The sequence below is a fragment of the Anolis carolinensis genome, chromosome 5, assembly GCF_035594765.1.
Source record: "Anolis carolinensis isolate JA03-04 chromosome 5, rAnoCar3.1.pri, whole genome shotgun sequence".
Classification (NCBI taxonomy): Eukaryota; Metazoa; Chordata; class Lepidosauria; order Squamata; family Dactyloidae; genus Anolis; species Anolis carolinensis.
This window is the reverse complement of record NC_085845.1, coordinates 131,886,576-132,008,471: the sequence shown is the minus strand read 5'-3', so window position 1 is coordinate 132,008,471 and position 121,896 is coordinate 131,886,576. Positions and strand designations below refer to the sequence as shown.

Sequence of the window (121,896 nt, the reverse complement as noted above, 5' to 3'; positions counted from 1 at the left end):
GGATTTCTGTATGAGTTTTTATTGTGTATTCATAATTATTCTTTTTTAATATTTGTTGGTATGTTAACCAGTATTCTTTACTGAATTCTCTAGTGTGCTTGGCTTCAATAAGTGATATCCAAAGGAGTTTTTTTGTTATATCCTTATATTTTTCCCAGACTTTAATAAGGGAGGCTCTGCAGCATGTTCTTAAGTCACTTCTGACATGATGAAAAAAATAGCACACTTGATGCAAAAATAATTAGCACTCTAAAACGGGTGGCTATGGTTGTTGTAGCATTAGAAACAACCTTGCACAATCACATTTTTGCCACTCATATTGATCAATCTGTGGCATTAATTTGGGGCTAATCAGAGAGAAAATATTTACATAGTGAATAACTAGGATGACTAACCTGGTTCTATAGCAAAGCCAGAAGAAAGTGGCTTGTATAGCTTCCAGTAATGAACTTTCCTAATTCTGAGTCATTGAGAAAAGCAAAAGGCTTTTTTTTTTTTTTTTAAAGAAGAGGAGGAGTTGATTTCTGAGGTACTGGGGTGGGACTTATTACTGTATTTAAAAGTTTTGGTGCAAAAGAGTGAGTTGGCAGATGGGAACAACTGTTACTACAGGAAAAGTCTCAGACTCCTTTATTTTAAAATATTATTATTAATAATAAACCAGTAAAGGAAACAATTCTTTTCTGTAAAAGACATTTATATATATATTTTAAAAAATCAAGATGTTATTTAAGATACAACTTTTTGCAGTGTTTTGGGGAACATATGGTCACCAGCTCCTTCCTAGGATTGAAGAATGTGGAGTCACATGTTCACAGGTATGTTATAATTTAATCTGTATCTGTTGTATGTAATAATAATTGCCTACACATAAATAGATTTTGACAAGTGTATTTTATTCCTGAGTTGCATTTTGCATGCAAAATGAATGAATTAATAAATAAAAATAACTAGATCTTTCTTGGCAGATTTGTTTCCCCTTTAAATGAAAAAGAAAAATACATAGAATGCCAAATATTTGCAAGGCATGCTTTTATGACTGCCCACAATTTGTTTTCCAATCTAAATAAACTTGTATTATGTTTAAAGCTGTTAAATTGGTATTGAATACAGTATATTCAGCAGGAAGATCCGAACATAGTTTTCAGGCTTATTTCCAGATATGTAAAGAGAACGAGATCAGAAATAGGTATAATTAAGACTGTATTAAAGTGTTTGTTGATGTTTGAAAAAAATTAAACTAATTTAAAATAATAAAACATTAAAATGATTTAATAGGATTATGAGAGATTATTTGTATTCTAAGATCACTCTAGGAATTTTCATCACATCCTCTATTAACTGGATTAAAACCAAATGTTTTTGAATGTATTTGATCATCAAAGTTTATCAGCAGAATGAAGATAACTTAATAATTGTTTCAGATGCTTGTATAGTAAACAATTAGGTATCTTCTATTTCAGTAGGCTTATGCATCCATCACTTTTGGCCTGTGGTCTTTCTGTGCAATGAGGAAAGATTAAAACACAATCCAAAAAGACAATTATTATATTGCCATTTGCAGCAAGTAATGAGAATGTTGGTTCTTAAACTAACTCCACTTGAGGGCAGTCTTGCTGATCTTCCGAATTAAAAGAACATCATGCTAGTGAAGCAAAGCTGAAGGCTTTGTAAAAATATTTTTTTCCAGTTAGGAATCACAGGGTTATATGTTACATGATTACAACAGAAGGTGATATAATTCACATACTATTCTTAAATTCTTCACTCATCATCACCTGATGGGTCTGTCCACCAAATGTGTGAAGCACCAGGGCTGATATTCATTGTCTTGGGATGACTTTGAGCAATATTTTGAAATCTCTGGGGTGATTCACATCCACCATGTAGCAATGTTGAAAGGATTTCTTATAAGACAATTGTAATGAAATGTTTCGTTTTGGAGAATGGTCAGCTAGAACACACTACAAGTGCAGGATTATGATCCGTATGCATATTTTTGTCATTGGAATTAATAGAATACCATGACTCATTTTCAAAACTTTCCAAATAGAGTGCCCCTGAACATGTGGAAAATATTTTTCCCTCTTGAAAATTGTTTTCCCTCTTTGGCAGAGAAGACAAAATATCTTGCAAATTCCATAGCATTGAGCCATAGCAGTTAAAGTGTTGTCAAACTGCATTCATTCTACAGTGTAGATGTATCCTAGATCTGCATGTTATACCCACAAGACCTTTTTATGGTTATTGGCTCCTAAAGGCTCCTTGAACTATTCTTTTTCTGTGTCCTCTCCAAACCAGAGTGACTTTTGTGTCTCCTGTAAACTGTCGAAGCTTTTTCACACTACATATTCATAGCACTGTGATTCCAGTTTAGCTGCCATGGTTCCATCCTATGGAATTCTGGAATTTCCAATTTGGGGCAAAATGCCTTACCAGAGTGCTCTACTGCTCCACTAAACTGCAAATTCCAGGCTCCATGGCAGAAAAAGTAGAATTATGACTTTATAATTATACCTTGGGCCCATAGTTTTTGGTCGCCTTTGGCTCCACAACTTGTTGTGAATACCAAAATCTGTAGATCAGTGATTCCCAACCTGTGGTCCATGGACCACCAGTTGTCCCAAAAAACTAAAATATGGTCTGCGGTCTCACAGTTACTGCACCATTGTAACGGGAGTGACTGGTCTCGCGAAATCCTCTTATGGTGCCAAGGCAACTGGGATGTCTTGAGGGGAGAGGCTGACTACCCATGAAAGACGTGACAACAAGCCTCCTGACTGCTGCTTCTCCTCCTCTTTCCTCCCTCGAGCAGAGCTGTTTCATGTGGCACCTGGAAACAGGGACACCCTGATGTCTTCATTTTTAGGGCTGTGCCTGGGATTATTTGGGGTGTTGATTCAGAAAATTGCATTGGATAGACCACATCAGCTCTAGATTATTAAATATGGTTTTCTGTGGGCGAGCAGATGGTGACTACTAGATGTCATATGTTCTGTATCAGAAACTAGAGCTGATGTGGTCTATCTAATGCAATTTTCTGAATCAGCACCCCAAATAACCAAACAAGATCTAAAGTTGACCAAAAACTGATTTGTAACCCTTTTGGTACTAATGTTGGAGAGTGATGCCTGGTCAAGTTGGGAAACACTGCTGTAGATGCTCAAGTGCCACTATATAAAATGGCATAGTAAAATGATACCCCTTATATACAAAGGCAAAATCAAGATTTGCTTTTGGGGATTTTTTTTAAGGGGAGGGGAATATTTTCAAGCTGTGGATAGTTGAATCAATGGATGAAGAACCTGTAGATACAGAGCTCTGACTGTATAGTATGAGCTGCAATTTAGTGTAGTGCCCTTCCAGAAATGTTTAACATCAAAACATACCTGCTTTTCAAAACCAGAAGGAGACTGGAGGAGTGGAGTTGGGCAATGCTGCCTTTGGAAGGTCCTTAGGTAAAGGTAAAGGTTTCCCCTGACGTTAAGTCCAGTTGTGTCCGACTCTGGGGGTTGGTGCTCATCTGCATTTCTACGCCGAAGAGCCAGCGTTGTCTGTAGACACCTCCAAGGTCATGTGGCCGGCATGACTGCATGGAGCGCTGTTACCTTCTTGCTGGAGCGGAACCTATTGATCTACTCACATTTGCATATTTTTGAACTGCTGGGTTGGCAGAAGCTGGGGCTAACAGTGGGCGCTCATTCTGCTCCCTGGATTTGAACCTGGCACCTTTTGGTCCGCAAGTTCAGCAGCTCAGCGCTGTGCCACCAGGAACCTCTGGAAGGTCCTTGGGATAAGGCATTGTTCCTGGTATATAAAAAAGCTCATGACAAAATGAATGTTCAATTTTTAAAATGCCAAGGATTTGATCTGAGTGTGCAAGCAGATATCCACCATCAAATTCAATGTCTATGCCACCGTATGAATGCCTAGGGGTATGGTTAGTGGGGATACTAGGGATAGGCCCAACATGGTGAACATGACATGGTCTTTTATGCCGTAGTATGTTAAGGGAGCTATCTTAAGGGCACATTCATACTGACCACTTAGTGTGAAGGAGCTGGCAAACCAGCTCTGTGGTGTCTAAACAATGCAACTGGGTTAACTTGGGCCAAAGTTGCTTAACATGGTCTTGAACTACTTTAACCAAAGTTGTGGTCGGCTCTGAATTCTCCTACAGAAACCAAAGCAAACAGCAACTTTGAGCTCATGTATTATTATTATTATTATTATTATTATTATTATTATTATTATTATTATTACAGTATTTATATTCTGCCCTTCTCACCCCGAAGGGGACTCAGGGCGGATCACATTATACACACATAGGGCAGACATTCAATGCCCATAAACACATCAAACAGAGACCGAGACAGACAGACGCAGAGGCAATTTAACCTTCTTCTGAGGGGATGTTCGATTCTGGCCACAGGGGGGAGCAGCTGCTTCATCACCCACTCTGATGGCACTTCCTCATTCCAGGTCGTAAATTAGTTAAACTTGCCTCCCCACTTTTTTTTATAAGTGGTACCTTATTTCCTACTTGATAGATGTAGACAGTTATGCTAATTCCGAGACAGAAGCATTCGTACCTGTTTAGTCAGCTATCCCTTTTTTCCCTGAGCTCAGGTGGCCTAGAGATATTGAATGGCACCCACTCTGCTCTTCTTGTTGTGGTGACCAGTGGGCACTACATGGGTCATGTTGGCTATTCATTGCCTGGAGTCTCAGTTTGCCAGAATGACAAGGTGACCAAAGAAAGGGAGGGAGAAAGGGGTGATTCATCTCCTCTCCTCACTCCTGTATCTCTTTGTCACCCCAGCTGACATCACTCCAGGTGAAAAGTGACTGGCATGAACCATGTTGCACTCACTGGCTGCTGTGATAAAGACAGTGAGAATGAAAAGTAAGGGTGACAGTCTGGCAGCATTGAACTGGGTTTGGTGCTTCTGGGAAGTCAGGAGCCTTCACCTCTGCACTGGCAGCAGCAGTTGAACCATACTGGGGGTGAATTGGCTCTGGGATAAGTGATCAGTCTAAATCAGTGATGCTCAAACTGTGTTTTGGACTACAACTCCCAGAAATCCCAGCCAGTATACCACCTGTTCGGATTTCTGGGAGTTGAAGGCCAAAACATCTGGGGATGCACCTCAAGAGTACATATCTGGATATAGAGCTAGACTGTGACTTTTCAGATATTGCTGGATGGCAACTCCCGACAGAGTATATTAATGGGAAATGATTCAGACTTCAATTCAGTGTCTTCAGTTTCTCTACAAGACCTTTATTAATTCAAAATGAGCTAGGATGAGATAATTGTTTTGGTTTTTCCAACACCAGTGTCTTCAGTTTCTTTAGAGGACCTTTCTTGACTCAAAGTGAGCTAGGATGAGACAATTCATCAGACTGAATTTATTCAGTCCTAAATTTATCTATTAATGTCATTTCTTTCTATATATTTAATTACATTAATTTCAACATTTTTTCCAGCAAGCTCCAGGAAACACATGTACAGTAGAGTCTCACTTATCCAACACTCACTTATCCAACGTTCTGGATTATCCAACGCATTTTTGTAGTCAATGTTTTCAATGCATTGTGATATTTTGATGCTAAATTCGTAAATACAGTAATTACTACATAACATTAATATGTAATGAACTGCTTTTTCTGTCAAATTTGTTGTATAACATGATGTTTTGGTGCTTAATTTGTAAAATCATAACTTAATTTGGTGTTTAATAGGCTTCTCCTTAATCTCTCCTTGTTATCCAACATATTCGCTTATCCAACGTTCTGCCGGCCTGTTTATGTTGGATAAGTGAAACTCTACTGTAATTCTTTCTCCCCACTTGATCTTCACAACAACCTTTGGTATAGGTTAGGCTGAGGGACAATGCAAACTCCCTTTTAAGTTATTCATTTCCTCCTTTTGCTTGTGTAGATTCTTTGTTTCTGGAAGTCATTCACGTGACAGAATAAAATAAATCCAAAAACTAACAACTATTTTCTTTTGAAGACCTTGGTGACCTGAGCCACATTTGGCTGCCTTATGAATTTCAGCATGCATCACAGCTCTGTTTACTTACTTGTTAATAAGCTATGTTACTTAAAGCTTTTCATAAGGACAGCTCATGGGGAATTCCCTTGTTCTTACTTATATCCTCCTTTTGCTAAACATTTTGCAACTCCTAATTTACATCAAACCTATGGACAATGAAAAGTTTCAGCCAAATTGTAATCCATGGTAGTACCATTTCTGCTTCATTACTAGCGATATATGTTTAGAAATGTGGATTCTGACTTTTTCTTTTCCCTTTCAGTGAAATGGTGAAGCCAGTAAATAGAGGAGGAAACAGTAGTCATGTCTTAATCTGGGATTTCCCTACCAAAGAAAATAAATTAAAAAGCAGGCAATGACTCAGGAGGGAGTTCTCTCCTTATCTGACTCTACTTCAACACTATAACCTTTGATATTGTTCACCTTAGTAACCTCTCTATGTGCTAACCTGTGCTATAAACACCCAAGCAAAGCTGTAATAACACACAGCAGTTCAAGACCCTGGCTTGAAGGCTTGTAATTATGTAGAGTGTCCTAATATTGACTCAAAGAGTTTAGCTGGCTCATTTTGAAAGATCTCCATACATTAGCCTTGAGGCACATCATATCAGAGGAAAGTTAGCTGATGATTGTATCCTGGGATAGGAAGAAATTGTGATACTATGACATAAGTTATAATATTGTCTCCAAATCAGGGTTTGCACAAGTGCCTCTTTGTATCTGTGTGCAAAATTCATACATCTTCAAGGGATTTTGAGGGGACAAGAAGGAAAGCTTTGTAAAGAGACATTTTTGTTTACTGCACACAGGCACAAAGAGATACTAATGGTTATTTATTTATTTACAGTATTTATCTTCTGCCCTTCTCACCCCGAGGGGACTCAGGGCAGATCACAATGTACATATATATGGCAAACATTCAATGCCATTAGACAAACAATACACAGACAGACAGACACAGAGGCTATTTAACTTCCCAGCTTCTAGCTTTGTGAGGGTATGCTCGATTCCAGCCACAGGAGAAGCTGCTGCTTCATCATCCACTGTGACAACAAGTCCTTTTTGATGGAGTACTTCCTCATCTGGTGTTGTAAATCAGTTAAATTAGCCTCCCCACATAAGCGGTCCCTAAATTTTCCTACTTGACAGATGCAACTGACTTTTGGGTTGCTTAGGTCAACAATGAGCAGGGCTATTTTTTATTTTAATTGTCGGGTGCTCACTCCAACACAGGCTGGCCTCGAACTCATGAACTCTTGGTCATAGTGATTTATTGCAGCTGGCTACTAACCAGCCTGCGCCAAAGCCCGGTTACAGTCTCCTTTCAGTTCTTTCCCTCTCGCTTGCCCTCTGATGTTCTTCAGTTGCAACTCGTGGCTTTTATGTTAGTCGACAGTGAATCTGTTCTGAGTTTCTGTCTGAACTTGGAGCTGGTGCTGAACACTGTCCCCAAAACAAGTGTTGTACAGTATTGTTCCTTTAACCATGGGGGATACGTTATTGAACTTAGTGTCAAATCAGAAAACCACTGAGATTATTTTCATGTCAGGAGCGACTTTGAGAAACTGTAAGTCGCTTCTGGTGTGAGAGAATTGGCTGTCTGCAAGGATGTTGCCCAGGAGATGCCAAGATGTTTTGATGTTTTTACCATCTTTGTGGGAGGCTTCTCTCATGTCCCTGCATGGGGAGCTGGAGCTGATAGAGGGAGCTCATCCACGCTCTCCCCGGGTTGGATTCGAACCTGGCAACCTTCAGGTCAGGAACCCAACCTTCAAGTCATTAGTCCTGCCAGCACAAGGGTTTAATCCACTGCGCCACTGGGGGCTCCACCACTGATAATGGTGACCCCTATTGAAATGAATGCCTTTTGCTGGAAGTTATGATACAATTGTCTTGGAGAACCTGGAGATTTCCTAAAGAGGTATCTTCTCTAAGATTTTTTCAGTCAATTCAGGGTGACTGGTAACTTTCATTAAGTTGCTTCACTAGAATTGACTTGCAGTTTCTCAAGTTGCTCCTGATACACGCATACACACACACGCACAAAACTTCAATTAAAAGCATACCATAGAATTGCCTGTAGGATCTAAAAAAAATCCTAAAGAGAATGGGTAGGTCAGATATGGGTAGGTCAGGGGTGTCCAAACGTTTAAAGCCAAAGGCCAATTCACGGTCCCTCAGTCTGTTGGTGGGGAGGGGGGAGACTATTGTTTGTAGAAACCATGAACACATTCCTGTGCACACTGGGTATGTATTATTTGTAATGATAAAAAAAATGAAACAATAATACAATAGATAAAACGAAGAAGAATTTTAACCAATGTGAATGTACCAATCATTCAATGGGAAGTGCAAGGAGCCTCTGGTGGCCTAGGGGATAAAAGCCTCGTGACTTGAAGGTTGGGTTGCTGACCTGAAAGCTGCCAGGTTTGAATCCCACCCAGGGAGAGTGCGGATGAGCTCCCTCTTTCAGCTCCAGCTCCATGCGGGGACATGAGAGAAGCCTCCCACAAGGATGGTAAAACATCAGAACATCCGGGCGTCCCCTGGGCAACGTCCTTGCAGATGGCCAATTCTCACACTCCAGAAGCAACTCCGGTTGCTCCTGACACGAAAAAAAAAAAGGGAAGTGTGGTCCTGCTTTTGGATGATGAAAGAGTCAAATTAATTAGGATTGTTGTTGTTGTATGCCTTCAAGTCATTTCAGACAGTGACATATGTTGTCTCAGAGTCGGTAGATTCTCTGGAAGTTTTTTGGTAGAGGCAACATGGCTATCTGTTGGGAAGGCTTTGAATGTGGTAAGGGGTCTTATAGTTGCCGGCTGGCTCTCCCTTTCTTCCCAAGGGAGGAGACACAGTGAAGGGCAGCTTTTTTTTGAAAATGTGGGGTGGTGATATGGGACCAAGGTGGGTCAGAGAAGTAAGGGAGGAAGGGAAACCAGGCAGGATCTTGGCCTCCAGGACCCACCCTTCCCATCCATGCAGCAGCAGTGAGTGCCTGGGAAAAGCAGGGCAACTGGGGAGCCTTCCTTTCCAAATAAATAAAGAAAAAGTTGCTGGATAAGAGAGAGACAAAGGTCCTCTGGGACGGGATAACCAAGTCTGGAACCAACCAAGGAGAAGGCAACACTTACCCAGGGTGAAAGGATGCAAAAAGCTGCCATCTCTCTCTCTCTCCTCCTGAGGAGCCTGCCTTTTCTGGGGTATGGATCCCCAAGAAGGAAGGAAGAAATCAAGGGAGGGAGGGAGAAAGAAGTGAGGGATGAAGGGCGGGCCGGTGGAAATTTAACCGGGGCCGCAATTGACTCCTGGACTGGACTTTGGGCATGCCTGGGGGAAGTGAAACCATGGACATTGATTCCACAAGTATTGTGTGTGGGGTCATTCTGAATTTCACTGAGTGAGAAGTTACACAGGTAGCAGGCCAGAGGTTAAAAGATCAAAGAATCAGTCAAGATAGAGGGTGGAGCAAAACAATAGTAAAGATCTAGTTCCAGGGATCCGGAAAGCATAACAAAGTTTCCAAACTGCATTAGATATCTTTTCCACAGAGTGGGTGATAGGCATTACTTCCAGCAGCTGTTAAATATTTGTTGCAGGCTTTATCTAGGAAGGCTGATTATTCAGTGAGAACAGTGAGGCAGTGTCAGCTGAGCTGCAGATATGCTAAGCTCTTTCTGGAATACTCTTGTTTTCTGGGTATCTGAGACCCCTTCCACACCGCTAAATAAAATCCCACATTACCTGCTTTGAACTGGAATATATGGCAGTATGGACTCAGATAACCTCTTACTTCTCAGATACCTGTTTTTTGGACCTGCTTGCAAACAAGATTTCACAAGGTCTCAATTGTTTACAGTCTCAATGATTTCCAAAAACATTTCAAATTCAATCTACATTTTTGCAGCTCTGAGCTATTCAACAACTAGATTTTTCTTTCAAGTGTGAATCTAATATCTTCGTGATCGCGTCTTCCCCTATGAATCTGCTCGATACCTAAGATCTTCTGGGTAGGCCCACCTCTCGCTTCCACCTTCATCTCAAGTACGACTGGTGGGGATGAGAGAGTGGGCCTTTTTAGCTGTGGCCCTCCGACTCTGGAACTCACTCCCCAGGGAAATTAGACTAGCACCCTCCCTGTCCACCTTCTGAAAAGAACTGAAGACCTGGGTGTTTTGTTGTGTTTTTGAATAGACAGTCCTGATAGCCAGTCCTGAATGGGACCAATAATCCTTCCTTGCACTTTTTACCACTCTTATCTGCTGCCATAGGTTCATGCACTTTATTCATCAACCTATCCTTATTGCTGTAACCAATCCACCACCCCTGAAGACAACATGACTTGCGTTTAGTTGCTGGTTGGAACTACTATTTATTGTTCTAATATTCTTGTCTTGTTTTATTTTGCCTGTTTTGTGAATTGCATTTTATGTAATTCTCTTTTTAATTGTACTGTCAGGCTTTGCCCCATGTGAGTCACCCTGAGTCCCCTTGGGGAGATGGTGGCAGTATACAAAACTAAAATAATAATAATAATAACAACAATAATAATTGACACAACGACATAGTCTGACACAGCAAACAAGATAGATATCCTGGATTTTGTATCACAAAATCACAAGTCGAACACTTCCCAAGCATTTAGGACTGTGTGATGTATTTTGGGATGATGCGCGCAGATCCCAGTAGGGTGGCCTTTTGCAATTGGCAGATTGTAATTTTGTCAATGTCTATTGTTTCCAAATGCTAGCTGAGATCTTTTGGCAAGGCACCCAGTGTGCCGATCACCACCGGGATCACCTGTACTGGTTTTTGCCAGAGTCTTTGAAGTTCAACCTTGAGGTCCTGATAGCAGCTGAGTTTTTCCTGTTGTTTTTCATCAATTCGACTGTCACCTGGTATGGTGACATCAATGATCCAACCCTTTTTCTTTTCCACAACTGTGAGGTCTGGTGTGTTGTGTTCCAGAACTTTGTCAGTCTGGATTCAGAAGTCCCACAGTATCTTTGCGTGTTCATTTTCCACTACCTTTGCAGGTTTGTAATCCCACCAGTTCTTTACTGCTGGGAGATGGTATTTGTGGCATAAGTTCCAATGAATCATTTGGGCCACATAGTTATGTCTCTGTTTGTAGTCTGTCTGTGCAATTTTCTTAAAGCAGTTGAGGATAGGATCAATGGTTTTGTCAGCTTCCTTGCACAGTCTGTATTTTGGATCATCCACTGATTTTTCAATCTTGGCCTTAATTGCATTTGTTCTGATGGCTTGCTCCTGGGCTGCAAGGATCAGGCCTTCTGTGTCCTTCTTCAGTGTCCCATTTGTGAGCCATAGCCAGGTCTTCTACTTATCAGCTTTTCCTTCAATTTTGTCAAGGGACTTTCCATGCAATGCTTTATTGTGTCAGCTGTCAGCTCTAGTTTGTAGTGCGGTTTTCTTGTACAGATTTTTTTGTCTGCTGTGCTTTGAGGAGTTTCTGATTTTTTACTTCAATCAAAGCAGGTTCATAATAATAATAATAATAATAATAATAATAATAATTTGCTGTGGCTGAAATTTTATCTTTTTTTCTAGTCGCAATACAGCAGGCTTAGGGCAATCCATTTACAGTCTTCATCAGTAAACTGATAACTTTTTCAGTTTTTCATCTTGTTGATATCTTTATTGCATTCTAGACGAAAGTCAGTGAGGGGTGATCATTCATGACCTTTTGCTTAATAGATGTAATTATGAAGACCTCCAGGAAGTGAAAGAAGGATGTACATTCTCATTGATAATTTGAGATGGTACATACCTTAAAGAACCCCTCCAGGCTCCCCGACACATATTTACTACAGTCATACTTTGCTAATGACCTAAAACTGTCTTACTCAAAGGAAAAATATGCATGCTTTCTCTTTCTTGTGTGCTGCTTTAAGTCACAAATGTTCTTGGGGAAAAATGAGTTCTTGAAGTTGTCCTTACTTGTCTACATATTTTCAAGAAATTTGAATCAGCAGGGTACAAAGTGTCTGTATAGTCATTATCTTTTCTTAGAGGAAGTAACCTTTGCAATTCATCGAGGTTTAGTGAGAACCACTTTGACTCTCATTTCCCCCTTTTCATCTTGAAGGGCTGAAGCTTCTTTAAATTTTCCCCCAACTTCTTCCTCATTTTGGATGTAGTCTAATGATTTTTCTCTTTACTAGTTGAGCCACTAAAGCAGTGTACATATAAAGCAATAAATTAACCACGAATAATCAGGAGTAAATGATTTGGACAATCTTATTGAAGTATAAACTCCTCTTTCCAAAATAGCATGCAAGAACATACATTTTCCCCAATCAACCAAAAAATCTTAGTTTTTTTATGACTGACAGAAAGTGTACAGTATGTACACACAAAACACAGCTTACAGTTTCTCTGTCTAAGAAATGGTGAAACCATGCCAAGTTTTTGGTCTAAAGTTAAAATGAATTAACCAAGATGCTGAACTCAATGTTCATATTAAGATAGTTTTTATCTGACCCATGGCAGGCAGTGGCTTCCATTTCAGCAGGGCAATGGTACTGCTCCAGGTCCTGTTTTCAAAAGAGGTTCAGCATTTGGATAGCTCCTTGAAGTACAGACTAAAACCCAAAATAGAATCACACACCTATTGACAAATTGAGAAATCACCAGCCACTTGGTAGACAAAGTGCCTCTATTCATTTTTATGGTGGCAAATCTACATAAGATTCATCTGAAAATTTATGAACAGATTTCAACTACTTCACTATAATTTATATTATATTTTATATTTATATTATATTTTCTTTTATTGTATTGTTTAATGCGTTATGATTTGTTGTTTTATATTGTATTGTTCTGGGCATGGCCCCATGTAAGCTGCCCCGAGTACCCGTTGGGGAGATGGTGGCGGGGTATAAATAAAGTTTATTATTATTATTATTATTATTATTATTATTATTATTATTATTATTATTAATGGTGTGTTTCTTCCTGATGAATTTATATAGTTTTTAATATAATCACCTTACATGGAATTCCGGAGAACTATAACCTTTGAACTACTTGGAGGACTGTCCAAAATCCTTGTTGCTGCTGCTGCTCTCCTCCTTGAAAGTGGAGTTTTTCCAGGATGGCCCAACACATTTAGTTGCCTCAGGCAAAGGACAATGTAATACCTTTCAATATTAAAGCACTATATGGACTTATAGTAAAATCTTACTATATCTTAAAATCTTAATATCTTTCAACTAAGGGCAGCAAGCTAGTTTGGGAGGCTAATACAAGTTGAGTCTCTCCCTATATATTCTGTATCACTTCTTATCCCTGAGCAGACAGTTTCCTGAGCCAGCTTCTCCACTTTGCCTAATAATATGGCTGGCCCTGGAATTTCTAATGAACATCTTAACATACAGTGTAAAAAAAGGGTAAAGAAGTGTGTGCTGAGTAGTGTTACTCTGTATAAATTATGTCACTGTCTTCAGACCTTTCTCCCTTAAGCTGCTGTATGGACTAATGAAGTTTTCAATGTGGGAAACCAAGACATTTGCTAAATTGGTTTGTGGAGATAAGCCCTACTCAAGTGTTTAGTTATCTACTAAACGCTTGAGTAGTCCTCCCTGCTCAGCCATCAATCTTATGTGTAGAGTAACAGTGTGAAGAGCCTCTGAATGCAGGCTCTCCACATAATTCCATTTGCATGGTGAGCCTCCAAGGGCACTTCCAGACAGCAATTTAATGTGGAAAAAACTTACTGCTCCTCCAGCAGGTCTCCTGGCACACAGAAATGTGGCGCAGCTGACTTGTAACCAGCTGCAATAAATCACTACTGACCGAGAGGTCATGAGTTCGAACCCGGGTTGGGTTAAGCCCCCGACCATTAAATAGCCCGGCTTGCTGATGACTTATGCAGCCCCGAAAGACAGTTGCATCTGTCAAGTAGGGAAATTTAGGTACGCTTTATGCGGGAGGATAATTTAACTAATTTACAACATCATAAAGCTGCCAGCAAAACACGAGGAAAGGAATGAGGAAGTACAGCCACTAGTGGCCGGTGAAGCAACAGCTCCCCCTGTGGCCGGAATCGTGAAGCTGGAAAAAAAAGTTAAATGCCTCTGTGTCTGTCTATACTGTATGTTGTTTGTCTGTTGGCATTGAATGTTTGCCATATATGTGTTCATTGTAATCCGCCCTGAGTTCCCTTCGGGGTGAGAAGGGCGGAATATAAACACTGTAAATAAATAAAGTAAATAAATTTGAGGAGTGGGGGGAGGAGCAATTTTCTTCCTCAGTCTTCCCTGGCTCTTAGTCATTTCTATGCACCAGGAGGCCTGCTGGAGGTGTGGCATGGCAACCTAGTAAGTTTTTTCTTTTAAGGGCTTTTTTGCGGGGAAGGAGTGGGTGCCCTCAGTTCTCTGAGCTCATAGAGCCCAAAACACCGAGATGGGATGTGGGGACTGACCCTGGGGACTGCGGAAGCCGTCCAGGGGGTCAGTACCCACATATACCCATTAGACCCAGGCCTTTCAGGAAGGGCTGGGTCTAATCTATATATATAAAAGGGTAATGAAATTTTGGACTAGGACAAAACAACAAAACTACACATACCAGAAACACTAAACTTTGCAGCACAACCCCTCATCCATGCCTCTACGTTCATACAACAAAAAGAAAAGAAAAATAAAGTCCTAATTAGAGGGAGAGGAATGATGGTTTTTATCCAATTACTGCCAGTTAGAAGGCTAGGCTCCGCCCACTTGGTCTCCTTGCAACCCACTCAGCCCAGGGGACAGGCAGAGTTAGGCCTCACTTAGGCCTCTTCCACACTGCCTATAAAATACAGATTATCTTATTTTAACTGGATTATATGGCAGTGTAGACTCAAGGCCCTTCCACACAGCTATATAACCCATTTATAATGGACTTAATGTCAGGGGAAAACCTTTACCCTTTACCTTAACTACCACCAATTCCTCAATACTTTATTTCCCATACCACCATACCACAGCAACATGTGACCAGGCACAGCTAGTGGGTTATAAAATTAATCTTCTTTTATCAGAGGCGCCATTTGAATGCCTCCAGTAAAGGGCCCGTAGAAGTACTCTTTTTCAGACAGTTTCCATATATAGGGCAAGCAGCCATAGAAGAGGTAGGGTTTGAATGATCCCTTGTTTGTGTACTGATTTAAACTGGATAATCAAACATTTGGCATCAGTAATATAGTCTGTTATGCCTAATGTATTGGAATCCTGATCAAAGTCATTGAATCCTATCTAGGAATAGAAAAGATTAATTTGGGTACAACGGGAAGGGAAGCAGGTTAGTCCCACCCTCTTCACATAGGAAGTAATAGAGAGTTTATGCTATGTATGGAGTCTCTCCACATGATCCAGAATTTAGAAAGGAATTTTGATCACGTGAAGAGGCTACATATACCATAAAGACTTCTTTTCTGAATTTTTCTCTCCTTGTGAAGGGAGAGACAGTGACTAGGGGCACATCCAGACAGCCCCTTAAAAGTGGGAGCTCCCGCATTTTCATGTGGGGTGTCCAAATGACACGCCACGTAAAAGCGAATGCATTCGGCACGAAACAGGAAAGCCCTGCTTTCCGCTGAATTAATTTGATACTGGAAAACCCGGGTCAAATCCAGTATGGCCGCTGTCTGGACTGCACCCTGGGAAGTTGTGGGACTTCTGAGTGGGCCATTTGCACAACCGTCTTGTGTTTGCCAGTCTGATCAGGTTCTGGTAGGACATGTGGACACCTCTCCCGAAAAGTATGTGCTTTCTGGGGTGTGTGTGAACTTCAACCTGGACACAATCGCATTTTTAAAACACGATTGCTCCTGGGTTAAACGTCTGTGTGGAATCACCCAAGGATGGAGCTAATGTGTTTATTTTCCCCTTATGCTTCCCACATCCATGAATGTCAGAGTACAGCTTTAAACATTTTATATTTCCTTCTAAAAATGGGAAGGTGAACCCAGTAAACTTTACCAGGTTGTATATTTTAGAATCTCTTCTTTTAAATGGTCAAAAACTTTTTAAAGACTTCACAATACTTATTACTGTAAGTGTTCCAGCCACTACTTCCTTATGTGGTTTAAGAACTGATAATAAGGAAGGGTTATATTTTACTGTGCTTTCCTTTTAAGTTTCTTCCCGGTTTGTAGGCTCCTATTTTCATGATACTTCTGTAATTTAGTAGTGGCCCAGCTATATATAACTTAAGGCTATATATAATTTTCCTTAATATTAGGTTGAGCTAAGGTGCAGTACAAAGTACTGTTTGTATTAAATAGTCACCTCAACCCTGGAAAGACTGCAATGCAGGATTTAGTGTGACTTTAAATAAAGCTGCTTGGGATCAGATCATAACATCATGTGGTTTTTAAACTTTCATGAGAAGCACCCATATTTTTTCAAAATTGATTGGCCCTTAGAGGCTGATATATATGTGTGTGTGTGTGTGTGTGTGTGTGTGTGTGTGTGTGAGGAGCAACCGGAGTTGCTTCTGGAGTGAGAGAATTGGCTGTCTGCAAGGACATTGCCCATGGGATGCCTGGATGTTTTGATGTTTTACCATCCTTGTGGGAGGCTTCTCTCATGTCCCCGCATGGAGCTGGAGCTGATAGAGGGAGCTCATCCACGCTCTCCCCAGGTGGGATTCGAACCTGGCAGCCTTCAGGTCAGTAACCCAACCTTCAAGTCACAAGGCTTTTATCCTCTAGACCAGGGGTCCCCAAAATAAGGCCCGGGGGCCGGATGCAGCCCTCCAAGGTCATTTACCTGGCCCCCACCCTCAGTTTTATAATATAATATTTTTATATCAGTTTTAATAATATAATGTATTGTAGATACATATAATATTGATAATAATCTTATGTTATACAATATAATACTAATAGTAATACCATATAATAATGTTAATTATATGTTATATATTACATATTATATAATAGTATAGTGGTATAGTTCAATATAGTAATATATAATGCTAATATTGTGTTATGCTAATAATATAATATATTGTATGTACATACAGCTGCTCTGAGTCCCCTTCAGGGTGAGAAGGGTGGGATAGTAATGTAGTAAATAAATGCAGTAAATAAATAAATAATTTTAGACTTAGGCTCGACCAAAGTCTGACATGACTTGAAGGCACACAACAACAACAACAACAATCCTAATTAACTTGACTATCTCATTGGCCAGTAGCAGGCCCACACTTTCCATTGAAATCTTAATAGGTTTATGTTGGTTAAAATTGTTTTCATTTTTAAATATTGTATTCTTTCGTTGTTGTTGTTGTTGCACTACAAATAAGACATGTGCAGTATGCATAGGAATTTGTTTGTATTTTTTTTCAAATGATAATTCGGCCCCTCAACAGTCTGAAGGATTGTGGACCGGCCCTCTGCTTTAAAAGTTTGGGGACCCCTGCTCTAGACCACCAGAGGCTCCGGCTGATAATTAGCACATATGTTTAATAATATTGCATAGAATCATAGATTTGGAAGAGACAACAAGGGCCATCACGTCCAACCTCTTGCCATGGGGAACACACAATCAAAGCACTCCTGACAGATGACCACCCAGGCTCTATTAAAAAACGTCCAGGGAAGGAGACTCCACTACATTCTGAGGCAGCATAAATGGATGTAAAACATCTTTTAACATCAGGAAGTTCTTCCTAATTAGCTGAGATTTAGGTAGAATCTCTTTACCTGTAGTTTGAATCTATTGTTCTGTGTCCTAGTCTCCAGAGAAGAACAAAACAAGTTTGTGCTTCTTCAATGTGATATCCTTTCAAATATTTAAACATAGTTATCATGTCCCCTCTCAATTTAAGTATTTACCCTGTTTGGTTTATTTCTTATAATAATGGAAGGATAACAATCAAGACTTCTGGTGTTGTTGGATTGTAACCCCCAGCATTTCTCTTTGACTTGGGCTGATACGACTTGCAATCAAACATCATCTGAAGGGGTTTATGATCCCCACCTCTGATGTTGGATTATTACCCTTATTTGGTCAAGGGCTGCATCTACACCTATTGAAACAATCTAGTATAAAGAGCTCTAGAGCTGTTCTGATGCAGCCCTAGGAGTATCCCCAGAGTCCGATGGTTGTCCCCACAGTTGGCCATCCCAAGGGTACATTGGTGCAATGGCTGTTGCTGATGCTTCACTGTTAGCAAGCAGCTCCCTCTCAGAGGTTTGCTAGCAATTTTTCATTTCTGGTCACAAGGTCCAGTGCCAGAAATGACACCAGCAGGAACGAAACATCACTAGCAAGGCTCTGGAAGAGTGCTGCTCATTGGCAGCGATACAGCAATGAGTCCATTGGCAGTGTGGACTGTGCAGAAAGACTTATGCAAGATACTGTCGTTGCATTATCTAAATCTAATCTAAATCTAAATCCATAATAAAAGCAAAAACCCGTATGTGTGTATATGACACGGGTGTCTGCTCACACAGACAGCCTCCGGCCTCCACAAACAGGCTCCAGTTCCCAGTGCTGAGGAGCCACCAAGTCACTCTTTTCCACTGACATTGTGGTTACAGCGAGCGCTATGAAAATGCAGCCCAACCCCTGCCAATGTCCTCCCCAAACACTACAGCCCACCCCCCAAGGAATGCTTTCATTTGGGGACCATTTCATCCTAGATTTTGCCTTTTCCTCCACCACAGGCAGGCATCCCAGGGTTCTCCATTGGTGTGGAATTTGCATGACCCCGCCCACTGCCCTTCCCTTTCAAAGCTGTCTACAGAACAAACAGAGCAGAAGTGAGCAGGAACTACACTTCCTGGAGGAGTTTGGGGGATTGACTCCACATGGTGTAAGTTGTAGTTCACCCTGCATCCAGTCAGAGCCCTGTGACTCCTACTGGGGAATTTATAGGAGTTGTAGTTCACCTACACCCAGAACACTATGAACCCAAACAATGATGGGTCTGGACCAAACTTGTGCATACCTGATATGCCCAGATTTGAATACTGGGTGGGTGGGGGGGGGGGGGGTTGGAGGGGAATTGGCCTGGACATTTGGGAGTAGTAGGCACTGGGATTTATAGTTCATAGCAATTGAACCCTACCCATTATGGACCAGGACCAAACTTGGCACACAGAGTCCCCATAACCAATAGAACATATTGGACAAGTTTGGGGAAAAGGGAGTTATATTTCATTTTCATCCAAAGAAACAATGACCCCCACCGACAATGGACCGGGACCAAACTTTGCACAGAGAAGCTTCATGACCAACTGAACATACTGCAGGGGTTTGTGGGAATGGGCCTTGATTTTGGGAGTTGTAGTTCACCTGTATCCAAAGACCACTGAACCCAGCCAATGACAGATCTGGACCACACTTGGCACACAGACTCAACATAGCCTACTGTGGATACTGACACATGTTTTGGAACATTTGCCCCAGGAATCTGGGAGTTGTAGTCATTCACCCCCATCCAAACAGCACTGCAGCCAGGCGAAGACCAGCCAATGACAGATCTGGACCACACTTGGTACACAGACTCAAAATGGCCAACTTTGAATACTGGCAGGCTTTGGGGAGGATTGACCCATGGTTCTGGGAATTGTAGTTCACCCACTCCAAACAAAATACATAACATTCAAAGACAAATAATGCCTTTTTCAAATAACAAGGAAAGGATGTGGGATGATTGGCCATCCCAGAAGATGAAAGATGGGTGGGAATGGGTTAAGATGGTTCCTTCCACTTTCCTCCACTTTTCCCTTTCTGGTGGGATGATGTACATAAATGCTTCTAAAACCTGGAAGCATTTGGTGAATTAATAGGTTACAATGCAGAGAGAAGAGAAGAAAAATCAGTACAATCAGACACAGTTGTGTATCTCTCTCTCTCCCTCCATCTCCCTCCTCTCTCTCTCTCTCTCTCTCTCTCTCTCTCTCTCTCTCTCTCTCTCTCTCTCTCTCTTTCTCGCTCTTGCTCTCTCTCTCTATACACACACACACACACACACATGTACAGCACCCAAGTGCTTTTTTCCTATGGGACCTGGTCCAAATTTTTCACATCGGCTCCTTTCCTTACTGACATCATTATCCCTCATCCTATACATACACTCTCTTAAGCCATGAAAAAAGTTTGAATCCTGAAATTGTTCTTACACAATTTAACATTTCTGAGAAAGCACTTCTGCTGCTTTTATTTCATGACTCCTGGTTTAGGAGACCCAAAGTTTATGCAAGCTATTATGTAAATTTTAGTCATTCATCAAGGGATTATCTTGTCAGTTTCTTTATTATCTTTATTATTTTTATTCTAGTTGAGCAATGTGCCTGCAAACATCAGACTAATTAAACTATAAAACTGCATTCTTCTGAATCTTTTCATTGTTAAATGAATTTACCAAAATTCAGTTTCCTTGAAAAGCTGAACTCAATACACAAGTTAACAGCATAGTTACTTAGACCATCTTGTCCCACTGCAGAATTTTTGATTGTTGGAGCATCTTACTAGAATTACTGACAGTGTGAGAAATTCCCCAGGGCTAGTCAACTTCATTGGAAATTAGCTGCAATTGTTTCTTGTAAATCTGATTTAATAACACAAGTGAGGGTGATGTGTCTGTTTTTCCAAAAGCAAACTCAAAAAGTTTTTTTCTTATTCCTAAACTCAAAGGTTTTCTTATTCCTGGTGTAACACTTTCACAACCCAATTCTTAGATCTGTAGAATACTTGTAAAGTAGTGATTTAAAAGTTTCTTCCTCTCTCCCAGGCTCCGTTCTCACATATTTTAGGGCTGAATTGAATGTAATAGAAATGTTACAGATGCTTTGGATCCAGTGTGTCCAAAGTTGTACAGAAACTTTGACTATATGAGATTTAGAAATGTTTTTAAAAAGTTTGAAACCCTTTCAGAAGAATTAACAGAACTTGGTCTCACCATCTTATGGCTCCTTTGCATTGAAATTAATTGTCACTCTTTCCTTCTGGCCTAGGTGTAGATACAAGAACTTTTTGAAATGATAGACTTGGGGTGCATCTACAATGTTAACTTAATGCAATTTGATGGCAATTTAACTGCCATGGGTTAATGGTATGCAATGCTGGAATTTGTAGTTTGTGAGGCACCATTGATCTTTGACACAGACCTTTTTGAACTACAGCTCCCATGATTCCATGGCACTGAACCACGACAGTTCAAGTGCTGTCAAACTGCATTAATTCTGTAGTGTAAGTGTACCCACGTTACAGGGTATGCAAACTTCACAGGGTGAAAACATCAGAGGGAATAACATTTTAATGACTTCAATAATTTTTTTGTGGACTGCTTCAGCAGATTTTTTTCAATAAAAACTTCTCTGTAGTTTTATATAACCACAAAATACTTTCATAAACCCAGCTAACATTTACTATGTCAATATACTTGCAACACTAATTAACTTGTGTTGTCGAAGGCTTTCATGGCCGGGATCACAGACTAATTCAACCAGAGAAATCAGCCATAGCAGAGCATTTGATGAACCAGCCTGGACACAGAATATTATTTGAGAACACAAAAATGCTGGACCACTCCAACAACTATCATGTCAGACTACACAGAGAAGCCATTGAAATCCACAAGCATGTGGACAATTTCAACAGAAAGGAAGAAACCAAGAAAATGAACAAAATCTGGCTACCAGTATTACAAAACTACAAAATCAAAACAGTAGATGGGAACCAAAACTCTGAGGGCTTGACTGACAAAGGATGCCCCCAGGCAAGAGACAAAAACATCTCCAGTGCTGATTAGGGTGATTAACTGAAACATTAATGCTGGCTCCCAGTGACAAAGGACCCTTGCCACACCCCAGACTCTACACAGATATATATATTCTTTCCTTTCCTTACTTAGTTTATCCATACCTCACAACCTCTGAGGATGCCTGCCATAGATGTGGGTGAAACGTCAGGAGAGAATGCTTCTGGAACATGGCTACACAGCCTGAAAGACATACAACAACCCACTAATTAACTTTCTGAACTTTTTAACTGAGACGTGATCTGTCAGGGATGTCATTATTCCCTATCTACAATGTCTCTTCAGATCTCGTAATTTCATCTGGATGCACTACATATAGTCTTTGTTACTGCTGTTTTTTTATACAGTAGACTCTCACTTATCCAACATAAACGGGCCGGCAGAATGTTGGATAAGCGAATATGTTGGATAATAAGGAGAGATTAAGGAAAAGCCTATTACACATCAAATTAGGTTATGATTTTACAAATTAAGCACCAAAACATCATGTTTAACTACAAATTTGACAGAAAAAGTAGTTCAATACGCAGTAATGCTAAGTAGTAATTACTGTATTTATGAATTTAGCATCAAAATATCACGATGTATTGAAAACATAGACTACAAAAATGCATTGGATAATCCAGAACGTTGGATAAGCGAGTGTTGGATAAATGAGACTCTACTGTAGTTACAATTTTTTTGATATTTTAATGCAAAATTGTAGTATAGTCTGATATGGGACGAGGTCCATAGGAATCACTCCATCAGTTATGCAATGATAATGGGGACTGTAACCCAGGTTAGATTCCTCTGTATTTCAAGATTCTTTTGGATGTCTGGGTTCCAGTAAAATGTGCATCGCTTTCCAAAGAGCCCTGTGTAAATATTATAAATATGAAATAAAAATTAAATGGTGCTTGAAGTACACATGTCAACGATGTGTGGTTTGAAGATAATTTAGTTTTACTCATAAGCAAATATTTTGAGTACTGACACAGGGTCTAGGAAACAATAGAACCAAGCAACTTCCTTCTTCTGTTCCAGGAAATGGAATCTGATTTTGCAAACCACGTGGGAATTCAGTTTATGATTCTGTTGACATTTTGCTGCTCAGTATCAAACTGTCATGTACCTGCATGTGTCCTCATGTGCAGCCAATTCTTTTTTTTTTGTCAAAAAAACCCCTTTGTACTTCTATCTACAAACAAGAGAGAAAAAGAGGAAAGGGAAAAAAAAAAGGGGGGGGGGGGGGAAGCAAAGGGCAAGATAAGTTTATTGATGTACTGGGACTTTTTCCCAAGTCTTGACTCTTCAGTCCAAAGGACTCCTTTGTCATTGACATACAAACGGTCAAAGTATAAAAATAACTAGCAATATATATATACACACACACACACACACACACACACACACACACACACACAGTAAAACAGCAGCAAATGTACTAGCAATAAAATGAGCCCAGCAAAGAAGCACTGATAAAATAGAAAGAATAAATGGATATGAAAGTTCCTGCCGGTAGTAAAGTATTGTGGGTACAGAACAGTCCCAGACAAACATCTTTGGAGAGGACATTGATGTAGCTGAGTAGTACAAGTGAGCTGCCACTTCTCTTTTCTCTGAAATCAACCAGTCTGGGAGAAAAATCGTAAAAATATCAGCTTGCACCCAGGATTTGCCTTCTGTCATTGGAGAGTTGGGGAAAGTGAGATCTGTGGATGACATGAGGCCTTTGGGACTGAATCTTGCAGTGTCTAAACTCACCAGAATATCCTGATACCCTCAACTCTCTGCCCTTAAAAAAACTGAAACTAGCCAGGTGCAAATTGACTCAGAAAAGGAGGACAGTTCTCAGTCTGATAGCAAGCAGGCAGACGCTAATGAGCAAGTTGACCTTGGTGAAACAGAATCTCTAGATCGAGCTGACTGTTTGGAATGCAGGGTTCGAAGGAGTGTGAGAATAGCAAATAAGAAGGAGTTTAGAAGCCAAAGAAATGCTTTCATGCTTTGCAAAGGGCATTAAAACAGTGTGTTGGGAGACAAATCTTTGTCAAAGCAACTTTTTGCTCAAGCCAAGAAGCAAGCTCTCATTTTCCTGGATTACCTTGCAGCCTTTGTGTGTTCATGTTCATGGGACATTTTCATGCTCTAATGGGACTTTGTTTATTCCTTATGATTTCTTGGATTATTCTCTAAAGCCTTGTTTTGAAACGATCTTTTGGAACTTACTTTTGCTTTTAAAGAACTATTTATTTTCTATTTCCTAATAAACTACAAAAGACTTCAACCTGTGTGCAGCCTGGTGAATATAGCAAGGTGAAACTAACCTGAGGTGCAACAATTTTTGATTTTCCCACAGAACCTTAACTCTGTCCCTAAGTATTCTGAACCCACAAAGTTCTTCCCTCTTTTCTCTACTTCTATTGCCTGAGTGTTTTGTATAATGTAGTAGGTTTGAAAATACAGGCACTCCTCAAGTTACAAACAAGATAGGTTTTATAGATTTGCTTTTAAGTTTAATTTGTATATAAGTCAAAACAAGAACATTTTAAAGTGTAACTTCAGACACACACACACACACACACAGAGTGATTCCTTCACTTAAGAGTTTAATTTGTTCTTTGATTGAGCTCTTAACTCAAATGCTGTTATCTCAGAGTGAAGGAAAAACATTTCCCATCCACTTTACCCATTCTATGCATGATTTTATACATGCATACCATGTTGCCTCTAACTCATCTTTTCTCTAACCAGCACCAAATATTGGAACCTTTTTTCCACAGGTGACCTACTCTAGCTCTTCTCATCATTTTGATCATCTTGTTTTGTACTTTTTTCAGCTCTGCAATGTCTCCTTTGAAGTGTGCTTATTCCAAGTAGTTGCTCCTTTGATTTCTAGAAGGCTTAGTACAATATTAGGCAGTTTCAAAGGCATTTTGTTAATCACAAATTTGCCTGTTGGTTAAGTGATTACAGCGATTGCACATTTTATTGAGCTACAGACCACAATTTCAAAACATCTTTCTTAGTCATTTACTGTGAGCTGATTACCTCAATGTTTATCTGAAATTAGTTGCCCAACTTTGCCATTGGGCATTACTGGGCTACGCTACAAATAACAGGCAGGATTGAAATATCCTTAAAAGAATAAAATGACTAAAATAAAAAATTGACTAGTAGTGTAAATCTTACTACCTTATTCTAACCGAATGGTATTGTGACTTCAAATTTCATCTATGTTGGGTTTTGGTGAATGTGAACAGGATAAGCCTGTACCAAGAGTAAACGCAACATATTTCTCACACCCACACTCTTCTGTCTTCTATTGGCCCATTTTAGATATATACAACCCAACACAAAGTTAGGTGTACTTAAATCATTGGTTCCCAACCATTTTTTGACCAGGGACCACTTTGACCAGGAACCACTTGACCAGGGACCACTTTGACCAGGGATCACTCTCCAACATTAGTACCAAAAGGGTTACAAATCAGTTTTTGGTCAACTTTAGATTTGGTTTAGTTATTTGGGTTTCTGATTCAAAAATTGCATTGGATAGACCACATCAGCTCTAATTTCTGATATAGAACATATGCCATCCAGTAGTCATCATTTACTCACCCACAGAAAACCATATTTAATAATCTAGATCTGATGTGGTCTAGCCAATGCAATTTTTTGAATCAGCTCCCCAAATAATTTGTTCCTTGAACCAAGGTGTTCCTGCTTCAAGGCGCCACATAGAATGGCTCCACTCAGGGGAAGGGAAGAGGAGGAGGAGGAGGAGAAGCAGCAGTCAGGAGGTTTGTTGTCACACACTTCGTGGGTAGTCATCCTCTCCTCTCCTGACATTCCCATTGCCTCGGCACTATAAAAGGGTTTTGCAAAACCAGTTGCTCTCATTGCAACAGTGTAGCAAGGGTGAAGCCACGGACCATATTTTAGTTCTTGGGGACCACTGGTGGTCCACGGACCACTGGTTGGGAACCATTGTCTAAAATGAACAGAACAATTGGCACCTTGTGGCGGTTTTGATACCAGAAACAGAATTCTGGATTATCTGTTCTAAAAGAACAGATCATTCAGTTGCTTTGAATGTGATTTTCCTGATTCTTGGCAGGTGGGGTTGGACTTGATGACCCATGAGGTCCCTTCCAACTCTATGGTTCTATGGTTCTATGATTCTAACATCATATGCAATGATGACTATCCTATGTGTCTGACTTGAAAGGATTATAAATATATATTTACATCTGTGTATATATTTAATACATGAAAGACTAATCCTTTACTAGTCTGGACTTCTAGTGTGATCTCCCTACAGCTGGCATGTGATGATTGTTTACTAATTTGAACTCTTTTTGAAAAGCTTGTCTTTTATGCCAGAGATGTAACATTCTAATTAACACTCTTATAATTTCCCCCCAGGGATTTCTTTGCAAAATTCAACCTGCTTGTAAGTACAACTATTTTATTGTTTTTAGAATTGTTAAGATGTTCATACTGGCAAATCTTTCAACAATGGGTTAGCTTTGTTAAAAGCATTGGTGGTGGACAAGGCAGAGAAAATTTGAGTCATTTTTCTCCCTTCTGTTCTGCCAGTTGGCTGCACTAGAGTGTTTCAGGTGTACCAGAATTGATGTACTGTTGTTACTGAATGCTATTTTGGTTGATTTTTGCCTATTTTATGGTAGGGAGATAGTGGTTATCAAAACAAACTGCTGCATTTCTAGGTAATTTCAGGATTTCTTTTGGTTAGTTTTGGGAGACATAAAATAACCCAACAACTGTTCCAGAACTAAAATTATTGCATAGGGACAGGACATGTCACTCTAAGCTTTGGGGGATTGAGAAAAGTAAACTCCATCATTTGTAGGATTTTTGTTGGGGGAATGCCCAGAAATGGGGGGGATTATGGTTTGGTGAGATTTCAAGGGTGGCCCATGGGACTCCTAAATGACTCCCTGGTTTAAAACTTTGTCAGAAAAGCAAACCTCCTCGATGTGTAGTGTCATGTGAAATCAGGACAGAGGGGCAGAAATATTTGTGTACACTGAATAATTAGTAATCTGGTTACTTTGAAAGATTGTGGTGCCCCCTGGTGTATGCTGCTATTCAGCTTTGCAGAAGTTCTGCCACTTGGAAATTAGAATTTGAGATCTAGAAAAGGCCCAAATAAATATTCTTTGAATCTGATATTGATAAAAAGAATCATAACATCAATATGTAGCACTGATTTGGTTTTCTCATAAGATAAGATATCTGGGAACATTTCTGAACTGACTCAGAAGAAAGGACTCAACCAGCCATGGCTAAAATATCACATTGCATAATGTGGTCTAAACATAGTTTACAGTCTTGGGACTTCATCACATGGGGAAAAAACCCATCCTAGGATGCTGCCAAGACATTGCCAGGACAGAGCCCACCAGAGCCCATCATATGGCTTCTTCCAACGGGGCTCTGTCCCAATTCTGTGCATGCTGCATCTTGGCAGAATCCTACCTGTGTCCTCATAGACCAAGTTGGAGGCAGAAAGGAAATGGCATATAATGGTAAGGTGGCTATGCAGGGCATGGCCCAATGGTTTCCCCCACTGCCGCATGGATTCCCTTGCTGTCCTCTGACTTAAAGAACTTCATGTGATAATATAATAATAATAATAATAATAATAATAATAATAATAATAATAATAATAATGTTTTTGTACCCCGCCTCCATCTGCTCGGGGGGACTCGGGGCGGTTTACATGGGACTAAAGCCCGGGCAAAAACAGAACAAACATAGAATGACATCAAATAACAAAAAAACCCACGCTCAAATGAAAATTAAAAATAACATGAAATAAAATCACAAACATTAGTAAAACACAAGTTAAAACACAGCAATAAAGTCATAAAAGTGAACTGGGCAAAAGTGCGCTAAGTGAGTTTTGTAAACATGAGGAAGTTAAAAGTGCTATAGGTGATGAGGTCCTTGGTAAAGAATGAATGTTTTCTGTTTTAAGCAAAGCAATTTACTACCAAATGGTTACATTTAAATGCTCCACTTCACGCTGCATAAAAGTGAACAACAAAGAAATTAGGCATCAAGTTTTAAAATTTGTTGCTTTTGCACAGAACATGTTCATTCAAAGTCTACGTACTTAGAAGCCATCACATGTTTTCATAAAATTTTGTATTTTTGAATGTTTTGAATGCTTAAGCTCTTTTAAATGCAGTTGTCTCTCCACATTTGGAGGGTTAAATAGTTGTGGATTTAATTATTTTTGGATTGCTGTATTTACCATTACTTCAGCTGCTGCCCTACATGCAACTGAAACAAAAGTCTTCTAGGCATTTGTAGAGCCTCAGGGATGATTCTATGGTCAGAAGAGAACCATAAAATCACACTGGGGGACATGTGAATGCCTATAAAAGTGTTCACTCAGATAAAAAAATGTGTTTGCAATTTCTATTTATATTCACACACTTCCTATTTTCATGGGGACACTACACCCTAGCCCCAGCAAATGTGGAGGGACTATTGAATTTCCTCATTATCTGAATTTATTTTTAAAACATTTTATGTTTCTTTTTAAAATATCCACAGCTAGTATTTTGAATAGTTTCTGCCATGATGCTCCTGCCTCTTTGCCTCCGATTCCCCTGAGAGGCATGAAGCTTGAGACTGTCATGAATTGTGCTGAACAAATTGACTGTTCACTTCACTTAAGTGTTAAGGGAACACTGCATCTTGATGGTAAGTCAAAACTCTCTGTGGGATGTGAATAATGACAAAGGACAACAGCTCATACAAAAGGCTCCGTGTTCAATTCCAAACTCACTAACCAGCCTTCTGACACCCTGGAGAGCCACTATTAGTCATTGCTAACCACAAGTAAGCAACATATACGTTTTGAAGGGCTTGGTTGCAAGTGTCTCTGAATTCCTTTTGCAAATGTGGAACAGTCTATCTATATTTATATCTACGTTCATTCCAAAATTATATTGATGAAACAATAGACAGGAAAACAATATAACTGCATTACAAAAATATATACGGAATACACCTGAAACAACTAAATTACAACTACAAAAGAGTCTGCACATTCATTTTTTTAAACCTGTGGTTATAATTGTCAGATTGGTATCTTTCTTCTAAATTACGTCTTAATTGTGCTGCTACAACACAATTATTTCTACTACCTTTTGAAACCCCCATGTTGCATCATAAAGATAATATCCAAGACCCAATCCTTCTTAAAAATTGACAGAGATTTATCCTGAATCAACAATGTCAGTTTGTTGATTTCTACCAAGTCATATAGTTTCACCAACCAAACTTCTTGTGCTGGTAATGTAGTGTCTTTCGTGGTGAACCCGATGTCCCACACCCCTCAACACCCAGTTCCAGTTGAGGGCAATCCCATGGGGGGAAGCATCGATGACGTGGCTTCTCCGCATGGATTTAATGGGAGTTGGTGGGCTCCGTGGGTGAAGTAGGGCAGAGTTGGTGTATGCCACCCAAATCCACCCTTTGTGATGAGGTCCATAATCATATCCTGAGAACCCTTCCATGCTTCTTCACTAACTAGCTCTCCATCATTCCCAACAAGTAGCATTTGCAATTTTAACTTTGCCCCGGTGGCAAAGTACGTTAAAGCACGGAGCTGCAGACCGAAAGGTCCCAGGTTCAAGCCCCGGGAGCGGCGTGAACGGCCGCTGTTAGCTCCAGCTCCTGCCAACCTAGCAGTTCGAAAACATGCCAATGTGAGTAGATCAATAGGTACTGCTCCGGCAGGAAAGTATCGGCGCTCCATGAAGGTGTCTACGGACAACGCCGGCTCATCGGCTTAGAAATGGATATGAGCACCACACCCCAGAGTCAGACACAACTGGACTTAATGTCAGGGGAAACCTTTACCTTTTATCCTCCAGCATCCTATGGATCTCAGTCTAGTACTTGTTTGCTTCATCACAAGTATAACATATATGGTGAAATGTTGCTAGATAACAGTTTAGCTTTAAGGTGGCTGTGGGAAGTACCATGTGAAATGTTTCTTTTCTCATCTCACAAGGGTTTTAGTTAGGCCCCATCTAAAGGTAAAGGTAAAGGTTTTCCCCTGACATTAAGTCCAGTTGTGTCCGACTCTGGGGGGTTGGTGCTCATCTCAATTTCTAAGCCGAAGAGCCGGCATTGTCCGTAGACACCTCCAAGGTCATGTGGTCAGCATGACTGCATGGAACTCCGTTACCTTCCCGCTGGAGCGGTACCTATTGATCTACTCACATTGGCATGTTTTCAAACTGCTAGGTTGGCAGGAGCTGGGGCTAACAGCGGCCGCTCATTCCGCTCCCGGGATTTGAACCTGGGACCTTTTGGTCCGTAAGTTCAGCAGCTCAGCACTTTAACATACTGTGCCGCCAGGGGCCTTAATCTACACAGGATTATTTGAGAATGTTCCTGCCAAATCAGTACATTTGGAGTATAAATTATTCGTTAGTATTGTGCTGAAAGTGTCTTTTATTTTTTGGATCATCTTTATTCAATGTGTTGTCGAAGGCTTTCATGGCCGGGATCACAGGGTTGTTGTATGTCTTTCGGGCTGTGTGGCCATGTTCCAGAAGTATTCTCTCCTGACGTTTCACCCACATCTATGGCAGGCATCCTCAGAGGTTGTGAGGTTTATCCAATACTTCTGGAACATGGCCACACAGCCCGAAAGACATACAACAACCCATCTTTATTCAGTCTGATAAATCATAAATATCTTTTGATGGAAAAGGTTCAGGTGAAGAGCAAATGACAGAGCATTCTCTTGGGCATGGGTTCCAATTATTGGACTTTTCATGCCATTGAGGTGTCTGAATCCTCTGCTTTTTATTGCACAATTCTCTGTCTGGAAACTCCAAGGTTTCCACATTTTAATTAAAATCCAAGGAAATATCAATGACAACCTTTTCTTTGGGAAATTTGGGATTTAAGAAGTACAACACACAATGCAGGTGTAGGAGGTCCAGAAACACACTCCACATTTATAAATAGACTTCACTTCTATTTTTGAAGATGAGCTACAGCGAATGCTAGTAATAAAGCACTGCCCCTGAGAAATTGTCAGTGAATGTCTTGTCTCTTTCAGAGATTTAACCCATAAAGAGGCTAAACATTTTGAGAGATGATTTTCCAACCACTCTTTCACTGTATTTTTTAAGATACAGCCAATGTATTTTATCTGTATACTTCATACTTGTTTCTTTTAAAATCACTGTCTAAATTATTTCCAGAAAATATTCGTGGCATGGAAATATGTGCTCTCTCAATGGAAACTCAGGCATCTAATTGTGTGACTGTGAAAATTTCCACAAATATAAATGCAAATTCTGCTGGGAGGAAGGTAAACATTACTTTTTGTTGTTATTATGAAAACATCGCAAAATTTAGAATATTAACCCATTACAGTTTTTGAGATTTTCAAGGAAGTTTATAACCAGAAGAAAGAGTAGGGAAATCTTTTCAAAGAACGACAACTTCCATAATTCTGAGACCTGAAATCCAGATTTTTTTGAAGCAATTGATGATTTGGTGCCTACTACGTGCAGGGTCTGTATACGAGAAATCCAGAATCATATAAGTGGAGGATGGAGGACAGAATTACATGTTTCAAAGAAGGTATTCCTTTCTTTTCCATGTAGGATATATTGCTGAACTTCACATGGATAAGCAAAACTGCTATTAATAGCAAACCCTATTGAAAGGAAGGACTTTTGCCCAAGAGTATCTTAGAGTAATGCCAGAGTAATACAGAAAAGACATATTTGGTCAGGCCTGGATAAATGAAATTGTAGATACTGGATATGGGGTTCATACTGTATTTCTTTGCATATTATTCAATAAGTTTTTTAAAAGTATCTGTGCCTTCTCATCCTCTGGATGATAACTATCTGACAGAAAGGTGCACAGGTTCAAGAATAGACTTGTAGAACATAATAAATTGATGAAAAAAATCAATAAACATGGATTTCTTTTTCAACTCTAGTCTGGGAAAGTTGAAATGAAGCTTGGGAGACCTGGCTCTGAAATTCATATATGATCTAGAATCCTCCTTGGCTTCAATTGGCAATTCAATTCTCAAATTTTGGTTGTTTGCCAAAGTACTAATTGCACCACCAAAGAACTAAATGCCCAAAGAGGGATTGAAACTATTAAAGAATGATCTACAGCACTGATAAAAGAAGAGTAAGCATTTGATTCTAACTGTGGCCACATTAATAGACTGATGAATGTCTGTCTTAAAAAGACATGGTAGTTTATGTTTGCTTAATGAAATTACTCTATTTGCTCTCTGTGTGGGCAGAAGTTATTTCATGCTATTGGTCCCAGGCACATTCAGATATGTTAACATGAAAACAAAACAAAATACCACAGTCCATGAGAAACTAATTATGGCACAGCATAGTTGCTTCACACTTCCATTGGCATTTTCAATCATTCACCCATTTTTTGACTTGTGGATTTGGCCGTGTGTATTTCACAATTATTTATTTTTATCCTGAGTGAAATCTATTTATGGAAAGGGCTTTGATGATGTGGCTACATCTCTTTTGGGACCTGCTCAGCCCTGTCCTGATTGTGGCTGGAGATCTGACCATTGTTTCAGTCCATAATGGAAATTTGTGGAAGGAGTGGTACATGAAGTTAATGCTTCTGTGCATTTTGTAAATGCCCTGGTATCATGGTGCTTCATTGGTTTGGTGCTTTAGGCTGAGAGATTGTGATTGGCTAAATGTTCAGATGGGGATCTGAACCTAACTAGCACCAGTCCTGATCCAACTCTATAAAACATTGTGTTGTGTTGGCCCTTCAAAATAATTATCATCTCAGATATGAAGTGTTTGAGGACGTGTATGGCAGTATAGTCAAGAGCTTCCCCTTTATTATACTCTGCTGTAGAAGTTGCAGTGAAATTAAGGCCCTGTCCAACCTTCCAGAGAGTATTGAATTGAAATTCCAATCTTTCATCACCATCTGATATGCTGGCTAGGGGTGATGGGAGGTATGGTCCAACAACTTCTTGAAGATCTGATTGATTTTCACTCTGATGTAGATGGATCCCAAGGATCTTTGGATTAGTGCAGGGTATTGTTCCATTATCTGGGCGGAGGCCACAAAGGGGAGCTAGACAGAGAAGGATAGCCCATTTTATCGGGGGGGGGGGAGGTTTGAAGGAGTTAAACCATTCCCTCCCTGTTTTCCTGTTATTCCCCTCACCCATGTCACTATTGGGGAACAATCTTCATTTATGAAATGGGAAGCGGGAAGGGGGAACAACTAGCGAAAACGGGGGAAATTGTGTTGTCGAAGGCTTCCATGGCTGGGATCACAGGGTTGTTGTATGTTTTCCGGGCTGTATGGCCATGTTCTGGAAGAATTCTCTCCTCACAACCTCTGAGGATGCCTGCCATAGATGTGGGCGAAACGTCAGGAGAGAATACTTCTAGAACATGGCCATACAGCCCGGAAAACATACAACAACCCCACGGGGGAAATTGTTTTCCTCCTTCAACTTCCCTCCATAAAATGGACTATTCTTCTCTGTCTAGCATCTCCTTGTGGCCTCTGCCCAGATAATGGAACAGTACCTAGTGCAGTTATCAACACTTTTTGTGACTACTCTAGAAGCAGGCATTATGATTTTATAGATGCATTTTGAATGGCATGGTGCTCGGGATGCATCAATGTGTATAAAAAGCTTTTTGGAAATTTTGGGAGAATTCCTACTTCTTTGAACATTTAGTGGTGGAAAATTTGAACAAAGTGGCCCAGTACAACAACAAAGCAGAACTACTTACTTAATCTTGTTCTCCTTTGCAGTATCTGGAAGTAATTTACAATCTATTCCATTGTGTTTACATGTATTTCCCACTACAGGTGAAAGTACAATTTAATTGCTTTGAAGTCAGTGCAGGGCAGCATCTCTATGTTACCATGAAAACACTTCCAAATTACTGTGCAGTTAAACGAACTCAAGAATATTATGTTGAAGGTAAGCTATGTACTGAGAAAAATGTTGATGTTAAGGAGTGGGTGTACTTTAGGAATACAAAAGGTAGAATGATGCTGAGGAGACTAGGACCCCATCTACACTGCAGTATAATCCAGTTTCAGAATGCAGATTAACTGCATTGCAGAAGCGGCCCTAGGTAATTTCGCCTTGTAGGCGAACCTAGTAGCAGCCCCCCCCCCCAAAATTGCGTCCCCTCAGGTCCCGCACATACCTTGTGAGAAGAGCTAGGCCTCAGTTGAGGCCTTCCGTGTTCGGCGAGAAGGGATCCGATGGTCCCCGCTGCCACCGCCGTAGGTGTGGGGCCTGGGGGGCCGCAATTTTGCATTTCACTGGGGGCACCGTCGAGGCGCCCCTGTGGTGGTGGAGGCGGCGGGGACCATCGGATCCCTCCTCGCCGAATGTGGAAGGCCTCAATTGAGGCCTAGCTCTTCTCGCGAGGCCTTCCGTGTTTGGCAAGGAGGGACCCGATGGTCCCCACCGCTGCTGCCACCGCCGCCGCAGGGGCGCCTCCACAGCACCCCTAGTGAAATGCGCCACAAGCGGGCGCTAACATTGGCTGCTACTTTGGACTGGCATTGCTGCATTGAAATGGATTATATGGCAGAGTAGATTCATATTATCCAGTTGCAGTTCAATCTGCATTATATGAGTCTCCACCAGGCCTGCACAACCTGTGGCCCTCCAGGTGTTTTGGACTTCAGCTTCCAGTATTCCTGACCATTGTACAAACCAAGAGCAGGTATACCTAAACACACTTTCTAGAAAGTAAGGTTAACTTTCAGTGAGCGTGGCTGTTCTGCTGATGGAACAAGTGTTTGTGTGTAAGTATGGTGTATGGTAACCCCCCTCATGCATTCTCAAAACATGCTCTTAAAAAGTGGTGAACATTCAGAATTAAGGTGATGGAGCTCCCCTAGTCTTCTGCAATTTTTGAAAATTAGAGGCAATTATGTCAATGGAATAAATGTTATTAGATCCAGTTCACTAAATCATTAATGTAGAATGTGAGTTTTAGGATATAATTTAAACTTCTAAATAAGGCATTGACAAACACACACACACACACACTCTTGAGAGGAGAAAGGTAGAAGAAGAAAGAAGAGAATTAGAATGAATAACTACTTTGGAACTACCGTGCTTTGGGTTGTGGGTGGAACAATCAGGATAGGATGGAACTATAGAAAATATTATCCCTTCCTTACTTTCATTCAGGGTCGGTTAATATTACATTAGGAGTGGATAATTCTATATGGTCATTCCTGCTTTCATAGCCTTGATTCATACAATGCATGCACTCACTTGAACAAAACACTACTCATTTCCTCCCATTCCCAGCATTATTAGTGTTATTTCAATGGAAAATATAGTTCAGCTACAGTCATTCCCTTGTATTTTGCCATATTATCTATTCCCCACTTACTGCAGTGCCATGTTGGCATGACTAACAACTCATTTCAAAGCTCCTCTGTCAACTCTGTCCCTCTGGCTGTTACTGATATTGATTGTTTTATCGGGCTAGGCCCCATGTAAGCCGCCCCGAGTCCCTTCGGGGAGATGGCGCGGGGTATAAAAATAAAGTTGTTATTATTATTATTATTATTATTATTATTATTATTATTATTATTATTATTATTATTATTATCTGGCTGACTATCCAGTTGCCCTGTTGAAAGAGTGTCCTCCTAACCTATGGTACAAATGCAAATACATTTTATTGATTAACTTATCAGCAGTATCAAAATATTTGACAAACACATTTAACACATACAATATACAACCCACATTACAACCAAAGTTAAAATAAATAAGCTGTTAACAAGGGGTCAAGATCCTGAACCAGATTACATTTCTGCATCACTCTTACAATTTACACCAATTGACTCCAAATATGCAGTTCTCATATGAGTTGCTTTAAATAGAAAAAGGGTCATTTTGTATGTTATTTTAATATTATGGTCGGCCAATAAAAATGTAGTTTTAAGGATAAGGATCCCAGTGTGTCTTTTGTATGATGTAGACTATCGCAAAATTATACCTTCAGCCTCCTGTAACTGTCAGAGGCATGAGTACAATAAAGTACTTCTAAAAGTATACCACATATACACATACTATAATATTCATTAATGCACTATTTGATTGTAAACAAATAAGGGTTGCATCCCATCTCTGCAAATCCAGAAGGGGTAAAGAAGTTGTTGCAATTGTGCTTCATGTTGGTACCTGGTTGGGGAGTATTATTCATATTCTGCCTAATATCTTTAGATTAGTTGGAAGTGTGGTGCTCTACCTTGTGGTAATAAATGATATTGCTCCATGTAAGGCAGAGTGATGTCATGATGAAGAATAAGAAATGTGGAGGCAAAATATCCAAAAAGGGAAATGCTAGAGAATGCTCAAATTTCCGCACAGTGGCACTTATTTCACATGCCAGTAAGGTAATGTTCAAGATCCTGCAAACAAGACTCCAGCGAGAGCGAGAGTTGCCAGATGTCCAAGCTGTGTTTAGAAAAGGCAGAGGAATGAGAGACCAAATTGCCAATATCCGCTGGATAATGGAGGAAGCCAGGGAGTTTCAGAAAACATCTATTTGTGCTTTATTGACTATTCTAAAGCCTTAGCCTGTGTGGGTCATAATAAACTGTGGCATGTTCTTGGTGGTATGGGGATACCAAGTCACCTTGTCTGGCTCCTGATAAATCTGTATAAAGACCAAGTAGCCACAGTAAGAACAGATCACGGAACAACAGACTGGTTCAAGATTGGGAAAGGAGTATGGCAGGGCTGCATACTTTCACCCTCCCTATTCAACTTCTACGCAGAACACATCATGCGACGTGCAGGGCTTGACAAATCCAAGGCTGGAGTTAAATTTGCTGGAAGAAACATTAACAACCTTAGGTATGCAGATGATACCACTCTGACTGCTGAAAGTGAGGATGAACTGAGGAGCCTTATCACCAAGGTGAAAGAAGAAAGTGCAAAAGCCTAGCTGCAGTTAAACATCAAGAAAACCAAGATTATGGCAACCAGACCGATTGATAACTGGAAAATAGAGGGAGAAAACATGGAGGCAGTGACACACTTTGTATTTCTAGGCGTGAAGATCAGTGCAGATGCAGACTGCAGCCAGGAAAGCAGAAGGCATTTACTTCTTGGGAGGAGATCAATGGCCAACCTTGACAAAATAGTGAAAAGCAGAGACATCACACTGGCAACGAAGGTCCGCATAGTGAAAGCAATGGTATTCCCCATAGTAACCTATGGTTGCGAGAGCTGGACCATAAGGAAGGCTGAGCGAAGGAAGATAGATGCTTTTAAACTCTGGTGCTGGAGGAAAATCCTGAGAGTGCCTTGGACAGCAAGAAGATCCAACCAGTCCATTCTCCAGGAAATAATGCCCGGCTGCTCACTGGAGGGAAGGATATTAGAGGCAAAGTTGAAGTATTTTGGCCACATCATGAGAAGACAGGAAAGCTTGGAAAATATCATGATGCTGGGGAAAATGGAAAGAAAAAGGAAGAGAGGCCAACCAAGGGCAAGATGGATGGATGGTATCCTTGTAGTGACTGGCTTGACCTTGAAGGAACTAGGGGCGGCCGACAGGAAGCTCTGGCTTGAACTGATCCATGAGATCACGAAGAATCGGAAACGACTGCGTGAATGAAGAAAAAGAAGAAGGAGGCAAAATGGGTGGGATATGACAAGGTAGAACCAGCCAGCCACTCTCATAGTTATCCAAACCATTTCCACTATGAAAAGCACTGTATCAGTGATAGCTATTTCTTGTATGTAAAAAAGAGACATCACAGAATTGTAAATAGAGTTAATAGTAAAGGGGCTATGAGTGATACATTATAATATAATAATACATGATACATTATAATAGAAAAATCTATAGTAGGAATATTTGAGGGTAGGCAAATCATATATCATTTGAATCTGCTTCCTCCTGTTGCATCCCATGCTTCTTCCAGAATTTCACCAACTAAATGCTACTCCCTTGATTTACTAAGATTACATTTTCATTGGCACATAATCAAGTCTCCAGAGGTTAAAAACTGACACACATTGCAAGATAATAAAACAAGCTGAAGAAAAAAAAAATCCTGTTTTGTATTTTCCAGATTGCCAAAACAGTGATGTGGCAAGAAATATTCCAGACTGTTTTGGTAAGTAGTCTAAATTCTAAGCAGTACATGTAGGATGTGTCTCCTGTTTCTGAATTCTATTAATCATGTATTTATCTGAAATTTAAAACTAGTTTGAAATATGATAAACTTTGATAAACTACTAGGTAAAGTTTCCCCCCTGACATTAAGTTTAGTCATGTCCAACTCTGGGGGTTGGTACTCATCTCCATTTGTATGTCAAAGAGCCGGCGTTGTCCATAGACTGCATGACTGCATGGAGCGCCGTTACCTTCTCGCTGAAGCGGTACCTATTGATCTACTCACATTTGCATGGTTTTGAACTGCTAGGTTGGCAGAAGAGCAGGAGCTCCCCCTCCTCCTGCTATCTGGATTTGAACCGCTGACCTTTCGGTTAGCAAGTTCAGCAGCTTTGCAGTTTAACCCACATTTTGCTTAGTGTGTGTTAAAATATACAGTATGCCTTCACGGGACTGGTAACCACAATTTTGCCTACCCACATCTGACAAAATATGTCCCCTCTAGAAATTTTCTACATCTTCCAGGCAAACCTGTAGAATAATTCTGCCAGATAATGTTATAAAGTTGTCCTGGAGGACCTAGTAAATTCATAGAGAAGAGAATTTTTTCACATTTTCCTCCAAGTGGTAAAAGTCAGCAAAAATATCTCTAGCAGCATTCACTGGGGCCAATTTGAAATGACCTTTGAAATTATCTGTTCGTGCATGCAAGAATGCAATAAAAGATTAACACTGTTACATTGATGAAACTTTAGTATATATAATTTGCATATTTAAGTTTTTAAAAAAATATTTAATCAAGAGTAACAAGCATTCTATTATTTTTAAAAATCTAATAAAAATGCTGGGTAAGATTCTGGATGCTCTGTGAAATTTCATGGTTTCATGGAGTAATGTTACAGTCAGGCTGCTGTGTGAAGACACAATTCTCAACATGCATATTAGGGGATAACTACTGAGAAGACAAACACAGAATTGTGTTGTAAGCCAGTGCTACTCAAAGTGGTCATCTGCAAACTGGTTCCAGTTCATACACCATTAATGCTATTCTGTGGTAAGTTTCCAGGAAACTATGCAAAGAAAATCATATATGACATAAACATGCTGTTGTTCCTAGTACACTGAGAGAAATGTGCCAGTCTGTCACACCTGATACCTTGCAAAGTCTTGCTGCAAATCCCTATGAATATTCAGAAGTTCCTTCACTGGAATAGATGGTGACAGCTGACTATATAATTCTGCACATGGTTATATAGAAGTAGATCTCTCTGCTTTCAATGGGATAAAATTGTAAAATCACTGATCTTGAAAACATGCACACTGAATATGGAACCGCAAGTCTTTGGTTATAGTGATTTGCATTAATTAAAAAATCCTTGTTTCCAAGCAGATATTTTTATTTATCCAATTTTGTTGTGGTTTTATTCCCATTCATTTCAGTTCCCCAAATGGTTTATGAGGTGGACAGAATGCAAAAGACCATTTCGGTAAACATTTTGGAAGTTACTCAAGGCACGGACTATTATGTTCGGTTATGCTATCTGCGGTTTGTGTGTGAAGATGCAGGATTGGTCACCGTGGTAAGTTCCTTGCAGAAAATGATTATCTTTCTTAAAAATGGTCATATTGGCAGAACCCCCCTGTTTAAGCAGCTTCACTGGCTGCCGATAATATTCCGAGCCCAATTCAAGGTGCAGGTTATTACCTACAAAGTTCTAAATGGTTCGGTACCTGCCTATCTTTGTGACTGCGTCATCCCCTATGAACCTACACCAGAGGTCCCCAAACTAAGGCCTGTGGGCTGGATGCGGCCCTCCAAGGTCATTTACCTGGCCCCTGTCCTAAACTTTAGACTTAGGGTTGACCTAAGTCTACTTCGTTTTTGGAGGTCCCGTTCCTTACCGATGGTCTTATGAGATCATCTAGATCAGGGATCCCCAAACTAAGGCCTGGGGGCCAGATGCGGCCCTCCAAGGTCATTTACCTGGCCCCCACCCTCCGTTTTAGACTTAGGCTCACCCAAAGTCTGAAATGACTTGAAGGCACACAATACCAACAATCCTACTTTACTTGACTATTTCATTGGCCAGAAGCAGGACCACAGTTCCCATTGAAATCCTGATAGGTTTATGTTGGTTAAAATTGTTTTTATTTTTAAATATTGTATTGTTCTTTCATTTATTAATATTGTGCTATGGTAATAATTGAATATATTGTGTATACATATAATATTGATACTAATATTATAATGTAATGTAATATAGTATAATACTAATAATTATACAATATAATAATATTAATTATACATTATATATTAAATGTAATATTACTAATAATATTACGGTAGTGGTATAGGACAATATAGTAATATATAATGCTAACATTGTGCTATGCCAATAATATAATATATTGTATGTACATACAACTTGTAAGCCGCTCTGAGTCCCCTTCCGGGGGAGAGAGAGTGTGGGGTATAAAGGTAGTAAATAAATAAATAAATAATATTTTTTGCACTACAAATAAGATATGTGCAGTGTGCGTAGGAATTTGTTCATTTTTTTTTTCAAATGATAATTCGGCCCCTCAACAGCTTAAGGGACCATGAACCGGCCTTCCACTTAAAAAGTTTTCTGGAACCCTGATCTAGATGGTCTTTGAAGGTCTTTTTTGCTTAGCTATGGCCTTATGAGACCATCTAGATGGCTTTTGGAGGTCACTTTCCTTGCCTATGGTCCTATGAGACCATCTAGATGGCCTTTGAGGGTCCTTTTCCTTGCCTATGGTTTTATGAGATTGTCTAGATGGCTTTTGGAGGCCCCTTTCCTTAGCTATGGTCTTATGAAACCACCTAGATGGTCTTTGGGGGTCCTTTTCCTTATCTATGGTCTTCTGATGGCCTGATGAGATCATCTAAATGGCCTTTGAGGGTCCTTTTCCTTACCGATGGTCTTATGAGACCATCTAGATGGTCTTTGGAGGTCTCTTTGCTTATCTATGGTCTTGAGATCGCCTAGATCAGGGGTCCTCAAACAAAGGCCCATGGGCTGGGTGCGGCCCTCCAAGGTCATTGACCTGGCTCCTATCCTAAACTTTAGACTTAGGGTTGACCTAAGTCTGAAATGACTTGAAGGCACACAACAACAACAATCCTAATTTGTTTTACTATTCCATCATAGTCTGGCCCCCCAACAGTCTGAGGGACCGTGAACCGGTCCTCCACTGAAAAAGTTTGAGGACCCCTGACCTACACGATCTCTAAGATCCTCTGGGGGGGGGGGCTCCTCTCGCTTCCATCTTCCTCAGTTATGACTGGTGTGGATGAGAGAGAGGGCCTTCTCGTCCGTGGCCCCCCGACTCTGGAACTCCCTCCCTAGGGAGATTAGGTTGGCTCCCTCTCTATCCTCCTTCAAGAAACAACTTAAGACTTGGATGTTTAGGTTGGCCTTTGGTGAGACAGTCACTGGATGACCAGCCTCAGTCGACATTATAATTCTATCCTGAATTTTATTAGGTCCCTTTTATTTTGGTATTTTAATCTGATGATGCTATTTTTATATTGCTGCAGGTCAGAGAGGGATTTTTTTTTGCATTGAAACAGTACTTTTCAACAGAAAATAACATCATGTGCTGAAATAATATATTCTGTGGAAACATTGCTATTTATTGCAGAGTAGTGCTATTATTTGCACAAAAAATCCACATGCAAATTCTGCACAGATCTGTGAAGATTTTCAAGTATTATCCTCATCAGGGTTCCTCTCCATCCAAGAGACATTTATTGACCATTTCCCAAAGATTTTCAAAGATTTTCCATCCCTAGTTTGATCTCAGTCAAGGACTACAAAGTTTCTGAACATGAACCCTTTTCTATGTTATTGCTATGACCCCCTTCCCTTCACCAGGAAAAACCAAAAGGGCATGTTCAAAAACATGGTCTCTCAATAATAACAGATTACATTGGACCTGAATTCCCAGTCTATGGTTGAGAACAATGTAAAATCCTGTGATAGTTGCATGGATTATCAACCTATGTAGCAAAGCGATGCCAAGATAACCGCTTCCCCTATAGTCGTACTAAGTCAACCAATCTGACATGTATACCCATAGGTATGTTTCTTCCAAGTCAGCCCAAGGACTTTGCTTTGCTTTGGCATAGGCACTGAATGAATCTAAACCAGGCATGGGCTTTTGAAACTCTAAGCTCATAATGCTACAAAAACACTGTGAAAGCAAAATTCAAGCAATTATTTGGAGCCAGTCTGAAGTGCTGTTCTGTTGAAGAGCCTGTAAAGACACACAAAACTTGATATACCACTGTCTGATTTACAATTTCAGATTACAGAAAAGGATTCGATGAAACCAGTTTCTTTCCCCTATGATGAGCTACTGCCTTGTCTCTGTGTCGAGGTAATTATTTCCATTGTGGTTCAATGCATGACTTTACTCAAAGTGCAATAGTGCACTCAAGAGGTGTGCTTCTTGATACAAAGAACAACATTTATGTAGAACTATCTAGTGCCAGACTTGGATCTCAGTACAAAAGTGAACCTGAAATAATGAGTGATAATTATAAGGAATATTTGGAATGTCCCCTCAAAAAGTGTGAGACTATAGTGAGTGAAATGCCCTTGTCTGGAGGAAACATTGGGCAAAATAAGAATTTCATTGACCAAAGATGAAAACTTTGAGTCAAAATATATCTGGCTTGTATTGTGTGACAAATCTGATAAGATCTTAGCCCATCTAATCTCCTTTACAAATGATTTGTCTTATAGAACTTTTACTAAATTGCTATTTATAATTGGACTGTATAGGTTTTATTTCCATACTCAATAATTTTTAGAATTTTATTATATTTGTTAACACTTTTATATCCTTCCAATATTCATGTCCCAACTGTTTCTGTTTGTTTTTCATTATTTTGGTGAACTTGGACTTACCCTTTTCTTCTGTTATATTCTCCAGAGAAGTATACTATCAGTGGGTTTTAGATAGGTAAAGTAGGAGCATTTCCTAGAAAGTAGCTTTTTTTTGCTAAATGATGTGTTGTTTTAGGCTGCTGTATAATTTGTGCTGGTTTTTTGTTGTTGTAATGCCTTTGCAAGCTGCCTGAGTAAAAAGAAGGGATAAATATAATAAGCAAGTACAAAGAAAAAAATTCTAACATCTCCTCAGATCAACTGCATATTCACAGTGGCTTAGATTCCATTATTATCACCAACTAAAGTAGACTCAATATATCAGTGGGATTTACTGATATTTTGATTCACCGTTCAGCAAATCTACTCTAATCAGGACTAACCAATAGGATTCAGACCAATTTTCTTGCATTTCGTCCTACCTTTCATCTAGGACCAGATTTGATGGACCACAGCTCCCTCCATGCTCAACCTAGATGACAGCTTGAAAGCATTCGCCTGAAAAAGGCTGATAGGAAGATTATCCTGTTTCATTTTTCTTTTTTTGAATAATTTTTATTGAGGTTTCCATGTTTCTTTGTTTTTTGACATGCCAATAGAAATACAATATTGGCACATTCAAGCAAGTTGAAACCTTGGATGGACCTCCAATAGAAGCAGAACCATCAAACTATCTCAAGAGTTCCCATTTGCCCAACTAGGTCCATGATTCAGAAGTTGCATTCAGAAGTGACTTCCTGTTGGTCAGTTTTGTAGCTCAGAAGGCTGGCTTGTGGCCTACTCCGAGAGTGACATTTGTCCTTTGTGCTATGACTGGCCATCCCTTCTATAGATATGAATGAACTACATATTCTATCATTCCTGACTGTGAAATGTGCTACGAAAGATTGTTTTGAGTTGAAGTCCAACAATACCTGGAGTCTCCACCCCTGCTGTGTCCCCCTCCTCTTCTCATTAGTTTTAGTATTTAGTGAAGATAGATTGTGTTGATGATTCTTGATATGTGTTGTCGAAACACAACCTCTGAGGATGCCTGCCATAGATGTGGGTGAAATGTCAGGAAAGAATACTTCTGGAACATGGCCATACAGCCTGGAAAACACACAACAACCCTATTCTTGATATACAATTAGATTTAGAACTAACTGGACCTTAGAGTTAACGTCTTGATGTTTGATTATAGGCATGGGCAGCAATTCCAGATGCACGGAGAATACGAGTGTGCCCATTTAAAAATGGTAAGTGAAAAATGCCTCCTGCTTTTTGGACTTCTTGCATAGTATAGCGGAAGGCTAATACAGCAAGTTAGCACAGCTGAATTTTTTTAAACCCATTTATTATAACCCTAGGTTCTATATCTGAATTTTGTACAGACTCATATGTCTACATTTTGACATGAGGCCAAAAGTTCAGATCTGATTCTTCTGTGAAAATAATTCTGAATTCCCTTATATGCCACTGATACTGAATTCTATTATTATAATATCATTCAAAGAACAGATGTTGGAGTAATTTCCAAGATAAGTTATCCCAAAGTTTAGGAATTTCAACTTTTGTATAAAGGGAAACACCACTGATTTGTTTATGAAAACTGCATGAATCCTCATAACATAAAGTTCTTTGGCAGCTTAAACAAACAAGCCTTAAAACAATTTAAATATGAAATAAACTATAAAGCCATACAATCAGAATAAAAAAATAGCCAAGAAATTGTTTTTATTGTTATTTGTCATTAAGTTGGCTTTGACATATGGAGACACTACAAGCTCATCAGTCATCAATTGCCCTGCTCAGGTCTTGCAAATTCAAGGTCATGGTTTCCTTGCTTGAGTCAAGGATATGCAAGTTCAGGTTTAGCTGTGTTGATTTTCTTTCTTGTTTTTGTGGGCCATCTTATTATGTTGCTTCTAAGGTAGTCCGATCACAGGGGTTTTTTGGGCCAGATTTGTTCATAGGAGATTGGCCTGTGCTTTCATCTCAGGCTGAGGGAGTTTGACTTGCCCAAGTTCACCTAGTAGACTTCCATGTCCAAGCAAGGATTGAAATCTTGTTCCAAAATCATAGTCCAATGGTCAAACCAATAAAATGTCTCTTTCATTCTTCTAGCACCAACCAATTCAGATCTTCATTGGTTTTGAATCTGTCCTACAGTAGATAACAAAATCTGCTATGTATTCTATGTATGGAATGAATGGCCCGTGAGGTCTGTTCCAACTCTACGATTCTATGATTCTATGAATGGAGTATTGTCTTGATCTTTGACAGAGGCAAAAAATGTCTACTTCAATTTCCTCTGTTTATGGCTTCTGTAAAAAAAAACCAAAAAACACCAGGTGAAATTTATATCAGACTCTTCTTAAAATGTATGTGTGTGTGAGAGAATGCGCAAGTGTATTATGATGCCTGGCAGTTGTAGCTAGGGTCTTGGTTTTAAAAAAATACAACTTGTGAAGTCTTATTAAAGCCCCTGAGAGTATATGATCTGTAATTGTGTTGTTATATCTTCCTTCTCTTCATATGTTTCTTTTAGATACTAAAGCCCTCTGGGACAATCTAAATTATAATCCTGTTACACAATCACTGGTATGGGAAGCTGCCTGTCCCATTGATGTTACTGTCAGCCTTTGTCAGTTGATGGAGACAGACAACGAGTGTGTTGATCTAGAGAACACTTTCAAGACTAATCTAGAGAAAGTAAGTACTCAAGATAATAGACATATACTGGATTTAGCATTTGTTTTGGCCTTGCTGACCAGATTTGGTCATCACTGTTAGTTGTCACCATTGGAATAGTCTTGAGCTTGATTGACATTTTCACCCATTCCTTTCACATAATTTATTCCCATCCTCACACTATTCCATTTTTCTTTGTCATGAAGACCTATTCATTTCAGTTCCTCTTTGTCAGCTGATCCTTTTAGCTCAGCTGATAAGGGAGAGTCCACCAAAGTCACCCACCTAGGTGCCGGAGGTTGAGTAGTAAATATTTTGGTTCCTTTCACACAGCACATTTGTAATACTATAACTCCATTTTAACTGTCATACTACCATATCAGAATGGACAGGCGAAGTATCTCGCTTCTTCTGGCTTCCGGTGAGGAAAGAGGAAACAGCGGGGTGAATCTGTCACCCCACACACAGCTCCCTCTCATGATGCTTTCCCCATCACAGCTCCCTATTGCAATGCTTTTACCCTGGTTGGGGGAGGAGTCACAGGCAACTAGGTCTGATGGCAGCTGTGGGGCCCTGTCTCCAAAAAAGGCTCTAAACATCCCAGAACTCTTATTTTGAGCCATGTGATGAGGTCAATCTATGAAATCCTAGGATTTTCAGTTTAGGAGGAAGATTGAGAATTCTCTAGCTTTAATCCTCTAGTTATTTTGGATTCCAGATCTTGCAGTTGGCTAAGCTAGCTAGGAGTTGGCCAAGCTAGCTTCTGGGAGTTGAAATCTCAAATCTGGAAGACCAAATGTTAGGAACCATTTCTGTAGTGCCTTGTTCAACAACAAATTTCTGGGTTTCATACAATCTTGCCATGCAGCTAATGTAAAATTATAATATTGTAACTCTAGTCTGAAAGGGAATCCCAAGGAAGCAGTTCTTGGGTGATCAGTTGGAAAAATTTCGAGTGACTATCTTCAGTAGGGCTGCTGTGAGTTGCAGTCCTACAGTATCCTACCATACAATTACCACTCTTGGATTCCCGTTTGGTTGAGTTCAAACTTTTAATAACGACTCTTTTAAAATCCTATGAAACTTCACCCCATGACATTTGGCACTTAAGTGATTGTCAATAGCTGATTATTTGATTTTTCTTTCAATCAGGTGAAATATTCTCAAGTCGATGCCAATCCAGGACTTTGTATGAAGGTATAATATTATTTTCTAATATAATTTTCTTACTACTTTTATTAAAGATATTGATAAGAGAGTTGACTTATTAATTGCAACTGCCAAGCAGTAAATATCCTTTCCCATATTTTCCTTCTCATTATTACATGTTTGCTAACAAAGAAGGTAAGAAGGAAGACATGAACAAACATAGCATATGACTATGGCCCATGTAAACACAAACTGTATTCCTCCTCAATTCCCTCTTTCCCTTCAGCAGCTTTGTTAAACTTGTAGGGCTGTCATAATTAGTAAAGCATTACCAGATAACTTAAAACATTGAAGAAGCTTTGATGTTGTTAATATTATAATATTTTAATTAAATTTAAATGATTAGGCTAAAGTCTAAGATCCCACTGTTAAATCCAAAAGTGGCAATTTTAAAGAAAGATTGTATTAACTCTCAATGAAAACAAAGAGCCTTACTTCTTAGTAAATCCGTAAAGATTGTACTGTGATTTGTCATTGGCTTTGGCAGAAGTCAAAATCCTATGAATTAGTTCATGTTTGGTTTTTATTTTAGCAGGAAATGTATCTGTGCGCACACTAAACATTATATTAAATATAGCTATGCATTTTGATGCCAGTAGAATCACATAGGCAGGACAGAGAATCATTATTGGGAATAGAGAACTGAATTTCCCTTTTCCCTGCCTGCAGAATTTCTGGAGGAAGGTAAAATGTTAATAAACCCGGGACTTTTCGGACTACATATTTATAGTGCTGTGATTTCACTTTTTCTGCCAGTTTCATCCTAAGGAGCACTGAGGCTCATAGTTGGGTGAGGCAATAGAGTTCTTTCAAAGAGAATTCTAAAGGCCCTTTCCATGAAAAAGAACCATGGCAGTTAAAGTGGAAGAATAGCAGTGTAATGATGTAGCGCAAATGGGCTTATTGTATTTTCTTTGACGGATCAACCATCATTGGATTATTTGCACTCTCTGCCTGCTCTATTTACCCTTCCCAACTGATGCTATATGAATGGTGCAGAACTTGCACACTTGGTCCTGAGTAAAAGTACATAAGGCCCCTTCAGACACTTTAGCTCTGCCACTGCCATCGCCCATCTGCCACCCACTGCCATCATCAGAATAGAGATGCTGCACATGAAACTGAGACTTTCTATAAATATGATAGAATACAGGGGCCAGAATTGTGTGGCCTCCACACCTTATCCCACTGTGTTTCTCAGCATTGCTCTCCACAAGCTGTTCTGGTTAGAGCTTCTGGGACTTAAGACCTCATCACATGGGGGACTGCGGGGGCATCCATGGGGCAGTGGGACAAATCTGGCAGACAGAAGGCGAAGCTGTCGTTCCACACCCTGCATCAGCTGTATCATCTCGCTTTCCTTGGCCTACCTAACGAGAACATGGGTAGTCTCCCATATTCTCAGGTCTCCATCCTAGGACGCTTCCAGGACAGAACCAGAATGGAGCCCCACCAGAAGTAGTCCTGCGTCATGTGATGGGCTTCGGTGGGCTCCGTCCTGGATCTGTCCTGGAAGCGTCCAGGACAGAGCCAAACCTCATTTGATGAGGCTCGTGCAGTGCAACTACAGTAGAGTCTCGGTTATTCGAGATAAAGGGGCGGGCCCAATCTCGGATAACCAAACTGCTCGGATTGCTGGGAGGCCCTATTTATCCCTCCCGGCAATCCAGTTAAGGGAAGTGCCCGTGAGCGCTGCTGCCTAGTAATGCTCATGGGCGCTTCCCAAGGGGCGAGGGCTTTCCGAAGGACGTCTCCCCAGATCTCCCTTGGCCAGGCCCTTGCTGGAGGAAAGAGTTTCCTCCAGCAAGGGCCTGGCTGAGGAAAACCCATGGCACACTCCTCGTCTCTCAGAGGGAAAGGCCCTTGCTGGAGCAAGGGCCTGTCCCTCCGAGAAAAGTGAAGTGTGCCCTGGATCTCCCTTGGCCAGGCCCTTGCTGGAGGAAACCTTTTCCTCCAGCAAGGACCTGGCTGAGGGAGATCTGGGGAGACATCCCTCGGCGAGCCCTCACCGCTTGGGAAGCACCCCACGAGTGCTTCTGCAACCATCGTGGGGCGCTTCTCTGGGCTGAGCCCTCACCAATAGCGGGGCGCTTCCGGGGTGCTTCCTCCTCCCTGTCCCTCTCCTTCTCTTGAGCTCCCTTTGCTTGAGAGAAGGAGAGGGAGAGGGAGGGGTGCCCCGGTGGCGCCTCGGATAATACAGAGGCTCGGTTAACTGGGGCTCAATTAACTGAGACTCTACTGTATACAGTATATGAAAGGTCATATAATTCTTGGCCATTGTAATGAATGTGCTTTGATCAGGGGAGTAGGGTCTCTTCAGTCTTACTATCTTTCTCCACTGTTCAGTCATTTAAACATATGAAAACACAGCACAATCCTATAGATGTTTGCTTCAAGGTCTTATTCTCTAGTGTTGTGAATAGGACTGCAATCAAAGCTTGTTGTTTAATTGATTCTATATACATCATGGCCATTCTGTCCAAGATACTGGCCTGACAGTCTTATAGAGATTAAGCTTCAGCTTGATTAAATTATTGTATCACTCCATTGTAAATAGAAATTACAAAGATTCACATTTCCTAACTATTTTTTTATTGAAATCTTTTCTAGTTTACAACAGATGATGGTTCCTGGGTGAGATGTCCTTTTGCCCATGGAAATTTCCAAGGTAAAATGCAGTTTATGTTTATAAATAGCTTCTTATCGTATTTATTTGATTAAATATCCCCCCTTGCCCACAGGAAAACTATCACCTTCCAAAACCACACCCTTAAAATCATAAAGCTCATACATCTATAACTGATTTATTGAATCACAGAATATCACATTTCTTTGTCTGAGAACTATGAATCTTTTTCTCTCTGGATATTGCTGGATTCCACATCTATTATTCCTTATCATGGACTGTGCTAGTTGGAGATGATAGGAATTATAGTCCAATAACAGCTGAAAGGCGATATATTGCCCACTTCTGCTGTAAAATAATGCTTGTGTGTGTGTGTATGTGTATGTGTGTGTGCACATTCAAAGACTGAAAACACCATGAATGTATCACAGATTGTAATATTTTCCATGGGGTAACATGAAACTTTCTTCCTCCAAGAATAAAACAAATATTTGTAGTGCTAATTTGCAAAACAAATTACAGGCAGTCCCCAAGTTATGAACAAGATAAGTTCTGTAGGTTTGTTCTTAAACTGAATTTTTGTGAGTCAGAACAGGTATATTTTTAAATGTAACTCCAGCCAAATAGATCTCTCTCTCTCTCTCTCTCTCTCTCTCTCTCTCTCTCTCTCTCTCTCCCTCCCTCCCTCCCTCTCTCTCTCTCTCTAGCACAGAGAAGGGTTAACATGAAAAAATTGGCTTGTTGTGGAAATTGATTAATGATAAAACTTCAGTTGAAACAACTTTTCACCATGAGTGAATTTCCCTTCCTAGGGATAGATTTCTCTCACTTCCTGTTATCTTTCCCCTGTTCTTAACTATGAGTCATTTGTAACTCGGGGACTACCTATACTTATTTAAAACCCTTTTGCGAGGTCTCAATGTGTGAAGGGACTGTGTTCCTGGCATTGCTCCTGGATGTTGCATGCTGTTCACGACCCAGTCAACATATCATCTGTGTCAGATGAGGGATCAACTGTATTTTACAGTCAAAGCTACCATTGACATTACATGATCAAAACTCAAAGCTTTGCTGCATAACACTTCCTGATGTACAATGCAGTGATACGCAATTATTTTTTGCCAGTGAACTCTTAAACAAGCGTTACTGTACCAAGTTTTTCCCCACGAATAGATGGAGCACCATCAGTGCAAATGGCCACTAGGTTTTCAAATGTTATGCCTAACTTTACAGTTACACACTTATTCACTTGATTTGTGATTTCTTTTCCAGTAGTTTGATCTTGCATGGAGCACAAACCAATCAGTTCCTCGGTTACTTCAAAGTTGTCATCAACATCTTGAATAAACAGTATCTGTCAAATCAGTGCTCTTGTTTATCATTAAAGAATAATAGCTGGATTCGTTTGCCTTCTGATTTAAATGATCATCAATGTTATTGGATATACCCTGTTTCCCCAAAAATAAGACAGTGTCTTATATTATTTTTTGCTCCCAAAGATGCACTAGGTCTTATTTTCAGGGGATGTCTTATTTTTCCATGAAGAAGAATTCACATTTATAGTTGAACAAAAAATGAACATTTATTATATACTGTACAGTAGTTGTCATCACAAACCAGCATGACCAGACAAACTGAATCTTATCAGGAATTTCTTGTTACTACCATTATTTCAATGTATAACCATCTATAATATGTATATTTACCGATCCTGCACGCTCTGGTGTTCTGTTTGGCAGGCATGCTTCCAAACAAAAACTTTGCTAGGTCTTACTTTCAGGGGAGGCCTTATATTTAGCAATTCAGCAAAACCTATACTAGGTCTTATTTTCCGGGGATGTCTTATTTTTGGGGAAACTGGGTATCTAGTCTTTCCTGCACAGTCATATGAGGCAAACTTTCCCCCCCTCAAAATATTTTTTTATTGGGACATAATCTAGAAACTGTAATCAGTTATTAAAGTCTCCTTTAATAAAACACTTCCCAGCTGCACCAATTTCTTTAGAAATCTGAAAACTAACCTTAGTAGCCACCTCATTTTCTAAGTTTATTTTCTTGAAATAATCGGGATGACATCTCATTATCTAGTCAATAAATCAGTGAAATTTTCATATACACTGAGGCCCTTTTCTCAAAACAAATAAAAATGAATACCGCATGAATGACATTTAGAGAATTATGATTTAGAATGGGATTGAGAAATCACTTCAGGAATCATTAGAAGACCACTTTCATATTGATTTATTGCAAACACTGAGCATCTTTTTTTTTTTTGGATTCCATGGGACCAATTATAAATGGATATTGAAAACACGATCAGAATTTAAGACTTATTTTTACAACAGCAATACAAACAATTATATTAAAAATGTACAGATGTACATTATCCAAAAGATACTGTGGATCAAATAGTGTCCTAGTACAGAACTTGATTGTAGGGCTCTTTTACATATACTGCCCATGAAGCTCCCAGTGGCATAATGGGTTAAACCCTTGTGCCGGCAGGACTGCTGACTGACAGATCAATGGTTCGGATCCAGGGAGAGCAGGTGAGCTCCCTCTGTCAATTCCAGCTCCCCATGTGGGGACATGAGAGAAGCCTCCCCCAAGGATGGTAAAAATATCAAACATCTAGGCGTCCCTTGGGCAACATCCTTGCAGACGGCCAATTCTCTATATGAAAAAAATAGTATAACAACTTTGGATACAACTTGAATGCCCTAAATAGAAAATATGTAATAGACGCAAATACATAACAGAAATTCCACTATAAGGATTTTACTCTTTTGTCTCCTCCTGAATACATTGCTGAGAATCTAGCTAATTTATGTCAAGTGAAAAAGACCGACTGGTAATTTTTATCTCTGGCAACCACATCTCCAGCTCTCTCTCATTTTCTGATCTTGGCTGGATCAGTGCAATAATCCACAAGGGAGTATATTACTTTTTTGTTAGGAAAACTGAACACTGACTCTCTTAAGCCTGGTATGAATGTTAAACTGGCAAGGGAGGAGGAGTGGAGAAAGATGAACAAATGGGAAAAAAGGAAATTTGCATAGTTGAGTGTTGAACTTTGATTCTGGAGACCAGTAAGCCATGAAATTCATCTTGGGCAAGTCACACTCTCTCAGTTTCAGAAGACCGCGATGGCAAACCTCTTCTGAACAATTTTAGCAACAAAATCCTGTAATAAGTTCATCTGAGGACACTTCCAGACAGCACTAAATTACGGGCTTTAAACAGGGGCAAAAAATCCCAAGACTTCAGAAGAGGTCCACATACAGACCTGTTAGTCCTGGGATTTCTGCTTCTGTTGTCCAGACTTACTGCTTTGTTCTGAGATTTAGAATCTCCCAAGATGGCCGCTGTGGGACTTCCACTGGAAACTTCAGAGGTTCCCTCCCCCCCCCCCCCCCAAATGGCAAGATGCAGATATGCAGAGATTCGGATATGCAGATCACTGCAAAAGTTTCATTCTTTGTCCTGGGCAGAGAAACTGTGCCCCTCAGATGTTTCATGAAGTATCCCCCACACAAACAAACACTACCCCATCCTGTACACAATCATTGACTAGTTTTACAGCCTGGCTACCTGGCCATCTGTCCATTTGGTTGTGTACTTGTGGCATCGAATAACAGGGTGCTGTTCCTGGGTTATACATGGCTTCTCCTATTAGCCACCTGCATGACTTTGGCTCTCAGTATTTACATTCCTCTCCAGCACATCCATGTCCCAACAGTCAGTACTAAGTTTTTGCTATTTAATAAACTGTACACATGTTGTTAGCATACACCCAATGAGAAACCACATGTATAACCCGGCAACCCATCCTGTTGTTCCCTGGCACAAGTATACCACAAATTCTATCTGCACAGATGGCCATACAACAAAATCGGAGTAATTATAGTAATGATGGCTTTCTGTTCCTGGTTTGAAAGTGTCTGTTACTGTTTCATTGTGTACTGCACTGATCTGCATGTTACAGGAATAAACGATGAAATGTGGACATTTTGTTATCAGTTTTGAGCTGCAATGATAAAGATATCTGTGAATTAAAAACAAAAGCATAATAGAAACATTGCCTATTGAAATAGCACCAGCTGTCAATTGCACAAGTCAAGTCAATTTCCTCATCCTGTTTCAGCTTGGAAAATGAGACTTGCTGTGATGGAAGATCACATAGAAGTTTCCTTCGTGTCACACCCAGAGGCAAAATTTTCAGTTCTTGTATGTCAAAAGACTGAGTCGTCTTCATGTAACTCTGCTGGAATACACCAGCCAATTTCAGTGGTTTGTACAGCTTTTTATGTTGAAAATTGTACATTCGGGGAGGGAAATGTAAGCTCGGAAGGATTAATAGGGGTCTTCAGGAGCATGAAAGTGGAATCGTCGGGTGAATTTGCTTCCTGCAGGCATCACTTTGCCTACTTCTCCTCTAAGTGTTGCTGGACTGCATTTTTAATTAATCCTCACCAGTAATAGCTAGGACAGACTGAATTGGTAGTACTACATCTTGCTCTATATCAGTGGTGTCCAACCTTTAGGTCTCCAAGTGCTTTGAACTTCAACTCCCAGCAATCCCACCCAGTTTATCAGCTGTTAGGAATTGTGGGAGCTGAAGTCCAAAACACCTGGAGGTCCAAGGTTGGGAACCACTGCTCTATATGGATATATCTAAATCTGAAGAGTGTCAAGGTCAAAGTTTAGCAGTCATTTTTCTGCTTCTTCTGCCTCCAATAAGGAACAGGTATATGAGATTATAGCCAGACTCTGATGTGAAATTGTTGTTGTGCATCTTCATGTCATTTCTGACTTACAGCAAACATGAGGTGAACCTATCATAAGGTTTGCTTGGCAAGATTTGTTCCAAGTAGGTTTGCCTTTGCCTCCTTTTGAGGCTAAGTTAATGTGAATTACCCAAGTCACCCAGTAGATTTCCATGGCTGACTGGGGAATTGTATATGTTGTACGCCGCTTTGAATCCCACTCACGGGAAAAAAACAGGATAGAAGTAAATTATTATCAATAATAATAATAATAATAATAATAATAATAATAATAATAATAATAATAATAAATGGAGCCCACCGTGGCACATCAGGTTAAACTGCTGAGCTGCTGAACTTGCTGACAGAAAAGTTGCCAGGTTCGAATCCGGGGAGCAGGGTGAGCTCCCCCTATTAGCCCCAGCTTCTGTCAACCTAGCAGTTGGAAAACATGCAAATGTGAGTAGATCGATAGGTACCGCTCCGGTGGTAAGGTAGCAGCGCGCCATGCAGTCATGCTGGCCACATGGCCTTGGAGGTTTTTTTCGGACAATGCTGGCTCTTCGGCTTAGAAATGGAGATGAGCACCAACCCCCTGAGTTGGACACGACTGGACTTAATGTCAGGGGAAAACCTTTCAATAATAATAATAATAATAATAATAATACCATGTTCTCCATAGTCATAGGGCTCTTCTATGCTAACTGATAATTTCAGCTTGATCTGGCATCCAAGATACCAGATTGGTCTTTCATGGTGACCAGAATAGGGACTCCCTGAGCTGCTTTGGAGGTGGTAGGTAGTCCAAACTGCTCAGTCCCACTGTTCACAGTTTGATGCCACTGGGTATCCACCCTAGGGATGCCCACATGTTGAGGTTGTCATCAGCTACATATGTCACCTAACTTTGTCTATAGCGCTCTTGCTGACTTCATTCAGAGTGCCCATGCAGGAAGGAAGAGGGGAAAGCCCCTCTTGTTCCCGATCTATTGGCACATAGGCGCTCTGGCTCGTGCCTGCTTGAGACCAAAGAATGCAGGAAGACAGTCAAGACATTGCCACCAGTTCCAGTTAGGAACTGCCCCAGCTGACTTCACTCTGGCTTATTAGGGGGATCCGGGATTTAGGCTTCCCCTGAGTTAGGAAGGCCACATTAAAGTGGCCTCATTCTGGATTAAGCCAGATCAGTCCTGAGGATGTTTAGATGCAGCAGGGCAGAACCAAACACTCACCACCCTAAGTGGTTAGCATAGATGAGCCCACTATATCAACCCACTATATCACAGTGCTTCTCATGCTATGAGACTATTATAAGGAGGAACATTTTTCCTATAATACTGCTAGATGAATAGGTAAAGGTAAAGGTTTTCCTTGACATTAAGTCCAGTCATGTCTGACTCTGGGGGTTGGTGCTCATCTCCATTTCTAAGCCGAAGAGCCGGCGTTGTCCGTAGACACCTCCAAGGTCATGTGGCCGGCATGACTGCATGGAGCGCCGTTACCTTCCCGCCGGAGCGGTACCTATTGATCTACTCACATTGGCATGTTTTCGAACTACTAGGTTGGCAGAAGCTGGAGCAACAGCGGGCGCTCACTCCGCTCCGGGGATTTGAACCTGGGACATTTCGGTCTGCAAGTTCAGCAGCTCAGTGCTTTAACAATTTCTCCCTAAAATTTGATTGCCTAGAGATTGCTACACATATATTTTCAATGTGGTTTTAAAGTAGGATGGGAATCATGTAATGACACCGAACGATGTAGTTCTTAGAGTGATAGATTTGAATGCTATCATATAAGTGCTCGAATCCCTGCTCAATGATGGAAACCCACTAAGTGACATCAAGCAAGTTCCAAATTTCTGTTTCAAGCAGAATGCAATAGCAAACCATCTCTGAATATGTATTTCCATGAAAATCTAAAGGCAGACTCACTGTAAGTCAGAGTTCACCAGACAGCATATAACAACAATAATAACCTTGTGATTTTTCAGTTGCTGTTGGATCACACATTCCAGCAGCTGAAGCCAACTTAGTGGTGATGAATACTGGAAGGTGCAGCTCAACAATGCCTGAAGGGCCACAGGATTCTCTGATTTGGTTTAAATGGAACTGCAGAATAAATTGAGATCTCGGTTCACACTGTCTTAGATAAAACTGTGATTTACTGCTGAATTTGAATCAGTTATATAAATTAAAACAAAACAAAAAGAAAAGCACCCTTCTTGACTGTAGGAAGGAGAAAGTCAAAATAACAGTCAATCAAATATTTCATAGAAGCTTATGTTTCCTTTCATCTATCTTGGGAATCAACATGTAGTTTACCAAGGTCCTTCAGCACCTGGGTTTTATTTAGATGTATTATTGGATTACAACAGCTGTCATCTCAGCCATCATGGTGAAAAGAATAATAAGCATTGTAATTCAATACATCTGGAGGACATCTGGTTGGCGAGGACTGGTCAACTTGTTGTGAACTAGTATTATTCTGAAAACTATCAGTTCAACATAGCTGCTTAACAGCTTGCAGATCTAGATTATAGAAAAACAATACATTTTGTGTTTCAGCCCAAACTAATCAAGTAGTTCTCATGTATTTGGGAGCTACGCTTTAGAGAACACTAAAAGATGAGATTGGCCTTGAACTATGTCCCGAATTGCGTGGTTGCTTCAACTGCATTTACTGTCTGGTAGTCCATGTGGCTTAAATAGTAGTAATCTCAGGGCCTTTCCACACAGCAATATATTCCAGAATATCAAGGCGGAAAATCCCACAATTTCTGCTTTGAACTGGGTTATCTGAGTCCACATTCAGATAATGTGGGATTTTCTGCCTTGATATTCCGATATTCAGGCCCTTTCCACACAACTAAATATAATCCCACTTTTTCTACTTTGAACTGGAATATATGGCAGTGTGGACTCAGATATCCCAGTTCAAAGCAGATATTGTGGGATTATTCTGGGTTATATGACTGTGTGGAAGGGCCCTGTAGTGTTGAAGCTACTTTACGGCCATTCCATAAAAGGAAAATTTCCACTAATGCAAACTATTGTTCTTTGTGAGACAGTAGAATGAATGTCATTACCAAAAAAGGAAAATATAAAATGTCCTGATACATCTGCTGCCTTGATGTTGATTGTTTCTTATTTTGCCATTTTTAGGCTGGTCTAAAGTCAGTGTCTGTCAACATTTCGGAGAAAACATGTGGTTCCAACTTCTGCATTCAGGTATGTCTTCTGTCTTTCAGATTTATCTTGTGGCAGAGTGCAAACAAAAACCAGCAGGGGAAGTCTCCCCTCTTCCTCCTTCCCTGTTGCCTATGATTGTGGTATGTTAGGAATCTGCAAACAGCAGTAGGAATTGTTTAAATGCAATTCCATAAACCCAAACAATGCATTTCAAAACTGTGGTCCCAATCAGGTATGATTTGGCAAACAATATATGAGTGTTAAACCCCAGAAGCCTTTATAATCCCATTATCAAATGATCACAAATACAATGATACGTTGTTTGTAAGAGATAGAAAAGGCAGTTTATAGCTGACAAAAAAGTTGACGCTTAAATTGACAGATGCTGAACAAGCCAGAGAACTTCAAAGAGAGCAACCATCAGAATACAGAATATATGAATACTAATTACATGTTTACTTGTCAAAATCTAGCAAGCACATGAATCATTGCAAGAGATTACTATTAAGGCTCCTTCTACACTGTCATATAAAATCCAGATTATCTGCTTTGAACTGGATTATATGGCAGTGTAGCTAATGCGGATTATCTGATTTGATAATCTGTATTACATGGCAGTGCAGAAGGGGCAGAAATTAATGTTGTCTCCTTTCTAATCATATGGAATGCGAACCATACTGTAAACTACAAAGTCAAGCTGATGTCATATCAATAGTGCAGATACACCCAGAGCCGACCCTAGGTATTTTTCAGGTGTAGGCGAACAGAATTTTGCCCCCCCCCCCCAAACCAATCACTGAAAAATAAAAACGTTGGATAAGCAAAAATATTGGATAATAATAATAAATAATAAATTATAAATAAATTTTATAAATATTATTTATAAATAATAATAATAATAATAATAATAATAATAATAATAATAATAATAATAAATTAAACATCAAAACATCATGTTTTACAACAAATCAACAGAAAAAGCAGTCTCGACTGCGCCCCCGTATGTTTTGTGCCCGAAGCGACTGCTTAATTTGCCTCATTTTTGAACCGGCTCTGGATATACCTTATATTCTCTGGAGAGAATCCAAAGGGAAGCAAATGTTCTGAAAATAACAAGAGGTAGTCATTGAATTCCAGTCTGTCCTTTTCACAATCTTATTTATCTATTTTAAATGTTCATGCATCTCTTTTTAGAGTTCAGGTCCTCCGGCAGAAGTCTTTCTGTTTGTGCAGAGAGCTGAAATATTTTACACACTTACCTAAGAGTCCCAGGGAACTCAATACAAGTAATTTTGGAATAGATGTGATAGGCTTATTATGCTGTTTGTTTCTAAAGCACTTAAAATTAGTGAAATTATCTACAATGAAAACCAGTTCCAGAGAATATTATTTTCTTGGATTCGTTGAAAACTATTGTATATTATTCAAAAGAGACAGAAAAGACCTGAGGCATTTTTTTTTTAAAAAAATGGTTAAACAGTCTAAACATTGCAGATGTTCCTGACCCAAATATAAATGTAATGCATCTAAACAGATCATTCCCTAACAAACTGCATTTGTTTAAAAACCAAGTACAGCTTGTTAGGAAATGAACCGTTTAAATCTTTGGATATGAGCTTAAAACAAATCTTCATTAATTGTTCTGTTGTTTCAAAGGCAAATAACATTTTCCTTTTTTTCCTTCAACAAGGGATGGAGAACAGATGTGGATTATTCTATCCCTTCATATATCTGTGATTTGCCTTGCAGTAAGTTCTGATAATGTACATCTATACCACCACCCTGCATCATATATCAGAATAATTGGGGAAACAGAAGGGATTTTGAAGGCCAGTGTAGTACTATACTTTGATTCTCATACGAAGATTTAAACTTTACATCTACATTTATGTATAAAATGGGGGCTTCTGTATGTTTGTAGCCAGAGTATGAGCAATCATTTCATGGTCACAGTGTAAATGACATATCCTTGTGCCTCCATGACCAGTGTGTTTGCTGCTGAAATGTCCACAATGGTACTAAGATGAAGCAGTATTTCTGCTGTTATGAACATTTCATTCAGAAGGTAGATAGATACTAGGGATGTGCATTTGGGGGAAACCTTGTCCAGTTTCATTGGGGCCCCCGATCCATTTTTTGTAAGTCTTCCAAAATTGGGAGAGTTGTTCATGCATCTCTTTTTAGAGTTCAGGTCCTCCTCAGGTTCTTTTGTTTCAGGGAAATCAGACCATTATGGGGAGGCCTTCCCACCCACTAGCTCCCCTTCCTGGCATGTGTTCTTCTTACCTGGCACCTGCTGTTTCTACTCTAGAGTAAGAGGTGCTTGGCTGCAGGCACTGGCAAGTGTGCATGTTTTCTGAGCCTGCCTGCATGCTCTGCTACACACACTCTTTCCTTGGAAAGTGGTTAGCCCTAGTTAGTCCTTGGAAAGAGAGTACATATGTAGCGGGGTGTGCAGGCAAGCCCGGAAAGCATGTGTACCTTCCAGTGCCTGCAGCCAAGTTCCTCTTACTCTAGAGTAAGAGGCGCTCAGGTGCAGGCAAGCTCTGGATCTGCCTGTCTGCACACCCCACCATACACTCCGAGAGTGCATGTGTTGCCTACAGCTGAGCTCCGGGCATGCCTGCCTGCACACCCTACCACACATGCACTCTCTTTCCAAGGTAGAATCATAGAATAGTAGAGTTGGAAGAGACCTCATGGGCCATCCAGTCCAACCCCCTGCCAAGAAGCAGGAAATCGCATTTAAAGCACCCCCGACATATGGCCATCCAGCCTCTGCTTAAAAGCCTCCAAAGAAGGAGCCTCCACCACAGTCCGGGGGAGAGAGTTCCACTGCCGAACAGCCCTCACTGTGAGGAAGTTCTTCCTAATGTTCAGGTGGAATCTCCTTTCCTATAGTTTGAAGCCATTGTTCTGTGTCTTCAAACTACAGGAAAGGAGATTCCACCTGAACATTAGGAAGAACTTCCTCACAGTGAGAGCTGTTCGGCAAGTTTGGATGCACACAAAAGCAGGCTTTTGTGTCAAGCAAATTTTCATGTAGGGAGGGAGCTTCTTGTTCCGTGCTTCCGAAGAAACGGAAAACACAAAAGAAATCGTAGAAACAGTAGGAATGAATTTCACGCACATGCCTAGTAGATACCACCTAAGAGGAGTGATTGACTCAAACAAATAGTATCTGCACATAAACAAGCATTGCCAAGTCACAAATATGGAGCAGGTCCAAGAATAACCAAAGTCAATCCATTATTTAGAAATGTCAACCATTTGCTGAAAATGAGGAGATACACAACACAGCAAACAAATTGTACAATTGTGATTTAAATCCCCGAGCCGCAGGCTGGTAGAGAATCATGCTACTGTTTCATAACATCCTGGTTATCAGCCAATTGAACCAAAGGCAAAAAAGAGTACAAGTTGTGTAAGGGTGTGGAGGAGCCTTGGCAGGCTGATTTGGCCCAAGATTCATGTTGTGCTTATTTCCGTCATCCTATCTCTGATTCTATTAGAGTGCAGGAAGTATTTTGGGTACTTGAAAAAATGGGGAGAACTCAAAGGAAAGAACATGCTATTAGTTGGCAGGAACTCAGTCTACACTCACTACTTGGGTCAGTGTATATTAGGATCAGCCTCACAGGATAATAATAATAATAATAATAATAATAATAATAATAATAATAATAATAATAATATTTTGTATGTCACCTCCATCTCCCCAGCAGGGGACTCGGGGCGGCTCACATGGGGAACAAACCCAATATAATCACATAAAATCATAAAATAACAATTTAGACATCAGACAACAAAATTAAAAAACAATTTAAACAGGTCATAGTTAAAATCGGCATAGTTAAAATGTTAAACAATCATCCAGGCATTAAGGTCCAATATAAGGTAACATCTGGGCAATAATCAAAACTGATTTAGGGAGTGTCTATTACAAATAGGACATACGAGGGCTATCCAGAAAGTAGGTTACGTTTTGGATTTTAAAAAGGACAAAGTATAGGATAAATCATTTACCATATGCAGCTGAAAGACACATCCCAAAACTACCATCTCATGTAACCCCCATTTAAATTTAGCCACGTTTCTTATAGATAAATGAGTTTGAAAAGTACTGCACCAGTAAATTTGCTGCCTCTCTCCTCCGTTTCCAACAATGGGGGCATAGCTGGCAGCGCAGCGTTTTGGCTACGCTGCAGGAAGGGAGAAGGGGGAAGAGCTGAGGACACAAGCGGGGAATTTACTGGTGCAGCACTTTTCAAACTCATTTATCTATAAGAAAAATAAATTTAAATGGGGATTACATGAGATTGTAGTTTTGGGATGTGTCTTTCAGCTGCATATGGTAAATGATTTATCCTATACTTTGTCCTTCTTAAAATCCAAAACGTAACCTACTTTCTGGATAGCCCTCGTACATCAAAAAGATACAACAGGTAGGGAAAATAAATCAGAATGGGAATCAAACTAAAAAGTAAACAGGGCAAGTTTCAATGTAGATATGGACGAGGTTATAACGGACTTGTCTACTCAAAAGCACAACAGAACAGCCATGTTTTTAATTGCTTCTGGAGGACAGTAAGGATCAGCAGCTACACACCACACAGGGTTGATCTATGATGACACTGGGAAAGCCTTGCCCTGCATTACTGGAAGTTGGGAGAAAGCCCAGATTCTGATTCAGCATTCAGGCTTTCCCCCAACATAGGAGACAATTGGAATAGTTCCCAAATGGAAAGGGACACAACTATTTACACTGCCATTCCACATTCCCTGGCTCAGTTGACCTGGAGAAATGGGATGGCAGATGCTAATGAAAATCCTTTTCAGCAATTACAACTGCTACCCTATATTTTTGTTGTCACCTACTATATTTTGTATTATCAATATATGATCAATTAGAAAGATCCCAGATATCTAGAGACATTGACTTATTCTACAATTTACATATTGAATATTAAAGGAAAACCTTTCACCCCACAGCCTCTTCTACTCGTGGCACGGGAATTTATGAAAATTCCTTTAGTATCCTACCTCTAGCAGCATTGCTTGCTATACTTGGGACTATGATGGCTCTTCTTGGACACAAACTTTTTTCAGGTACAAGAAGCATGAAATTAGATGTGGAATGAATTTGGGAAAAAGAGAGATAAAGAAAAAAACCTGCAGCATTAGAACTTTGGGGGCAAAGTAAAGATGGTGCAGTGAGTTTATTATAATAAAGAAATACAGGTTGATCATCCCTTATCTGAAGTAATACAGTATTTTGGATTTTTTCATATTTTGGAATGCTTGTACAGTAGAGTCTCACTTATCCAAGCTAAACGGGCCAGCAGAACCTTGGATAAGCGGATATCTTTGATAATAAGGAAGAATTAAGGAAAAGCCTATTAAATATCAAATTAGGTTACGATTTTACAAATTAAGCAGCAAAACATGTTATACAACAAATTTGACAGAAAAAGTAGTTCAATACGCACTAATGTTATGTTGTAATTACTGTATTTACGTATTTAGCACCAAAATATCACGATATATTGAAAACATTGACTACAAAAATGGCTTGGATAATCCAGAAGCTTGGATAAGCGAGGCTTGGATAAGTGAGACTCTACTGTATATACATAATGAGATACCTTGCAGATGGGATACAGGTCTAAATATGGAATCAGGTTACATTTCACATACAGCTTACACACACAATTTTAATTTAATTTTATATATAGTATTTTTAACAACGCTGTGCACAAAACAAAGGTGCCATTGTGTCAGTCACCCATGTGGACAGATTTGAGTATTTTGGTTTTCAGAATTTTGGATAAGGGATACTCAAACAGTAATAAAAGGGGGCTTTCTGGTTTGGCAAATGTCCTAAAGTCACTAGATCAGTGGTTCTCGATCTGTGGGTCCCCAGATATTTTGGTCTTCAACTCCCAGAAATCCTAACAGCTGGTAAACTGGCTGGGATTTTTGGGACTTGTAGGCCAAAACACCTGGGGACCCACAGGTTGAGAATCACTACATTAGATCCTTCCTGATCTTAAGCAGGGTCAGTTCTGGTTAGTACTTGGATGGGAGACTGCCATGGAATACAGGCACTATAACTATATTTGAGATTTATATCATTTTATATCTTTATCATGCAAGTTCCTCTTGAGGCATGACAATGATAACATGAGGCACTTTGTCATCCACCTGCTAGACCTTCAAAAGGGCTCTTTCTTCTAAATTACTCTGTAACTAACTATGTTTGTTTCACGAAGCCTATTTATAGTATGCTTTACTGTGTTTTAGTGAGATATAAAATCTATGGCAGTAAGAGGAAGTAGAGGGCGAGGATTACGGTTGTTACCATATGATAATATTACCCTGTTGTAATTTTTCAATTAAACACAGGAAGTGTCAGAGAATGACAATTACCTCCATCTGTATGGGAGATGTATGCTCTGCCAGGCAGTGTTTGTTGTCTGAGCTATTTTCAACAGAGAACAAATATGACTAGTCACTGTTGCGTAGATAAAAGCAGCTTTGGTTTTATTGAGGTTATTAAGAAAACATATATACATACTCACAAGCAGCTGAAGGAAATCAATCCATAGCTGATTTCATGATGACTGGTCAGAAGTTGTGGACTTGATGATAGATGCCAGATGAAACTACAAGTCAACTTCAGAAATGGTTTTAGATTATACTTGGTTAGTTACATTTCATTTCCAGCCCAACTATTTACATGTGCCCAAAGCCACAGTTTCCTCCAGATTCTGGGGAAATTTCTGAGCAACCCATGAATTTTGTTAATGTGTTTGAAGACCATGTTCAGCAGATTTAGTCTGCATTAGCTTGGATCAGCTCTGTGCATTGTTTAGTTGCCAAGGAGCTAATTCAATGGCCTTTTGCACAAAATGGTCAGTGTAGATGTGCCCATAGGAGTGTCAACTTGTAATGCCTCATGTCTTCTTGGAGGTATCATATATAAAGATTTCCATATTTATGACAATAATAAAGAGGACTTATATATGATTGGTAGTGTTGGTAGTATTTTCATCTGCCCCTCACTGAATTTTTTTTTCAGAAGAGTATTTGAAAACACACCATTTCAATAATAAAATTCACAGAGACCAAGGGGTTGCTGATTTCTAAACAATTACACAACTATAGTGCTGTGTTCCACTTTAACTGCATTGGCTACATCAATGGAAACCTGAAGCTTATAATTTGGTCGAACACTAAAACTACCCGACCGAGATCCCAGGATTCCAAAGGATTTAATCATGGTATTTAAAGTGAAATAATAGTGCTATAACTGTGTCATGTAAATGAGCCAAGGTCTAGCATAGTACATGAAGCGTAGCTTTCCATGGTACAGGAATTGCACAATTGATTCACGTATTTAATTTCATTCCCTTTTGCTGTATTTAATTAACATTTCTGGGGAATGAGATGTTCAAGTTGTAATCTTATTGTTTTGCAGTTTTCCATAGGAAGAGAAATGAAAAGGAAAACAGATCACATAACACAATACAGAGGTGGGCATGTATTCTTTTGATATAGACTCTTGTCACTCTGCAGACTCTAACTTTTGAAGCTACAGTACAAATTTATAAATCAATATTTATAACTCAAATATGGACAATGTCCTTTTAGAATTTAGGACAAATATTAAAAGTTTAATAACTTCTCAGTTAAATTCATAGAGACAAAGTGTTCTAGGTATATGAATATAAATTAAGAGCATTTTAAAATAAAATAGAATCTGCAAACATCTTACATATGATTGGTTTGGAGTGGAGTCATATATGCTTTAATAATTTTATCAGCTGCACACATGAAATAATTTCTGAAACAGTGTTCTATTTATTATGTTTATATCCTGCCTTATCTCTCTCTACAGAGATTCAAAGTGGCTCAAAACTAAAAAAAATTAAATACAACTTAAACTACAAATATTTAAACAGTATTAAACAACATTAGTATTAAAGCAATCCAGTTTAAAGCCAGTTTAAAACCCGCCTATGGAACGCCCTCCCCATTGAAGTCAGGCAGGCTCCCTCCCTCCTGTCTTTCCGAAAGAGGACAAAAACGTGGTTATGGGACCAGGCATTTGAGCATGAGTAGCAGCAAAAATGAGATAAGAATATATGACCTACTGACAGACCCCACATGAACATGGAAAGCGCCTTAAATGTATATTTAAATGTATAATTATGTATATTTTAATGGATATTCTTAATTTTATTGTAATTTTTAATCTTGATGGATTTTTAAATTTGATGACAACTGTTTTTAATGTGTATGGTTATACTGTAAGCCGCCCTGAGTCCCCTGATGGGTGAGAAGGGCGGGGTAGAAGTGATGTAATAAATAAATAAATAAATAAATAAAAGCATATAAAATCACATTGCAAAATCACAGTAGCTCTTGATGGTCCAAGCTTGAGATGGAGCTGGGACCAAGAGAAGGACCTCTCCTTAAGATCTCAGGGCCCAGACAGGTTCGTACAAAGGGATGTGCTAGCAATCCTTATTCAGCACTAACATACTTTTTTCCTTTTTATTTGAACCCACAAAATAGATAGTCTTTATATGAAAGAGTCATTTTAGAGTACAAGAAAAATAGCAAACATTCCCTCCATTTCAAGGCAGCTAAACTGAACTGCTTAGAAAAATATTTTTTCTAACCCAAATGATGAAGTTTTCTTGATTGCAACTGAAATAAAAGAAGACCCAGTATCAAAACATGTCTTTGTTATCAAGTGATTAAGCTCTGTTACTATATCCCAGTGGAAACCCTTGTTGACCTATTTCAGATCTGCTATTAACAGATTTATTTCCATCATCTACCTTTTCTTGGTTTAAACTACTCTTCATTGTTTGTTGAACTGTTCAATTTCTACTGAGAGGAAGACATACATGTCTGGAGCACTTCCCTATGGGAATTTCCCACTGGTCACATTAACACAAGATAGAATTCCTCTTTTCAAACCTTTCTAAGAAATGTTCTCGAAAGGGTGATTTCCTTTATTTTTGTGGCAATATGCCGTCACACCCAGGCACCTTTTAAAGCTTTAAGATGTGCTTCTTCCTTTGCCCAGGTGAACTGCGGGGGCCTTACTTAGAAGCTCTGGCAATCCCAGTAACCAAAGGCACTTCAAGTTGAACAATTAAACAAAATTTTATTTTCTCAAAGTCCTTGGCAGACTTGGCACACGTAGTTAAGGTTGCAAATATAAGCAGTCAATTTAAATTCTTGCAGATGTTCCTTTCTTGCTTTTCCAATTTAGTTGCTGGTTCAACTTCCTCCAAAGGTGAAGAGATCCTGAGATCCTCTTCACCCTAGCCCTGAGCTGCTATCAGAAAGGTCTATCACTATCTAAGCTCAAAACTAGTTTTTGAGGCGAAGTTGGTAGGGCTTCTTCCAGTGGCAGAGAAATCCTGAGATATTCTCTGTCCCAGTGCTAAGCTACTATTTTTTAGAAAGAGCAGGTCTTTCCCTATCTATGCTCAGCACTGGTTTTAAAGGCAGAGGTCAATACTTACAATGGCTTTGTCAGAGTTGGCATGGCTTGGCCACAAAGCACATCTGAGTTCTTTTTTCTTCAGTCTAGAAGGCAAGAGGCTTCTCAAAATGGAGCCTTCTTTCCCCAGGAAAAGGGGCTGTCTCCAGAACAAAAAGATACATTTGCAAGCTGCAAGCAGCAAAGACTTTGCTAAGCTGGCTACAAACTCTGCTAATGGCTAACTATCAGAGTGCTGCAGAATTTGCAGCAACCCTGGAACAAATGCAAACAGGTGCTATTTCTACAACTATGAGCAGTTTGTAAAATCAAACTCCTGGGAGACGGAACAGGCAACATGTCAAAATGGATTTTCTTCACAAAATTTCAATGACAAATGAGTACTCTAATGGATGCATTCTATTTGTAATCAGAAAGTTATGACATTGTCTAAATCCTTGCTACTTCAAATGGTGGTCTGGGGACCAGTGCCAATCCACCAACCATCTGTTTCAGATAGAGAACTTCTTGGAAAGAAAGAAACAATTATAGCTAAATGGGCTGAAATATGTCATGTGTTCCTGGCACATTGGGAAGAAATTGCTAGATAGCTTTAGAAGGACTTATCCAAGTAGAGACTCCTACCTGCACTGTGAAGGTCTACATACCCTGAAGACACCAAATTGTGTCTGATTTTGAAGGCTAAGCAGGGTCAGCCCTGCTTTGTACTTGGATAGAAGACAGTCAATGAATACTAGGTGCTGTAGGTTATATTTCAGAGGAGAAGGACCTGACAAGCCTTGCTACACATTGCTTGCCTTAAAAAAATCCCTACAAAATCCAGACAACTTGAAGGCACATACGTACACATACCTGCTACTACTGACAAAATAAGTTCCTATAGGTACAACAGCATGGGCAAATGAAAATAATTGGTAGTCCCAGTTCTTGGTATAGCCACAGATGCCCACTTGCCTTTTCAAAGTATAACCCTGTCTCTTTTATTTTCTCCTTAGATTGAAGAGCACCCAATCTTCGTATTTATGAAGGAGAGCAAATGGTTTAGAATTTCCAACTTTTCACCAAACGTCTCAGGAGCCTGGACTTCTTCTCTGTTGCAAACTGTTACTTATGTGAATAGTCTTCACATGCCAGCGGTCCTTACTGACTGCCACACCATTCATGTTTCAACAGTGTAAACTCCGACATTGTGCCAGACTTCTTCAAACCTGTGCCTTCCAAATGTGTTCGGACTACAAAGTCTATAATCTCCATTAAAAATACTGCTCTGGTCAAATTGTTTTTCTTGAGAGCAAACTTGCTCTTTAGATGTTGCAGTACTATGTACTGTTAGAGTTGGTTCTTTATGGTTTCATCCCATGGTGTGCTACTACAAGCAATTGAAAGGCCACAACTTATAGGAATATTTCTATGGGATGAACAGCTCTTCCCATCTCTCCTAATGCATCGTCAGTGTAAAGCAAAATCTACAATTGTTCTTCACCATATCATTGTGGGCTTTCTAGCAGTGCCATGGGAAGAGCCTTTCAGGAGACAGTTCCTTGATGTTACTCTGTATATAAGAAATGTCACTGTGTATATAGTGTCTTGCTTTTGAATAACATTTCATTGATAACATGACTTTTTGTAAATAAACAACCCTAGGCTGTTCCAGGAGTTGCTGAATGGGAGATATTTTGTATCATTGTTTTCTTTAATCATTCAATTATTTCATGTTGTTGTTGTTGTTGTTGTTGTTGTTATTATTATTATTATTATTATTATTATTATTATTATTTACCTCATATGCATCTCATGTTTTTTTCTAATAGTTGGGGTCATTTAACCAAAGACGGTATGTACTGTTAATAGAGTACTGGCCAGGAAACCAGTTCCATTGAATTTATGTGGCTCACTTTTCATTAAATGTATTCATTCTTAGTTCTTATCCACAAATCAGTGAGAATTTGTTACAGATTAGTAGCCTGGGCTTGAATCTAAGCTACTCTTTTGAGGTCTTTGGTACCAATATCTTCAAGTTTTCAAAAGTATTGTGCCACGCTGTAACCGTATATGTTATCTTGTCCTTTCACCAATCCTCTAGTATTTCATATTGAATTCAAATTAGAATTCTGCTACTTGTGATGGAGGAAGAGAAGCAAGAAGATTGGTGGGGAAAGAAGGGGAATGAAGTCCAATATTAGCCATGCCTTACAACATTTAAAAACTGTTGGCACACCATCTCTGGGCAAAACATCATCGTGAGCCATGTGTGGATGAAGACCTTTTTGTTTTCCACTCCTGCCTTGTACTTAAATTAAATTATGTCCTAGAATCAAATTAGGCTGTGATCTTATATATATTTATATAGGAATATTCAACACAATTAAGCTTATTTTTGAATATGTATACTGGAGGACTAGAAAGCCCTTTTGGTCCTACCAGCTCTCTCATTCTATCATTTGTTGTTGTGTCCCTTCAAGCCATTCATGACTTATGGTGACACAAAGAAAAAGCTGTCATGGGGTTTCTTAGCAAGCTTTATTTGGTGTGTGTAGGGTGTTGTTATTGTTCTCCTCTGGGACTGCAGAGTATTACTTGCCTAAGGTCACCTGTGGGTTTGTATGGCTGATCAGAGGTTCAAACCCTGGTTCCCCTGAGTCCTAGTCCAACATTTAAATTGCTATATTACATTGTGGGTGGTTCTCCACTGCCATTTAATGCATACTGACTGATGAAAGTTAACCCAGGATAAGCTGCTTAATGCGGGTGCACCCCAGGTTAAAACAAAATGGGAGGGTCTGAATTATTTATTTACAGTATTTATATTTATTTACAGTATTTATATTCCGCCCTTCTCACCCCGAAGGGGACTCAGGGCAGATCACATTATATACATATAGGGCAAACATTCAATGCCCATATACACATAAAACCGAGACAGAGACAGACGCAGAAGCAATTTAACCTTCTCCTGAGGGGATGTTCGATTCTGGCCACAGGGGTAGCAGCTGCTTAATAATAATAATAATAATAATAATAATAATAATAATAATAATAATAATAACAACAACAACAACAACAACAACAACAACAACTTTATTTTTATACCCTGCCCCATCTCCCCGAAGGGACTGGGGGCGGCTTACATGGGGCCTGGCCCGATAAACAAATAACAATAACAAAGCAATAAAACAATTATCCCAGTAAAAAACATCACTGTGAGGCACTTCCTCATTCCAATGTCATAAATTAGTTAAATTTGCCTCCCCACTTTATAAGTGGTAGCTTATTTCCTACTGGAAAGATGCAACTATTTTTCAGGTTGCTAGGTCAGCAACGAGCAGGGGCTATTTTTTATTGTTTTAATTGACGGGTGCTCACCCCACCATGGGCTGGCCTCGAAGTCATGACCTCATGGTCAGAGTGATTTATTGCAGCAGGCTGCTCACCAGCCTGTGCCACAGCCCGGTTGTCTGTCCTGCCCTCTGCACCCCATATTCCTCCCCATGACAGAAAACCGGCATTTACATAAGCTCCAGGATGTTTACTCCCTGATTCTGCTATGTGGTTGCTCCTCCCAAGCTGCCTTGCTCAATCCCATGGCAAGTAAACATCCTGGAGCTCAGGTAAGTGCAGATTCCTGTCTTTTTTGGGGAGTTGGATGGGGATCAGTGTACTGGGGGAGGAGGCAGAATCTGGTCACCTTCCCAGCCATGCTGATGAGTGATTTCAGCTGTCTGCTAAGACCTCAGGTCTCGAGACTGGCATGCTTCGCTATCCCAATTACATCAATCCGAAATGAACTTAGTTGAAGACAAATGGATCGCAGGTTTATTATTTCATGCCAAAAAGGATGTCAGAACAGAGTCTGCACTTTCGAAGATCCAACATACACAATGCAAAATACAAAACATCCACACTAGTCTTCAATTGGCCGAAAACTGGCCCATCTAGGATCTGGGCTGTTATTGGCGGCTGGCTCCATGAGGCAGTCCAGTGATTGGCCCTTCTGGCAGTGGGAAACTCAAGGAGTTGTCATTTGTTGATTTGAAGTGTGAGTCCATTTAAAGGTCCACGTCGGAGAGAGGTGCGGCAATATGCAAAATAGTTCATGATGGGATTAATTGCTCAGTCCAGTTTATATAAAGGAAGCACAATGGGTAGTTTTGTTGACCAAACAGTTTAATGGAGGGCATAAACTGGTAATCCGTGCACTTATCCCCAGGATCAGATACCTCCGGATCTTATCAACGGAAAAAACCTTACATAATGGTATTAACTTCACAGGTTATATTTTCTTACTACAAAGGGCTGCAATCCATTTGACTACGTCCATGGCATGACTATATTCAAGCTTGTTGGAGAAATTCTGGGCCAAAACAAACTTTTACAAGCTCTGACTTTAACGGTTCTAAGGTCATGTATTACAGCAAAATACTTGCTAGTTGTGACAAAGTATTAGCCATACAACCAAACTGTTTTTAGAGTACTCTTTGGACAACAAATGATGCTTTCTCATTTCCTTTCAAAACAGTTCCTTCCCAAAAAATAACAGTTAATAAGTAGCCAGAAATGACTACCAGTGATTAGAAACAGCACCTGTGGTTACCATTAATTCTGACAATGAAGACTAACAATGGCTAAGAAGTATTAAAATGTACCTCCAACCTTGAGCATATGTCCATCCTAGCATGAAGTGAAATTGGTCCTGTTATTGATTCTAGTCATTTTGAAATCTTAAGTTTTAATAGAAAGCTGAAGCAGCTTATAAAAAAAACACTCTGATGTAAAACTGCCATTATTTATACTTACAAATGACAATCATACCCTGAACTCTACAAAAATACCAAATGTTTGTCATTTATTTCTTTCAGCGTGGTCCAAATTCCTGTCAGGCATTCTCTATTTCTGATGTGTAACAAGGAGTGAAGTAAATAGACATGAAAATGGCAGGGTCTGAAACCATGTGGGAATACTTAATTTACTCAGGGAGTTGTTTACATAGGGGCCCAGAAAAGATGAAAGCAACTGAAGGATATGAGAGTCCTGGCAAGAAAGGAAGCTCTTCCATCTGCATGAAATTTTGTCTCTGTTGTTTCAGAGGATACATTTTAGAGAAATGTGTAAATCCACAGCATATTGATGCCGTCGAAACATATGTTGCCTTTAGGGGGTTTCTTAAGAAAACGGAATGTTAAAATCTGAGTGCACAAAGTTAACACGTCCCAATAGTGGTTATCCCAAGCAGCTCAAAATGCAGCAATGCCGGAGCTGGTTACAAGGGTCATGAAACTCTCCAGTTGAAAGAGCTTTACTGGCCACCAGTCATTTTCCAAGCAGATTTCAAAGTATTGGGTATGACCTTTGAAGCCCTATGTGCTTTGGGTCCAGACTATCCAAAAGAATGTATTCCTATTGCCCTATAACAGCCAGAATGACTTCATAGATCTTTGGCAGAGGGGTTGCTCTCATGCCCACCATCATCTTGGATGCTCTTGGTGAGGATATGGGACAAAGTTTTTTCAGTGGTTGCTCCAAGACTGTGGAACTCCCTCCCATGGAAAATTTGCCTAGTTGCCTCCTTGCTCTCTTCCACCAACATGATTTTAATCATATGCCAGAGTAGTATTCAAAGAGGCACCCTTTGGTTTTATTTTGTCTTTTAAATTATAATTCAAATGTATTTTAAAACTATTTTGCTGCTGCTGCTCAGTCGTTTAGTCGTCTCCGACTTTTTGTGACCTCATGGACCAGTCTATGCCAGAGCTCCCTGTTGGCCATCACAGTTCCTTCAAGGTCAAGCCAGTCACTTCAAGGATACCGTCCATCCATCTTGCCCTTGGTTGGCCTCTCTTCTTTTTCCTTCCATTTTCCCCAGCATCGTGATCTTTTCCAAGCTTTCCTGTCTCCTTCAGCTTTGCCTCTAATATCCTTCCCCCAGTGAGCAGCCGGGCATTATTTCCTGGAGGATGGACTGGTTGGATCTTCTTGCGGTCCAAGGCACTCTCAGGATTTTCTTCCAGCACCAGAGTTCAAAAGCGTCTATCTTCCTTTGCTCAGCCTTCCTTATGGTCCAGCTCTCACATCCATAGGTTACTATGGGGAATACCATTGCTTTAACTATGCGGACCTTCGTTGCCAGTGTGATGTCTCTGCTCTTCACTATTTTGTCAAGATTGGCCATTGCTCTCCTCCCAAGAAGTAAACGTCTTCTGATTTCCTGGCTGCAGTCTGCATCTGCAGTGATCTTCATGCCTAGAAATATAAAGTCTGTCACTGCCTCCACGTTTTCTCCTTCTATTTTCCAGTTGAAGGCTACTCCATTTCTTCGGTGTTCCTCTTGTCCGCAGGTTAGTAGATCTGGTGGTCATCTTTTGTGAAGTGACCCATTCCAGTCCATTTCAGTTCACTGACTCCCAGAATGTCTATCTTTAATCTTGACATTTCACCAATAACCACATCCAGTTTGCCCTGGCTCATAGATCTTACATTCCAGGTTCCTATAGTGTGTTGATCTCTAGAACATCTGATTTGTCCTTCACCTCCAGCACTGTCAGCCGTTAGCTTTCCTTCCGGCTTTGAGCTAACTGCGTCATCACATCTGGGGCTACTTGGACTAGTCCTCTGCTCCTCCCCAGTAGCATTTTGACCATCTTCCGACCTGGGGTCCTATCTTCTGATGGTATACTGACATTTCTCTGGCTGTACTGATCCATGTAATTTTCATGGAAAGAATACTGGGGTGGGTTGCCATTACCTTCCCCAGGGATCGTGCTTGGTCTGACCTCTCTGCCATGACCTTCCCGTCTTGGGTGGCCCTGCACGGTATAGCTAATGGCTTCATCAAGGCACTCAAGCCCCAGCACCACGTCAAGGTAACGTTCCAAGCTGGAGAAAACTATTTTAACTACGTATTAATAAAATTGATGTTTAATAGTTGTAAACTTTTGTAATAGTAAGTATTAAACTAAAATATCTACATTTTGTAAGCTGCCTGGGTCCCTTGTCAGGCAAAAGTCTGGATACAAATTAAATGAATGCTTGAAAGAATGAATAAATATATCTGTCTCTTGCAGTATGATACTATGGAATGCTACTGGCAGATGGAAAATGCTGGAGATTGATTTTCATGAAACAATGTAAAATATGTATTTTTTTCATGTCAGGAGTGACTGCAAGTCACTTCTGGTGTGAGAGAGTTGTCCGTCTGCAAGGATGTTGCCCAGGGCACACCCGAGTGTTTGATGTTTTGCCATCCTGTAGGAGGCTTTTCTCATGTCCCCACATGGGGAGCTGGAGCTGACAGAGGGAGCTCACCCATTCTGCCTGGATTTGAACCACAGACCTGTCGGTCAGCAGTCCTGCCGTCACAAGGGTTTAACCCATTGCACCACTGGGGGCTCCAAAATATGTATTGATGAGCCATAATAGGCTAGAAAAAAGGGGAACAAATAGAAAATGAGCAATTGAACAATGGAACAAAAATAGAAATAACAGGTGAAACAAAAAAAGTATGAGTATACCAATTGACTCCTACTTCTGTGAAGTTTAAACTTGCCTGGAAATCAGGTGTGGAGGTACACAGAATCTTATTGTGATTTTGCATGCTCTTTAGATGAGTTTCTAAACCAGAGTTTTAAGAAGCAGACCTGGGGGAGGATAAAATAAAGCCATTCCTCTCCAAATCAGAATTATTATTATCATTTCTATACTGCTTTTCTCCTGTAGGTGGGAGTCAAAGTGGCATACAAATACAACCGCACACAATACAGAATTCCATCCTCCAAAGTGAAATTTCCTTTAGCCCAAATTTCTTGCATTGCAATAAATTAGAATTAAACCTAAGCATTCATGAATACAATTTTTGTATCCAAAGAAAAGGGGTAGGCAAAGTTACTAACAGAAAGTAAACATAACAAAGTTAGGATTTCTTAAATGTGAATGAATTCAACATCTCACTCTCTATGATAATTGAACATTGGAAAGAGGGAAGAATAGTGGGGGAAGAATTCTCATTCATGGGCAATGTCCTTATATTGTTCTGTCTTTGTAATTATATCCCAACATAATCTTGAAAAAGTACTTGGGATGCATTTCCCAGAGCTGTACTCCAAAAACACCATTTTGGAACTATTCTATTCTATTCTATTCTATTCTATTCTATTCTATTCTATTCTATTCTATTCTATTCACGTTCTATATTAGCTCTATTTTAATTTGAGTTTGAGGTACAGGTGTTCCTTGCAATCCTTGCATGGTAGTAGCTAATCTTCTTCAAGTTAATTTTCAAAGATCTTTTTTTTCAAAGTCACAAAGCAGCATAAGCCAGTCTTCGATGCTTTGTTTATACATTTCCCTAACATTTCGAAGGTTTTGACATCTCTTTAAAAGCATCTGTGGGAATTCAAGTCCAGATGGTCAAAGTTTAAACCAACAGCGCAGTGATACTAGAGTGCAATTTCATATATAGTTGCCAACTCACCCCTCTCACTCTCCAACTCTTATCTTAGGCTGCTTTGGGGCAATAATTTGAAATGCAGAAAATCGTAGCTGAACCCTCCCGAACCCCAGAATGCAAACAATTACAATCTACTGATAGACTGTAAAGCATATACAATAACATAATAACAAATATTGGTAATCTCCCATGCCTGTCAATTAAAATTACATCTATCTACTAAATATATAAAAATATATAAAGGCAGTGTCCAAGAATTTGTACGTATGTCAAAACAGGCACATTTTTAAAGTATAGCTCCATATCTATATACAGTAGAGTCTCACTTATCCAACATAAACGGGCCGGCAGAACGTTGGATAAGTGAATATGTTGGATAAAAAGGGGGGATTAAGGAAAAGCCTATTAAACATCAAATTAGATTATGATTTTACAAATTAAGCACCAAAACATCATGTTATACAACAAATTTGACAGAAAACAGTTCAATATGCAGTAATGCTATGTAGTAATTACAGTATTTACGAATTTAGCACCAAAATATCACAACATTGACTACAGAAACATTGACTACTAAAAGGCCGACTGTGTTAGATAATCCAGAATGTTGGATAAGCGGATGTTGGATAAGTGAGACTCTACTGTATATCTACACACACACTCACGAACACACACACATGCTTTGTGGTCAATACCCCGTGGGGTGTGTTTTGCTGTCTGTGCCCCTGTTCAGATGATTTCACCTCACTTTCTGTCCCTGTGATAACACTATGTAACACATTTTTTTTGTCCCTGGGTTGTAAATGAAATTTCCTAATTTGTTCTACCATAAAAACATGGAAAACATTTATTAATGTTTGTTTTTGCAGGACATCCATCAGCATGTTGTCGAAGGCTTTGTTTTTGCAGGACATCCATCAGCATGTTGCCGAAGGCTTTCATGGTCGGAATCACAGGGTTGTTGTGTGTTTTCCAGGCTGTATGGCCATGTTCCATAAGCTGTATGGCAGGCAGGGCCGGTCCTAGGTAATTTTCAAGTGTATGCGAACAGAATTTTGCCCCCCCCCCAAAACCAATCACTGAAAAATAAAAGGTAGAAGATAGAGGTGTGCAGCCATGCTCCAAAACGAGTGGCAGACTTGTTGAAAAACATAATGTTTTGGTGCTTAATTTGTAAAATAATAACCTAATTTGACATTTAATAGGCTTTTCCTTAATCCTTCCTTATTACCCAACATTTTCGCTTATCCAACATTCTGCTGGCCCGTTTATGTTGGATAAGTGAGTGCACGAGCAGGCCTCCCCCTCCCACCTTCCTTCCCAGTTGTGAGCAAATGCATGCATGCTTACCTGTGGGTGCCCATGCATGTGGGGAGGAGGAGAGGGGGAGGAAGCGGCGCAATGGCACCTTTTCTCAAGGTGAGAATTTTAAAAAGGGGGGAGGGGGGAAGAAGAAGAAGATGGGGGGAAATAGCGCGCATCTCTGACCATTATGCGAGCCTGGGAGGAGGAGGCAGGGGTGCATACGCATGCATTCACGCATGCACGCATGCGGGATGGGAAAGGTGAGGTGTGCCCAGATGGCATGCTCCCTCCCAGCAGGGAGGAGAAAAAAAAGAAAAAAAGACAAAAAAGAAGCTTCTCATCAGCCTTAGGGCACTTGGAGGCACCTCAACTGCACCCCCAGAGGATGGCACCTTCAGCAACCGCGTAGTTTGCCTACTGGTTGAACCGCCCCTGATGGCAGGCATCCTCAGATGTGAGGTATATAGGAGAGAAAGCTTCTGAAACATGGCCATCCAGCCTGGAAAACACACAACAGCCCGATCCATCAGCACATTCTGCTATAGTTCTTCAATGATAGAGTCTCAACCAATTCAGCATAGTTTGTTGCAGCCACAAAGTTTCTGTAGTATAACAACTACTGTCAAAGTAAGTACCACATAAATTAAACAAGAAATAACAATTTCAAACTAGAAACATATTTTTTTTCAAATTTTGTTACATAATGTAATTGGATTTTGAAAATTTTGGCTTCTTGTGGAAACAAGGATTGGTGATAAAGTTTCAGTTGAGACACCTTTCCCCCATGATAACTCTTCCAGGAATGATTTTCTTTTCCTAGGGGTAAATTTCTCTCACTTCCTGTTGTCTCACCCCTGTTATTAGCTGTGAGTCGTATATAAGTCAGATGTTAGTAACTTGGGGATTGTCTGTAGTTACCAACTTGCAGATTGGTAAAGACGGATTTTCTCTGAAACCAGGGGGTTGGGGTAAAGATTACCATCCTAGAGCGGATAAGGCCCAAACCATTTTGGCTCCCTATTGCAAATACAAACCCTTCCGCCCAAAAAGATGCAAATCAAAACCATGTACTTCACATAAAACATAGTTTGGCTATGAAGCAACACACTATGTAATACTCCTCTTTCATTCATTCTTGCTTTATTATTACACTGCAATCTGAGTAACTGGTTGATCTGGCTCATGCGTTTATTACCCATCATCACACCAATAAGTGGAACATGTTGGTCTGATGGCATGTCTGTAGACCTCCTAAATGGATAATCAAATCCAGAACAACCATTACATTAAATGCTTATTAAAAGTCTTAAGAAAGAGCAAGTTCCTCGCCCCAATCATTCTCATTTCCTACATCACAAAAGGATGGAGTTGAAAACAAAGAATGTGGCTTGTTTGGGTTTATAATTTAAAACAGATCTAAAGGGCTCAGCAAGGGATGGGACTGTATCTTATTTTTCAGTGTCCTGGGGCCCAAAGGAACATGCAAATGTACCATCCATCCCTCCTTCAGCACTTGTGAACAAGTGAAGGGAAAAGCAAAGATGTTTAGCTCCTCAGACTGGTGGGCAGCTCTAAACAGGAGCAGGCCTTAGTGTTGCTTTATAGGATGACAGCAATGATATAATATCACAACTAGTTTCAATTGTAATCATTTGATGATGAAAATGACAACAACAATGACAACCTGAATCTTGTTCTTAATTTCAACTAAAGTAGATCAATTGAATTTAGGGGAATTAACTTAAATGTTGACATACCATCCAATAATTGATTCATTGAATTTACTCTAATTGAGGCTGACTAATATGATATGGGATACTACTGCTGCTGCTGCTATACTAATTGAATATCCCTTATCTGAAATGCTTGGGACCAGAATTTTGGATTTATTCAAATGTTAAAATAGCTATATTTTCATATGTGTACGTAATGGGATATCTTGTAGATGGGACCAAAGTCCAAAGACAAAAGTAATTTTATACAATATGTTTAATAATTTTGTGGATGAAACAAAGTTTGTATGTATTGAACCATCAGAAAGCAAAGGTGTCACAATCTCAACCACCTTTGTAGACAATTTTGGGTTTTGGAATATTTTGGAATTCTGGATAAGGAATGCTCAAACTTTAACAATTTGTGACCAAAACATGGTGATTTTTCTAAGATTTTTAGTGTAGGTTTGTGGGTGGAAAGATACACAAACACAGATGTTTTGTGATGATCTGGGGGCAGGCAAATTTGATTGAAAACTTGGAGATGATGTTGGGGTTGGTGAGGGATTGCATGGGTTTCAGGATTCTCCTGAATCTGCATGTGGAGAAGCCATGTGGTCCATTCCTGCCTTAGAGCAAGTGACCAGCTCTGATATCTCTTTATTTGTGCAATTGTGGCTACTGAAGTCCTGAAGCTGGGTGACAGCAGGGAATCTGTGGGACAGTGTGACGAATTAGTGTGGCAGTGGAAGAAACTGTCGCTCTGTACCCTGTACAGAGCCAGTCCAAAAATGAGGCGAATTAAGCGGTTGCTTTGGGCGCAAACATACAGGGGCGCAGTTGAGACTGCTTTTTCTGTTGATTTGTTGTACAACATGATGTTTTGGTGCTTAATTTGTAAAATCTTAATGTAATTTGATGTTTAATAGGCTTTTCCTTAATCCCTCCTTATTATCCAACATTTTTGCTTATCCAACGCTTTTATTTTTCAGTGATTGGTTTGGGGGGGGGGCAAAATTCTGTTCGCCTACACTTGAAAAATACCTAGGGCCGGCTCTGACCCTGTGTCACCTGCATTGTCCCATTCTCCATCACACAGGGAAAGCTGATACTTCTCATGGATATAATGCCCGGCTTCCTCCCGCAATGTCCCTGACTTCTAATCAGAACACAGGCAGTCAGCAGTGTTCTGAAATTTTCCTTCCAGCAGTATCTCCACACGGAGCCTCGCTGGAAGTAGTCTTCATATGATGGACTTCAGCAGGGTCCGTACTGGCTCCATTTGGAAAATGTCCTACAATGGGGCAGAGCTTCATGTGATGAGGTGGCAAGGCTCTGTCAAAATGTTGTCTTGATGGGCAGTTTTGATTACTCTCTTTCTTTATCATTTTTACCTTTTGATCAGAGTGATATTTGCCTGTTCTCTAATCTCTCTCTCTCTCTCTCTCTCTCTCTCTCTCTCTCTCTCTCTCTCTCTTTTTTAAAAGACTCAAGTAGGATGCATGCCTTCAACCCTGCAAAAGGTGCTGTGTGTGTCTTGGAGATGTCCCGATTCCTTAAATTCTATTGACTGTCATTGACCTTATAGATTTTCATGCTCAATTCCATTTGCCCTGGGTTGGGAGCCTGGATAAAAGAATATAGATAGGAATGGCAAAATGGCAAGGAAAACTAACTTGACTTTATGCCGACTTGATGTGAACAATTCCTTAGTTCTCCTAACTGTGACACCAAGCCCTCTGGACTTGAGTGCATATCAGTTCCTCTGAATAAGCCTCCAGTGGCCTAGGGGATAAAAGCCTTGTGACTTGAAGGTTGGGTTGCTGACCTGAAGGCTGCCAGGTTCGAATCCCACCCGGGGAGAGCGCGGATGAGCTCCCTCTATCAGCTCCAGCTCCATGCGGGGACATGAGAGAAGCCTCCCACAAGGATGGCAAAAACATCAAAACATCCAGGCGTCCCCTGGGCAACGTCCTTGCAGACGGCCAATTCTCTCACTCCAGAAGCAACTCAGGTTGCTCCTGACACGAAAAAAAGAAAGAAAAGTAGATCCAGACACCAGTATACCTTTCCTGTAACCCCTCATTCTTTTATTTATTGTTTGATAACACTGTTCCTGGCACAAGGAAACAATTTCTTTTTTTTCCTTTCAAAAGATGAAGGCCCTTGTCTGTCCCTGGCAAGGGATTGCTCTTTTCTTGTTCTCATGATTTATTCACATTCAATGGCTTCTGCTACTGTACAATTACACTCATAAGCTCTATTGCTTAATAAAAATACAATAGACGGTACTTTGCATAGAGCTAAAGTGCTGGGATATATCATTTGATGGCAGCTGGCACTTACTGTTCAGTGTTATTTTCCAAAGGGAAATGTGCCATGCTCTTACATTACTGTGTCACTGGATAATTATTTCCTTAATTTATGCAAAACACTGTTTGATTTGGATTGAGTTGCCTGCTCTGCCCTTTCATTCAGTTCTGATGTCGTTTGTTTTGGAGGCATTCACATATCTTTGATTGAAGTTTAAACATTTAACCATGAATTGGCATAAGGACAGGTTTTTTTTTGGAGAGACAGTGTGATGTAGTGTTTTGAATATTGGACGACTCTGGAGACCAAAGTCTAATTCCCTGCTCAACCATGCAAATCTTCTGGGTGGCAAGTCACACATGCTCAGCCCCAGAGAACCCTATAATAGGCTCATCTTAGGGTCATTATAACTCAGAAATGACTTGAAAGCATACAGCAACAGCAACAACAAGAACAGTGTATAGTACTTAATAACCCCATGAATTATACATTTTAAAATAGTTAAATTGTAAGAATAATTTGCTGCCACTGCAACACTCTCTTGGTTCTGAGTGACATGATATGGAGACCATAAAGGGACTCAGAAACCTGATTTATACAGATTCATATACAGTAGAGTCTCACTTATCCAAACTAAACGGGCCAGCAGAACCTTGGATAAGCGAATATCTTGGATAATAAGGAGGGATTAAGGAAAAGCGTATTAAACATCAAATTAGGTTATGATTTTACAAATTAAGCACCAAAACATCATGTTATACAACAAATTTGACAGAAAACATAGTTCAATACACAGTAATATTATGTTGTAATTACTGTATTTACAAATTTAGCACCAAAATATCACGATATATTGAAAACATTGACTACAAAAATGCGTTGGATAATCCAGAACCTTGGATAAGCGAGTGTTGGATAATTGAGACTCCACTGTAATTGGTCCATCTAGTCTAGTGTTGTCAAGGTTTTCCAGTGCTTCAAGGAGAATTCTTTCCTACAATGTCTGAAGCCTACTTTGGTGTTCTTCAGTGGTCTGTCGTCCAAATTGTTGTTGTTGCTGTTGTTGTTCTTGTTATTATATTTATTTATACCCAATTTTTCTCTCTCCAAGATTACTGAGCTGGAGACCAAAAGGTCCCAGGTTCAAACCCCGGGAGCGGTGTGAGCGGTTGCTGTTAGCTCCAGCTTCTGCCAACCTAGCAGTTCAAAAACATGCCAATGTGAGTAGATCAATAGGTCCGGCGGGAAGGTAACGGCGCTCCATGCAGTCATGCTGGCCACATGACCCGGGCTGTGGCGCAGGCTGGAGAGCAAGCCAGCTGCAACCAGCTGCAGTGAATCACTCTGACCAGGAGGTCATGAGTTCGAGGCCCACTCGGAGCCTATGTTTGTCTTGTCTTTTTTCTATATTAAAAGGCATTGAATGTTTGCCTATATGTGTAATGTGATCCGCCCTGAGTCCCCTTCGGGGTAAGAAGGGCAGAATATAAATGCTGTAAATAAATAAATAAATAAATAAATGACCTTGGAGGTGTCTACGGACAACGCCGGCTCTTCGGCTTAGTAATGGAGATGAGCACCAACACCCAGAGTCAGATATGACTGGGCTTAACGTCAGGGGAAAACCTTTACCTTTACCTACTGCATCTATGGAGCAAGCAGCAATCCTAACATTTGGATGGCACCCAATTCCCTGCCGCCAAACCACAATAACCTCCTTTCCCAAGAAGTACCTAATTTTCTTATTGTCAGCAGACACGACTTACAAAAAAAATGCAAATACTGGAAGGGAGGAGCACAGGGCCAGAAGGAAAATAGGCAAATGAGGCCTGAGGTGCCAACATTCTAGAGATGCCTCTTGCAGGCATATAAACATTGTGAAGAATGCCATTGCCTAAAGAATTCTGGAAGGGACAAGCTAGGGAAGCATATCAACTTGTCAGAAAGAGAATGTATGCATCTTCACACAATTTTAACTGCTATGGCGCAATGTGATAAAAGAATTGGAGTTGTAGGTTTTTGGCCTTGTCTTCCAAATAGTGCTCGTGCCTCACCAAATTACAACTTCTGTGGTTCCATAGCTTGTTAAAGTTAAAGTGGCATCAAACTGCAATAATCCTATTAATAAAAGAGATGGTAACATTATGCATGAGGCGAGCACAAGATCTACAGAAGAACAAAAACACATTAGATAATGTTAGAGTTAGCAAGGCTTGAATTTGCTTGTTTGCATGTCAGGCGATTAGAGTCACCATTTATTTATGGAGGTTCACTCTAATTTACAACTTATTTTCCAAGTTTTTCCAACTTATTTATTTTCCCTCTCACTCCTCCCTTAGACCATGCATTTGACTATGCTTAAATGTTTGTACTGATAGCTACTCTTGTCAAGAAGTCTAACCTTGTTTCTTACTCTAGGCCGGATCTGCACAACTTGTGGCCCTCCAGGTATTTTGGACTTAGCTCCTAGAATTCCTGACATTTGAAACAGCTGGTTAGAGATTCTGAGAGTTGGAGGCCAAAACAACTGGAAGGGCACAGGTTGTGCAGGCCTGCTCTAGACCCTATGGGTCAGAGGGAGGGAAAGTATGGGACTGGCTGTTGTTCAATTTCTGCCTTGTCAATTGGATATTATGCTTGTGAGATCCATTACTATATCTGATATTTTCCAACACATATAGGCAAAGAATCTTTCTGAATTTCTCTGCATTATTGCACTCTCACTGAACATCGAGAACATCGATAAAACCAAAGCGCTCTTCCAACAGGCACCAGCTAATCCCTCTGCAATGCCAGGAATACAGTTTAATGGTGTAACATTAGAAAATGTTGACCATTTCCACTACCTTGGCAGCCACCTTTCCACAAAAGTCAACATCGACACTGAAATACAACACCGCCTGAGCTCTGCTAATGCAGCATTCTTCCGAATGAAGCACAGAGTGTTTGAGGATTGGGACATCCATAGAGATACCAAGGTGCTTGTTTATAAAGCAATTGTGCTCTATGCCTGCGAAACGTGGACGGTCTACAGACATCACACCCAACTCCTGGAGCGTTTCCGTCAGCGTTGGCTGCAAATCTCTTGGGAAGACAGGCAGACAAATGCCAGCGTGCTTGAGGAAGCAAAGACCACTAGCACTGAAGTGATGTTCCTATGCTATCAACTTCGCTGGACTGGCCACGTTGTCTGAATCACCCTCTCTCAAAGCAGCTACTCTACTCCGAACTCAAGAACGGGAAATGGGATGTTGGTGGGCAGGAAAAGAGATTTAAAGATGGGCTTAAAGCCAACCTTAAAAATGATGGCATAGACACTGAGAACTGGGAAGCCCTGGCCCTTGAGCGCTCTAATTGGAGGTCAGCTGTGACCAGCAGTGCTGCGGAGTTCCAAGAGGCACGAATGGAGGGCTTAAGGGAGAAACGTGCCAAGAGGAAGTCCCGTCAAGCCAATCCTGACCGAGACCGCCTTCCACCTGGAAACCGATGTCCTCACCGTGGGAGAACATGCAGATCAAGAATAGGTCTCTTCAGCCATCTATGGATCCATCCCCAAGATAGCGAAGACGGAGGACCATCATCCTCGAACTATGAGGGATTGCCTAAGTAAGTATTGCAAGAGACTTTAAACCTCTGTCTCTGGTGCTAGGAGAGGTTAGAGACATTATGTTCTCTCATCACAAGTATAATGTTTGTTCTTACTTCACAAGTTCTATACTCTAGTACTTTATCAATGTTCCAGTGACTGGTGGAGTCCACAAAGAGTTATTAAAACCACACATCTGCTAGAAACATGGAAGGTCCCTTGTCATCTGTGTAAAACATTACAAAGAAATAATTGAATTTGTATTATACAAAGCATGGATTTTTTTTAAAAAAACAAACAGGTGAAATTCCCATTAGCGGTTTTTCCAAAGTATAGCTTGATATTTGCACCCACTTCTTCCTCTAAAAGTGTTGACATATTCTGCTCATTTTTATCTGAAATGATTCCATGTAATTTTCTGATTACAAAATATGAAGGGTGGGAGGAAGCTTTCCACAATGTGGGAAACTGTCAGACATGATGAACTTTGCCAAGTGATAACGCCATGGTTACGCCAAACACCACCGCCTGAGCAAATGTCACACTTGTCAGTCATTTTCTGTAAATGTGACAAAGAGGAACTTCCTTCTCCAAACTCATCATGTGGTGACCATCTGAGAATCCCCTAGACTGTGGTCAGAAAGCTTTTCGGTCAATGGAAGGAAGTACTGTGCATTTGATTGCTTTTGTCATCATTGTACGAGCTTCCACCATATTAAGTGGACTGTCATTATTCTTTGATGCCACAGATTAACATACTAACTATAATTTCATGTTTATGGTTTGGTTTCTTTGTGAAAGTAGAAAATGTATAGGAGGAATGGAGAACATCTCATGGATAAAATGCATGAATTCATGTCAGTTTAAGTTGTATACCCTATTTTTCGCTACACTGATTAAAAAAATTGCATTCAACTTATAGCTGCCTTGATCCTGATTGATATATGATATATGATCCTTTAGGAGGGAAAGTACTTCTTTTAGACATTAATGTGATATACTGAAAGTCACTTCTTGCTTCTTGGATTTCAGAAAAACCCAGTCTGTAGCCATGTTTTGCTTTGTGGGTGTGATCTAGATTGGGGTGGCTTTGGGAGGGTTGCCAAGGACAGGTTACTGGATGGAATCATATGAGCCTGATATAAAAAAAAGGTCCAGTGCAATTTGCTGGGGTGTATGTTTTGTAAAGTTACAGACATTACAGAATACCACAAGCTCTGCTCAGAATGAAGGAAAGATAGTTTATTTGAGAGCAAGTAAGTGCAAGATCAATCTTACTTCCACACCTCCCACTACTGCTGCTGCAATGGTCCTCCCATCTTGCCAGATGAACCCTTGAACTTGCATTCTTTTTGTGGTTCCTTATCTGACTCTTAATGGCAATGTGCCACTCTCCTCTAACTCTTGAGCAAAAGGATGCTAAGGGTTGGTCTACAGGATGGTGGCGGCAACAGCTCTGGAACAACCCTACAGACTTTCCTGCCACATAGAAGCTAGAGCAGAGAAGCATGAAAATGGGTGAGATGGATGGACAGTATCCTTGAAGTGACTGGCTCGACCTTGAAGGAACTGGGAACGGTGACAGCCGACAGGGAGCTCTAGCGTGGACTGGTCCATGAGGTCACAAAGAGTCAAAAACGACTGAACGAGTGAGACGGCGACGGCGACGGGTGAGATGGGATCAGGCCTAAGCAAGGACAAGAGAAAGAGTTATTCTCCATTTGCTCACTTGCAAGTTTGAGGTGTATGTGTATGAGAAGTATCATTTTCATTGCAGATGTTTCTGCCTTGGAGTATTAACGATGAGCACAGAATGCAGGGACTGATATTATGGATATATCATTAGTTGGTTGTTTTTTAAAATGCCAATACCTAGATATATTGTCAATCCTTGATGTCATTAGTTCAGAGTAGAGATAGGCAGACCTAGAAATAAGAGGAAAAAGAGGGAAAAAAACAGTTTCCCCCCATTTATAAAGCCATTTTTTTCTGGAAAAATTGAAAAATGTGTAGAATATGTTCGTTTCCAATGATAACTTACTTACTTAGGCAATCCCTCATTGTCAGAGTATGATGGCCTTCCAAGTTCTTGGAAGACGCCTGTGCGTGAGTTTTGCTAATGTGTGGAGGTTTGTGCACAGCTGATCAATACAAAGTCTTCACAGAGTGAGGGTCCCAGGTCGTGATTAACATAACAATCTACTTGTCTGAACGTATCTCCTCCTATGAGCCAGGAAGATACCTAAGGTCATCTGGTGAGGCCCTGCTCTCGGTCCCACCTGCCTCGCAAGTGCGGCTGGCAGGAACGAGGGACAGGGCCTTTTTGGTCACGGCTCCTCGGCTGTGGAACACCTCCCCAGAGATATAAGACAAGCCCCAACCCCTTTGAGCTTTAGAAAAGCCCTAAAAACTTGGCTATGTGCCCAGGCTTTCGATGAATAAATGATAAAGACGACCTGGACTGATTTATGGCTAAAGCATGAGGATATTGGATGAACGGATTTTAACCATATGTTTTATATTTTTATACTGTATTGTTTGTTTGTAATGGATTTTATTTATTGTTATGTTAATTATGTGTTGGCATCGAATTGTTGCCAATTGTGTACGCCGCCCTGAGTCACCTCGGGTGCGAAGGGCGGGATATAAATGTTGGAAATAAATAAACAAATAAATAAACTGTGGCTTCTGAATCATTGCAGCCTTCTTCCACCTTGACAGCTATTGTGACATTATCTTCCACCATTGAGGTCTTCAGATTGTGCTCTGTCTGGAACCTCGCCTGCGTCCCCCCAAGAGTGCATGACTCCAGTGGTTACGCCCGTAGGTTAATAATACAGTAGAGTCTCACTTATCCAACACTCACTTATCCAACGTTCTGGATTATCCAACACATTTTTGTACTCAATGTTTTCAATATATTGTGATATTTTGGTGCTAAATTCATAAATACAGTAATTACTACATAGCATTACTGTGTATTGAACTACTTTTTCTGCCAAATTTGTTGTCTAACATGATGTTTTGGTGCTTCATTTGTAAAATCATAACCTAATTTGATGTTTAATAAGCTTTTCCTTAATGGCTCCTTATTATCCAACATATTCGCTTATCCAACATTCTGCCAGCCCATTTATGTTGGATAAGTGAGACTCTACTGTAATAATAACAATAATAACAATAACAATAATAACAACAACACACCAGACATCACAGTTGTGGAAAAGAAAAAGGTTTGGATCATTGATGTTACCATCCCAGGTGACAGTCGCATTGACAAAAAACAACAGGAAAAACTCAGCCGCTATCAGGACCTCAAGATTGAACTTCAAAGACTCTGGCAGAAACCAGTGCAGGTGGTCCCAGTGGTGATCGGCATATTGGGTGCCATGCCAAAAGATCTCAGCCGGCATTTGGAAACAATAGACATTGACAAAATCACGATCTGCCAACTGCAAAAGGCCACCCTACTGGGATCTGCACGCATCATCCGAAAATACATCACACAGTCCTAGACACTTGGGTAGTGTTCGACTTGTGATTTTGCAATACGAAATCCAGCATATCTATCTTGTTTGCTGTGTCATAATAATAATAATAATAATAATAATAATAATAATAATAATAATAATTTTATTTTTATATCCCGCCACCATCTCCCCAGAGGGACTCGGGGCGGCTCACAGATATAAAACAAGCATACAGTGGTATAAAATACAAAAAACACAGAAATAAAATTAAAAGGCATAAAATAAAATCACAGTCATTATAAAACACATGATAAAACACAGCAAACACAGCAATTCATTGGAATACGCAAGCTACCTCACCACGACAAGGTGACAATCCATCGAGGGGAGCAATGATAAATAATATACCTATGACATAGTATTAAAACTATATAATATGAAGACTTTAATGAGAATTTTTGTTTCTAAACACTTTTTTTCCATTTTTTTTTTGAAAAAAATGGCTTTGGAAAAAAAGAGGAAAAAACGATTCCCCCCCCCCCCCCCCCCCCCAGGCCTTCTCATTTCTAGTTCAGACCAAGGTTTGGCAACTGTGGTCTTTTTGCTATTCTCAGCCCTGGCTGTCATAACCACTGCTGAGAAATTATTTGAAATGTAGCGTGAAAGCATCTAGAATGCCACTGTTGATCGCCACTAGTTTATATGGTTTCAACCATTCCTGTTCAAATGAGACTTATGGGTAATTCCAAACTGACCCACATCATGCTTCCTGCTTCATTCTTCTTGACAGGCAAAGCTGAAACTTGACAAAAGTAAAGAAACCAGAAGTGATTACCACAGAGTGGTTACCACATAGAAATGTTTACCACATAGTGGTTCGAGGGCTAACTTTGGAGAGGGAAACTCCATATCCAACTTCGTATTTAGACAGAAACTAGTTGTGTGGTCTGAGAAGAAGTAGCAATGTGTAACACAACTCCAGAGCTCAGAAATGTAAATCTGTAGACTTTGACACCCAGATTCCCTTGGCTAGATTATTCTGGGCATCGTAATCCAAAACAGTAACAACAAAACAAATGTTTCCAAGTTCTCTCAAGGTGCACCTATACTGTTGCATTAATGCAGTTGGCACCACTCTAACTGCCACAGCTCATAACTATGGAATCATGGAAAATGCAGTTTGACAAGGTTTTAGCCTTCTCTGCCAAAGAGTCTTGATGTCTCAACAAACTACAAATCCCAGGTTTACATAGCATTGAGTAATTGTATCATATTCCATTAATTCTGCAGTGTAGAGATGCATCCTCAGTTGCATGCTTCCTTTGCAGGTATACAAATTTCTCACCTTTTAGAGAAAGTTGTGAGCCTGAAGAAGCTGAATTCCCTTCAAAGGACTGTGTGTAACAAATTTTCTGTGTTCCTGCTGCAGTGCAGAAAACATTGAATCTTACTTACAAGCCATGGGGATAATAAAGTGTGGTTGGTGAGATTGTGTTAGAGTACATGATTTAGAATACAGAACACTTCAAGTATAATCCCAGGGAATCTCTACTTAAAACAAATTTCAGAAAGTTGATGAGAGAAATTGCTTTTCTGGCTGTTCCTGCCAGACAAAAGTAGACAATGTGTGGTTAGACAGATCAACACAGTAAGCCTGACTCAGGCTCATATGATTCCTTAATGTTTCATATGTTTCAAATTGTGGCTCTAAAAAGAGAATGATCTCCAATATTTGTGTAGGAGGTGGAAGTGGAATTGGCAAAGCCAGACAGATTACATCAGCAAGGGGTGGATATATGTGTGTTTTAGAGAACTCATTTCTTTCTTTGCGTCCCTTCTGGCTTCAAGAATTCATTTTTAAGTTTTGAACGTTTTTAATTATATTGTTTTTAATCCACATTTGGTCTCAATTCTGAGAAAAAAGCAAATAAATATAATACCTACTCCTACTAATAATACAGTTAACTAGAACCCAAGCAACTGGCAAAAAGCCAAAGAAATAATACTTTAAATAAACAAGCTGTTTTCATAATATACAGTAGAGTCTCACTTATCCAACACTCGCTTATCCAACGTTCTGGATTATCCAACACATTTTTGTAATTAATGTTTTCAATAATCGTGATATTTTGATGCTAAATTTGTAAATACAGTAATTACTACATAGCATTACTGCGTATTGAACTACTTTTTCTGTCAAATTTGTTGTATAACATGATGTTTGGGTACTTAATTTGTAAAAGCATAACTTAATTTGATGTTTAATAGGCTTTTCCTTAATCCCTCCTTATTATCCAACATATTCGCTTATCCAACATTCTGCTGGCCCGTTTATGTTGGATAAGTGAGACTCTACTGTAGTAAAACCGTAAAATGTGTTACATTATGTTAAGTTTGTCTTTGACTTTTTTGCTTTTAGTAACTGCATTTAAATATTAATATCAAGTCAATACAGAGTTTATGTTATGGTATGGTATGGAATATAGTATTAGTTAGATGTGTTTTAATAGTAACTCTCAAGCAACCAAAAAGTACATTTATCCAGTATCTACCAATCCTCATGGGCCTATTTTTTTGGTGTTAAATACCATCTATGTATTACTTTTAACCAGTTTTCTTTGAGTTCTATTGCATATGTATATTTTATTTTCTTCGTCCAATTTGTTTCCCATTCATGTAGTTTTATTGGTCTACCTATGTTTTCTGCCCATTTTATCACTGAATTTGTGATCTCTTCTTTTTTCGTTGCCCATTCTAACAATTTTTTTTATATACAATTGATACAGCTTTTTTCCTTCTTTGGATCAGAATATCCCAAAAACTATTTTATGTTGTAAATCCAATTAATATATCCTTTTTAAATGTTTCTTTAATTTGTATGTATTGATACCATGAAACATTTTATTGATCTTTTGTATTTCCTCTAGATTCTTAATTTGAGGTGACTTCTGAATTATACTCTTCTTTTAAAATTTCCTTATAAATCGGCCATTTTGTCCATCCTAGCAGCCTTCTTTGGTTGGCTTCTATGGACAATACGGACTTTGTTCTATTTTGAATCATCATAATATATAACAATCAGGTCGGAATGAACCTTTGATTATTGCTAGTAGAGGAAAAGCCTTGTTTGTGAATAGCACTTCTGGTGGCAGCTCTGCACCTGTTAACAATTTCTGCAGCAAATCCACAAGAAATTTGTATCACTTTGGGTCAAAGACACTGGGTGCAGGAGTTTAAAAACATCTATTTGATTCATGCATTCTTGCTGGGGAGTATACTAGTCGATGAGCCAGCAATTGTCTTAAAAACCTAGGGAGACATCTAGTACCAATAGATAGAAATAGTAGTAGAAATATTAGAGAAATCTGAGAGTCCAGTGAGCATACAATTGAGAGAATTTGGGGGATCACAGCCCAAACAAACAGCTATGGGAAGCTCTGAATGAGATAATAAGAGTCCAATATTGCACAGAATTTTCTAGTCTCTGTTTTCCAGGGTCTCAGATTGAGGTGTCTCCCATTATTATGAACCTAGGAACTTCTGCAACGGAGGTATAGTCTTGATCTAGCTTTGATCTGCTCTGAAATATTTGAGGTCTTTCCTGAGGCCATTAATGGCACAAGCCCTTTAGCAAACATCGGACAAAGAAGTATCCATTTCCAACAGAAGACCTTTCTTGTATTGCACAAAAGGAAGTATTAATAGAGCACTTGTGGGAACTAGGGGGAAGTGATCTATTTGTCTGTTGAATGTTGCATAACATGAGTTAGTTCCCACTGCTTATTCTGTAACCCTATGTGCTATATTTTCCACCTTTTATGCTTCTACAGATTTTATGAACTCAGTGAATGATTTATGTACTATGTGTTGTCGAAGGCTTTCATGGCCAGAATCACAGGGTTGTTGTATGTCTTTCGGGCTGTGTGGCCATGTTCCAGAAGCATTCTCTCCTGACGTTTCGCCCACATCTATGGCAGGCATCCTCAGAGGTTGTGAGGTGACTTAGTTTATCCATACCTCACAACCTCTGAGGATGCCTGCCATAGATGTGGGCGAAACGTCAGGAGAGAATGCTTCTGGAACATGGCCACACAGCCCGAAAGACATACAACAACCCTGCGATTTATGTACTGTTTTTTCTTCTTGACAATTGAATTTAGTATGCTGGAAAAGTGTCCTTATTGGCCCATGCTAGATTCACTTCTGTTAAAGACTGTTAAAGACTGGAATCAGTTACATTATTGATGCATTTTTGTTCCCATGCTTCATCTAACCCAGTGGTTCTCAACCTGGGGTCCCGAGATGTTTTTGGCCGTCACCTCTCCGAAATCCTAACAGCTGGTAATCTGGCTGGAATTTCTGGGAGTTGTAGGCCAAAAACATCTGCGGACCTCAGGTTGAGAACCACTGACCTAACCCAAAGTGATCAAGAATGGGAAAAATCTGTCCTGTATTCTAATTTTTCATACTTGAATGGTGGTTCACTTACATGCACTGAAAGGTACATAGTAAAAGGTAAAGGTTTCCTCTGACATTAAGTCCAGTCATGTCTGACTCTGGGGGTTGGTGCTCATCTCCATTTCTAAGCCGAAGAGCCAGCGTTGTTTGTAGACACCTCCAAGGTCATGTGGCCGGCATGACTGCATGGAGCGCCGTTACCTTCCCGCCAGAGCGGTACCTATTGATCTACTCACATTGGCATGTTTTTGAACTGCTAGGTTGGCAGAAGCTGGAGCTAACAGCGGGCGCTCATTCCGCTCCCGGGATTTGAACCTGGGACCTTTCGGTCTGCAAGTTCAGCTGCTCAGCGCTTTAACACACTTCGCCACCGGTACATAGGCAGGGCTATTTCACTAGGTGGGCACTCTGAAAAAATTCTTCAAAAATGAACAGAAGTTATTTCCTCCCAGATTACACAGACTATATTAAATGCACCCAGTTATTCTCTGCATGGTGATGACTTTATTGAACATTTCTTCCAAATGCTCCCACAACCTTAAGGAGATTGGGTAATTTTGCCACACTTTTTCTCCTCTGTCGAAGTCTGATAGGCTCTGCATGAGTCTTTACAGAGTTAAGAAATAATCATCCAAGTTTAAAAACATTATTAGAAATCTGAGGGTGGGGAGGGATGTCAGGACATTGGAGTGTATATGTTCTCATAGGTACTTTCAAACAGTGTTTTACACCTGATGACAGAACCTGTGACTACTTGCGTCAGTTGCAGATGAGCAATATACGTTAGGCTCCTAATGTCTCACTTTTCATCACGTAGCAATTATTACTCAAAGACTTATGAGATGAAGTCACAATTTAGAACACAGGCCAATTAATAGATTTCTTCAGAATGAAACTTGGCAATTCCTTCCCAAGCTTTGCTTATTATTACATGACAAAGAATTTACAAACAAGAGTTTTTTCTGACATATCTGTATTTAGCAGTACAGTACAGTACAGCATAGTGTGATGTTCAGAGTTGTCAGTTCTTAGAACAACCAAACCAAGCCCAACCTCACTTGCTTTAATGGTACAGTGATGTGCAGAACGTATAAGGTGAAGCTTTTAAGATATTTCATTTACTACCTTGGGCAGTTAAATTGGGCAGCTGGAAAGGGTTATTTTTTGTTCTTTCATGGATTATTATTTTATTATTATTGATTGGTTTTAAATTGCTTTAATAGCCATCTATTTTAATATGTGTGTTTTATGTTTTAACTGCTCTTGCTTTGTTTTATTGTTAAATGTCTTGAATTCCATTCAGAAGGGGAAAAGCAGGGTGTAATTACAATAAATAAGTAAACAGGCTTAAATCCAATTGTTAGTCCCAGTCAGAGTATGACCAGCCCGGAGCAGTGCATTCAACTAAGGGGCAACCAATTTAAGGCTGTATTTTTTATTTTAATTCTCTGCAGGCCAAATCTGTAATATGACATATACACACATATAACAAGTGGATTTGTCTAATGGTCATAATATTACTAACTTTTAAAATTAATCTTACAATTTCAATCAAAACCTCCACATTCCAGATTATTTTTGAGATGGCAGCATAATAATATAGTGGGATATTAGATATAATCTACTTGTTCGAGTACCGTATATACTCGAGTATAAGCCGAGGCACCTAATTTTACTGGGAAAACATTGACTCCAGTATAAGCCGAGGGTGGTAAATTTCAGAAATAAAAATAGATACCAATAAATTACATTAATTGAGGCACCAGTAGGTTAAATGTTTTTGAATATTTACATAAAGCTTCCATTTAAGATAAGACTGTCCAACTCTGATCAAATCATTATTCTCATCTTCTTCAATGTAAATGTGCTTATGCATCCTTTCAATAATAATAGAGTAAAATAATACATGTAATAATAATAATAATAAATACAGGAAAATAACACATGTAATAATAAATAGAGTAAAATAATAAATGCAATAATAATAATAAGAGCAGAGTGAAATAATAAATGTAATAATACCAATAATAATAGAGAAAAATAATAAATGTAATAATACCAGTAATAATAGAGAAAAATAATAAATGTACCATATATTCTCGAGTATAAGCTGACCCAAATATAAGCCCACCAGGACCCTCACCCGAGTATAAGCCGAGAGGGGCTTTTTCAGTCTTAAAAAGAGGGCTGAAAAACTAGGCTTATACTCGAGTATATACAGTAAGTTGCCAATATTATTTAATTCTGTTTTTCATATTGTGCCATTTTGTAATAATTAATATACATAGCAAATGATATTTTATATTTCAAATTGTATGCTAGTTGCTATTTTTAACATTAATGTTTTCTACTATGTTTTAATATGTATTTTATGTATCACCTTCTGGTCTGTTGACTGTAATAAAGTCTGTTGTTATTGAGTATGTCCACACATATAAGCTCGTAATCAATGGCAACTGGCAAATTGACACCCATTATGAACTTGATTTTTCAAGATATTTCCAACTATACCACCAACTGATAAGGATGTCCTACTAATATGGGGAAAGTGTTCATGATGGCCTATTTATTTTTACCTATAAAGGCAGGAGCCCCTGGTGGCACAGTGGGTTAAACACGTGTGCTGGCAGAACTGATGACTTGAAGGTTGGGTTGCTGACCTGAAGGTTGCCGGTTCAAGCTGGGGAGAGCACAGATGAGCTCCCTCTGTCAGCTCCAGCTCCATGCGGAGACATGAGAAAAGCCTCCCACAAGGATGGTAAAAATATCAAAACATCTAGGCATTCTCTGGGCAACGTCTTTGCAGACGGCCAATTCTCTCACACCAGAAGTGACTTGCAGTTTCTCAAATTGCTCTGGACAAGGAAAAAAAACCCCTATAAAGGCACGTTTTTAATGGCACAGTCAGTTAAAAGGCTAAAAAAAAAGAGGTTGAAAAATAACTTTCAGAGTATTCAGAGCATGTGATTCTAATCAAGGAATGTATCAATACAAATTGCTTTTGAATAAAATTACAGATTACTGTAGGAATATAAGAAGAGTTGTGTAGGGCTGATAATTCATCTCACGTGAGACACAAACCAAGATGATCCCTGAAACTGAACAGACAACAAGTCCCATTACTGTTTTAGTCTAACCTACTATGGCAATGGTCAAGATGGAAAAAGTTTATTTCGAGCATCAGTATTTCCTAGACCTTCAAAGTGCACATGAGCAACATCTAATGCATATGTGGTAATCCTCATCAGAGATCTCTTACAAGAACAGGATGTAGTTAGAGCTTGTTTAGGAGGATAATCTCAGCGTCTGGCACTGAATGTGTAGATATAACTTTTGGTTGTGTGTTCTAGGCACATAATACTGCAATCACACCATTTCTAGCGAAACATAAATGACAGAGCTTGGCAAATACAGGCCACAGGGCGATGCCAGCTATTGCCAAAATCGAGTAAACAGATCAGCATATAGCTGAAACTTTAATTATTATTTTACTACAATAATACCTGCTGCTATCATGAGCTGTGAAAACTGATCTACATCTAGCTACCAGTATTTAAAAACTCTAGCATCAGGACAGTAAATAAATAGCAACACTTAAAAAACAGGGGAATTCCAAACAGGAAACAACCAGGTCCAGCTAACACCTCCCAACAAAGGATTCCCCCAGGTAGGAAGCAGCCAGGTTTTGAAACTGCAAGACTATTCAATGCTAATCAAGGTGGCCAATTTAACATTCACACTTGCCTCAAATAGACAAGAGTTCTTTCTTTCATCCTGGATATTCCACAGATATATAAACCCCACTTGCTCAGTTTCCAACAGATCTTACAACCTCTGAGGATGCCTACCATAGATGTGGGTGAAACATCAGGAGAGAATGCTTCTAGGACATTGGCATACAGCCCAGAAAACTCACAGCAACCCAGTAATTCTGGCCATGAAAGCCTTTGACAACGCATTGATCTGCATCAGTTATAAACATTGACTATATTTATTGTGTCTCTGAAAGCCAAATACTCCAAAGCATATCTAGCATAATATGATCCATTCTCACTGTTTCTAGAGGTTTAGATAAGCATGCAAAGCAGGACATTATTAATGGAGGACATGGATATAGCAATACATTAGCAAGGAGAATACAATAATACACTCAAATGCTAACAAGACATGTTTTCCTCATCCTCAATTTGGCAACAAGTTTAATCATGAAAGCAAATTTAGGCAATTTTCCTTAAGATCAGACGTTAAGGTATTGTCAAAGGCTTTTATGGCTGGAATCCTTCGGTTGCTGTGAGTCTTTCAGGCTGAATGGCCATGTTCCAGGAGCTTTCTCTCCTAAGAGAAAGCTTCTGGACCATGGCCATACAGTCCGAAAGACTCTCAGCAACCCATCAGACGTCAAGTTTTTTAGCTCAGTGGTCTTAGATTCGATTTAGAATTGTCAGGCTTTAAATTTCTCACAACTGTTATTATGTTTCCATAATATGTATTCTATAGTTGTCCTGTTTTCCAGGGTAGCCTTTCTTACCTGCGTTAACTCCACTTATGGGAAAACAATAGCTGAGAAAGTATAATTGATGTCATTTTCTAGCATACATTTTATCTGTTGGATATTAAAGAAATTGAACCCAGTTGCTAATCCAGGAAGTAAAATGGCTGAGAAAAACATATGTGTATTAACAGCAATGTAAGATTGCCATTACAGTTTGTAAACAGTGTACAAACAGCTCTTTTCTTCTTATAAGTCAGATCACTTTTTGTTGGCACAGATAGGGGCACCTCCCCACTGTCTAGGAGCTTACTGTCATGTTGGTTAGTATTCCGTCACACCCAGGCACCCTTTAAAGCTTTAAGATGTGCTTCTTCCTTTGCCCAGGTGTACTGCGGGGGCCTTACTTAGAAGCTCTGGAAATCCCAGTAACCAAAGGCACTTCAAGTTGAACAATCAAACAAAATTTTATTTTCACAAAGTCCTTGGCAGACTTGGCACATGTAGTTAAGGTTGCAAATATAAACAGTCACTTCCTGAACTTCCTCCAGTGGCAGAGAAATCCTGAGATATTCTCTGCCCCAGTCCTAAGCTACTATTTTTAGGAAAAACAGGTCTTTCCCTATCTATACTCAGCACTGGTTTTAAAGGCAGGTCAGTACTTACAATGGCTTTGTCAGAGTTGGCCTGGCTTGGCCACTCAAGCACATCTAAGTTCTTTCTTCTTCAGTTTAGAAGGAAAGAGGCTTCTCAAAATGGAGCCTTCTTTCCCCAGGAAAAGGGGCGGTCTCCAGAACAAGATACATTTGCAAGCTGCACGCAGCAAAGACTTTGCTGAGCTGGCTACAAACTCTGCTAATGGCTAAACTATCAGGTTGCTGCAGAATCTGCAACAGCCCTGGAAGAAATGCAAACAGGTGCTATTCCTGTGGCTATCGTCAACTTGTAAAATCAAAACCCTGGGAGACGGAACAGCATATAATGATAGGCAGACTTACCAAGTATCATTAATCTAATACATTAGTTGGGTTCCCACCTTGATATAAGAAGTTCTGTGCTTCTAAGGCCCCTTCCACACAACTGCATAAAATCCACATTGAACTGTATTATATGGCAGTGTGGACTCAACCCAGTTCAAAGCAGATATTGTGGATTATTCTGGGTTATATGGCTGTGTGGAAGGGCCCTAAGTGAGCCCTTTTTGCATGTAACATGTGGTCACCCTTTTGTACTTCAGTATATTGATCTGCTGGTTCATTATTGGGGCAGTACATTTGGTTGAACATCCTCCTCCTCCTCCTCCTCCTAATAATAATAATAATAATAATAATAATAATAATAATAATTTATTTCTTACACCCCACCTCCATCTCCCCAAGGTGACTTGGGGCGGCTTACATGGGGACAAAGCCCTAAAACAACGGATGACATATACATAAAACACAATACAAATTACAAGATTAAAATACATAACAAAACAATTCTTTAAACCTTTAAAATAGACATCCTGAGAAGGATGTTGAATCATATTATTTAATCATATTGCACTTCAAAGATGATTCCTTGTTAGTAGTTATATTATAGCATTGCCAAGCAGTTGTCTCATGTTTACATCCTCCTCTTATTGATTTTTTTTTTTTGCTGAATAGGCATTTAAAAGACAGCTGTTTCTCAGTGAGCTTAGACTGTGGCGGCTCTTATCAATGCGAAGCACCTTAATGGAAAGGTTCCCAGAATAAGACAATACAAGACAAAAAAAGTAAACAAAGCAAGACTTTGGCATGGCTTCATTGGCTGTTATCTCCAGTGGGCTGAAACTTCAAGCAACTGCAAATCCCATGAGGTGGAATCAGCCAGCTACATGGCATAGTAGGCTAAGATTTCGTATCTCATTGTTCAGAAGAGCCTCGTCCTTTCCTTCCTCTGAGGTTGAGAGTGTCTGAACTATCTAAAATCATCCAGTGGGTTTCCATGGCTAAGTTGTGACACCAACCTTGGTTTCCCAGTGTCCTAGTCCACAACGCAAAACACTACACCATGCTGACTTCTACTTATTTTCTAACACCAATTGCACTGAGGTGGATGCTTCTTGTCACTGGTGTCACAAAACTAATGAGAGTCAGTGTAATGTACTTGTTTGAATGTTGGGCTAGGACAAGATAAATGATCTGGCCTGGCAGTGGTTAAAGCTCTTTAGTACTTGCATCTGAGGAACTAGACATAAAATGTACAGTATTTCTTAATGGGAATGGGTGCGTCCATTGTGCATTCCTGAGTGGCAGAATGTGGTTGGAGTGGGTGACCCTTATGATCTCCTCCAACTCTTTGATCCTATGATTCTAGGAATTGAGACTTGGATCTCAAATCTCTATAATGCTCACAGATCTAACAATCAGTCAATTTTCCTGCCTTGACTATCTGCTGGATAGTGTTTATAGGGAGGATGTGAAACACAAACTTAGGTTTGGAAATCTGATAGAGATCCCATGCCCCTCACTTTGAAGACTGACACATCATTGTCTCTTTTTGGAGGAACGGGGAAAACAATAGAATAAAGAGGAGAGTGACACACTAAAGAGTCTCTAAAACTTAGTGTATCTAGATTGTCCAAATATCATTTTGATTTTAATGCCAACAATACCACTCTCTTCTTTTCTTCAGGTGCAAGGTTCCTATTCACTTCATGCAGATTTGATAGCCAATATTGGCTAAATTAATACTGTGGAATATCTGCAAACAACATATCCCATGTTATGCCTGTGTATGCATCACAAAGAAGAAGGTATCCTGTACTACCTGAAAAATATCCCTTATAGTAAGTACATAGCCACACCCAAGGAGTTCCTATTCACAACTCTGTCCCCCATCCAGAGCATTGTTTGACTGTCATGTTATGCCAGGGGACATTCCACCTATCTTCATGCAGTGAGTGAAGAAAGGTGTCATGTTGCATGTCATCTACCTGATTTTCTGCTGGAACAGAGATTGCTCTTTCTTTTCTGGGTTCAGGAGAAGCTGGAAAATACTTGTGTAAATCTCTGTAGATATGTGTTCCTTCAACGATGGAAGTATGATCAGGAACCTGATCAAGGATGGAGACATGATCAGGAAGTTGTTGTTGGGCAGTCAGGGAAGAATAGAAATCAGGATGCATCCTCATCTTTTCAAAAGACTGTGTAAGGATGCTTGTAGTGGCTCAGCCATCATGGCCCAGGTTACATCGAGAGTTGGAGTCAGAAACAGATGAGGCGGTGGAATTCGAAGACCTTCCTGCTCAGAATTCAGGCCCCATGGCCTTGCAGGTGCCGGATATCATGGATCCGCTAATTGGCAAACATTCCGAATTCTCTCCAGCGTTAACCACACCAGATGGTACAGACTTGGGTGAGAATGGAAGTTTTAATCGGAGAGATTTTGTTACCAAAGATAGAAGTAGAAAACAAGGACTGAGAAGAAGTCAAAGACTCGCTCTCAAACTAGATAATGATTAGTTTTCCCATGAGAACTTTCGTGGGCCCTGTACTCCCTAATTCTGACAGACTTGGGATTCTGTTAAAAATACTCTGCACTGTATTTTCATTGCGGTGTCAACTTTGCCTTTCCTCAGAAGAGGTTCCAGTTTCCAGCTCCTTGCCTTGTCTTCTGAATCTGTGCCGAGTTTCGAGTTTCAGGAGAGCCGTGCCGAGCCGCTACTCCCGAGTAGACCTTGCCTTGTTACCGTGACTTCCTTGTTCCTGGATCGAGATTGACTCTGCTTTGTTTACCTTGCTTCTTTAACTTTGCTACGGGACTTTTCAAGTGGATTTGCAGTGCTTTGTTTTCTGCTATTGTTTTATGGACAAACTTTGATATCTAAGGGAAGCTATCGAGCTTCACTTGTGGATTACAAATTGGACATTGATAAACTCTTTGTGAATTGCAATAGACTATATATTATGGACTATTTCTTACTTTGACTTTCCACCTTAAATGTGCATAGATCTATATATTTACTCTGTTTCAATAAACAGCTTGTGTGTTATATTGGCTCCTGCCTGGTTTTTGAGTGCTCACGGTGCCTTGCTGAAGGTAATTGGGAGTCCACTAGTATGCTTATTGGATTGTGAGTGGAGTAAGAAAAAGCTGGCAGCTCTATGTGAAGGTATTTCCATAGAATACTGACACAGTTGGAGAAGGTCTTCCTCCCTGTCCATCATGGGCTGAAAAACTTTGAAAAGCAGTGACAGGGATGTGTGGTCTTCCAGAAGTCATTGAATTGCTTTTTCAGAATGCAAATTGCTATTGATTTTAGTCCAGGACTATTCAGAGGACCACACATCTTCCATCCTTCATTTAAAGAAAAGACCAGACTGTAATAAGAGGAGGCATTTCGCTCTGGACAATCACATTACTATAACACCACTGCAACTTATATTTCCTATGGAATCCAGTTTAGGGACACATACAGAGCCGGCCCTAGGTATTTTTCAAGTGTAGGCGAACAGAATTTTGGCGCCCCCCCAAACCGATCACTGAAAAATAAAAGCGTTGGATAAGCGAAAATGTTGGATAATAAGGAAGTATAAAGGAAAAGCCTATAAAACATCAAATTACATTATGATTTTAAAAATTAAGCACCAAAACATCATGTTTTACAACAAATCAATAGAAAAAGCAGTTCAATACATGGTAATGTTATGTAGGAATTACTATATTTGCAAATTTAGCACTAAACATTGAACAGGGATATAGGGCAGTGTGGACTTAGATAACCCAGATAGCCCTCAGTATTAAAAAAAAAAAACCTCTAAAATCAGGACAATAAATAAAGAACAACACTCTGAAAACAGAAGAAATCCAGACAGTAAACAATCAGGGACAGCTAACTCCTCCCAAAAAAAGATTCTCCCAGGCAAGAAGAAGCCAGGCCTTGAAGCCACAGGGCCATTAAATGCTAATCAAGGTGATTAATTACAACATTCACACCTGCTTCAAAGAAAAGTTCTTTCTCCCACCCTGGACCTTCTACAGATATATAAACCCCACATACCTAGCTTCCAAGTTCCTACAGACCTCACAATCTCTGAAGGCCCCAAAGGTGGGCTTGCGTGGTGCGAAGGTGGGTCTGCGCTGGCCGGAAGGCCCAGCGTGGCCGCTGGAAGGCCCGAAAGAGAAGGAGGTGGAGAGTGGTGCCCTCCTCCCAGGACGATGGTGCCCCCGGGACGATGGCGCCACAGGCAAATGCCTATTTCGCCTTATGGTTGGACCGCCTCTGGACACATATTTATATTTCGCAGCCAGAGTACTTTAGTGCATCTCCAACTAAAAACACCAGGACCCCATAGAATGCAGCCATGGTAGATAAAGTAGAAGTTTAGTGATACAACTTGTGTACTGTGAAAGAGCATCAATACAAAAATGTATTAAACCTGAGGATGTGGAATGCTTTTATAATGGCAAAAGGAAAAATGTTCATTATGCTATAATTAATTCTACAGTTTCATTAGATGAAAAAATGGTATTTGAGCAGCGATATTAGTAATAATTTATTACTAGTAGGCAAACAATCTTAGAATTTAATGTTCCCACAGTAGTTAAACGATTGTAAAAATGGATGACATATTGGTTTAGTAATCTCACTGTAGTAATACAGCAGTAATAAAATATATTGAGACTAGGAACAAATATAACACACTTCAAGACAGGTACAGTACTCAGGGCCGGTCCAACAATGGAGGCCGTTTAAGCGGCCGCTTCGGGCGCACGTCAAGGGGGGCGCTGTTGAGGCTCCCTCTCGCACTCCTCGGCCCACTCGCGCATCTCTCGCACTCGTCCCACTCGCGGCCCTCTCGCACTCTGCTCAATCGCGCCCCTCTCGCACTCGGCCCACTCACGCCTCTCTCACACTCGGCCCACTCACGCATCTCTCTCACTCGGCCCACTCGCGCCCCTCTCGCACTCGGCCCACTCACGCATCTCTCTCACTCGGCCCACTCACGCCCCTCTCGCACTTGGCCCACTCACGCCTCTCTCGCACTCGGCCCACTCGCACCTCTCTCTCACTCGGCCCACTCGCGCCTCTCTCTCACTCGGCCCACTCACACCCCTCTTGCACTCGGCCCACTCACGCCTCTCTCTCACTCGTCCCACTCATGCCCCTCTCGCACTCGGCCCATTCACGCCTCTCTCGCACTCGGCCCACTCGCGCCTCTCTCTCACTCGGTCCACTCACTCCCCTCTCGCACTCGGCCCACTCACGCATCTCTCTCACTCGGCCCACTCACGCCCCTCTCGCACTCGGCCCACTCACGCCTCTCTCGCACTCGGCCCACTCACGCCCCTCTCGCACTCGGCCCACTCACGCATCTCTCTCACTCGGCCCACTCACGCCCCTCTCGCACTCGGCCCACTCGCGACTCTCTCTCACTCGGCCCACTCGCGCCTCTCTCTCACTCGGCCCACTCACGCCCCTCTCGCACTCGGCCCACTCACGCCTCTCTCGCACTCGGCCCACTCGCACCTCTCTCGCACTCGGCCCACTCACGCCTCTCTCGCACTCGGCCAACTCGCACCTCTCTCTCACTCGGCCCACTCGCGCCTCTCTCTCACTCGGCCCACTCACACCCCTCTTCCACTCGGCCCACTCACGCATCTCTCTCACTCGGCCCACTCACGCCCCTCTCGCACTCGGCCCACTCACGCATCTCTCTCACTCGGCCCACTCACGCCCCTCTCGCACTCGGCCCACTCACGCCTCTCTCGCACTCGGCCCACTCACGCCCCTCTCGCACTCGGCCCACTCACGCCTCTCTCGCACTCGGCCCTCTCGCCCTTGCAGCCCTCTTGCCCCTGAACAAGACCTGAGGCCAGGCCTCTGGGCCTGCTGCTCCACCTGCACCCTTCCTGGATTCCTCCCGCAACGCCCGGCAGCCCTCCGAGGCTGGAAGGAGCTCTGGCAGGTCGAGCAGGCCTGTGCCCCTGCCATGCACCTCCTTGGGGACCCTCTCAGCCATGAAGACGGGGCAGGTAGGAACCCGTCCCTGTTCCCAGCATTTCGCCAGGCATGTCTCCAGGGCAGGCCTGGGCCAACTTGGCAACTGAGGGGGGAAATGGAGGGGCCTGAGGCTGGGTTGCTGCAGGTTTTTCAGCTGCCTGGCCATGTTCCAGAAGCTGGAACATGTGGGCCTACTCCTAGGATTTATAGTTTCCTAAGGCCCCTTCTTCACAGCCATAGAAGACAGATTATCAAGGCAGATAATCCACATTTTCTGCTTTGAACCAGATTATATGCATCCACACAGCCATATAATCCAGTTCAGAGCAGATAGTCTGGATTTTATATGGCAGGGTATGGGTTCTTCTACATAACCATATAATTGAGATTATGAAGGCAGATAATCCAGGTCATATGCACTGAACCGGATTACATGCATCCATACAGCCATATAATCCAGTTCAGAGCAGATAGTCTGGATTTTATATGGCAGGGTATGGGTTCTTCTACATAACCATATAATTGAGATTATGAAGGCAGATAATCCAGGTCATATGTACTGAACCGGATTATATGCATCTACACAGCCATATAATCCAGTTCAGAGCAGATAGTCTGGATCTTATATGGCAGGGTATGGGTTCTTCTACATAACCATATAATTCAGATTATCAACGCAGATAATCCACATTATCTGCCTTGAACTGGGTTATCTGAGTCTACACTCCCATATAATCCAGTTCAAAGCAGATAACCTGCATTTTATATGGCAATACAGAAAGGGCCTAAGGGTATATTGTAGTGTATATTGTAGTGGTGTACTTCAGAGGGATGCATATATCTCACCAAAGGGCAGCTGCACTTTGGAATTAATGCAGTTTGACTCCAATTTCATTGCCATGGCTCAATGCTATGAAACCCTGGGAATTGTAGTTTTATAAGGTCTTTAAACCTTCTCTGCCAAATAGTTTAGATGCCTCACCGAACTATAACTCCCAGGATTCCATAGCATTGAGCCGTGGCAGTGAAAGTGGAGTCAAACTATGTTAATTCCACGGTGCCTCACTTCTTCCAATGGAGAAATAAAGATACAAGTGCCAGTTAAGTCCAGTGGATTTCTTTATTCATACCAGGGGTCCCCAAACTTTTTAAACAGGGGGCCAGTTCACGATCCTTCGGACCGTTGGAGGGCCAGACTATAGTTGGCCACCGAGCAATAATAAATAAATATCTAAATAAATAAATAAATAATAACAATAACAATAAAAAAGAGGGTTGGAAGACACCCTTTGGGCCATTGAGTCCAATCCCCTTCTGCTTTGTGCATCGAAAGCACAAACAAAGCACCCCTGACAGATGACCACCCAGCGTCAATGTGAAGAAGAAGAAGAAGAAGAAGAAGAAAGAGGTTTGGAAGAGACCCCTTGGGCCATTTAGTCCAACCCCCTTCTGCCTGTGTGCACCAAAAGCACAAGCAAAGCATCCCTGATAGATGGCCACCCAGCCTCAATAATAATAATAATAATAATAATAATAATAATAATAATAATAATAATAATAATAATAATAGGATTGGAAGAGACCCCTTGGGCCATTTAGTTCAACCCCCTTCTGCCTGTGTGCACCAAAAGCACAAGCAAAGCATCCCTGATAGATGGCCACCCAGCCTTAATAATAATAATAATAATAATAATAATAATAATAATAATAATAATAATAATAATAATAGGATTGGAAGAGACCCCTTGGGCCATTTAGTCCAACTACCTTCTGTCTCTGTGCACCAAAAGCACAAGCAAAGCATCCCTGATAGATGGCCACCCAGCCTCAATATTAATAATAATAATAATAATAATAATAATAATAATAATAATAATAATGGTTGTAAGAGAAGAAGAGACCCCTTGGGTTACTTAGCCCAACCCCCTTCTGCCCTTGTGCCGTGGGGCTGGATAAATGGCTTCGATGGGCTGCATCCGGCCCCCGGGCCTTAGTTTGGGGACCCCTGATTCATACCATATGGAGAGGGGCAGATTTCTCGCCCTTTTCATGATATTGTTTAAACTTCCACTCTATGTCTAATTTTTGTTTTGTGTAAGGTAAAGGTAAAGGTTTCCCCTGACGTTAAGTCCAGTCATGTCTGACTCTGGGGGTTGGTGCTCATCTCCATTTCTAAGCCAAAGAGCCAGTGTTGTCCGTAGACACCTCCAAGGTCATGTGGCCAGCATGACTGCATGGAGCACCGTTACCTTCCCGCCGGAAGTGGTACCTATTGATCTACTCACATTGGCATGTTTTCGAACTACTAGGTTGGCAAAAGCTGGGGCTAACAGCGGGCGCTCATTTCGCTCCCGGGATTTGAACCTGGGACCTTTCGGTCTGCAAGTTCAGCAGCTCAGTGCTTTAACACACTTCACTACCGGGGCTCCTTTTTGTTTTGTGTATTTTATGGAAATATGTTTCCATATGTATATTTTACGGAGTGTTTTTAAATTATTATGTGTTCTAGCAATGTTGTCAACCGTCTTGAGCGGGTAAGAAATAAAATTATCATTATCATTATTGAGTTGCTGTGCATTTTCTGGGCTGTCTGGCCATGCTCCAGAAGCATTCTCTCCTGACATTTCACCCACATCTATGGCAGGCATCCTCAGAGGTTGTGAGGTTGAGGCAAGTGTGAATGTTGCAGTTGGCCACCTTGATTAGCATTGAATGTCCCTCACATATTCATAGCTGGCTGCTTCCTGCCTGAGGGAATCTTTGTTGGGTGGTGTTAGCTGGCCCTGATTGTTTCATGTCTGGAATTCCCCTGTTTTTGAGTGTTCTTTTTTTACTGTCCTGGTTTTATTTGTTTATTTATTTATTTCCCATACTTGTGTCCCGCCCTTCTCACCCTGAAGAGGACTCAGGGTAGCCTCACAACTGCCAACAATTCGATATCCGATTGTTTTGGGGGGGGGCGCCAAAATTCTGTTCGCTTACACTTGAAAATTACCTTGGGCCGGCCCTGACAGTACTTGAATTAAAAAGCATTATTTTTAAAGAAAAGATCTTCCTAATAAACATAGGCAGGTATCTGAAGCATTGATAGTACAGAATAAAACAGAATCTTGAACACTCAAAGGATCTTCCTAGTTTGGTGTACCTTTGACAAAAGAGCAGAAGAACCAAGGAAGAAGTAAGAGAAGAAAGAAGAGTAGCTTTCCCCCTTTTAGCTCTCATTGCCATCAGTGTCTCCATTATTTAAAGCAGATATTCAAGCTGTGCAAATCCTGCAACACTTAAAAATAGTTAAACAAACACTATCCAGTGGTTTCTGACTTGGACTGCAGTTTCGGCATTTACTTGTGATTGACAGCCCTTTGGTTGAAAACTGCTGATCTAGAGTTCAACAATATTTGGAGGACTATAGATGTTCCTATTTCTGCTTTAGGAACCACAAGACTATGTCTCTTTAGATGCAACAATAGCATTTGTTGTGTGAAAGCCTTTCTGGACACATAACATATTGGGATATTTTATATTTTAGGATGACTCATGCCAGTTAGAAACATTTGATTGAAATATCTATTGCTTGCCTATGCAATTCAATTATTTTCAATCATGTCATGTTCATCCTGTTTCCTTCCTTTCATCCTACAACTCTCAATAAATAATGTTCCCAGGGAATAAGGGGTGTATATAAGATCAGATTGGGAAATTTATTTATTTATTTATTTATTTTTCAAACTTATATGCCGCCACTCCCCTAGGGAGTGGTCTTCTAGATATTTTTGGATCCCAGCTTCCCTCAGCCTCACTCAGTCTGGCCAATAGTATTTGGAGAGTCACAGCTTCCTCTGTCCTAATCTACAAAAGGAACTAGAAGACATCAAACTTATGAAAGCTACCTTTCTTCTGCATTCCTTATACCAACAATCAGATGATAAGTGTAAAATGGTGGCTGCAAGTAGAACTAGATCAGTAGTTCTCAATCTGTGGGATCCCAGGTGTTTTGGCCTACAACTCCCAGAAATCCCAGCCAGTTTACCAGCTGTTAGAATTTCTGGGAGGTGAAGGCCAAAACATTTGGGGACCACAGGTTGAGAACCACTGAACTAGATGTAAATGATGGCTCTGAATCTAGGATCAATTATCAACAGTGGTGGCCTCTCCCAGAACTAAATGAAGAAGTACAAGTCAAGGAACCCCTACTTCCATTATTACTACAACAATACTTTTTAGTCTATAGAACTGAACCAAAAGCTAGTCAAACACAACTACAAATATTCACATTTTACAGATGGAGAGTTTCAAAATTGACAGATAAATCAAGACTGGACATGTTAGAGACTGTCATCTTTTTCTTTTAGTGGGACAATTTCACTGATTATTGCTAAAGACTTGCTGATCTACTGTGAAAGCATGCAGAGATCTACCAGGAGATCCCAATCTACCTTCTGCCTGATCCTGCGCTATACCTTTGGGAATTTCCTGCTGGCATCTTCTTTGTTTGTGTGGGCGGGGGATTTCTTTCTTCTTGAAAACTGCTGTGTCTTCTTGAGCAGGAGGTTCCTCAGCTGTGGCGGGGATTATTTGGGAAAATCAAAGCTTGCACGTGATTCCCGTGAGTTAGTGAATGATCTAATTGAATTCTTATCTCAGGTCCCAATTTACCACCTTAATTTGCATTTGTTTAAAAAAAGAATTTCTTGGATGAACTTTAAACTTGAGGATAGAAACGTGCGCTATTACACTCAACTCTCAAATGGCAGCTTCTTATTCCATAGTGCCTAGAAGTGGAAAGAGTTTAAGCAAGGCTAGATTCTTCAAACACTATAAGAAAGAACTAAGATACACTGACCTCCCCGGAATTGTTAATTACTGTCATTGCCCTTTTGTTGGTCCTGATCTAGAGCAGTTTGATCTGTAAACTTTTCAACTAATTATCTCCATGTCTGGAAAAGCTTCTGTATGTCACATTGCTATTAAAAGCCATAAGTTGAGCCAGTAAGATGACAATGCAAGGAGTAATTTAAGGCACACTGTTCCATTCTATAAAGTACTAGCTTTGCCCGGCCACGCGTTGCTGTGGCTTATGCTTTCAGAGTGTTGCTCTTTATTTACTGTCCTGATTTTAGAGATTATATTGTTTTGTATTATTATTAATTGCTTTGAATGTGATTTCCTGCTTCTTGGCAGAATGGGGTTGGACTGGATGGCCGATGAGGTCTCTTCCAACTCTACTATTCTATGATTCTATATCACAGTAATTATTACATATTATATTGATAATATATTATCTGCTTAGAACTGGATTATATGAGGCCCCTTCTTCACAGCTCTTTAAAATGCACACTGAAGTGGATTATATAGTAGTGTGGAGTCAAGATAATCCAGTGCAAAGCAGATAATATAAGATTATAAATGGGTTATATAGCTGTGTGGAAAGGCCTTGAGTCTACACTGCCATATAATCCAGTGAAAATCAGATAATCTATGGAAAAGGCCTAAGTGAGGCCTAACTGTGCCTGTCCCCTGGGCTGAGTAGGTTTCTAGTAGACCAAGTGGGCGGAGCTTAGCCCTGTAACTGGCAGCAATTGGATAAAAACAATTTTTCCTGTCCCTCTAATTAGGACTTTATTTTTCTTTTGTTTTTTGTTGTATCAACCTAGAGTCGTGGATGATGGGTTGTGTTGTCAAATTTCGAGGTTGGGGGGCCTGTAGTTTTGTTGTTTTGTCCGGTGCCCTGATTCCATCACTCTTTTATATATATAGATGGGTGGGCAACACATGACTCACAGGTCACATATACACCTTGCAGTTTGTTCCCTCCAAAATAACTAAAACTTACAGCCACAAAAGATAAGGGATAATGCTAGAACTTGTTCAGATACACTTGGACTGTTACTGAATTAGATGTTTGTTATTCTAAAAAAATAATACATTATGAGTAACTGGTTAGTTAAAAGTGATTTCCTTCAAGTTCTCTTTTAGCTATGCAATGTGGATTTTTTTTACATATCACCCAGTAATCTACCAATATTAAATGATATGTAGTATGATAATCTACCAATAGAGAGAAAGAATGGTGTAGTGGTTTAGGCATTGTACTACTGGAGAGCAGAATTCAATTTCCTGCTTAGAATGGAAATTGATTGGGAGGTTTTGGAAGACTCATAAACACTAAATCCCCAAAAGCCCCATGGTACGTTTGCCTTGGGATCACCACAAATTGGAAAAGACTTGAAGGCACATAACAAGAAATCTACCAATGATAGGTTGGCCACATGTAAACCCACCCTAAAACTATGTCTGCTGAAATTCTGTTTTTCACATCTTTCACAAGCCCTACCCTCTTTTGCTTATGACCATTCTTGTAGTGTATCCCAGTCTACCTTCTTGCCATCTTTGTTATACCAGCAATTGTTTTCCAAGACATGTATGATAAAACTATTTACCTTTAAGGTGGGCTGGACCACAATTCCATAGCTTTTCACTGATAGTCTTGCTGGGTTGGGTTTCAAGGATTAGCTGATGAAAACAACTGTAAAGCCAAAGGTTACTAACTTTTGCTGTAACCTATGGACATGGTGAGTGAGGGCCCTTTCAGACAGCTACTTAATAGTTAAGTGGGTTTTAAAATCCAGCTATCTGAAGGAGAGTCCATACATGGACCCATTAGTCCCAGTTAATGGGTCCATAAAGGAATCCATAAAGGCCTGGTTAATGTGAATTGAACAGAACTGCAAAAGCTATGGCAGGATTTCCGCCAGAAATTGTTGAGATGATCTGGACCTCATAAGCATTTTGCCAATGTTACAATCCTGATGAAAATATAACAAAGTGACCAAAAAACAGGTTTTCTGTCATTGTTTCTCCTCTCCTTCATTCCTGTATCCTCCAGGTTTGCCCTCTTGAACCCCGTTTCTTTGTGGGGTCACTTGCCTGTGACATGCTGGTGCCTACTGTGTAAGTTCAAACTCAGTTTCCATTCAGTAATACACAGGAAATGAGAACAAAGGAGTAGTTGGAGAGAGTTCTCATGGAAATTACTTTCCTCTTGTGCTTCAACTTAGTGTGTTTGCAGCTCCATCTATTTATTTTATCCTTCCATCAGATGGGAGCATTGGGATATACAGTGTCTTGCAACAGCATTCCCCCCCCCCCCCCTAATATTGGATTTTATTCAAACTTTTAATCATGTGTTTTCTATGCAGTTTGGCGATCTAGTGTGCATTATGGGTGTGTGTTTTATAGCCACCCCCTCTTTTATCTCACTTTCTTCTGGGTTTTCAGGCCTGTGTAGATGGGCCCTGAGACTTAATGGCAAGTGCCCAGTCTTCATGCAGTCTAATGATATTGAATTGTGGAGCCTCCGGTGGCTCAGTGTGTTAAAGCGCTGAGCTGCTGAATTTGCAGACCAAAAGGTCCCAGGTTCAAATCCCGGGAGCGGAATGAGCGCCAGCTGTTAGCTCCAGCTTCTGCCAACCTAGCAGTTCGAAAACCATGCAAATGTGAGTAGATCAATAGGTACCGCTCCGGCGGGAAGGTAAAGGCATTCCATGCAGTCATGATGGCCACATGACCTTGGAGGTGTCTACGGACAATGCTGGCTCTTGGGCTTAGAAATGGAGATGAGCACCAACCCCCAGAGTCGGAGACAACAACTGGACTTAACGTCAGAGGAAACCTTTACCTTTACCTTTACCTTTACCTTTTTACCTTGCCTTGTTTGTTTTGAAGACAGTTGTATGGGAGTTCATGAGAGATAATGTGCACCAGGGAATTCCTCCTTTGTAATACCTATTTCTCCATTTATAAATGAGTTGAGGAAACATGTACACAGTTTTATGAAACTTCTTTAAAATCCCCTGTGTTTAGCGCCATTAAATTTAGCATTCAACTTAGATGGTTCAGTGCTGAGGAACAAACAATGGCTTTTATAGGTAAGAGGAACCTATTGTATATAAAAAGACAATAACAAGTTACTTTAAAAGAAGTTTCTAAAGGCATTGTAGAATGGAAAGTGAAAAGGCCTTTAAGTGGCAGCAACAAATTGCAAATAATCATAATTTTATATTACATTTGCTAATGGGATCATGAGTTCAAGATCATCCTAGATTCTGGGCCAAAACTGGGAACCTAGGGATGGTCCTTGGTGATGTCATTAAGTACTATGCTTTAAGTACCAACCAGAGTTGCTCACAGGTTGTCATTCAAATACACATACCACACTAAACATGTTTTCACCTCTGAGTATTCCTCTGAAATCCATTAATCATCAAATGTTAATAGATGACATGAAGGCACATATAAACGTACATGCTTGCTTCTCACAAGTTAATGGATGCAGAGCAGAGACGAGAGTGAGCACCACAACTGTGAAGGAAAGAGGAAGCTAACTTATATTCGAACTCACAGTCTTGAAAATAGCAGAGCTGGAAGTTTTTCTTCTTACTCCAAAGATAAGCCCACCAAAACTGGATAATTTACACCTGTCTGGAGATGACCTGCAAACACTGGAGATGAAAACCTGGCAATCCTATTTGTTGGATTGCCAGAGGGCCTTCTCCGTCGTGGCCCCCTGGCTTTGGAACTCCCTCCCTAGGGAGATCAGGCAGGCCCCTACCCTACTCTCCTTCCGGAAGAGCCTTAAGACCTGGCTCTTCCAAAAAGCCTTTGAGGGCTAATTATTATAGGGTTGATTTTCCTGCTCATGTGATATTAGGTTGCCTGGCCACGATTATTTAGCACTTTATTGATTTTAAATTGTGTAACTACCTCTACCACGCTGAAGTTTTTCCTCTGGGCCCAGCTCTGCGTTTTTAGCCCTGTTTTTAACCATTTTATGCCGTGCGCTGACTTTTATAACTGTCCATTGATGTTATGTTTTTATTGATATGACATTGTTTTATTGCTGACCTTGTTTTATTGTTTTATTGCTGTTATTGTATTGTTGTCGGGCATGGCCCCATGTAAGCCGCTCTGAATCCCTTCAGGGAGATGGGGCGGGATATAAAAATAAAGTTGTTATTATTATTATATTATTGATCTTATGAAAAATCACAATTCAGCAGGTGAAACATTTAAAGATGTTTCTGACACATAGCAGTTAGTAAAACCAGAGGATTTTCTGTGGACGAATTACATAGAATTATGGACTGAAAGGAAATTTCCTAGGATTGTATTCTCCTTGGAAGACATCCATATGTACTTCATGAAACAAAAACTGGTGAGGGAACAAAGTACATTTTGTCCGGAAAATCTGCATGTGTGTTTTTGGCAAAAAGAAATGCATGAAAAAACCGCTTGAATCTTTGGAAAATACACATATATATTTCATTATAAACAGTTTTGTTCTATCACGTAAGAAGGAAAAGATGACAATATATATACAACTAAGATGAGTCAAGAATACTGACGGATGAGAATGCCCATCTCATAGCTTTGTGGAGTGTGTTATTACATTGTCACAGGGTTTAGCCACAAAGTAACATGGCATCATGCAACAATCATAGGAAAATGACTGCACTACAACAGTTACAATAGTTTGTATGAGTCCAGATTCAAGTTACATGCTTTACTGTTGGCCAAAGTGGAAACTAAAATTGTATTGCATCTGGAGATCTGTTTTGAAGATTACCCTATATGTATTAGTCTAGAAATTTTAGTCAAAAGATTGATTCAGAAAACCTGTAACAGTTTATCCATGGGTCACTGTAAATACTGTAACTATTATACTCCAAGGCCAGGAAGCACCTCTGTACTTAACACCACACTATAGTCCAAGGTGAAATAGCAAAGCAGTTTATTGAAGAATATATATATAAAGTATATCAGCAAAAAATAGCATAAAAACCACAGAAATAGTCCAGAGAATTTAAAGAACAAGAGTAGTGTTGTGACTGCGCCTTCGGGGATTATGGTTGATGGTGATGGAATTCGAAGAGGAAGAAAAAACCCTCGTGATGAGGGTTCACTCGAGGAGTTGCGCAGGAAGCAACTTAGAGAGCTATATGGGGGATCTTCTGAGGAAGATTCAGATGGGGAGATGGATGCTGAGGAACAGGTGGTGGCTGGGGAAGCGGGCACTGAATGGGCACAGCCACCGGAGATGTCTGGGGATTTGGGGCTTATGGATACTTCTGAACCTGGGGTTTCTGCAGGAGCTGATCCCAATTGGGATGCTTGGAGAAGGGAGGATGGTTCTTTAAGTGTTCATGGGGCTAAGTGTGGGCAGGATGATTGGGACTCCGACGAATTGCTAGGTACTCCAGATCCACGAGCTCTAGCTGTGTGGAGTTCAGACTCTGAGTAGATTTGGGACACCTGGTGTTTGGGTGTGAGTGTTTGGTCACCCAGGAGGAAGGGGAATAAAATGGGAATGTTTGGCCACTGCACTTTGCGTGTGGCAAGGTGTTGCTGAGGCGCCATTGGGATCTCTGTGTTTCCATGAAGATTGAACTTGGACTATGATTTGAATCTGCTGATATCATCTAGCTTGGCTCTCGCTGTGTCTTATCGTGGACCTGTTTTGGATGACTGCACCCTCTTCGGACTTTGGATTGAATTTGACCTGGCTTCTGTCTACGCCCTCTGACTGACTGCTACTCCCGGCTTCTGACTATTGGTTTGTCTTTCGGAATTTCTGCTGCCTCCCGACCTGACCTTGGATTCTTCTGACGACGGCTATTCATCATCCTCTTGAGGCTCTCGGCTTATCTGCACTGTGGAAGCAGCTTTACTGCTTTTCTAGTTCGTTTATTTTCCAGCAATTAACTCTATTTGTTTCCCAAAACTGAATTGAAGCGTTATTTAGTTTTTTATTGAATGCCAGCATGGGAAATTAGCGTGGCTCGTTTTTGAGTTATTATTGTCCAATCTACTTTCGAAACACTGAAAAGTGAAGTGTTTCAAGGATATTTCCTGTGTTTATGTTATTTTTTGGCTTATCTTCGGAATAAACTTTGTTTTGTATGTTAACTGGCGTCTGACTCTTGACAAGTAGCATCAAAGACCAGGAATACAAAACATGAGATTCAGGAACAATCTTTAAAACTTGAAAACATGGAACATGAGCAACAGGAAAAATTGAACTAGAAATCCCTTAGCAGGCTTGACTTGGCAAATGATGACCAGACTGTGAATAATCCTTCTGGTCTTGCTAATAAAGACGGAAAATCATGCCTTCGCCCCTGAGAAACTGATAAGGACTTTCTGGCTAACAAGCGTCTTGACCTTTGCAAACTCTGTTGAGCAGCCCTGTGTTGACGAAACATAAATCTCCTATCTAACTGCTCATTAGACTGTGCACCTAGAATCTCATCCTCTGAGCTCATCTCTGTTTCTGACCTTGCTTCCCTAGCTAACGGCCTTTCTGAAATGTGGACTTCAGACAGAGAACACTCAGTTTCAGGGTTTAAAGTCTCTTGCTAACTCTCTTGCTGGTCTGCAGGCCCAGAGTCCCCATTTTTTTTGTGTGTGTGATTTTTTTAAAATTTGTTTTTATTGTTGTTTTGTCGTTTTATCCCACTCCCACCCTCCCACCCTCCCCTCCTTGTACATACACTTTATACAACAAACTACAGAAGTTACATTTGAAATATTAATCTCAATCTTAATTTTTCCACTCCACATCTTAGTACGTTCTCTAAATAGTTCTTAACTGGTTCCCACATCCCCTTGATTATTGCAATAGTTTCAATTTTATCTATATTATTCCATTTGCAATTTGTGATTTCTACATTTAACATATCAACTATATACTTATACCAATTTGTCAGTCCCCATTGACATCAGGCTGGCTTGCAAGTCCAGAATCCCCACTGACCTCAGGTGCAGGCACAATCAAAGGCTGAACTACAAACAGTAACTAAGGGCTCTTCTTCAGGACAGACCCCCAACCTTAAGGTCCTGCTTCTGAACGCCAGATCCGTCAATGGTAAAACAGCTGTCATCCAGGATTTGATCCTGGATGAGGAGGCGGATCTGGCATGCATCACCGAGACGTGGCTGGATGAGCTGGGAGGTGTGAATCTCACCCAGCTGTGTCCTCCAGGTTTCGGGGTGCATCAACAGGCCAGGGTTGGGGGGCGGGGAGGAGGAGTTGCGGTGATCTTTCGGCAGTCCATCGCCCTGATCAGATGCGTCGTTCCGCAATCCCCGAGGTTCGAGTGTGTTTTCCTGAGGGTGGGAGCCCGAGACAGCTTGGGGATTCTGTTGGTGTACTGTCCACCCCGCGACCCAGCAGTCTCTCTGTCTGAGCTAGCAGAAGTGGTCTCCAATGCGGCCCTTGTCTCCCAACAACTGATAGTTTTGGGAGACTTTAACATTCATGCCGAGACCACATTGACAGGAGCAGCTCAGGATTTCATGGTTGCCATGACAACCATGGGGCTGTCTCAAGTTATATCTGGGCCCACACATCAGGCAGGACACACCTTGGACCTTGTTTTTATTGTGGACGGTGGGACAGTCAGAGTGGAAGAGCAAAACATTCTTCCATTGTCATGGTCTGACCATCATCTGATCTGTTTAAGTATCGCCGTGCCTTCTAACATCCGCAGGGGTGGTGGACCCATTAAGATGGTCCGCCCCAGGAGACTGATGGATCCGGATGGACTTCTGAGGTCTCTTGGGGATCTTCCTGTTCTGGAGACTGGCGATCCTGTCGATGTCCTGGCTGATCGCTATAACAGTGAGCTATCAAGGGCACTGGACACGATCGCTCCCGAACGTCCCCTCTCACTGCGTAGAATCGCGTCGACTCCTTGGTTCACCGAGGAGCTGGCTGTGATGAAACGTAGGAGGAGGGGACTAGAGTGCATCTGGAGGAAATCTCGGGACGTGTCCGACCAAGCACGGGCTAAAGCCGCTATTAAGGCTTACTCCGTGGCTCTGCGAGCAGCCAGGAAAGTTTTCACGACTGCCCGCATAGCGTCTGCAGCCAACAGGCCATCGGAGTTGTTCCGAGTTGTTGGGGAGCTCCTGCGGCCTCCCGAGGCCCAGGGGTTTCCTGATGACTTGGCAACTCGGTGCAGCGATTTCGCGCACCATTTTGCAGGCAAAGTTGCTCAGATACGCCGTGAGTTGGACTCCAGCTTAACTGTGGTCCCAGCGGAGGTAACCGAGGTACCTGTCTGTGCGATCTTATGGGATTCTTTCCGGCTTGTTCTTCCTGATGACGTGGAGGGGATTCTTGGGTCTGTGAGGGCGACCACCTGCGCTCTGGATCCTTGTCCTTCTTGGCTGGTGAAGCTGGCCAAAGATGGGTTGTTGGATTGGTTTGAGGCTATTATAAATGCCTCCCTGGTTCAAGGGTCAGTTCCATCCTGCTTTAAGCAGGCGGTAGTAAAACCATTGTTAAAAAAGACCTCGTTAGACCCATCTGTATGTAACAACTACAGGCCAATTTCCAACTTCCCATTTCTGGGCAAGGTTCTGGAGCGGGTGGTTGCTACGCAGCTCCAGGAGTTCCTCGATGACACCGATTTTCTGGACCGCTCGCAGTCTGGCTTCAGGCCTGGACACAGCACCGAGACGGCTTTGGTCGCCCTGGTGGATGACCTCCGCAGGGAGCTGGACAGGGGGAGTGTGTCCCTGCTGGTTCTCTTGGACATCTCAGCGGCTTTCGATACCATCGACCATGGTATCCTTCTGGGGAGGCTCGCCGGGATGGGAATCGGTGGCACAGTTCTGCTGTGGCTTCGGTCCTTCCTGGAGGGCCGTTCCCAGATGGTGAAGCTGGGGGAAACCTGCTCGGACCCCTGGCCATTGACCTGTGGGGTCCCGCAAGGGTCTATTCTATCCCCCATGCTATTTAACATCTACATGAAACCACTGGGAGACGTCATCCGGAGTTTTGGAGGGCATTGCCATCTCTACGCAGATGACACACAAATCCACTACTCGTTCCCATCTGATTCCAAGGAAGCCCCTCGGATGCTGAACCAGTGCCTGGCCGCTGTGGCGGACTGGATGAGGAGGAACAAGCTGAGGATCAATCCTGACAAGACAGAGGCCCTCCTGGTCAGTCGCTCGTCGGATCGGGGTATTGGGTGGCAACCTGTGCTGGACGGGGTCGCACTCCCCCTGAAGTCACAGGTCCGCAGTTTGGGGGTCCTCCTGGATTCAGCGTTGACGCTTGAGGCTCAGGTGTCGGCGGTCGCCGGGAGGGCTTTTGCACAACTCAAACTTGTGCGCCAACTGCGACCATACCTCATGAAGTCTGACTTGACCACGGTGGTGCATGCCTTAGTTACCTCTAGACTGGACTACTGTAATGCGCTCTACTTGGGGCTTCCCTTGAAGACGGCTCGGAAATTACAACTGGTCCAATGCTCGGCTGCCAGATTAATAACTGGGGCGAATTACAGGGAGAGATCTACTCCCCTGTTTAAGGAGCTCCACTGGCTTCCGTTCATTTTCCGATCCCAGTTCAAGGTGCAGACCATCATATATAAAGCCCTAAACGGTTTGGGACCCACCTACCTTCGTGACCGTATCTCCTTCCATAAACCTGCCCGATCTCTGCGATGGTCAGGGGAGGCTCTCCTGTCGCCACTACCTTTATCCCAGACCCGCCTTGTAGGAACAAGAGAGAGGGCCTTTTCTGCTGTGGCCCCCCGTTTATGGAACTCATTGCCCATTGAAATCAGGCAAGCCTCCACTCTTTCAGACTTTAGGAAAGATCTAAAAACATGGCTCTTCCGATGTGCTTTTGGAGAGTAACTGTTACATGCTTTTGTTACGCCCCCCATTATTTATCCTCTAGACTGTCTGCTATCTTTTCCTTAGTTCCCTGTGGTTTTATTCTTATCCTTTTTCTTATCCTTTTCTCACCCCGAGTTTTAACTGAGTATTAGTGCGGCCTACCCTGTTATATTGCTCTTTGGATTTTGTGTTGTACTGTATATGATTCTTTATTGTATTGTTGTAATTGTATTATGATATGTTGTTTTTATATTGTGTTATATTGTATTTTCCCGGGCATGGCCCCATGTAAGCCGCCCCGAGTCCCCATTGGGGAGATGGTGGCGGGGTATAAATAAAGTTTTATTATTATTATTATTATTATTATTATTATTATTATTATTATTCCACACAGCCATATAGTCTAGAATATCAAGGCAGATAATCCACAATATCTGCTTTGAACTGGGTTATTTAAGGCCCCTTCCACCCAGATGAACGAAATCCCACATTATCTGCTTTGAACTGGGTTATTTTGTAGTATGGACACAGATAAACCAGTTCAAAGCAGATATTTTGGATTATCTGCCTTGATATTCTGGGTTATATGGCTGTGTGGAAGATCACTGAGTCCACACTGCCACATAATCCAGTTCAATGTGGATTTTATACAACTGTGTGGAAGTGGCCTTAGCCCTTATCAAAAGGAACCATCTCGTTCTCTGAATAGAGTGACAAAAATGTCAAAGCTCAGTCCAAGCTGGGAGAGCATTAAAAAAGGACCCTGACTCAGTAGAAGACTCATTCCACCACTTGTGGCATTTTTGAATGTGATAATGGGAGTTTGGAAAATTTTCTTGTGGAAAAAAGGATTGGTGATAAAGTTTCAGTTGAGACATATTTCCCCATGAAAACTCTTCCAAGAGTGAATTTCTCTTCCTAGGGGCAGATTTCTCTCATCTCAGTTTATAACTATGAATCGTTTGCAAGTCAGATGTTTGTAACTCGGGGACTGCCTGTATAAGGTCAATTCCTGTTTTGAAGATTTGACTGTCAGAGACTATGTATTATTTAATTGGGGACCATGTATAAAGACACAATCAAATTGAGTGGCAGCAGTCAGTTTGAAGATTGAGTGCACATAATTGTGTTCAGTTTTATAAATAATCTGTCTCCTTTGAATGCACAAGAAAGTTTGAGCCTTCTATGTCAAGATTAATTTCAAATGATCATATATATAACATCTGCTGTATCGTGCAGTAAGAGGAGCCTCCGGTGGCCTAGGGGATAAAAGCCTTGTGACTTGAAGGTTGGGTTGCTGACCTGAAGGCTGCCAGGTTCGAATCCCACCCTGGAGAGCGTGGATGAGCTCCCTCTATCAGCTCCAGCTCCATGTGGGGACATGAGAGAAGCCTCCCATAAGGATGGTAAAACATCAAAACATCTGGGTGTCCTCTGGGCAACGTCCTTGCAGACGGCCAATTCTCTCACTCCAGAAGCAACTCCGGTTGCTCCTGACACGAAAAAAATGCAGTAAGAGCTAGGATATTATTTGACTTTATGTACTTGAAATGAAACAATATTAGTGTTATACCACCCTCCTGTGTTCAGATAGAAAAATTACAATTGTATAAACTGAAGTACTCTGCACTGAACAATATTTTTTACTAATAAAAGTACAAAAGCTGTTAAACAGTGAGGTTCATCTGGTCATCTGAGAGAATTTAAGGTAATGAGAATGATGAATATGGCAGACAAGGTTTATTCAAATAAAATATCAGGGTTCTATGCTGATTCCAATATGATGCTGTATTGCACCTCCTACAATCACACATACTTGGTTATTCTTATAATGATAGGTGGGAGCTGTAGTACAGGTTGAATATAATTTATCTAAAATGCTTGGGACACAACATGTTTAGGATTTTCAGAGATTTTGGAATACCTTTATTTGTATCTACATCCCTTGTGTCTTCAAGTCACCAGCTGACATACGAAAAACTCCATGCTTTTAATCCCCCCCCCCCCCGCCCCCAAATCAATGCCTTGGGTTGTTGGCTAAAGCTAAGGTTTTCATCTTTATTGAACACAGTTGGGACAAACATGATCGGAAAGCTCTTCTGTTATTGCAGCTGCAGAGTAACATGATAGTGGTTGTGGAAAGTGATCCATATCCACAGTAGGATATTGCTTTCATTGCTTTCAAAGGAAGCAAGGAATAATTTTAGTAATTTTAATCTTGATGGAAGAAAGTCTTCAAAAACGGTTTTCTGTGAGAATCACCATGGTTGTGTTGCATAAAAAATCATTTTGTGTCTTTGTACTGAAAAATTCTACATTGTTTGCACAAAACAACCAGAAGTGAATTTTGCATGGATTTATTTTTTAAAAGACTAAGAAACTGAACTGAGGATGTCAAAGGGCTTGTCTGCACAAACAAAATATTTCATAGAATCATAGAATCATAGAATAGTAGAGTTAGAAGAGACCTCATGGGCCATCCAGTCCAACCCCCTGCCAAGAAGCAGGAAATTGCATTCAAAGCACCCCCGACAGATGGCCATCCAGCCTCTGCTTAAAAGCCTCCAAAGAAGGAGCCTCCACCACAGTCTGGGGGAGAGAGTTCCACTGCCGAACAGCCCTCACAGTGAGGAAGTTCTTCCTGATGTTCAGGTGGAATCTCCTTTCCTGTGGTTTGAAGCCATTGTTCCGTGTCCTAGTCTGCAGGGCAGCAGAAAACAAGCTTGCTCCCTCCTCCCTATGACTTCCCCTCACATATTTGTACATGGCTATCATGTCTCCTCTTAGCCTTCTCTTCTGCAGGCTAAATATGCCCAGTTCTTTAAGCCGCTCCTCATAGGGCTTGTTCTCCAGACCTTTGATCATTTTAGTTGCCCTCCTCTGGACGCTTTCCAGCTTGTCAACATCTCCCTTCAACTGTGGTGCCCAGAATTGGACACAGTATTCCAGGTGTGGTCTGACCAAGGCAGAATAGAGGGGGAGCATGACTTCCCTGGATCTAGACGCTATACCCCTATTGATACAGGCCAAAATCCCGTTGGCTTTCTTAGTAGCTTTCACATTGCTGGCTCATATTTAACTTGTTGTCCACGAGGACTCCAAGATCTTTTTCACATGTACTGCAGTCTAGCCAGGCGTCCCCCATTCTGTATCTTTGCATTTCATTTTTTCTGCCAAAGTGAAGTATCTTGCATTTATCCCTGTTGAACTTCATTTTGTTAGTTTCGGCCCATCTCTCTAATCTGTCAAGATCGTTTTGAATTCTGCTCCTTTCTTCTGGAGTGTTGGCTATCCCTCCCAGTTTGCTGTCATCTGCAAACTTGATGATCGTGCCTTCCAACCCTTCGTCTAAGTCGTTAATAAAGATGTTAAACAGAACCGGGCCCAGGACGGAACCCTGCGGCACTCCACTCGTGTCTTCTTTCCAAGATGAAGATGATGCATTGGTGAGCACCCTTTGGATTCGTTTGCTTAGCCAGTTACAGAGCCACCTAACCGTAGTTTTGTCTAGC

The 121,896-nt window shown here is 40.6% G+C and overlaps 1 protein-coding gene and 2 long non-coding RNA genes across 6 annotated transcripts; 1 reads left to right on the top strand and 2 right to left on the bottom strand.

Moving 5' to 3' along the window:
* The first annotated feature begins 584 nt into the window (after window positions 1-584).
* il17rel (interleukin 17 receptor E like) lies at window positions 585-69,263 on the top strand. 4 transcript variants are annotated; one of them, XM_062982271.1, is made up of 18 exons: window positions 585-818; window positions 26,255-26,282; window positions 28,418-28,567; window positions 31,093-31,202; window positions 33,737-33,851; window positions 37,997-38,041; window positions 39,481-39,620; window positions 42,376-42,447; window positions 44,143-44,197; window positions 45,490-45,653; window positions 46,785-46,829; window positions 49,452-49,509; window positions 53,612-53,757; window positions 57,395-57,460; window positions 59,112-59,169; window positions 62,414-62,530; window positions 64,902-64,956; window positions 67,940-69,263. In XM_062982271.1, exons 1-18 carry the CDS (start codon window positions 723-725, stop codon window positions 67,968-67,970), a joined length of 1,551 nt encoding a protein of 516 aa, XP_062838341.1. In that variant the 5' UTR covers window positions 585-722; the 3' UTR covers window positions 67,971-69,263. The 4 variants fall into 4 exon arrangements, with proteins under 4 accessions (XP_062838341.1, XP_062838343.1, XP_062838342.1 ...); XM_062982273.1 differs by lacking the exon at window positions 62,414-62,530; XM_062982272.1 differs by lacking the exon at window positions 64,902-64,956.
* Window positions 5,264-9,579, bottom strand: LOC103279903 (uncharacterized). Its single transcript, XR_507053.3, has 3 exons — window positions 9,196-9,579; window positions 6,305-6,385; window positions 5,264-5,383 (listed from the first exon to the last, which is right to left on the bottom strand). It is a non-coding gene; the product is annotated as an uncharacterized LOC103279903 (long non-coding RNA).
* LOC134299453 (uncharacterized) lies at window positions 44,659-97,593 on the bottom strand. The gene is made up of 2 exons (XR_010006671.1): window positions 97,384-97,593; window positions 44,659-45,265 (listed from the first exon to the last, which is right to left on the bottom strand). It is a non-coding gene; the product is annotated as an uncharacterized LOC134299453 (long non-coding RNA).
* Window positions 97,594-121,896: the final 24,303 nt, after the last annotated feature.

What these genes read in the sequence shown, in the direction of transcription:
- il17rel (XM_062982271.1), top strand. Translation starts at nt 723, where the DNA reads ATGTTATTTAAGATACAACTTTTTGCAGTGTTTTGGGGAACATATGGT. An exon ending in CAAATTCTGCTGGGAGGAAG is followed by an intron (nt 31,203 to 33,736) that starts GTAAACATTACT and finishes TTCCCACTACAG; the next exon opens with GTGAAAGTACAATTTAATTG. An exon ending in ATCCAGGACTTTGTATGAAG is followed by an intron (nt 46,830 to 49,451) that starts GTATAATATTAT and finishes AATCTTTTCTAG; the next exon opens with TTTACAACAGATGATGGTTC.